Genomic DNA, 144,179 nt, shown 5'->3' with positions numbered 1-144,179 from the left:
AGAGGCCAAGAGTACATGAAGCTAGATCAGAGGTGGGCAAACTATGACCCGCGGGACAGTCCTGCCTTGCCCTTGAGCTCCTGGCTGAGGAGGCTAGCTCCCGACCTCTTCCCCACAGCCTCAGCTCACCGTGCCGCCAATGGTCTGGGCAGCGGGGCTGCGAGCTCCCTGCCCTGGGCTTCAGATCCTGAGCCCAAATATCTACACAGCTGTTTTTAGCATAGTAATGTGAGTCTTATGAGCCTGAGTCTGTAGCTCGAGACTTGCTGCTGTGGGTTTTAAAATAGTGTTGGCATACTCCATAAGACCACCCTTTTCCCATTACAAAGAGAAAGTGGAATCTGCACTCCCCAAAATGCAGGGCTGAAGTTAGGAGCAATATTTACATAGGGCAAACAAGGGCAGTGAGGGGGAATGTATGTATGTGTGTAAGAGCCGCTCACAAAGTAGGCTTTCACATTCAAAGAAGGGAACTGGACTGCTAGACTTCATAATATCAGTGGTATTTCATTAGGGATGAATTTGGCTCTATCTGGCCACCGGCCTGCAGTTAGTTGCATCAAAACCTAATGAAACAAATGTAGAGGACAGTGGTTTCACATCCCTCAGAAAGCTCACTAGTTTATTCAGGGCAAGGAAGCCTTTTCCTGGGACATGTGGCTAAGCCCTTTGTAGTTGTACATGGAATTCCCATGAAGACAGTGGCAGTGGTTGTTACACCAGAGATAAGGGCCCAGATATAACCAGGGAATGGGGCATGTGTGAAATGGTGGTTTTAAGACATCTTTCTGTTCCACTGATCCAGGTGGCCTCTCCATGTACCCAACCAGCTGAGGTCTGCTCTGACTTGCCTCACCTGCCCAAAGCAGTTGGTATCCCTTTTCTCAGATCAAGCCTCCCATGATAGCAGCTGTGAGAGGAATCATACAGGAGCCTCTACTTTAGTTCTCTGAAGTATATTAAGGCCCCACCGAACTAGGGCTAGGGCTCATTTTCACTAGAGCTGTAGTACAAAGCAGGTGCAATGTGTGCCAGGATACTAAATTATTGAGAATTTGGACCACACCTGACAATGGGGGGGAAGCTAAAGATTCCGTGGGTCTTTTTGAAAGATCACGGGATGACTAAGTGTCTCTCTGGCCCACATTTGGTTATTTGATTCACTTGTTTAAAGTTCAACTATGCATTGTGGGAGTTACTGAAGCTAATGGATTTACACCAGCTGATGATCTGTCCTATAATGGCTATTTTGTTTAGCCTTACAATCAGTGCTAGTATCACATATAATATAATTATGGTAAAGGCGTTCATGTACTTTGAATGCAAAAGAGACTATAGCAAATTCTGTTTATTTAGGTGCAGCGCAGAAAAAGAAAGATGCTGTTTCTTGTAAAAGTTTCAGCAATCTGAAATTTTATAAATAATGGGTGTGCTAATTCAGCTATGTAATGTTGTCATCTTTTCACTACATATAAGTGTGTATTGATGGATATTTTATTATGGTATATGTCTATTGCATTTCAGAACTAGAAGCTGGAACTGTGAAGACAATAAAACCAGATGAGGGAAAAGGGGGGAAATTAGAACAATTCAGAGGCCTAAATGCAATAATATTCAAAAAGCAATGTTCTAATATTCAAAATGCTATAATATTCAAAAGGACAATGCAAATTCACAAAATGCCAGTGTTCTAGGGATACTCTTAGTCTTTTGTTAATGCCGAAACCAAGCAAATGATGTGTTAAAACAACCCTGTAATTAGATGTGCTCTAAAAACTGTAGGTCCAGCTGTTATGCCTAGCGGGGTATCTTTCCAAAAATAACCCGGCCAGTAAAAAAATGAAGCAATTGAAGTTGTCTGATATTATGATTTTTAAAGGATAGTTTCTGTCCAGGTTCCCTTTTTGTTTGCTTTTTCCAGAGTTCGTGTGTTCGCCACATTCTGTCAGTTTTCCATTTGATTACTGATGCTCTGTGAACGTGATTAGCTTCAAACTATTGATTTTAGCCACCCTGGGCCTGTCGTTTAATAGTGAAGCATAAACAGGAAGAGCGGAGATGTGATTTAACAAACCAAAACCAAATTGAGTGTCTGACAAACCACCACATCTGCCAGTTTTTAGATTACACATTGTCACACCTCTCACCCAGCGCAGTACATTCTAATCACAAGCCTTTAACCTTAGTATTGAGTGCATTTGTTTTTAAAGGGACAGTATTGGAAGGAAAAAATCATGGAGTTTAATGTTGAAAAATTCCCTACCTGTGTCACTCGCACCTCTGTTGACTATTACTAGTGAAATGATTTAAAAAATGAAATACACTTTTCCAAAGATTCAGAGCAAGGATTCTCTTGTTATTGCCAGGATCTTGCTACACTGAGTGGTCTTTCACTCCACTGCTTGTTCCATTTTTTTCCTCAAAGGGACCTGCAAAGTCAGGTACTAGTCCAAATGAGCAAGGGTGGCAGAATCTGACCCGATGGCTAGCCAATGGGACTGATCCTCTGCTGGGTATGAAGCATTGTAGCTCCATTGATGTCCAGGCATGTTGTCTAAGCCAAAAAGGGGAGGGAGGAGTAAGTGGGTGTCTTTCTTCCACTTACTCCTTACATGGCTGCGTAAGACCAGAGCATAGACTAGCTCTTAGTTTAGATGGCCATATAAAACTCTGCCAGTAGAGTTAGGTGAGCTTATTTCAGCAAGTGAACTTTAATTGTATTTGTCTCTTTTCACCAGTACATATGCCACTAAAGAGAGATTTGCCACTGACTTTGGGATTCTGTGCTCTCCCTTTTCCTGTTGATGGTTATTACCATGATGGAGATCAGGCCTGATAATGTCTGACTGTCAGCACACAGAGTCTGCAGTCTGTGACTCCTTGTAGGACTGGGAGGATCACACGATTCCATCTCAGAGGAAGGTCAAGGTTGGAGGCCAGTGACCTGGGAAAAGGGGGGTCCATTCAGAAAATGATCTAATCTGAACTGTGATATCCTGATATTCAAGAAGGGTTGAAGTTGGCCCATTGCTAATGAAAATAGATTGCATTATGCTGTTGTCATGGAGGTCCACTCACTGCAGTGGCGCCTCCTGCTAGCCATCCAAAGGATTAGCTCTTCCAGTTGGTGTACCCTCTTCATCTGGTGCCTCTCCCATCATCCTCTCACCCTGTGGACCTTCCTCACTGAAGGAACAGCAGCATCCTCTTCATGCCTCAGCCCTGTCTGGGACACCATCTGTATTTTCCCCTTTTGTGGTTACCCAAAGTCTTTCTATGCAAACAGTCCCAGGAAGTCTTTTCCTGCGCTGCTCTGATGATGCCACTTCCCCAGTGGCCAGTAGGGGAACCCGGGCTCACCCTCTACTCCAGGATCCTCTACTCCAGATGCCAGTCCAGGGACCCTTAGCTCAGCAGTTCTGGGCTCTACCCTCTCAGCTCTCACTGCTCCTTCTCTGGACTGCTTTCTACTTGTCCTGGTCTCCCCTGTCTGGGAGCAACAGCTCCAAAACAACTCCCTCCTCCAACAGAGCGACTGCCTTTTTCCCCTGTAGTCCTGTCTGTTTTCAGCTCTTGGGCTTTATAGACTCCCCTATTCCTGCCCAGCTGAGCCCCCTTTAACCAACTCTCTGCTCCCTGGCTACTCCTCCAGGTGCATCCTGGGCAGTCAATTGGCCTTCCTGGCCACCTTAACCGCTTCTAATCCTGTGTGGGGTGAGCACCCCATCACAGCCTAACATACGTGTGCCCAATGGCAACAAGGTTTCCAATCCTGCTCCCATTCAAACCAAATAGCAAAATTGTCATTGATTTCAGTGGTGCAAAATTAGGTCCTGTGTTTAAAATAACATGATGGTCTATATTTGAACTAAGGGATTAGCTAGAGGCATTATTAGGTTAGGTCACTGAGGCAAAGAAAACGTCAATAGCTTAGTCTTAAAAACAGTCTCTAAAAAAAGTTTCTTCTCACTGAAATTTTAAAAATCCAAATGCATTTTACTCAGGTGCAGTATTTCAGGAATGTTTTGAGCATGTCAGCAGCATCAATGTGAATTAAGATCTGCTAGCATTTTAATTTTTACAGAACGCAAAACTCTCAAAGGGCCAGATCCTCAGATGGTGGAAAGCAACATGGTTCAAATGATTCCATCTGCTTGCACTGAGTGATGAAATGTGACTTCAATTAAATGAAGTCAGTTTACATCAGGTAAGACTGTAGCTCAAAATCTGGAGTTAAAAAAGAAAACAAAACCAAAAAATCCCCCATACTAAGCCGTATACCTTATGTTTGCAAGTGTAAACAGCTGCAAGTGTTTAAAACAAAGAGGTTATAAAACACAACAGAATTGAAGTGGCAGTTAAAATATTTGACAGGAAAACCGCCTGCGTTGAATAATTTGTTTGACCTCTTGAGATTCAAATTCTGGCTGAAAAAGTTATAGAAATCACAGACACAGTAGAATGAACTTTACTGGTTACATTCACTTCCTCTTTCTCTACATTGAATGTTCTCTGAATACAAAGTGGCAGGACATTTAAATATCCACAAAGCCAAAAATGGCTTTTAGTGCACTGTTGGTGTCCATGGTTAGGATGCAGCAAAGAGAAAAGAGTAGCTCACATCTCACTAAAGAGCAGCAGAGTGCTAAAAAAAAAAATCAGTCCGAGCAGAATTCAATTTTAGCTGCACAGGAGGATGGCAGTTCTGAAAAAGGTGATGTTTAACTGTGACTTTCCTTTTCACATCATTATCTCTGCCGGGTGCATTTTAGGATTCTTCTGGACAGAGTGGTTCCCAGTTGCCCTTTGGCAATGATAGGTAACTTAGCAATTGAAATTTAAGTTTGATTATTATATTAATATTGATGCTATCACTGTGTGAAACATGCTAGCAATAGGATGAATATTGTTTTCATTATTTAAAACATTGATTTTGGAAAGATACCAAGACGTAGGCACACAAGTCCCAATTCTGCTATTGCAGCAGCTTCAGTGGGAGTAGCGTATGAATATGTCAGGGCAGAATTTCTACCACAGAGTTAGGAGGGGACAAATTCTTGATGAGTGTTAGTTGGTGCAGCTACCCTGACGTCAGTGTAAAAATTTATACCGGCTGTAAATGTTATCCTAAAACTGGGAGGAATTGATTTTCCTCTCGCTTACCCAGGTGTAAATCAAGAAATGATGCCGCTGAAGCCAAAGGAATTATAACTTGTAAAACCAATTTGAGCAAATGGAGAATCCAGGCCTAGTTTAATTTGGGGAAGATTTTCAAAAACACAGAGCTAAGCACCCAACTCCAAACTGACTGGGTACCTAAATGCCCTTTGAAAAATCTCTCTCTGCTCCCAAATAGATCTGTCTCTTAGGGAAATAGAACAGCTCTGTCGCCCAGTTCCTCCTCCTCCAAAATCTGTGCCACTCATTTTATTTGGAGTGCAATATTTTGCAGAATTTCTGCACTTGCACAGCAGTTTCATGAACTGGCAAATTTCACTGGGAACATAAAACAAACAGCTTTGGAGCCAATTCTGATTTCCTTTACTGAGAGCTGGTCTACACGAGGGGGGGAAATCAATCTAAGATACGCAACTTCAGCTACGTGAATAGCGTAGCTGAAGTTGAAGTATCTTAGATTGAGTTACCTACCGTCCTCACGGCGCGGGATCCACATCCGTGGCTCCCCCTGTTGACTCCGCTACCGCTGTTTGCGTTGGTGGAGTTCCGGAGTTGACAGGAGCTCGTTCAGGGATCGATATATCACGTCGAGATGAGACGCGATATATCGATCCCCGAGAAATCGATTGCTACCTGCCGATATGGCCGGTAGTGAAGACGTAGCCTTAATGTGAATGGCACCTTCTTCCTCTTGTATCCTCATTGGCTTCACAGGGACTAGTCCTGAAGAAAGGTGCTGCCGTGTGTGTCAAAATGGATAAGAATCTGTCCTTCTGCACATTCTCCTCAGCTCCCATTGTAATACTTCAACCTGTTCCAAAGAACCTGCCGATGTAAGGATGCTCTGAAGGGGCAAAGTGGTTCACAGAGGCTTTAAAGCCAGGCTCTGACACTGCATTGTATAATGTGAGAGAGCACTAAAATAGCTATAGCCTGTAGATAATCAGAACATAACCAGCAAATGTACACATAATTAATCTATCAATTCTTCTTCCATAGCTGGGTTATCAGCTCTTTTCTCATCCTTTATTCACTGCTGCAGCAGTCGACCCACCTCAGAGAAATGTTTGGGAGAAGCATTTTCTCTCTCCATCAACGGTATCATCCATCTCGCTCTTCACGTCTCAGCCGGGAATGGAATCGCCATCCACACTCTGCATCATAAAAAATGCTTCTAAACATTTTAAGGCATATGGCTCCCTTCACATTTGGTGCAATTCCACTGGCAAGCTGTTACTTTAGGGCTGATACCTGGCTGGAATTTGTTGGGGGTAAAGGTGGGAAACCAAGTCACAAGTCCACCCAATTTAAGGTTAATCAGTTTTCTCCTGTATTTATACAATTTCAGACAGAATTGTTGTCACTTGCAGTGTCTGGACATACATTTATGCCAGACAAATACCAATAGACAAGGTAGAATTGGTAGGAGCCTGTTGTTGGACACTGAGACAGGTAGGGCCTGCTTGCAAGGAATGGAACTGAAAGCTGAGCATGGCTGGGCTTCTCTTGGATTTGAACTAAAGGACTCTTACCTCAGCAAGGGTTGAACTCTCTGAAGTAACTTGGCCACATCTATATCAGAAGTGGGAGAAAGACCACCTGGGGAAACTGAGGCAGCCTCTGTTACAGGTCCATCATTCTTATGATGGTGCATCCTTCACTGCTTTCTATAGTATCCTGCAGTACTTATCTATAAAATAAGGGACAGCGCAGGCAGGAGCAATGTCGGTTTATCTCACATGATGCCTCAAACGTGTTCATGAGGTATCATCTCTAAAGACAACAAAGTAGTTCAGTTTCCTTCATAGTCCTTCTCGGGAGGGGAGTTAAAAAAAATTAGTAAAATTTAGCATCCAATTACCTTTGAATATCAATGAGATTTGGGCACCTGAGTCATCTTTGTGCTTTTGAAAATCCCTCCCTATAAATTCTTGACTTCTTTACTGTGAATGCCAACAACTGTGATGGTGGTTTTGTGATATAGACATCTGCTTCCTATGAAATGGACACAGAACACCAGCTGTTTGTGTTAAGTTTCTAAAAAGAAAATGAAATTATGGTAGGTTCCAAAGTAAGCCAGAAAGCTGAGAAGGTAAACGAGATTTCCCCCACGCCCCAATATATTTTTTTAAACAGAATTTTGCTTTTCCCGTTGGTTGCTTGGCATTGTTCACAAGCCATTTCATTCACTTAATGAACTGCCAAGACAGCAGTCTCTTTGATGATAAGTGCTTAAGTTGCTATTCAAATTCAATAGGAAATTCAAACTCTCATTGAATTTGGCCTATTGTAAAGCAAATAGGTTTTTTTGGAAGCTTTAAAATTGAACAGTAAGGGTTTAGTTTTTAATGTACAGCACAAACAGCAGCAAAAAAACCCAAAAGCAAATTATAAACCTTATGCAATGGGTGCACTTAAAATGTTTGTTCTGGTTTAGAGATAATCCCTACAGGTGGAATTGCCAAAAGTTCTTAATGTTGACCTAACTCTGCTATCATTGCAGTCAATGGTAGTTGAGTGAGTGTTCATGAAAATCTCATTCTATATTTGAAGGACCCCCTTACTTAACCTGACTGGTATCATTTCTAGTGATATTCCCCATGTTGGGTCAGATTCTGATCCTCTGACTCCTAATAACTTACTTTACTCCACTAGTGGACACACTGAAATCAATGAAGTAAAGTGTTAGTTATTGGGAGTCAGAAGATTAGAAGCTGACCCAAAATGGAGAATATAAGTAGAAACAATAACATCTTTAGATTTAGATTGAAACTGTACTTACTGTAGTTCACTTACGAGGAGTACCCATAACTGAAGTCAGCTGTGGTTGCAGAGCACTTCTGAAAACCAGGCCATTCATATATCATTTAGGAAACAAAGAATGCTCTAAAATTAAAATATTCATGAACCTGTTCCCATGTATACCATCATCCTCGCTCTTAAGTTCAAACTTCTCAGTGATCTACACTGTGATATGCAAAGTATCTTGAAAAGTTTATTGGTAATTGTGCACTGTATCCCTTAAACCTTAAGATGGTCATCCTTCCTGCTTTCACTTCTGTTCTTCTCAGCCCTTTGATTTTTTGGCGTGGTTATGCCCAGTTTGCCACGGATCTAGCTAAGCCTGAACACTGCTCTTCTCTCCATCTTTCTGTTTGTTTCACTAACTTATGTCCTCCTAATGATGTCTTTTTTTAGGCCACACAACTGCCTGAACTTAGTAGTCCATTTTATTCGTTTGTCATCTCAAGAGGCGTCTTTAGGTTTTTCATAGTTAGAGAAGCCCAGTTAGCTAATTGTTTGTTACCTACAACTTAAATTCGAAGGGCTGGTGCAATATAGTTTTAAATGACTTGAGTTATGGAGCTGGCATCATTTCCCTTTGGAGAATATTTTTGGATTCCTCATCCTAACTGGTCTAGTTATGCTCAGGCCCCTGAATAGTATAGCAGCTTTGAAGTCTTTGTCTCATCTGGAAGGCACTGCAATAGGTAATTCATATGAGATTTCCAAGGCTATAAACCTAGATGGAGGAACTCTACCTAAAATGTCTATTTCTGGTCCTTCTCCAGAAAACCAACCTGAATCCAGACTTCAGCTTAAATAAAGGAAAAATCAGAATATTTGTCACATAAAACTCAAAAACATTGTTTATCTAAATAATATGCCATGAAGATTTCTTTAATGCTTTCACTTTGATAGGTCTTTAAGATCATAAACTTCACTCTTCAAAAAACAAGTAAGACTTGTAATGAGAAAAGACAATACTGAAGTCCTGACATTTATAAGTTTATTGCACAAAAGTCACCTTGCCTTAAGAATGTTTTATCATCAGTGGAGCAGAATAGCTCTGAATATGTAATGACTTTTATCTGATGATGGCAGAGTATTCTTTTCTAAAGGAAAAAAAAAGGCTTCAGATGCTGAAAATTTGCATGTAGACACAGAAGTGTTTGGTGGAAGGAAACCGAACTGATTCAGCGGCATTAATTATAAAAGCAGCCCCAGAACTGGAGTGAAAATGAACATTTGCTGTTCATATTTCTACAAATCATATTTCAGAGCCCAATTGGCCTGATACTTCTCTTGTGTATTCCATTATGCGCCGTTCAGGACTGACTCCATGAAGTCAATGCAATGGCAGCAGTGTAAAGCTAGTGTAAGTCTGTGGAGAATCAGGGCCTAGATATATGGATATGTGTGTGTGGGGATTGATTCTCCAGTGCCTTGCGCCTAGTGGAATCATTTACACCAGTGCAAAGTGACTTGGTATGAATTACGACCATTCACATTCAGCAGCATTTTGCACTCACTTTGCAAAGGTGTAAATGACTACACAGGTTCACAACACCTTCATTATTATTGATCATCATTTATTTGTATTGTGGTAGCACCTAGGAGCTCAAGATCATGTATAAGCACAGAACAAATTGACCTTCTATGCCCCAAAGCACTATTATCAATATGGTGGAATTGTGAACACAGCATTTAAAAGGCAGGGAAATGATGAAGAAGCATAATCATGGTGTTTTGGTCAAATCCCAACCTCTGTCTCCAGACCCTTTGCCCAAGAAGTGGAAGTGAAGCATAGCTAGTGTGCTTTCCCTTTGGGAACATGTACATTATCCAGAGAAATATCACTATTGCATTGAAACCAAGATGGATTATAATTTCTGCCATGCCTCCATTTTGTGCATCTGATGGCCTTGATCCCACCACACTGAAATCAATGGATGCTTTGCGGGCAACTTCAATGAGAGAAAGCCCAAAAGGAACATTTTGTTCATAAATGGCGATGCAGATGCTTATGCATTGTTTTGATTCATTGAGTTCCATTGCATTGAATTACTCCCCAACCACCCCAGAAGATTTTCCAATGAAAACCACATCCATTCAGAAACCATTTTAATATACTAATGACATCAGAATGGTTTTCAAAAAACATTTAAACAACATCATGCTCCATTAGCAATGGAGGCACACAGTGGAAACTGAGTCTATTTTTTCAATTCATTTTGTAAAAATGGCTTCCTAACAGTATTATCTATGATACAGCCAGTGTCTTAATAGGCATGCCATGTATGGGGAAGCTAATTAACTGAATTTCATCAGGAAACAATTTCACGTTCTAGCACCTGTATTTTAAAAGACTGTGTTTAGATGCACTTCATGGATGATGTTCCTTCTTTGCATAATGAGTCTAGGATCCTGCCGCAAAAAAAAATCAACTCCATTGCTGGTGAAGAAAATGTATTACAAATAATATTTGTTGTAGATTTAGGAGGAGGTTTTCAATGGTACAATGGCACTGAGATCCCCATTGATTTTCAATGGAATTAGGTGCCTGACTGCTCTTTTCGTCTTGGGAAATCTCCCCTTTTGGTGATAATATTTGTGGCTAATTAATGATTCACAAATAAAGATTTTCATAATCCAGAGAGCTTTATTTCTACACTTTCCTTAGCCAGCAAAACCCCCATCAAAGCCAATGGGTGTTTTGCCTAGAAAATTGGCTACTGGGAAGCAATCATGTTCAATGGCCTAAGAATAGAAATCAACAGCCCTAGATTCTCTTCCCGGTACTGCCATTAACTTGCCATGTGACCTTGAACACATCACTTAATCTCCATGAATTCATTTCCCTTTCTGTACAGTGAGGATAATAATCCCTAGCCACCTTTACAAAGCACTTTGACATCTGTAGATAAAAAGAACTGTAGAAGTGTTAAGTATTGTTTGACCCTGTATACTCCTCATTACATTCTAATATGAATTAATCAACACTGTACACACTGAGAGACGAGCACAGTGTCACCCACTGAATCACATAATCATAGATATCTGAGATGGAAGAGACCTCATAACTCACCTAGTTCCCTGCCAGTTCAGTTTTATTTCCTACAAGACATTTTCTGGATGCTTGTCCATTCTAATTTAAAATGTCACTGTATCAGGATTAGCTGAGTTAGTTTTACAACTCAGTTTTGAAAAAAAAAGCCCAATTTAACAATTCTGAATTAAAGTTTGCATATTAAACAGGCCACTCAGAGGAGACTTGAAAACTGCAGTCTGTGAATCACATTCTAAACACCATCTCCACTACCTTTTTATTCAGATCACACATTTAAGAGTTTATTCAGGTTGGGGATTAGCTGAGTCAAGGAAAATAGTTTCCCTACAATAACTAACTAACAAAGGGTATTTCACACAGAGAGAAAGAGAGCGAGCACTTGTATATGGTACCCAACTGTAGTATGTTTTAATTTTGTTACTTGATTCTGTGTTTAGTGTATAGTTCAGTAGAGCTTAGAGCAGGGGTAGGCAACCAATAGCACGCATGCCGATGGCAGCATGCAAGCTGATTTTTAGTGGCACTCACACTGCCCGGGTCCTGGCCACTGGTCCAGGGGGCTCTGCATTTTAATTTAATTTTAAATGAAGCTTCTTAAACATTTAAAAAACTTTATTTACTTTACATACAACAATAGTTTACTTGTATATTATAAACTTATAGAAAGAGACCTTCTAAAAACGTTAAAATGTATTACTGGAGCTTGAAACCTTAAATTAGAGGGAATAAATGAAGACTCGGCACACCACTTCTGAAAGGCTGCCAACCCCTGGCTCTCCCTTATATCGTTTGTACAGCTTGTACTGATGAGCCATGCCTAAACAGGAGCTGAATGTAAATAGATCCTCTAGCTAGCCACTTCTCCTCTGTGCAGCGCATACAGGCCAAAAAATAAATGCACATGGAACCCTTACTAAACGTTAGAAGCACCAGATCTGATATGAACTCACATATCTTAAGAAAACTACGTTTTCCCTTTCCTCCTCTCCCAGCTGTCACTCGGAGCTAGATTTCTTTACCAAATGACTTCAAAGGATTTTAACTTCCTTGTTCTCTAGGTTTGTTCTTTTTAATTAAAGTCAAAATCTCAGTCACCTCTTATTTGACTTAGACATGTCATTTGCTCACAACTGGCCACAGACCTGACCCAAAGCCCATTGAAGTCAGTGGGAGTCTATCCACTGGCTTCAGCTGGCTCTAGATACAACCCCTCTGTGGGGAAATCCCTGTTTGTTTCAATACCTTCCTTCTTCAGGAATCTCATTATAATGGGGTTTATTACTATGATGCCTCCATGTGGCTCATCTGGGATTAGCCATTAACCAGTCCGATGCTTCCTTCTTTAGTTGCTCACCCTCTGGTCTCGGTCTCTCTCTCTCTCTCTGGACTCAGTTGCTCCCTCTTCATTACTTAGCCATCCAGCCAGGTCACTACAGTCCCCCTCTTCCAGGGTATCAAAGTCCTGCTGAATGACCTGTCTCAGGGAGTCTTCTGATCTACTCCCCAGACTGTGCTACTTCCCCAGTGGTTGTTAGGGGAATGCAGGTCCACCCTCTCCTCTCCTCTGGGGTCCCGTCCTCTCTTGGGTTCTTGCCAGAGTCTGTATTCCCAGGAAAGATCCCAGGGTTTTTTCTCCCCTAGGCTGCCTCCTTGTCTCTCACCCACTCCCCACTTCTCTAGGCAGTTACTTCCTGCAGCTTCTTCTCACTGGTCACTTCCTGGTTTTATACAAGCTGAGCCTGCCCCCGACCAGCTGGGCTTCATCATTAGTTGGAGCTTATCAGCCCTGATTCTCCTCCAGGTTCAGCTTGCCACAGGGTTAATTTGCCCTTTTTACCTACTCAGGCCTGGTGTGAGGTAGACGCCCCATCGCACCCATTTGAAAAACGAATTGTTTCATGACCTTTATCCCACAATTCTCTTTTACTGATGGGGAAACTGTGCGACAGAGGGATAAAACAACCCACCCAAAGTTACATAGTCAATGGCAGAGCTGGAAATGCAACCTCGGGCCCTTCTACACCTGTGAACAAAATTTTCAAAACCAACTAATGTTATTTTGAGTGCCCAGCTTGAAACTAGAGTTAGTTGAACATTTTCATCAAAAGAAAAAGGGGAAATGAAAAAAGTCTGTTTTCATCAAGTTTAATTTAAAAAAAAATTGAAAAAGCCCTACATTTTGAAAATGTCAAAATGTCTCATTTTTCATTTTGCTTTTTTCATTTCCACATGAATCCATTTTGAATTACTTTATTATTATTAAAAAGTAAAAAAAAATGAAAGATTAAAATAAAAACAAAATGTTTCACATTTAAGTAAAACATTTTGATGGACCTAAACCAATTTTTTCCAGAGTTTCATTGTGTGAAAAAAATTGGCTTTTTGTACTGACCTGAGGTGAATTTTTTTCTTTGAAATCTCAAAACATTCCTTAAAATGGAGCTTTCCAACCAACTCCACTTGAGAAAATTCAGAGGAGATTGATTTCCAAAAAGTGGGTGCTCAGCAGTTGGGGACTCAAAATCATTCATTGGCTTATTTTTAAACTGTCCTGAATAACACAGGTTTCAGAGTGGCAGCTGTGTTAGTCTGTATCAGCAAAAACAATAAGGAGTCCTTGTGGCAGCTTAGAGGCTAACAAATTTATTTGGGCATAAGCTTCCGTGGGATAAAACTGATGAAGTGGGTTTTAGCCCACGAAAGCTTAAGCCCAAATACATTTGTTAGTCTCTAAGGTGTCACAAGGACTCCTTGTTGTTTTTGCTGAATAGCACAGAGTATCTTACAAAATAATCTCTGATTTAAATGGTTCAATGAAATACCACAAAAGTACACCCAGGTTGCAAAATCTGCCAAGTACTGCTAGCATAACAGAGGCAACATAACTCTGATGATGCTTCACATTGCAAATCTTTAGCTATTGCACTTGCAGTAGGGTGTGAGAAATCCCACAATGCATCAGAGCTAAATAAAATAAATGTCTTGTTATGCCATTGCGGCTAATCCCTTTTCAATTCCCACGGGGTATTTCTAAGGAAACAGTACAAAAAAATTAATGAAGTTCAATTTAGCTTCCTTCATTCATCCCTAGAATTTCAAGGATGAGATAGTGCATATAACTGAAAAGTAGTCCCAGAGACTTTGCTCAGCTATGGGAAAGAAATGAAGTAGAGATATTTTTATGCTAGCTTCCAACCAAAACTGAAGACTAGCATGTGACACATTGAATTTAGGAAGATTGGCAGCTACAGATAACATATACAAGGCTTGAGAAAGCTGGAAAGAAAGGTAGTTATAGTATTTGAAGGCACTGCTGGAGAAGTTGCTACTTTTTTATTTTTAAGAGGGATATCACTGCTGAAGGGCAAATTCCACTCAATCCAAGTCAGCATAGCACATTTCAATTTCAAACCCAGAGAATGAACAGGCTGCAGTAGTATGAATTGTTACTAAAACTAAAATTTCAGCAGAACCCATTATCTTACATTTAATCGCTCCCTCTCAGAGTCTGTCACACTTGTTATGTTGGTTCCCTTTTTGACGTGTTTTAAGCTCTTCCAGAGAGAAGCCATACTGTAGCAGTAATAATGATGGAATGGCTGTCTAAAGCATCACTGGACATCTAAAATAAGTAGAATAAATTCAACCTTATAGCCCCTTTCAGAAGAAAATTAGCATTGTGCGAAAATGGGAGAGCTTATGATATGTCCTTATGAAGTTAACTAAACACAAACACATGGTGACAACCATTAAGAGTGTCTTATGAACAAAGAAATAACCAAAAAATGCAAAGCAATTTGGTCTGACTTTTTAGAGGTCTGTGATTAACTTAGACCCTAAAGACAAATATGTCACTTCCTTCCCCCTGCCTTTATCCTAACCCTCTTTATTTACTTTTTGTATTATGATGAATCTGTGATTTTGGTATATTTGCTATTATTGGAAAAAAATGATAAAGCATTATAAATAATAAAAAAGAGTCTCATGAACAGATGCAACTAATGGGGTTGGATCTCAGTTCTAAGATGAACTATGTTAAGGCACGACTGATGAAGATGTAAGCCAAATCTTGGCTTCACTAAAAGTTTTGCATAGGTAAAAGACATGAGGTTTTGGGCATAGTAATGGTGTATTAAGAAAACGTTGGACTGATCTCATTATGTTTGTGTCCAAATAAAACTAGGCTGAAATTGTTTGCCACTGGACTACCAGAGGACAGAGGATGTAAGGTGGTTATTGGAACCCTCAATGAACGTAGAAAGAGGTGAGATGAGGAATAGCCCCAGAACTTGAGGGGCAGAGGGTTTTTTTTGGGAGGGAGAGGGGCAGGGTAGTGATAGTAGTCCCATCTGTGGGAGGAAGAAGTTGATTTTCTTCTTGAAGGTCACATTTGTGTGGAAAATCCAACCAAACCCATAAATATAGGTGCATTACCATCCACTGCAATTTGAACTCAGCATGGTTTGAAGAACTCTTGAAACTCCAATACAATGGGAACTGTCATCAACTTGCAGAGTTTGTTTAGTGGTTCTTAAATTGAAGAATGAGCTGGATCAAATACTATGCAGTCCCACAAAGCAGCTTTTCAGGGGTTTGGAAAGATTTGACTTTTTAAAATCATGATGGGTTGATGCATCTACTGGTTCTGGGACAAGAGTCCAAAATCATAAGAGTCCAAATTCCATGAGCAAGACTACTCCTGTGATGTTTCCAACACAGAAACAGACAACAAGAGGTCCAGGTAAAAAATGTTTATCCCAGTGAAAATCCAAGATATTTCACTGTCTCAGTTTAAATTATGTTCTGATAAGTATCTAACCAGTAGGCTCTTATTTCAAACCTGTGAATCCACTGAAGATCATCGATCACTAATGTAAATTCACTATGGTTGCAGTCACAGGCTGCTTTAGAAAATCTCGGGGTTATACAACACTGTTTTATGCTTCATTTATCTGTTTTCCACTGTAGGTCATGAATAAATGAACCATGTGGATTGTTCAGTACTGGAACAGTGAAAACAAATAAATGAATTATATACTATCATGGTGATGAACTTCTAAAAACTCATAGGGCAATGAGGATAAATAATTGTAAATCTAGTGCTGTTTCTCTATCTCACATATCCAACACCCATAACTGAGCAAACAATGTGTTTTTTGTTTGCACTGAACCAACATCACATTCCCCCCCTCCTCCGTACTTAATGAACTAGCTAATGGTGTCTAAATATACCCTTGAATGATGAGGCCCGAGAGAACAATCGCCCAATCAGTCAGTGACGCTTTACTGGGTAGGCTTCACACACGCATCTTGGAGCACTGTACAATGTATGAACTTGCAAGCCCTTAAAGACCAAGGTTAAAGAAATTAGCCTTTGGGATAGATTCATGCTGTGGCCCCCAACAGCAGAAACTTCATCGTCAGAGAGCTGAGGTACAAGCAACCTCCCCTGCACCAGGGGATTCACAGTAGTTAATGCGGCCCCCCAAGTGCATAGCACCAGTGTAGCAGGGCGCATGTGTTTCAGGAGGTCAACTAGGCAGCCTTTATCTAAGGAGCTCTTATGAGGGTCTCAAAGTGCCTACTAATTTTATTACGTCTATCATGTATCTGAGCATCTCACACTCTTACCATCACCCAGGGAAATGTTATTATTCCCATTATACAGACAGGGAACTAAGGTAGCGAGAGAGGCTAAGTGACTTGCGGGAGGTCACACAGGAAGACTGGCTGAGCTAGGAACTAAACCCTGGTCTCCAGGTTAGAAACCTAACTCACAGGCAATCCTGCCTCCACATGCACAACAGGCACCCGAATAGCAGGCAGGTTGCCTCATCTGTATCTTAATTCAGTGATTATCGACAGAATACAGCAGTCTTGACTGGGACCATCTTTCAGTAGAGAGAAAAGTGAGTCCCAGAACAACTGCATCCATACTCCTTTGCAGGAGTAAGAGTGTAAGCTCCAGTGTCTGAAGCAAACAACAAACAGATCATTAACTATTAATAAAATTATTGCTATAATACCATAAATGCACACAGGCATTGACAGACATAGATGAGGACATGATCCATATTCACATGACACTGCGCCCTAACATAGACAAGGCAATGATAGGATGAGATAAGACTCTGGAAAACACTTCAGGTAAGGGAAGCGCAGAGGAATTTTTGTTGTTAGATACAAGAGGAGAGCTGGATTTGGGACTCATCATGAAAGACATGGTAACAAACCAATGGGAGCAAATGAGATTGCAATTTTCTTGTCTAAAATGTCCTCATTTGTTTCAACTGGATACAGTTTCTTTCTCCTTCTATTCTGATCAGTTGTGCTGATGTGCTATCCAAGAACTCTATCACACTGAATCCTAGAGGCCCATACATTTCACAAACAATATCTCTGCATATACAGTGTCTAAAATTCATTGAGCATTGAGTAACCTAGAAAAAACACTCCAAGTAAAATCTAGGCCCTATTGAAATCAATGGCAAAACCACACTTTCATTTACAAGATTTCCCCTAAGCGTCTACCAACTGTCATGACCCGTTGCTGAGTTTATTATTTATTATCTTCAAAATAATACATAATATTTGTAATGCCAAAAACATGATTTGCTGGAATAGAACCATCATTGCCATGTTTAGTTTTTGGACACAGCTATTGGACATTGTTTAGATTTAGATAATTAGAACTGGCTAAAAAACAGTAAAAAAAAAAAAAGATTAATGAGAATCTTTTGATAATTTCCAATTGTTTTCCAAAATTTTAAAAAGGTTTAAATGTTGACGAATCAACCCTGGAAAGTCTGGAAAATTTCAACCACTTCTATTGATAATGTGGTACAGACACAACTATGAGCATTATTATGTGTGTATACATCTGGCAATCTCTCAAAGTCAAGTTGAACAAAGCATGGATTATCAGATCAGTCTAGTTGGTTCTTTCTGGTGCTGGTTAGAAGTCTGAAGGAGCCATCCCAAGACATTACAGACATTAGATGTCAGAAGCAGGATTTGTTTGCACCTTAAATTGAGCATTACTTGACTGGCATGTTCATATTTCTCAAATGACTATACAGGGATCTGGCACACAAATGTTAACCATTTAAGCGTATTTTGGAGAGAGATATCCATTCAAGTGGGGATAACTGCACATTATAATAAGCTTGATTCTCCTTTCATATTTGTTTGACATTCATAAAACCCCATTAATTATATGGCTTCTTTCACTCTAATGCCTCAACACTTTACCATCTTTACTGTATTTATCCTCACAACTCTTGTGAGGGAGAGAAGCATTATTATTATCCATTTTACAGAGGCAAAAGAAGACTAAGACTAATTTGATTTAGATCACACCAAATCTGTATATACACATTCCAAATCAGTCTGAGTCCTAGGCAAGGGCACCAACTATTGGCCCATCCTTCCTCTCTCCTTCATATGCCTCATTTTTTTTTATTTATATAACTGTGTTCATAATCTGGTCCATTGTCATTTTGATGTTATGCCCAGAATGTGGCTGACTTGGAAGTATAAGCACAACATCGACTGGATTATGTAAAATACAATGTTTTCCCCCTAAAAATATTCCTGGAGTGTCGTCATGTCACACTGAAATACAATGCAGATATTTTAGCTAGAAATAAACTAAAAATAACATCAAAGTAATTATTTCTGCTTTTGTAATTCCTTAACCACTGGGAATTTGTCTGTAGAACTGGTTAGTCAAAAGACATTGTGTAGTCTGATGTGTTGTTGGATCATCAAGAAACAGACTCAGATCTGATGGATGAATTCCATTGTCTTTAAGAATCGCTAACCTAATTCCCTCACCTGCTGACATGAGATTTTATGTGAATATGAATGGTCAAGCCCACAGTCAGCCAGAAAGATGCGAAATATGTGGTGATAAAGAGGTGGGGTATTTTCTGGGGTGGGGGATTGCATTGGAGAAGAAATAAAAAAGAAGACACAAAACTTGGGTTCTTTCCCCTTGACTTGAGCAATTACCGCAGGATGAGTGCGGCAGAGGCAGTCAACATCTCAGGGGTAACCAACTGCTGCATATAGTATTAAACACACAGAAAGATTACTTTCTCCATTTCCCACAAGGCAATCTAACTGGCAGGAAGCAAACATTTTTAGAAACACTTCAAATACTTCCCTTTCCTATATTGCCTGATTTTTTTTTCTAGAATGAGAGAGAATGAAATTTATATTCCTAGGAGTGAAACTTCATTTTCAAAGAATGCAAGTGTTCAAAATTATGGATGTTGTAATTGAAAAATTATTCAAACTGTGGCATAAATAAATGTGACTGTGACAGGCTGCTCTGAGCATGGAAGGATTCTACATGCGGGTGAGGAAGAAGAGGATGTTTTGGCCTGTGGTGAAGGAATAGACTGGGACACAGCTGATGTAGTTTCAACAGTTGACTTTTTCAGACTTTGTATTATCTTTGGCTTTACTGTAAAACAACAATAAATTCGAAAATTGTTCTCCCCATTTACAGGCCACACACACATACAACTGGCTTTCCCTCAACCAAATACAAAGGAAAGGTCTAAAGCACAATTCAGTCACATTCTACAAAACCAGAGCCCCAGCCTTGAAATCAACTTCCTCAACTCTCCCTGAAAGACTTAAGCCCAGCTCTTCTCCACAAAGCCCTCTTATAACATGATCTGGAGCAGAATCCTGGCCCCAAAGACCTTACAGGGGAAGATCCTGATAGTGCAGGCTGTTCCATGGAGATAGACCTATGCACCTATGTGGAGCTGCACTGGAAGTCAATAGGGATCTGTGCAGAACAACCTGAGCTCAGCTCCTAAGACAAAGCAAGTGGAGGAGATTACAACAGGGGGAGGTACTGTACAAAGCTAAGGACTTTATGATTGCACAGTCACTTGCGAGGATAATGTTGGTGTCTAGAGTTAAGTGATTCTTTTTTCAGCATGCATGAACCTATGATTTTAAGCCTTTTAAGAGATTGTAGGAACTCGTATATCTCAGCACTACACTGTCTGGAAAGTGAAATGTATTCCAATATGTTTTGTGTCTTTTTCTTCTTGCTAGAGGCCTGGACTTTCTTACCCTTCTGGCAAATCCCGGAGTCTCAGCATACATAGTGACAGCTGGCATGCATTTTATCTTCTTTTCACATGATAATTGTGACATCTCTGACACAGCATAGAGTTAACTAATAAAATCTCAGTGACATCATCAAATTACCACCCCACCTGGGTAGTTAGATATCCCCCAAAACCCTAAAGATTAATAACGCAGATGGACAGAAGAACAGATTATCAGGTCAGACATTGGAAAACCAAAAGGGCCCAGAAACCCAGTCTAGGATTTTATGACTGAAAACTATTTATGTATAAATGATTCCAAGTGAACTAAGAGACTCTGGATCTCAGACACCTGTCAAATTACTGCAGATTTTTTTGGTTATTCATTCATAGATTCCAAGGCCAGAAGGGATCATGGTAATCATCTACTTTGACTTCCTGTATAACACCGGTTAGAGAATTCTTCCGAAATAATTCCTAGAGCAGATCTGTTAGAAAAACACCTTATCTCGACTTAAAAGTGGTCAGCGATGGAGACTCCACCACATAGGGTGACCAGACAGCAAGTGTAAAAAATCAAGACGGGAGCGGGGGGTAATAGGTGCCTATATAAGAAAAAGCCCCCAAAATCAGGATTGTCCCTATAAAATCGGGCCATCTGGTCACCCTACCACCACAACCCTGGGTAAATTGTTCCAGTAGTTAATGGTTAAGTACACTTTAGTGGTGGCAATCACAGTAAATACCAAATTAGCCCTTGTCCTCTTTTAAAAATACTTATAGCCAGATCCCCAGTTGCTGTAATATGGCCTGGCTCCACTGACTTCCACAGAGAGGCACACATTGATTTCAGTGAGAGATCTGGCCCTCATTTGAATCAGAAGGGAGAGGGTTTCAGATGAAAGGGGACATGAAGGATAGTAGGCTATTAGTATTATTTATTACTTGAATTACAGTAGCACTCTTAGGACCCATTCAGGATAAAGCTGGGTGACTTCCAAACACATTGTTCCTGTCTAAAGGAGCGTCAAGTGTAGAGAAAAGGGCACAAGTGAGGGAGTAAGGGTGAAGCTAAAGGTAACAGTAACACATACTTACATCCATAGGGCAGATCTAAAGCCCAGTGAAGTCAGTGCAAAGCCCCTCATTGACTTCAGTGGCCTGGGGATAAGGCCATTTGTACATAATTTGCAGGTTAGGAGGGATTTTTGTTTATTTAGGGAATGGTAGGAGAGATTTTATTGCATCTCATAACAACTACATATCACGTTATAGAACATTAGATAATGTACATTTAAAATTGGTGGGGGAGGGGTCCCTCTTGCACAGAATTACTCACAGAGGTCATCCCATTGAAGGCCACTCAGATGAATATGAATGTGTTGGATCAGGTCCCAAAGAACTACCTTTCTGAAAATATACAATAACCACCATTTAGGATTATGGGACCTAGATGCCTAATATCTTTAAAAATTGGTCCTTAGGATTTCTCAGTCATCAAAATCCCCAAACCTCCTTAGCCTCCTCATCCCTTTCCCTTAGGATATTTCCTATCCTTTGCAGACTTATCATTTCATTCATTCAACTTCCCTAGCAAATTCCTGTGGATGACACTTTGGGCTGCTGCTATTCTCATCCAAACCTGTTTGGGGGATTGCTTAACCTGAGATCATTGATTTCAAATGTAGTTGCACTCACATGGTGATTTTGATCCCCTGGATCTGGACCTCTACCATCTTTCACTTTGTGTCATCATTGATACCTATGCTAAGTGTAGGGTGACGAGATGTCCTGATTTTTAGGGACAGTCCCAAGTTTGGGAGCTTTTTCTTATACAGGCACCTATTACCCCCCATGCCCTGTCCCGATTTTTCACACTTGCCGTCTGGTCACCTAGCTAAGTGGCTTATAAAACTGATTTGGGAGCATTTTTCCATCAACTTGACATTGGTTTTGCACAGGGGCAAATTACCACACCAGGTGCAAATCAGTGGAGAAAGAGGCCCACTATTTGTTATGAGTGAAAGGCAGTTGTAAATCAGCAACCCAACCAACTTGTTAAAATAAAAAAAAATCTGCATGTGATGAGTCCACACGCTTGCTAGTTTTGGAATGCTGCAATTTTAATATCAGAGGTAAATGAAAGTCTGAGATTTGCCAGAGAACAAGTATGATGTGGAATCATGAAGTACTGTCATCTCCTCCTTTCCCATTTACATGACATGAAAATATACATAAGGAATTGCTGAAACAGTAGTTAAGTTTCAGTAGGGGAAAATAAATAATTTGCAACATGGGCCTGATTCAGAGCCCACTGATGTCAGTGGAAAGTTCAGAAGGCAAGTGGAGTCATGGGAAAAAAGACAGAATCCATCAATGCAGCTATCAGCTAGATTTCTCCAGGTTAGCCCATGAGTCAAAACGATTTTTGTTTCCTGGGTTTATTAGGACTGGTGGTTGATAGACCATGCAATTGCTTTCTGACCTTGCCCGTTGCTGTAACTTTCATACTTTCATCAAGTTTTGACTGTTTCTTCTGATGAGCGGCTAGCTGAAATGTGTTATTCAGTGTTCTCTCTCTCCATCAGATGGAAGATAAAGGAGATGAAAAACTGCCTGATACCCAACTGATGATGGTGGTTGTGACTGTTCCTTGGGCAACTTTCCCTGAAGAATGGAGATGGGTGGTATTTGAAACATGAAAACAAAATCCCTTTCTTTTCCAAGGATCACATCAGGTATGAGTAGAAAATGAAAAATAATAGGGAGAATTAACGGGAAATATAACTGTTACATCAAAACAAAAAGTATTTTTTTATTTGTCTTTTGTGTTCCACTCCTCATTAAACACACAAGATAAAATTTTACACAGCTCCCTCCAAAGCTCATTAATGCCTTTTTTTGTTAAAAGGCAGCAGAAGCTGTATTAATCTGCGTGCTGCTGAGATTCCCATGTTTACTGCACCCTTGGATTTTGAAATATTACCTAATTAAGCCAAATGTGCTTGGCTGGAATGTTTGCAGCCTGAGTTATGGTCCGCAAAGGCTGGGCAGGTGGGAGAAGTTCTTTAGCAATGTAAGCAGGCAATGGAAGGAAATAATGGACTAGGCAGGAGCGCTCAGGGAGGAAGGGAAATTCAGTGCAACGAGACGGCAATCATCAGATCACTTAGGAGAGTTCTGATGTGCGCTTTACTGACTATGAGAGAGATCCTGCCACCTTTACTCACATTAAGCAGCATTGTAGTCTGCAAGCAGCCTCAGTGAAATCAAGATCTGATGTCTCCATCTAAAAGAGATGCTCTAGCCCAACCATAAGTTATGCACTTGATGAAATTCTCTGGCCTGGGTTATGCAGGAGGTCAGACTAGATGATCATAGTAGTCCCTTCTGTTCTTCCAGTCAATGAATCTATGGAGTCAATAGGTCTGATTCCCCACTACTTTACTCCAGTTTTATACAGAGGTGTTGGGATTCCCTCTGAGACCTTAACCTCTCAGTTCCCAAGAACTCAACTCAATTCTGAATTCATCATTCATAAGATCTTAAGAATGGCAATACTGGATCAGACCAAAGGCCCATCTAGCCCAGTAACCTGCCTTCCTACAGTGGCCAATGCCAGGTGCCCCGGAGGGAAACTCAGGTTTCTTTATTGGCATACAATCAAACTACACAGAGATGATCCAACTTCCATGCAGAGGGTGGGTACAGGATATATCAGACATCCAAAATTATTAATTAGTTTATATACACGCACCTTCTATTCTACATTATATCATATTATATCACACTGTCTATGTTTGGTTCATTAATTTCTGGGCACTAATTTCTACACAGATCATGAGCTGTTCATGCACTACACACCTGCTTTCTGTTGCACATTGCTTACTTCTCTACTATCTCTTTTCTCCCACAGACATATTTTCCATATTTTCAAGGCTACTGTGAATTCATGCTATGTTCTTTGTTTCACGTCTTCGTTCAGAATAAACCTACAAGATGTAATCCCATTGATCTGGGAGATATAGTTTGGCTGGGGAATCCATTCCACTCAGGAGAATAGAGACAAGTCTCTCAAACTGCAACTCTCATGAGATAGTATTTCCAGACTGTTGGGGTTTCAGGCTGTTTGTTTGTTTTGTTTGCAGTGTTGTTGTAATTGTCCACGGAAAGCAAATGCTTCACAAAGACATTTAGTCAAGTACAAATTTAACAGAAAATGATCAGCCAACCCTAGTGTAGATCACAGCTGCAGTTAGTACTAACAGGTACTCTGATTGACATCCTCAAGAGAACATTTAAAACTGGGCCTGGAGAACGTACGTCCCTTCTGCCCTCAAAGGCAACCTCTTGTGTGGCTGTTGGGAAATATTTCTCTATTCACGAGTGGATGCTATGCAGAGCCCCAAACTGTTAACACCAGTCTGCTTTCCTTCCCTTGTTAGGCCATTGGCTTTTAATGTTCTGGATCAGCTGCAAGCTAGTTTGTTCTCACAGATACCTATAATTAGGGGTGAGTGCCTTCATGCTAACATGCTAATTTCTACCATGCACTCATGGAGAAAAATCTGTAGCACACTAAAGACTAAAAATGTAAGTTGAGAGTGAGATAAATTGAATTCAATAACATAGGGAATGCTGTCCAGAGTATTTGTTTTATTCTCTTATTTAACTAATAGAACAGAGTTTTTAAAGCCAGAGGGGACCATTAAGATCATCTCATCTGATCTCCTGCATAACACAGGCCACAGAATTCCTACCTCAAGCCTATAACTCAATAATGCAATAAAAGCCTCTTACCTGAAACTGCTGCAAAATCCATGGGACCTTGCTGCAGAAATTAAATCCATCTCTTTTTTTTGAGAAATCCATGCATCCTCTAAGAATGTCGTCTCTGCAACCCTCTCTGTAAAGTCAGTGGAAAAGATTGGGTTTGTGGGATTGCAGCTAGATCTGTAGTTGTTAGGTTTAGAGTAGGAGACGCTGATGCTGTGGGAAGTCAAGCCCCTGTAGGGAATTATCCAAACAACCAACTGGGAAATAAGATGTACTATGAAAAAGGTCATTTTGCCAGCAGAATGATCTGCATTATACACTGCTGTCTGACACCAGGCAGGCAGCATGCCATTACTCAAGGAAAGCAAACAAGTGCTGCTGATTAAAACTGACTGTGCTTTAATAGGACAGACTTAACACCTATCAGTGCCAGAGAAAAACCCCTAAGTGCCATGGTTGGAAAACATACACCTGCGATGCCAGCTCCTCAGGAGATGTAAATTGGCATCACTCTATGGAAATCAAAATAGCAATGTTGATTTACATGAGCTGAGGATCCAGCCCAGTTTTGTACTGATACCACCTATCTAAAATGAGAGTTTTCCAGTGCTGGTTACATTTCCCTGTGTAAATCCTTCTAAAAATCGTATGGGGTGGTCCTAGGATGAAATAATGGATAGATCAGCACCTATGAAAACTACTTGAATAATACAAAAGCTGTCTTGCTGTCAATTATGTTAAAGAAACCACAAGGGGACTACACATCTACAGTGCCTCAGTAAGTTCAGTGCTTGCTATATAATGCCACAGTTGCTGTACAGCAGTTTCTTCTTACAAGTGCCTTCAGCAGCACATTTAGAGAACAGTGACTAAGTTGCCTGGCACAAATTAGTGGTCCAAATAGTAGCACTAGTGAATCTTTCCCTTTTCATTTTATTGTCAGGATACTTGCTGTTCCTCCGAGAATTTGAGCTGGGTATTCATGAACCCAAAAGACAAGCAGCTTTGCCACATGAGCTATAGCAGAATCTCTGATAATTGTCAGCATTAGAAGTTTTGAGACATTTTTATTCCAGGCCTCTAAGCCGCTAGAAACAAGAGTGTCACAATCTGCTGTTAAGTGAAGCCTACAGGATTCTCAGGGGAAACTTCCTTGGATATAATTGTTTTTGGTATTCCAGCAGTGCCCACCATGTGGTAGGTGCTGTTTGCGGTCACAGCTGTAGGCTGACACAGTCTCTGCCCTTGGGGAAATCAGTGAATGCATCTGAGCAATGAGAGTTCAGAAGAAAACCATCTTCCTGTGCTATCTCCAGCTGGAAGGCTTTTCCCTTATAAAACTTCTGCTTTTGGCAGAAGCTCTATGACCTGTGTTGTGAACAGAAAGGTGACCATATAGGCTTTTTATCAAGGAACCTCAACACATAGACTAATAGAATCATAGATGGTATTAAAAGGTCATCTCGTTGAATCCCCAGTGCAGAGACAGGACCAAAGTATACCTAGGCCATCCGTGACAGTTGTTTCTCTAGCTTGTTCTTAGAAAGCTCCCATGATGGGGATTTCACAACCCCCGGAAGTCTATTCCAGTGCTTAACTATCATTACAGTTAGAAAATTTTCTCTAATGTCTAACCTAAATCTTCCTTGCTGCAGATTAACCAGGTAATTTTTTGTCCTACCTTTAATGGACCTGGAGGAAAATTGATCACTGTCCTCTTTATAACAGCCCTTAACATAACGGAAGACTGTTATCAGGTTCCTCCTCAGTCTGCTTTTTGCAAGACTAAACATGCCCTCTTTTTTAACCTTTCATCATAGGTCACGTTTTCTAAACCTTTTATCAGTTTTGTTGTTTTTCTCTGGACTTTCTCCAATTTGTCCACATCTTTATTAACATGTGGTACCCAGAACTGGACACATTACTCCAGCTGAGTGCTGAGTAGAGCAGGACAATTACCTCCTGTGCATAGGTGCTGGAACTACAGGTGCTGCCGCACCCCCGGGAGTGAAGTTGTTCCCATTATATACAGGGTTTACAGTTTGGTTCAATAGCTCTTAGCACTTCAAAGTTCCAGCCCCCCTGCTCCTCCGTCTTATGTACAACACTTCTGTTAATACACCCCAGAATGATATTAGCCTTTTTCACAACTGCATCAGATTGCTGGCTTAAACAGTAACTCCTCAATTAACGTCCTCCCGGTTAATGATGTTTCACTATTAGGTCGCTGAGCTATTAGAGAACATACTCCTTTAAAGTTCTGCAATGTTCCCTTATAACATTGTTTGGATCCCCCTGCCCCACCCACCCAGTGCTCATGCCGGGGACCGGGTTGGGCCGTGGGGACTTGCTCCGCTCCATCCACCCGGCATTCCAGCAGAAGTGCCAGGTGGGTGGAACAGGGCAAGCCCCTGTGCCCCAACCCTGCTCTCTGACAGGAGTGCCGGGCGAGCGGAACTGGGCAAGCCCCTGCAACCCGACCTTGCTAGGCCCCTGCCTCAACCAAGCTTCACAATCATCACTGGTGAGTATAGTATTAAATTGTTTGTTTAAAATTATTTAAAATTTATACTGTATATGTATATGCCTTTTGCCTGGCAAAAAATCTTTCCCTGGAACCTTGCCCCCTTCCCCCATTTACATTAATTCTTATGGGAAAATTGGATTCACTTAACATTGTTTCGCTTGAAATTGCTTTTTTCAATAACATAACTAGGACATTAAGTGAGGAGTTACTGTATTCAATTTGTGATACACTATAACCTCCAGATCCTTTTCAATAGTACTAGCACCTAGTCAGTGATTCCCCATTTTGTACTTGTGCATTTGATTTTTCCTTCCCAGGTGAAGTACTTTGCACTTGTCTTTATTGAATTTCCTCTTGTTGAGTTCAGACCAGTCCTCCAATTTGCTAAGGTTATTTTGAATTTTAATCCTGTCCTTCACAGTGCCTGCAACCCTGCCCAACTTACCGTCACCTGCAAATTTTATCAGCATACTCTCCACTCCATTATTCAAGTCATTAATGATAATAGTGACTAGTATTGGACCCACATGCCTCTGAGGTCATGGGGTCTTAAGCATATGCTTTAAATTAAGCACATATTTAAAAGCTTTGCTGAATAGGAATGGATTTAAACACATGCTTAAGCGATTTGCTGTAACGGCCATGAATACGGAAACACCATGGACCACATACTCAGTGGGTGTAAATCAGCCTAGCTCTATTGATTCATTAACCTTAGGAGTAAAGTCAACGGATCTGCATCAGTTTACACCAGCTGAAGATAAGTCCGCGTTTAAGGAGCCACTGTAAAACATAATATGGTTTAATTGTATTACAATTATTTCAGGTAAGGGTGAAATTATCCCTTTTGCAGAGGGCCAGTCCAAGGTTTATGCACCACCTATGTCCCACTTCAGCTCTCAGAAGTTCAGTGGCACATAACCCTTGTATTAATTTCACCTTAACTGCTTAGTATTTCCACTGGAAACCAGTGCAACAGCATCTCAGCTTGGGCTAGTGCTGCTGTGATGAAGTGAGATTTTTTGATAATATTTTTATGAAGCCTGAGTTACCCCTTAGAGCTGCTGACGCTGGGGCTGGAGCTGCAGCCAGGAGTGGAGCCACAATTAGGGCCAGGGCTGGAAGCAGGAGCTGCTGCCAGACGTGGGACTGGGGCCGAAAGCCAGACCCTGTTCAGGGGCTGAGGCTAGAAGCTGAAGCCAGTGTTTCAGCTGGGAGCAGGGCTAGGTCTTAAGCCAGAGCAGAACAGGGTGGTGCTCCCTGCCCACCCCCCATGGAGGCTGGGCTGGCCCTTGCCCCTCCACTCATCCCCAGAATAGTCCTCTGTGCCCCCTATGGGGGGCATACCTCACAGTTTGGGGACCACTTCCCTAGTGGGTCTGGAATACTGAAGGGGATCCTCTTAGAGACTGTTTCCAGACTGGAAGCACACACTGAGCCTGTGGATCCATGACAGCTGGTCTGTTAATTCACGCAAAAAGTGTGAAGAAATTCATATTACTGCTAGTCATGCAATGCATTCAGTTCTTTGAAAATGCAGTGTGTGTTATGTCATGCATCAGTAAGGAAGCCTAAAACAGAAGTGAAAGTTACTGTGAATTATTTTTAGCAAGTATTGCACCTTTTTAATTGGACCCCTGATGAATACTGGACTGAGAGCAGGGACGATTAATTGTTTCACTATGTGAATTCAACAATTCAACAGTAAAGAAAAATACATTCTCTCAGGTCACAAGGGGAGTTGACAGTGTGCTGTGTCTGTCAACAACTCCTCAAATATCTGATCAGCTACACAGATGCAAAACTCAAGCAGCCCTTAATGGCTCACATAGTGAAATGGATTTGTTTATCATTCTGTATTTGAAGGGATAGACCTTCATGAGCAAGAGGTAATTAAATTCAAGTATTTTGAGTGCATTGGTTTAGATGTCAAGTATCAGAGAGGTAGCCATGTTAGTCTAGATCTGGAAAAAGCAACAAACAGTCCTGTGGCGCCTTATAGACTAATACGTCTGTTAGTCTATAAGGTGCCACACAACTCTTTGTTGGTTTAGATGGAAATTCTCAGCTTAAAACTCCACAGAAGCCCCTTTGCAACAAATATGTCACCAAAACAGCAAGTTTTATTTTCCAGTTTAGAGGAACAAATGCAGGTTCCATTTTTTTTAAAGTGGGTGGAGTGTCCCTGAAAAAGAAGCTATCGTTGGCCAGTCTTGCAAACCTTTAGTTAAGCTGAGCTTGGAGAGAACTTGAGTTGATTCATGATTTCAGTGGAACTCATTCATTGACTTCAACTGGGCTAATCTTGCATTGAAGTCAATGGGACTGCTCATGGTTTTAAATTCAGACACATACTAAAGTCCCTTAGCTGAATTAGGGCCATATAGCTGAAGTTATACATGTGTTTGTAAGTGTTTGCAAAAATCAAGCCCTTAAGGACCATCCAGAATGAACTGAAATCAGTGAAAAGACACCTATCTTCCTCCCACCCCCATGACTTTAATGGGCTTTGGATCAAGCCCTTGCCCCCGATTCAGCAAAGCACATGCTTAACTTGAAGTCCACGAGCAGTCCCACAGAAATCAATGTGGCTAAGTCCTTTACTGAATCAGAACCTTAGTGAGCCATTTTTCACACGGCCCCGGCAGAATAAATATACTGTATAATTAATAGATATATATATAAAACCACTGATTTTTTAGAGCTAGTAAACCCCATAAAATGCCCCATCCTAAGGGCCCTCAGGCAAATCTCTTAGGATCAGAGCTTCTGCTGGTGTAAATTGGCAAAGATCCACTGAAATAAATAGAGCTACATAGATTCTCTGTTGGTGTTAATCAATCTCATAGTTATTACTAATATATTGCCTAATCCTAACCCACCCTGGCCCCCAGGCTTCAACAGGAAATTTGCCAGAATAAAGCTAATGGATTGGCTTCTCGTTTTAAAATTTTTAAAAGTGTTTGGTGCCCACAACAGATTTTCAGAAGAGTTCAGCACATTGAGTACATGTTGAGTGCCAATGAGTCCAATCTGTCCACAAATCTCACAATGGGAACTGCTGGGCTCTAAAGTTATTTGAAAATCTGTCCCTGATTGCAGGTGCTGATCAACTGAAAATCTGTCTTTACCCCGTTTTGAAAATTTGACCCCACGTGAACTATTGTGTTATGTTTGGCTTCTTTTAAACAGATCTGTTTCTTTAACAGAAATTCACACTGAAGTGTGTTCCACTGGGCTTGCAACCAGCCACAGATCTTAAACAAATCCAATACATTGACATGGATCAGTTTATACATGACTGCAGTTTTTCAATAGCTATAACAATCTCCTTGATGTTATCAGATCATTGCAATAGGGTTTGCTTAAGTTAAAAGTGTTCTAAGAGGCGTTCAGGGTTCACAATGTCAGGTAGCAGTAAGTGCAGAATGGCTTGAGCCTTATTTAGATGTATTTTATTCTTCGCCTTTCATCACTGTGTCCCAATTTTACCGAATATGCAGTATTTAGCTTGAGGATTTATCCTGCTTTCTGCACTAGATATTTTGTTCACCCAACAAATTGTATTTTATAAGACATTATTAAAGAAGCAGAGTGAAATGTATCCAGGTCAAAGTTCAAAAGTATGCTGTAAACACAAAAGTCCCAGCAGAATCTAAGCTAAATTACTGTAATAATGTACAAGCTGTAGAAATGGAAATATTGCTGAACTATTTACTTTGCTATTGTGGTCCATGTATTTCAAAATCGATGTTTGCCCCAACTATAACTGAATTCCAGCAGGACTAGTCTTAATTTAACTCACTAGTTTAAGAGATCAGTGGAAGTGACCTACTATCAAATCATGTGACATCACAGCAGGTTTGCAATTTTACCAAAAGTGCTTAATCTATACTAAAAACACAATTTTCTGATGCCATTGCTGTGAGCATTACATGGCTTGTGAACTGATCTGACAAGTAATGGAATCACAGCTCTATTATTGCATTTGTGAGATGATCACTAAGCCTATGCTAGGTTATACCTTGCCTAGAGAATTGCATTGATACTGAATGCCAACGACAAAGCAATGCTCGTTCTTTTGCTCTTGCTCAAGATTCTTAGGGTTAAATGTAACTGTTGTATGATTTCACTTTTGTATTTTATACTTTCTGTTCTATTCTTTCTTGCAGTCAGTTTACAAATATATTTGGAGCCGTAGCCACTTGACTTTAAGGATGTTTTTAAAAAACAAACAAAAAAACAAAAAACAAGACAGCCTTCAATTTTGAATACTAATATAGATGAGTGTTCTCAAGGAAAGATATTCTCTACGAAGAGAAAGATGGATAAACATCTGCAGAAAGATCAACTGCTGGGTTCTTCGGCTGTCCATTAAGACTGATATCTGTTTCCTAACAGGGAAGGAAGTGGAGGAGCCAAGAAACAGTCTCAACTCCTGCCAGCAGCATCCCTGTTTGAGGCTCCTGGGAAAACTGCATTGATGCCCCTAATAATGAGTTGACTATGCTGGTGGGAAACATAGATATGTCTTCCATATCTTCCCTTCCACCTAAAGGCAAGCTCAAGCCTGCTTTTATCTTCCACTTTTTGCAAATTAAAAAATAATAGAGATTGGAAACATTATCTTCATTTTACAGATGGGGGGCTGACGCAGAGGGAGACTAAGGGCCACATTTTTAAAAGGTAATTAGGCAACTAAAATTAGGGCTTAGTGGGATTTAAAGCCCCTAGGAGCCTAATTCCCTCTGATTTCAATCAGAGCTAGGCAGCTATTTAGGTCCCTAAATAGCTTTAAAAATCTGGCCCTAAGCGACTTGTCCGAAAAAGCAAGAGATGTATGAAGTGAGTTCTAGCCCACAAAAGCTTATGCCCAAATAAATTTGTTAGTCTCTAAGGTGCCACAAGGACTCCTCATTGGTTGTGTTTTTATTTATTTATTTTTTTGGCGCTGGTATACGTCAGTCCCTCCTATTCTTGGCATGTGGCACTTAATAGTCATGTATCCTGAGGGTTGTAATGCTTTGGTCTAATTTCAATCACTGGGGTTAGTGAGGGTGGCGCTGGTGGCCTGTGATACATAGGAGGTCGGACTTGATGATCTGGTGCTCCCTTCTGGCCTTAAACTCTATGATTCTGTAACACAGACCACCTGATTCAAGTCCAGTATCTTACCCACAATCCCACATTTCCTTTCATATGTAGGGCGCAGAAGTCTAGAAGGATTGCTGATCAGGTGTGTGAGTGTGATAAGGCTGATTATTCAATTCTTCTGTGCCAGTCTATGCTGGAACCAACTTTTCTCTACCTCCATGCTTTAAGAGAGGCTGATTCTGGGTTCAGAGATTATATGTAAAGCCAAAATACAGTCCTAATTAAAGTCTGAAATGGTCAAGTCAGATGATCAATTAGGACAGGAGGAGAATATAGTCAAATTGTCCTTGGCTGATATCTTCAGATAACGGCAGCATTAGCACATGCCAGCACTCTACATGAGCATGTTTTCAAACACTGTTTTGGTAAGTACTGTACAGAAAATGTACAAAACACTGTTTTGATGAACAGCGAAGTATGAATGAAGTTGCACATATGATAATCAGATATGATAGGCCAAATCCTCTGCTTTTGTACATCAGCAAAGCTCCTGGAGCTGGCCTGCTATTTATAGCGGTAACTGAGGTTTACTGTTATTTACCAGGTTACCATGAAATAGTGTGCAGTAGTTTACAGAAATTGCACTGACTTTTGTTACGGATTCTGTATTCTCTCTCCGGTAACAGCGTCAAAATCTTGTGGCACAGCCACACAGAGGAACATGACCATAAGTCATGTAAATATCCTTAGCCCAGGCAGCAGAGCAAAGATGTACAATACATTTTTCATTTTAAGGACCAAGCATGCTCCCAATTAGGGCTCTAAAAGGAAGCCTGAGTCCTTGATTCATCAACTGAAACAAATTGGAAGACTTCTAAAGAGATAAAACATCTAAGAAGAGCACAATACCCAGGGTTAAAAACCAGGACAGAAAAGAGAAGCAGACAGAATCATATTGCACAACAGACTTACGGGCATAATGGGACTATTTATGTACTTCAAGTATGTCCATAAATCTTTTCAGGAATGTAATGGAGATGTAGGACAGTCAAATCCCAGGAGTTTAACACAGGTAAGGATGAGAAGATTTGACTCTCTAGGGATTCTTTTCATTTGGGATTAGGAAATATGTACATAGAAGTAATTCATACTTTCACATCATGTTTATTTTCAAAGGTAAATGTTCCTACTCACCATCTTGTTGCATTGTGATTGTCCTGCTTATCTTATCTTCCCCCTTTTTCATACTCTTTTTTTCTCTGCTCTTTTAACTCCAAATCCCCTGAAGTTTTAGATAACTTTGCCTTACAGAGTAAAAAAGCTCACAGTTTTCATTTGGTTGGGCATTATGTTTAGAGTTTAATAATTGGCTACAATATTTGTGCTTAGAACTTTAATTTCATGAGCCAATATGCTCTGGGATTTTTCAAATTGGACATTTGTGGGAAAATTGAATGCTACAATATAATTAGTAAAACAGCATTATAGCTGTATTTCTCCCTATCTATCAAGTCCACTTAGCTCTAGATATCTATACCCATAAGAATGTAAATATACAGACATCTTTTGAAAAGTTTAGGTGTTTTCTATTTACAAATAACAACACAGTCGTCTTATGTGTGAGGAGTGAAATCATCACGCCACTGAAGTCAATAGTAGAATGCCTATTGACTTCAATGGCGCCAGGTTTTCACCCCAACTTTTAAAGGATGTAGCACTGCAGTGAACTTGACCCAAAGTCATCGAAATCAGTGAGACTCTTTCCACTGATTTCAATGGATTTAAAGACTAGGCCCAAAAGGACAGACTATGAAAATCCAGGCAAAGGGTAGAGATAAAAGGGGGCTTTCAAAGGCAGAAAGGAAAGGATTAAATGAAAGTCAGTTGGAGTTTAGGGTCTAACTCTTCTTTCTGCCTTTGGAAATCTCCCCCAAAGGTTCAAAATTCCAGAGACTTATCCTTATTAAAAGATCAGTCATTGCATCAGCTACTTGTGACTAGCTGGGTCTGTTCAAACATTTCCAAAATTTGAAAAACTGATGAAATTTTTTGAGGTAAAAGAAACAGGACAAAATGTTTGTGAAAATCTAGGGCCTAATCCTAACATGACAGGTTCATGGGTGATTATTTCTTACTTACTGAGATAAACTGGTGGTGGTGTCTGTGCATCACTTGTATTTCAATCTGAATGGAATGATCATAAAGAAGCAGACAGCAAGACTTGTTCAGGAAGGGGTATTATTATTATTATTATTAATTATTATTATTAATGCCTATAGGTCCATCTAAGCGTACGGCCCCACTGAGCTAGACACTATAGACATATATAAGTGACTGTCCTTGTCTCAAAGAGCTTACAACCTAAATAAACAAGACAAAGGACTGAAGAAGAAACAGAAGCACAGAGAGGTGACTTGCTCAAGGTCACACAGTGGGTCAGTGGAAGTGGTTTCCACTGCACAAGCTTTGTATATTAAACTTACAACCTTTCCTAGCCACCACCTTCTGAGTTACCCTTTCTTAAATCCAGAAGCAGACCTCATCTAACAATGAAATCTGTCTTAATACCATTTTGCATGGCCCTTCTAGTCAGACTGTTTTTCCTAACCCCCTGGTATGACTGTAATAAAAATGCAAAATTCTTTCATCTGCAAGGAAGCTTTTGTATATGGCCACCGTCATTTTCATGGTTACCATTGCCCTTGGCACGGTTTAAAGCTCCCAAGACAGATCACAAACCCCACATGGTACAGCAATGGTTAAACCTAAACATATTTTATTATATATCTTTACATATGCCTAATTTTTTCTATTTATGCATTTTATACTGATGCACATATAAAATTGCCTTTCCAGGCAACATGTAGCTTAAGAATCTATATATTTCAACTAGTTCCCACAATGTTATCATACAGTAGAAAGATTCCTCTGAATCTGCAGTAGTGCAAATGGGAGAAATTCACCTGTTTTGCAGAGGACCAACACAAGAGCTGGGCACCACTTATGATCTGCATAGTCCCTGCATATAGGGTTTAAATGGGATTTAAATGTTGCACAAGGAAGATGACTTTCATCCAATGGGAATATAGTTTGGAAAAGCAGCCGCCCCTCCTACAGTTTCTAAAAATATTGCAAGAGGCTTGGCGGCATTTTGTTTTCCATTTTTTAAATCCACATTGCACATATCTGAAGGTATCATTTCATCTAATGTTGTAGCCTGAGACTAGATCAGGATAATTTTCTTAGTGTAGGTTTGCTGCAATGTATTGATCAGAAACAATGATGATGCTTAGCACTAACAGTATATTGTGCTTTTCATGTTCAAAGCATTTTACAATCGCACACTAACCGAAGCGTATCTCTAGTGTGCTTGCCATTATTGATTTTACTTTACTGAGGAACAACAAAATGTGCCCATATACTTGTAATGGGTGCTTTGCCAGATATTTTAAATTGCAAAACCAAATACAAATTTCAGTTGTTTCAGCCTTTCCATAGAGCATCAGCTCTACCTACAAACACCCTAGTACCTGGGTCCAGTGCTCCAGTCTCCCCTCACTGTCCTGAAAGTCCAGGCAGAGCAGAGTAGCAGCATGCCTTGAAAGTCAGCAAATCTGTCCTATTTCACACCATGGAAGTAGGGCATTCCAGAGCACTGAGTTTCCTATGAAAAATATCACACTGCCAGTACATCTCTGTTATATCAGGGGAGATCTAGCATCAAAGCCTCTGCTGATCATTCAGTTGTAAGCTCTTTGGGGCACTACGTTGTACAGCACCTAGCACAATGGGCTCTAGGTCCATAACTGGAACCATAGGCTCTACTGCAATGCAATGCAAGCAAACAGCAGCAGCAGCAGTCATGGCAGTGTCACTGAAAGAGATGCAATCTTTCACATAGGGCCTTTGGTGTACTTAGCTTGCTTGCTACTGTAGAACAAATAGCAAACAAAGTTGGATATCATTACAGCTCCTAGTTTTACCCAGGAACCAAGAAGTTAGCTCTTTACACCCCTTTTTTTTAAAGTGACATAAAATAGGAATATGCATCTAGGAACAGGCCATGCATCGCTTACTGTTGGACATGTATTCTGACAAAGAAATTTTAATAGCCACGTCATGCTGCTTCCCAGAAACCATACTTGTGACACCAGAGAGAAAAGCTGCTAAGCCACATTTCTTATCTCTTTGCATAGCATTTTGCCAAGTACAATTCAAATTCCATTTTAAAAAAATTGCCACTCTACCATTCAAATAGTTTTCTCTGTGAATATTGGAAAACGTATTAGAGACCTTGTGTTAACCGGAAAATTCTTTGTTTTTCTGCTGTAACTAATGCACCTTTTGAGTCAGCGTTGCCATGTTACAGTGAGCAGATTTTTTTTCACCAATATAAATAGACACTTAAAACCTATCTAAATGGTTGTTGTGTTAATGACTGTTGCCCTGGAGCTGGAATAACTTACATCTCTCCTTAGTTGAAAATGATCTCTCCTGTCCCCCGCTTTTGGACAAATACGGTTATTTTAAAGAATAGCATTTACAAGCTATTCGTCATCCCAGATATCCAATTCTGTTAGGTTAAAAGGCATGGAGCATTGTAGCGGCGTGGTCACCTGCTCCTGCTGTGAGGGGCTTAGAGCAGCCCAGCAAAGGGCTGTGGCTGGGGCAAGCAGCTCCCAGGCTGATTGGAGAAGTAGGCACAGCTGGGAGCCATGCCCTAAACAGACCACAGACGGCTCCTATAAAAAGGCTTTGAGCCAGGAGCACAGACAGTCTCTCTCTGCCTTCAGAGAGAGAGAGAGGGGCTTGGCTGCTGGGAAGCTCAGGGTGCCTAGAGTGAGGCGGGGCTGGGGAGCCCCAGGCTGGCAACACCACAGGCTGCAGGGCCTTGTCCAAGGCCCCATAGAGGAACTGGGTTCCAGAGGGAGGCAGCGGGTCCAGACCCAACCTTGCCTATGAGTGGCTGACGCTGCAGTCTGCCCCAGGGCGCGGGATGAGTTGGTGACAGGCAGTAGCCTACAACTGAGGTGAGGTAGGGATAGGGGGTGGGGGTTCCCCTGGGTGGGGAGACCCTGAGACTGTGGGGGTATTGCCAGGGGGCAGTGGAGTCCAGGGAGGGACACGGGGGCAGCGGGACACAGACCTGCAGAGGGTGCTTCAAGGCTGGGAGAGCTAATTCCCGAGACGACCAGCAGAAGGCACTGCAGGGGTGAGTCCCACATCGCTACAAGCATCCATAAAGAAAGTTCAGGTATTCTGTGGGTGGGCTCTGCAAAATGTGCCTATGTGATTCCAAAGAACCAGCTGGATGCAATAGACACTGATACCCAACCTGTGTAGGGCTCCAGTATTCTTTAGCTGACAGCACAGTACTGCATGGCACTGGGGCGGGGTGCTGCAGATGAGGACAATGGCCGCATCCTACAGAGCTACACAAAAGACCACTGAATACTACCCCATCCCCTTCCCATAAACACCATCTTTGCAAACAAAGCTCTGCTGATTTAGTATCAAATCTAGGCAAAAGAAGAGATTCTGGCTACAACAAATACTCCTGAAACTTGTTTCTTTACAGTTCTCACATGAAATATTTCTAAACAGTTCTGTTGTCAGGAATATTAAACAACTCTGGTTTCACAAGTAATATGTCAACTGTTTCCTGAGCATAAATGAAAGTCTCACAAGCATGTGACAACTTAATGAGTTGCTATGCAACAAAGTCCCCAAAATGAAGGCATCAGTGGTAATTATGGTGAGACGTCTAAATGTCTCTAGTTTATCCATAATGAGAATTACCTGAAACCACCAACTTTTTACTTAGCAATTTTAAGGTTAATATCAGGCACAACACCTTGATGTGAAATCTGACCTTACGCCCTCAGATTTGTATCAGCAGATATCTCAAAGACAATAATTGGAAGGAAAAAAACCCTCTGTTGCATAACTAGTACATGACAGTTGTGTTATGAAAATTTAGAGCTTTATCACACTATTACTCATGACCTATGTATTTTGGTGTTCACAAAATATCAGAACTATCCATTGCAATTTTGTACTGAAGTTAACTATAGTTTCAGATTGCCTAGCTGAGGAGTCAGGAAGAGCTTGATCCAAAACTTGGAATGGCCTAGTAGATAGGACACTGAGAACAAGGTATTCAGGATTCTCTTCCCAGTGCAGCCACAGAGCTGCTCGGTGAATTTGGACAAGTCACTGAGCATCATTCAGTGCCTCAATTTCCCCTTTCACTTTTCCCCTGCCTTGGGTGTGGGATTTTCAAAAGTTTTCAAATATATTTAGGTGCCTAAAGAAGCACAGAGGCATCAAGTGGGTTTTACAAAAAATCACCGGTGTGTCAGATGTCTAACTCCCATTGATTTTAATGAGACATGAGTGTGAAATCTGTATAGGTGCTTTTGCAAATCTCACCAGGCACCTTATCTGCATGGTTAGATGCATAAGTATTTTAAAAAAATATCTGGTCCTAAATGACTTAAGAGCCCAAATCACATTGAAAGCCAATGGGACTTATGACCCTAAATCACTTAGACTCATAGACTTTAAGGTCAGAAGGGACCATTATGATCATCTAGTCTGACCTCCTGCACAATGCAGGCCACAGAATCTCACCCATCCACTCCTGTAACAAACCCCTAACCTATGTCTGAGTTATTGAAGTCCTCAAATTGTGGTTTCGCTTGAGTGCTTTTGAAATCCCTACCCCCTGTACATTTAGAATGTCCTTATTTGGGTCAGATGGTGCCTATTTGACCATGCAGAACTGTTGAGGTGTTAAGCCCTGCCACAACCCTGACCCCTCTGCACTGCCAAGTGTGTGTTGTTGAGATTGTGCCTTGGGCAGTCATGGGGAGAGATGCTCAGCTGAGACCGCCCTGCGTGGGCAGTAAGGTAGTGGGGAGCAGGAGCAGCCCTGGCTGCTACTGAGGGCCATAGCAGTGGACTTGGCACATGGGAGTGGAGTAACGTGCTCCATGAATAGAAGTGATGTATTTAGCTCATTCCCCTCTCCCTTCATGAGAGAAATGATGTCTCTCTGTGTCACATTTCCTTTCCCAGAATGCCTATGGGGGTGGTGAAGCCACCTGCTGCCCCTTCCGCCCAATGATTCAACTTATCCCGTAGTTAGTAACCACCTCAGAATGCATTGTCGGATCTGCCAGAGAAGCATTAAAGGGGACAAGGAGGTATATAAAACACTCCTGTAGTGGATTTAACTTCTTGTGATAAAACATTTTTATCCATTCCAGAGGACAATATTTAAATAGATACTATTAGTGGATGTATTTCAAAAGCCAATGGGGGCTAAATAAATCTACCGTTTACTTACATTAAAACAAGAAAGATGTTATGAGGCTAAACACATAATTTTTTCCGTAGGTGTTCAATTAAGCGAAACCACATAGATCGCCTCAGAATTTAAGACTGTCATGGACAGGAAAGCTTTTTGGTTAAGCTTTCCTCCCAGTGAAAAGAAACAAATCAATGATTTTAAATAATTTACATTCTGGAAACAACTTTAAAAAATGGACCCAGTCAGAGTTAAAAGCATCGTAAATATAGTTTCCCATCAGGCTATACGAACTGCTCCGAAGAATGAATATCCCCCAAAGACCATTAAGTGTGAACTTGGAATGTGTAACCCCCATTTTCTGAAAAACGCCCGTGTTTGAGGATTTCATTCCGATTTACTTTTTTGCTGATGTCGAGCAAACCCTCTGAGGTACCTGTCTGTGTGTTTTTGCTTTGATTTATTATTTGATGCATGTGTTTTCAACATATTTGTCTATCTCTGAAGCAAACAAAAACTACTTTCCAAAATAGAATCTGAGGAAGGGAAAATGAAAACATGTTTCTGTTTAGAAACTGTACAGAGATCATTTTAAACATGTCACAAGTTTGTTACTGAATGCAAATGACTATCACATTTATTTTCTGTATGGAGGAGAAAGGAGTCTGTGTTACCTCTGGTGCTATTCTGCTGAATTAAAAAAAAATTCTCCACGCTCTGTTTCAAATCCTTTGAGTTTTTAAATGATGATTGACATTGTAGAGACTCCTGCTGTCCATCCTGCTGAAATATTAATGCATTCAAAAGTTCAAGAGGGCTGCAATCGCTTAGAACAGAGGCATCCAACAAATAAAAAACAAACAGAAAAATAGATAACCTAACTTTGTTTCTGAAGCTCAAACAGGGACTCATAAGCGAGAGTAGTGAGTGAAATGGCTGGGTCCTTATTCTATTCTAACTGGTTCCCATCATCCTTATTGAAAACTCTGTGTCCAGTTTTGGCTGATAGAGCTGGTCAAACATTGCGGGAAGGGATGAGAGGTAGGGGTGCATAGTAACATAGAACCCAGGTCTGCATAAGATAGGATTGCCTCCAGGAATGCTGGGAGGGACACATTCAGCAACAACACTTAGTACACCGGCTGCATGTTCTCTCCCTGAAGTATCAGAGAGGTAGCCGTGTTAGTCTGGATCTGTAAAAGCAGCAAAGAGTCCTGTGGCACCTTACAGACTAACAGACGTTTTGGAGCATGAGCTTTCGTGGGTGCATCTGACGAAGTGGGTATTCACCCACGAAAGCTCATGCTCCAGAACGTCTGTTAGTCTATAAGGTGCCACAGGACTCTTTGCTGCTCTCCCTGAAGTGTTACCATCCTAGTCCTAGTGGAAGCTAAATATGGGGGGCAGGACACCAATCCCACAATCTGTGTAGACATTAGGACTGTTCTGTACAATTTGTACTCAACACTTATGGATGTACATAGAGTACAGAGACTGCATGACCCGCTAGCATGGGTAGAAATAGCAGTGTACACAGTGAGGCACAGATTAGGCGAATAGAGGATGCTGAGTGTGTGAGGTTCGGTGGCCCGCAACGTGCAGGAGGTCAGACAAGATGTTCACAATGGTCCCTTCTCACTTTAGTAAGAGTATCTGAGAATGAATATACATTACAATTTTAAACCTAACCAGTGTCCTTTAAGTGCCTTGCCACAAGATGTCAGAACAGGTGAGTATTAGAGCTGAGTGAGCTTAATATTTATTTAAATTTCTTTCTTGATATAGGAATTAGATACAGTGCTCCTGTCAGATAATTTCTAAGTCATTATCTGCAAAAGAAGCCTCTGGAATCACAGTTAAAGTTGCTCTCCCCTTCCCTCACCCCACAAGAAAAATCTGAAATGGTGTCCTCTGAGCAGGCACAGAAGTTGCCCTCCTCATGTGCAGCCCTGTTAGCTTGACTGAAGCTAAATATAGAAGTCAGACTACACCTATGAGGGTCTTTACACACCCAAGCAATTCATCCCATGTCTATACTGCTATTTTTAGCCTCCCTGCTGCTGGAGCCTTTCCCCACCACCGTGACAGTCTCTGGAAACAGCCAGGTAGCAGGGAAAAGCGCTGGGAGCAACCCACAGCCAGAGATTTTCCCCACGGAACCTCTCTCTGCCGAAGCTGTTCACTGCAATGTGCGGTGACAAATGTGGACGCAGCCTGCCTTTCACTGCAGCACGTAGTCACACATGCAGTGCCTGTGCTCTTCACACCACGGAAGGGTAGACATAGCCTAAGTGTTTCATTCTGATCATTTCAATATATGTCATTTCAAGTCTGATGTGATTTTTTACTACTTTTTAAAAAAAACTTTAAATGAACTTCAATTTCAAAGTGAAAAGTCGTGTCAAACTGAAGAAACTGCACGTCAGTTTGAATGTGTCAAAACAGGGCATTTGAACAATTTTGAAACCTGCTTTTCAAATGTTTTCCAAACTGGGAAATTCATCAAAACCAGCCCTTTCTCATGAACAGTTTTGGTTTCAGCAAATCTGCACTTCCCATGACAACACGTTTTGTTGAAAATATCCTAGCCAGCTCTAGGTTTTATACCATGTTCATCACTTTGCTATATGAGATCTGTACCAAGAGGCCAGAGTTTACTACTGAACCACAGGACATATGCTAATTTATATTACATCCCTGTATCAATCTTCGGTTTTTAACTGGGTGCCAATGATATTGTCCGTTGTTTCATAGTTTTTCCACAATGTAAACAGCTTGATTGTTTTGGATGTTGCTAGTTCTACAGTAAAGCAGGCTGGGGTGTGCTTTTGTTTAATTCTTTTTAAATATTCACAGACTGTTCAAAATATTTGAGTGTAGCAGCTTGGCTTGTTTGACTGAAGATGTCAAAGAGCAATACAACAGTGATACAGAATAAGATTTTTCTTGCTATGCCCAATTGATGCCGGTTAATACATTTGTGAACAAAAAGGAGACAGGGAATGCAGAATAGGAGATGTGGTCCTGAATGTCAGGTCTTGAACATATGTTAATTAATGTGGAAATATGATTTCAGAATGCTGCCAAGCACAGAGATCTGTGATATGTCTTTCAGATCATATAATATAAAGCTGAGAAGGCTGGGTAAACAATAATAATGATGATGGTTGTTATTGATAATAATATGAATACTGGTGATGTAGTCAGCACTATTCAAGACATAAATAGAGGTAGTCTCTGCCTTAAGAATCTTATATACCCAATCCAGGAACTAGTGAAGTCAAGAAGAGTTTTATTGTTGACTTTAATGGGAGCTGGACTGAGCACAAAAAGACAGATTTGGATAAAACAGGATACCTTAGGAGATCTAATGCAATATAAAGGTGTTAATTAAAATTTTGGGGGAGGGTTGCTCCAATCCAGCACTCCTTCCTCAGGCCAAACTCCCACTTAAGAATTGTAGCATGGAACCATATTTGTTGTATGCACCTTTTCACAAACACAGCTGTGAAAATTAGGATCAATTTAGCAAATAGATTGTGCTGGATGCTACTTTCATTTACCTCAGGAAATAATTTTGACAGATGTTTATAAATGTGTGAGTAACGTTTACTTCTGTAATGCAGCGATAGCTTCTGAAAGTATTCTGATGTATACAAAATTGTATCTATTTTTAATCGCATTATGGAAGAACATTCCAGTTTTATGTATTGGCATCTTTTTATGTACTGTTTTTTTTATAAATTTGTTGTGGTGAGAACCACATAAACAAACAACAAAACAAAACAAAACAACTTACCTAGTGGTGGCCTATTTTTCAGCTGTTTGACCTAGAAAATCTCTTCTTTCTCTGATCTCAACTTCTTTGAGACTATCAGGTTGATTTTGCACAAGCCCATTAACAGGGTATCTCCTTAAAGATAAGGCTTGGGAAGGCCAGGAAATAAACTGATTAGCCCGACTGAGGATGTAGCACCATACCAGAGTTCAAAAAAGAACTAGATAAATTCATAGAGTATAGGTCCATCAATGGCTATTAGCCGGGATGGTGTCCCTAGTCTCTGTTTGCCAGAAGCTGGGAATGGGTGACAAGGGATGGATCACTTGATGGTTACCTGTTCTATTCATTCCCTCTGGGGCAGCTGGCACTGGCCACTGTCGGAAGACAGGATACTGGGCTAGATGGACCTTTGGTCTGACCTAATATGGCCGTTCTTATGTTCCCTGTTTTGAAAATCCTAATTGAAAAAAAATTGAAAATAGATCCACTGAAGGTTTAAAGTTCATATTTACTTCAAATTTAACATATGTAGTGTTTCTGCTTGGTGCGGTTGCCCTTCCACACCACTCTGGAGCTCCAAAAGGGCTGTATCATTCATGGAACAGGCCTCTGGTGAATATCCCTGGGGTACGTAGGCTTCCCAGGTGTCAAAGAGCTGACAAAATGGCTCTACACTCCTTCCCAACTCCCAGCATAGGAGTCGTGGAGGGAGGTGTCAGGAGAAAGAGGTAGCCTGGCTGGAGAATGTTGTGCTATGTCTTTTCTAAGGATGGGATGGCTCCTATGGAGTCACTACAGCTAACAGCAAGTTAAAGCAGCCCTGAGATTGTTCTGACCTATGTCAAGGACCAAGCAAGGCCTCCAACTATCCCAAGAATACAAAAGACACAAAGATATTGAAGCCACCTTTGGCCTCCAACTATGCTCCTGTACTGGGCAGAGTTTAGAAGACTTAGACAATCTGTCTCTCATGTCTAATTAACATTGGTGTCTGTCTGTCTGTGTAGCATTTCCAATAGTGCTGCATGCTTGAGATGTTGCTCAGAGATGTGTTCTCTGCACTGTTAGCCATTTCTTATTTTGCAGCTGTGCATGTTTCTAGGTGATGGGACAGAAGTGGTGAAATAAAAAGTGACAGTACGTGTCAAGTGTTGTTAAGCCTCTGTCATTTCAATTTTCAAACAGATTGAGCTGGCACAAAATGAATGCAGCTCTTCAGAAGCACTAAATGGCTTTAGCATGATTGGAGGAGCTGACTGAAGACTTTTGTGCACAGCCCCATCATTTAAAAAACAAGGAATGGCCTAACGTTTCATACTACTGATGCTGCCAGGCAGGGCGATGATCTGGGTCCTGCTGTTGCTTGAGATGGGCTGTGCATGTGTTCTAAGGAGCTACTACCGTTAAGCAGAGAGTACAAAAAGCTAAAATAGCTGGTTCTCATGCATTCTGATAGGATGAATGAGCTTGTGTTTGAGGACTCAGTTGATTGGGGTTCAATTCCTGGTTCTGCTAGACTCCTTGTGAGCCTTCAGGCAAATTATCTAACTACTTGAGTCTCTGATTTGCAACATGGTGCTAATACTACCCTACGTCAACAGGGTGTTGTGTGGATAAATTCCTTGACGTCTGAGAGATGCCAGGCACTGTTGTTGGTGTCCTTTCGTCTACAAGAGAGGGTGGGAATTGCAGCCTATGATGCAGATGGTTTGCAATGTCTCATGTGGCTGAATAGCCCAATCTGAGATTTGCATGATCTTTGGCAGTTGTTGCAACTGTATGTATCTTGGTTGGGAGCTGCCTGCTTTCTACAGGGACTTTTCTCTTCAAGCTGTAGGAGCAAGCTTCTGTCATGGACTCTGATACCCTGATGGAGATGATAGTGCCACTTGTTAAGATCTCTTGCCAAGATTTCCCATCAGTCAAGATGAATTCCAAATTCCTTCATATCTCACTTGCATATGTCTTTTTATAGAGAAGCTTTGGCCGTCCTGTTGTTCTTGTTCCCTTTGATAGCTCCCTGAATAGCATATCCTTAGGTATGCATCTGTCTTCCAACCTACTCAGATGGCCCAGCCAGCGCAGTCATGCTGTCACCAGGTACTATGGTGACAGGAGCTGGAATGAAATTTTCCTGGAGTTGGATATCACAGAATCAGGTCTGACATCTCGGGACTTTTCTGTAAAAATACTTAATATCCATGATGTTCTGAATTTGCCCTCTACAATTTGAATTTGATCCTGGCTGCTAGTGATTATTCAGCTTTATCCATCAAAAGTTATTTCCTCACAGCCATTTTCTATTGCTGCTAATGTGGTTGGCTCCCCTTCGTCATACTGCTCAATGACATTCTGTTGTGAAGACTAGACTGGAATTTTTAACAAACAAAGTCTGATGTTTTCATAGGTAGGAAAAATGCCATTTGGATACAGTTAAAGAACATTACAATTTATGGATTGTGTGTCAGTTAGAAGTGGTTAGAATCTGAATAACCTGCTTTTCCAAGAAACCACTGATCAGAACTCACTCATTCCTCACAAGATGGAGATTTGGGAGTAGGTACACCTCTACCCCGATATAACGCTGTCCTCGGGAGCCAAAAAATCTCACCACGTTATAGGTGAATCCACATTATACCGAACTTGCTTTGATCCGCCGGAGCGCGCAGCCCCACTCCTCCAGATCACTACTTTACCGCGTTATATCCAAATTTGTGTTATATCGGGTCGCGTTATATCGGGGTAGAGGTGTACTTATTCCATGACACCAGTGTAACTATTTCTTTCATGAAGCCCTCCTGTTCCCTGAACCTATATATTTTTATGTCATCTGTGATAGACATGATATACAGAAAGAAGCACAAAAAATTAAAGTGAAATAGACAGAACATCCTGGAGATTCACACACAATTCCATTGACTTCAAACAATATTCCAGGTGACCTATATGAATTTGGCCCATAGTGCTGAACTGGTTATGCATTAGGAAAAGTGACAGAATGTTGCCACTAGCTTAATGGGAGTAGGATCAGACAGATTAACCTTCTATTTGCCCAGAATTAATACAAACATGCAGCTCTAACAGGTTTTGATGCTGCTAGGTGCCAAGCAGCCTCAGCTACCACTGACCTCAATAATGGAGATGTCATCAACATTCAGTCATACAAAATCAAGACCATATAGTACTGTTCATCCATATATCTTACAGCACTGGGCAAGTAGCATTGCACCCAGTTTACAGAAAGGGAAAGTATAGCAAAGTGCCTTTCCCAAGGTCATAAAGCAGGACATCGAGAGAGAGAATACAAGTCCAGTTTTCCTGGTTCCTAGTCAGTGCTCTACCCACTACATCACACTGCCTTCCAAAAATCAGGAGATAATTCACACAGTTCCAAAATTGATTTATGTTTATATTCCTCAGAAGAAAAAAATAGCCTCCAAAAAGAACTGAGAGACCAAAGATAACATAAATGAAAATGGTACTTGGAAATGTTAGTGGAGTTTCTTTCCATTCCAGTTGGAATTCAGAAACGATAACATCTGAACTCCACGAGAAAGAAAAAAAAGATAAAAGGGTTTTTACTGCCAAATGGGCAAGGCCAATGACACTGCTTGCCTTTGTGAAAGCAGATGTGAAGAAAGAGAATCGAGAAGAAAAGCAAAGCCTGAGCTGAAAGGAGAATTTAAAAAAAAACCCTAAAATGAAAATAATCCTGAAAGAACAACTGTTCCTTTCAAAGCCATTAAGTTTGGAAAGCGCGATTTAAAAGGGATGCATTTTTAAAGTGTTGCTGCTGGTTACCAAGCAACCACTATGCCCCTGACACATTGGCAACAACAGCATGCCTGACAATTTGGGAGCCTGCACTGAACAAGAAGGAAGGAGAAGGGGAAGGGAAATGAACACTGTTCAGAGAGACCTCCAAAATATTTGAGATGGCACAGGGGAAGGATTATGCAGTCAAGCAACCCAGAGAACACAGATTCTCTCAATGGGCCTTTGTACATTAAGAAAAAATAAATGTGTAATTAGGAACATTTTCAACCTACGGAGTTCTCATAAAGGAAATACAAATATTTACTTAAAGAAGGGTAGGAAAAGTGGGGGGAGATGGAGGATTTAAAATAATGAAAACATACAAAGAGCAGGAAAATGCTCAGTGTAACTAAAATAAGAACATAGACATTTCCATAAAGGACCAGATTGGTTGTCCATGTAGTCTAGCGTTCTTCTTTGATAATGGCCAATGCCAGATAGTTTTGAGGAAGTTGCAAAAAACTTTGGACAGTTATGAGATAATCTACAGAGAATTTTTTCTGCTCCATCCCCATACTCCGTCAGTTAGAGTTTGGTTTGTAGCCCTCCATTTTTTATCTTATCTAATGTAACTGTCACTATTGTCATCCTATAAATTTATAATCCTCTTTGCAATAGTACAAAGCTCTTGACCTTAATGCTATATGTTGTAGCAGGGGGTTCCACTGGTTAATTATGCATTGTGTAAACAAGTGTTTCCTTTCAACAGTTTGAAATGTGATGCCTTTCAGTTCTCCATTGTTCTTATTTTACAAAACAGGCTAATTGAGAACCTTCAATTTACCTCCTCTTTACCATTCATTATTCTATATTCCTCTATCTTGTCCTCTTTGATTCTTATGTTATGAGCCCTGCAGCACTCTGCTTTCATCCTCTGATTATCTTCATTTGCTGGTTTTGTTGTACTAAAAACAGGGGGGAAATGACAAAGGGACAATTGGCCTAACTAGATACAGCCCCACTATGACATGCTAATTCAGTGGAAGCTGACGAAGATAGACTAATTGCCATGACTTAACTATTTCTCTTTTCAAAACCAGTAAAAGGTGGTGCATGCTAACTACAAGGCCAACTTGCGAAGATCACGGTATGGTATCCGCACTCTAATTTAAAGTCTGAATCAGCATGATCTCTGCAATGCTGAATGTCTGGGGCTCACTAATTGATGCTGTCAGTTCCTGATAATGAATGACTGAGTCAGCATGGGACAAAAGACCCCTGATTCAATGCTCCAGCAATCTAACTTTTCTCTTCAGAATCTGCAAAGGGAAGCTACAAAGGTTTATGGGAGATGCTGATGCCGTGGTTTTATGATACAGGCCGACATCAGGGACTTTAGATTGTTTATTAGCCAGGTGAAATTCTATCTACTCAAGTGTATTATGGTCCACGAAAAGCAAAAAGCAAGACATGATTTATACTTGTCAAAAGACTGAACTTTCAAGCACTAGACAAAAGCAGGCAGATTTTAATTGAAGGCATTAGCTGGTGGTGTTTTTGCGACTGGCACAGCAGAAGGTCTTATAAAGTATATTATTCTTTCACACAGCGTAGCAGAGCAGTCTCCATTAAAGCACTCCTCCAAACTTCAACAGAGGGCTCTGTCTGGGAAGGTGATATCTCCAAACCACAGTATTGTACAAGATCTAGTGAGCACGTTGCTATGACAGCAGTGCTGTAAGGTGCATAGTGAAATTTCACATATTTTTACCATTATTCTGTCTCATGAGCAGCTGGAATTAAAAGATTATCCAGGTCAAAAGTATAAGAAGGCCCCATTGAGAAAACACCAGTATTTACGCAGATTTTATTTTCAGAGGTAGGAGGCCCAGCAGATAGGCAGGATGCACAGATTTTAAGCACATTGAGGAGGGACCATCTTTCTGTTGTGTTTATACAGCACCTAGCACAATGGGGTACTGGGTCCATGATGGAGGCTCCTAGGTGCTACCAGGATGCAAAGAAACAAGTACATAATTGTTACAATTATAATATGGGGGAAAAAATCTAGCTGACAAGCTACATTCAAAGAATCTTGAGTTGAGCAAAATACATCAGCTTTATATTGCAAGGTGTCATGTTCATGCACTCTGAGTTTCACGCTGGTGTTCAATCAAATCTATATTCTCAAAGGATAACTCTGTCAAAACCACTTCATATTGGAACGGTGGGCCAGATTCTTCCCTTTTGTGTGCTGGTTTAACCCTAGACTAATTCCACTGACTTTGGTGGAGTCACTCCTGACTTTATTTAATGCAAGAGGCTCCAATGGCAAATGCACAAGAGATGAGAGACAATCTCGTGGCTACGGCGCTATACTGGGATGTGGGAGATCTGTCTACAATCCATGGCTTTTCCATACACTTCCTGTGTGACTCTGGGCAAGTCATTTAAAGTCTCGGTGTCTCAGTTCCACATCTGTAAAATGATGGTATATTGCTCTTTTCCTGTCCTTCCTTTTCTGTTTCATTATTAGGGTGCAGCATTCTTCAGTGCTGCAAGTTAAATTTTACATTTGCATATTATGGAGGAAGAAACCAACCAATATAGAAAACGGGTCTGAGGGCACTGGAAAAAAGCTGAGTACAAAGGGAAGCTTGTGGACATTTGGCCAGAGAGATCCTGATACGTGGGAGGGAGTTGAATGGGGTACAGGCGTGGGGGTAGTTATCAAGGGTGCTGGGAGAAAAGGAGTGTGCAAACATGGCAGGGTAGGAGATGGAAGACCCACATTGGGTAGCAAAGAATTCTTTTTGCAGAGCAACTGGCCCAGTTTTTTTTTTATCTTTATGAGGTTTTGTTTTTCAGTTCCTTATCTTTAGATCTTTGAGACTCGTGGCCACACTCAACAGATTCGAACATTTTATTTGAGGCAAGAGGAGGACAACTCTGTGGGCTGACAGAAAAATGTGGGCACTGCACAGAAGAACACAGGAACATGTAGATCCTGGTATTTCATAGATTTTAATGTCAAAAGGGACCATTGTGATCATCTCTTCTGCCCTCCTGCACAACACGGACCCCTGGATTGCACCCAACATTTCTTGGGGCTTGTCTACACAAGCATTTAGTTTGCAGCAAGCTGGGGCATAACTCCTGCACAAGCACGGCACACACGAAGGGTATGGTATGCAGCAAGTAAAAACTCGTGGCTGACTCAGGCTGTTTAATTGCTGTCGAATTCTGGGCACAGGCTGGAGCCTCCCACGTCACAGGTTCTTCGAGCCTGGGCTCCAGCCCTATCCTGGAAATCTACACGGCACAGGTCAGCTGCCGGTGTCTAACTGCAGTGTAGACACACCCTAAGTGTCCATGTGGACCCTGCTACCACACACTAATAGTCCCCTTCTGCACTTTGAGCTATTCCCATTTCAAAGCAGGATAGATTAAAACACACTAGGGAACTGTGCATCAGCAGAGTCCACACGGACACTTCGTGCACTCCAGATAGTGCTGGGTAGATTTACACCCCAGCTTGCTGTGAACTAAGTGTGTGTGTACACAAGCCCATGCACCAAAGCGAATCTTGTGACTGTGCTTGAGCATGTGTCATATCTAATTATTGAGCTAGAACACAAAGGGTTGAACAAATTGTTTCAGATAAATCTAGAGTTCCCCTGACCTTGCCCTCTCACCCCAAATCCAAATGGAAACTTCCTAGAGTTTTGAACACTTTACTGATTCTAACAGAAGCTGTGAGTGGCCCATACTTCATTCTCTGGCAAATGTGAATGTGTTAGCCTTTCATCCCAATCTGGGATGCGCACGAAAGGTTGAAATATTGGAATTCGACACAGGAAGGAAATTCCAAATCTCGCTCAGCTCTGTTCAACATTCAGAACAAGGCAGTATTCATGCGCACGTAACAAACAGAGATAAGGGAGATATAAACCCTTACCCTACACATATTTGTATGGTTAGTAAAATACAAGTACCACAATAGTCTACGGATCTGAATTTTTATGAATGGTTGTAACCGAATGGTCTGTCCCTTTAAGGGCCAGAAGCCTGGGACTCCACCAGCCCTGTTCATTAATCAGGTGCAGCTGAAGGGGAGATGGTGCTCCATCAGGAGTCAGTAAGGAAGGGAAAAGCAGGAGCTGTAGAGTGTCCCTGGGAAAGGCTGCCAGAGTCCCCTGGGAAGGAAGGCAGTGGGAAGCTGCTGGGAGAAAAGAGCCTCCAAGGAGAAAACCCAGAGTGGATTGTGCTTAGCTAAACAGAGCAAGAAAAAGTCCTGCTATAGGCCATAAAGCAGTGGGGACTGAGGGAGACGAAGGGAGCTGTAACTCAGGATGGACTGAGAAACTGTTTTTGTCTATGTTTGGAAAACAAAAAACTGTCTGGAAAGAGAGACAGGTATGGCTCTATGTCCTCCAGGGACTGGGGCAAGCCCTTACAGTGGTTCTCTCAGCAGCTCTAATTTTAGAAGGCACTTTAAAATAATCCCTTTGCTTTGCACCCTCTTGAAGAGCCTGATCCAAAAACTCCACTTGACTGCAGTGGATTTTGTATAAAGCCTTAACTGCATACACTGCTAGTAGCAAAGAGATCAATAAAATGTGATTCTTAATGCCAAATTAGCAAAGGATTCCACAGAAGAGACAAAATATGCAATCATCTGTGCTGTCTCGCCGAGTTGATAGCACACCAGGAAGTTAGTTCTCTTAGATAATTCCCTTGAGTTTTCCAGTGTCTTCTGAGAAGAGCTAGGTGTCTTTCTCCTAGTTGATTCTGCTTAAGGGCCATATTGTCGTCTAATTTCTGCCCCACCCGTTGTGCTTCTTTTCCCAGAGATGCTAACCAGACCACCAATGCCTGCTTGTGCAGCAGCCTGTGCAATTGCCATCTGTGTCGCTGGTACCTCTTCAAAAAGTACTTAATATCCATGGAGCTTATAAGGGTGTAAATGAAACATGACAAAAACTGTAATACAACATAATGCATCAGTGCAGTATGAGACCAACAACAAGTTCACAATATTTTTAATGAAAAAACGAAAACCAAAAAAACAACAAGTGCTACACAATCTCCCCTGCTACTTTTTGGTGCGTTGCCAGATTTTCACTAGTTTGAACTTCCTCTGTCCATTTCAAAGGACACCCATTCCTATATGGCGAATTCAGAAGGTCGTTTTGCATGAGGCTCTGAAAAGTCCATGTGGATGTGATTCAGGCTTGTACCGTTTAGCAGGGGCAAAAAGGTGTGAGTTGAATTGTCTCCCTAGTTCAGTAGCAGTGTTATGTTTAGATGGCTCAGGTGAACTGGTGGAGTTCAGCTGCAGAGCAGAGGCGGTGTGGTTAAGCTCCTTGGAAGGTGAAGGCTGCTCTCTTGTCATTCAGTGTCCAATCTGATGCTAGCTGAAACCAATGGAAAGACTTCCAATGACTCCCTGGGCATTCAGCCTCTTAGGACACAGTGCCTGGAGCAGCAGTGACATTATGCCCTCTCTTCCTGTGAGGAGGTGAACCCCATGCAGTGAGAGCTTTTAGAGTGGATGAGGTGCCCAGAGCGGGAGGGAAAAACTGGATCCCAGATCAATGGTTAGGGAGTCATCAGAATCTCATCTGCACTGGCATTTGTTTGATGGGGGTACTGTGGAGAGAAAGCAGTCGGGCCTCAAGAAGATCACCTGTGAAGTTTTATTAATAAAAATACAAACTTCCAACAGGCTTGTGTTGTCATGCCCCTGAATTCCCTGAAGACTCTCTTTATCCTGTCAGCTTATTCTTTTCAGGCTAAGTTCTGGTTTCCTCATCTCAGGCAACACTCACATTGAAGTCAATGGCTGCCATACTGAATGGAAATTTACCCGAGTAAAGGCTGACTCCATAATTTGCCTTCTAGAAAATAAGTGGAAAAAATCAACCATTGGGACTAAGGGCTCAGCACAAGCCTCTTTACTCCTCTTAAGTCCCCTCTTGTGGACTTAAGTGGCTAATGGGCCTCTGCACAGAGGTAAATTTAATTCAGTGTGGCAAATTCTATTCTCATTTACACCTATGTAAACATATAAAACCAGTGGAGTCATTCCGAGTGTACACCAGTGTAAGAGAGGGTAGAATTTGGTACACAGGCTGAAAGCAGATACTAGGGGCTAGGGAGGAGTGGACCTTAAAAGCCCTACCAAGGCTTCATGGTTTGAGAAGTTAGAGGATTCATCAATATGGCTTGTGTAATACAGGAGGTCAGACCAGATGATCACAATGGTCCCTTCTGGCCTTGGAATCTATGACTCAATAGAGACAAGAAACCAAGGGTCAAATCCTTAGGTGGTGTAAGCTAGCATAGTTACAGTGAAGTCAGTGGAGCTGGGAGGATTCATAGCACCTGTGGATCCAGCCCAGAGAATCACTGGTGCATCAAAATTAACGGAAAACACAATTCACAATACATTCAATTTCATTCATTATTCAGAATTAATGATAGAAATTTGTATGTGAATACTGTGGCCAAAATTCCAAAGGGACTTTCCACCTGCATGCCGTCTCCCACAGAGAATCACATCACTCAACATGTTTATTAAAGTGAGACCAGGAAGGTGATTTAAATTAAACTTTATACAAATATTTCAGACTGGAGTGCCAGAAAATATTGTTATAATTTGGAATACAGTCACACGTAGAAGGTCTCACCAAGGTGGGGTCCCAACTGAGCTAGGCACTACATTTGAGATATAGTGAGAGACAAACTGAAAAACCACTCAGAATAAAGTGAAATGCATTGGACTGGTAAAGAACTTTGGGCCTAATTCACCACTAGAAAGAATCCAGTGCAGTTTGGCCGTGAAAGCACTTATATACGACTGCTTAACATTTTAACTTTGTTGCTGCTTTATAAAATATTATCAAACAAAATGACCAAATGATCAAGACTGACTGTTAAAAGATCAAAAACAAAACATTGATGACCTTAATTCCAGTAGCATTTCACACAAAACTCATCTTATTTAACTACATTCTCTTCTCAATAGGCTTCAATCTCCTTTTTAATTAAGATAAAGTCAGGCAACAAAAGAAACCATGATAGCTACAATGATTCTTACTTATGCAAAAAGTTCAATCTTCATCTTTCAACTCTCTTCATTTTCTGAATGGTGCCACGGTTCTCCCTTGTTTATGTATACCTTATACTATTTGTATTGTTATTATGTTTCCACTGAGATATTGGAAAACGTACAAGATGCTCATCTGTTTCATCTTTTCAATTCCATTTCTTTATCTTTTAGGGGCCAATCCCTGCAAGCACTTAGAATAATAGAATATCAGGGTTGGAAGGGACCTCAGGAGGCCATCTAGTCCACCCCCTGCTCAAAGCAGGACTAATCCCCACACAGATTTTTGCCCCAGATCCCTAAATGGCCCCCTCAAGGATTGAACTCCCAACCCTGGGTTTAGCAGGCCAATGCTCAAGCCACCGAGCTCATGCACAGTGCTAGTCCCTTGAGAGCACTCACAGGAATGATCTGGTGGTAAGTACTTTAGTAACAATAATACTGGGATGGGTGAACCTCATGGAGTTTGAGGTTTTGAAAACCTCTCTATTCTAGATGTTTGCATTTGCAGACTCCTATCATTTATGTCCATGGTCAGTTCAACACCCTGGGACCAATGTCTATCTGGTGTAAATCATCAATGATGCTGCTCTGTTTGGTGCCTGGCTCTCGGTTTTTATAGCTAATGGGAATTTTGCAGCATGGGTGAGGAATAGAAGAATCATCCTCAATCTAGACAGTAAGTGGATACCCTGTACATGGTAGGTGGAATCCTGGAGTTTTGCCGTGGACTTCAATCCACCTGGCATTTCATCCCAATATAAATATACTTTATTTTCCCTTTTAGAAATTTCCCTCTCCCCATGTCTGCTCCTTTTCTCATGGTCTCATATTTCTTTTTTCTCATAGTTCTCTCCCCACACATTGCTCAGTTTTTAACCATTTCCCCTCCCTTCTCTATTCTTTTTCTCCTCTCTTTCTCCCAACTGATAGATGAACCCAATAATTTTTGAGCTGAACTTTCAAACCTTCTCTCATTTAGGGCCTGATCGAACTCCCATTGAAATCACTAAAAACTCTCTCTTTTGAATTCAATAGGAGCTGAATCAGGCTTCTATACTTGCCTACATCATATGTAATGCCACTGAAGAGAATGGAATCACACTGGCGCAAAAGCAGTGCAAGTAAAGTCAGAATCATGCTCTTTATTTATGAGCGGGTTTGAAAATAAGCAAACCAAGCCCAGCTGTTCCTCCTAATAACAAACTGTACACATGACCATCCTCACCAAGTGCACCATAGTCTGAACTTCTCTCTGAGTAGTAGATTTTCCTCAACGTCCTGTTTTAATAGTGGTGCAAAGTGGTAATGCAGCTCCATCCTGAAAGCCCTGTTACTCACATTTATCTTAAAGTTCACAAACTACTTTGCCTTTTACAGTGGTGACTTTGCATTGCTGTATTTGAAACTGTACCAGCACTTCAGATGCTGCATAATACCTCTGTTTCAGGCATTTAAAAAGTAACTGCGCCAAAATGATCAGTGACTGATGAACCAGTAGGAATAAAACAAGAGCTGAACCATCGTGGCTGATTGGAACCAAAATTGTACAAAAGAGGCAGTCGGTGACAGATAGCAAGTGTGAAAAATCGGGACAGGGGGTAATTGGCCACTATATAAGAAAAAGGCCCAAATATCAGAACTGTCCCTATAAAATCAGGGCATCTGGTCACTTTAAAGAGACAAGACAGACAAAGGGTGAGAGAAAGGAAGCATCTTCATCCCAACATTACAGATGGAAAACAGAGGCACAGAGAATTTAAATGACTTGACCAAGGCCAGGAAATCTATGGGAAGCTGGGACTCAAACCCAGATTGCCCTGCATCACAGTCCAATGACTTAAATTCTAGATCATCTTTCATTTTTCATTTAGAAATGAGAGCAAAATCATGTGTGGCCAACAGTGGGATTTGGGCCCCTATCCCTCAGTCAGTCAGAATCCCGAATTCTTTCCAAAAAAGTAGTTTTAGTGCAGAAGGCCTGAAAAGCCTATTTCACCTTGATCATAGTCTTTATTCTCAGTCCCGAGAAGGCACAATCCTGCTGCTTCTTGAAACTGTGTGAAATAAACTATTGTCCTCAATGTGCAAGCAGAATAAAATGAAGAAAATAATATTTTCTCATGGGATTTAATTGAAATCCAAATGGCAGTGAATTGATATCCCACATATCCTTGGATTAGAAACACCAATTGGTCCTCTTGGCTTGTGTTGGCAAAAGATCTAGAGATTTATAAGGCCACCTCTGGTCTTTCCATCACAGCTTCTATGAAGAAGTTGATTTTCTTTTCCAGCTTCCCATCCACTTACCAGAAAATAATGTATTTTTCTAAAAGCTTTCATTACAACCAGGCTTTTCAGCCAACTGATTTTCCCCCCCTAAAAAAACGTAATGTTTTTCATCATACACCCAACACTTTACTAGATATGCTAGGCAGAATTCTGCTCTCATTTACAGCAGTATAAATCTGGAGTAACTCCATTGCCTTACACCAGCATGCAGCAAAAGCAGATTTCAGAATTCAGCCTGCTATTTTCTTGACTACAACAGTTTATTGGTTGTTACTTTTTCAGTGTAATAGCATATTAGTATCAAAAGATAGCTAGCACTACCTCTGTTGAATGAAAGATCACTGGATCTTACAAAAGGATGAACTGCCTGAACAACAAAACAAAACAAACAAAAAAGATTCAATCTATTTTTTTAAGTACTATCTTGATAATCTAATTGTATTGGGAGTAAAAGGGAGCTGCAGAGATGTGCACCAGTTCAATGACCTCTATTTTCACTGCTGGAGAAAACATTGACAGCTATGTGTACATTTTTATAGTCTTCCTTTTTGCAAGGATTTGGGGCTTGTCATCACAGAATATTAGGGTTGGAAAGGACCTCAGGAGGTCATCTAGTCCAACTCCCTGCTCAAAGCAGGACTGATCCCCAACTATCTTTTTTACCCCAGATCCCTAAATGGCCTCCTCAAGGATTGAGCTCACAACCCTGGGTTTAGCAAACCAATCCTCAAACCACTGAGCTATCCCTCCAACTAACTTCAGTGAGTCATGCCAGATGCTGAGTGTTTTCTGCAAGGTGCTAATAATAAATAATATTACCCAGCTCTTATACAGCACTTTTCAGCAGTAGATCTTAAAGTGCTTTACAAAGGAAATCAGTCATTAGCTAAGTAGCTTTCACTGCCACTGACCTTACCAGAACCATGTAGGATTCGATCCTTATTTAATTACATAAGTGCAAATTAGGAATGACTTCTTTGAAGTTAGCTGAGTTACACTGGTGTAAGAGAGTGTAACATTAACTTAAAATCACCAGATGGTGCTATTTCTTGCTAGCTCTATTTATCTGATTATATAGCAATTAGCTCTTATAGAAAATGCCTATTATCAGTTGTGGTGCAGGTCTTTTCAGGGGCTGAGTATGTCACTAGTAAAGTCTCTTATTCCCACCAGAGGCCTTGTCTACACACAAACCTGATAAACTGGTTGGGTTTAGCCTGTGAAAATCCCTGTATGGATAATCTTATTTTGGCTTAGCTCAAATCTCTAATTTCTATATTCATAGATTTTAAGACCAGTAAAGGCCACTATGATCCTCTAGTCTGACCAGTCTAATCAACTGGTCTAATCAACTGCTGATCTAGTCTAACAAACTAAATGGAAATAAACCAGATTTAAACTGAAACAAGTGGTTACATAACCCTTTTCACTGGTTCAGCCAAATCAGTGCACACTCACAACTTAGGTTAAAACTAAAGCATATATAGACAAGCACTGAGCCTCTCTCCCTCTGAATCATTCTTAGAGCATGTCTGCACTGCAACAGGCAGTGTGATTGTATCATGGGATGACCAACCTGCGCTAGCTTTAATTGAGCATAGGTAAAAATAGCAGCAAAACCCTCATAATCCTGCAGAGGCTGGGCTAAGAAGGTGAGTACATAGGCAAGGAGATTGTGTAGGCTTGTACAGCCGCACTGAAATGTCTTCACTGCTATTTTCAGCCATGCTAGGTAGATTAAAGCTAGTGTGGATAATATCCACCTAGCTGCAATCATACCTTCTATGCAATTGTAGACATGCCCTTAGTTACTGCCCTCATGCATGCAAACAAGAGATCACATTGTGCCAAAAACTCACATGGTGTTAAACGCCATGGACAGTATGTGCAGAAGCAGACTAAGGAAAGAAACTGTCCAGCATTATGGAGTCTTCTGACATTCAGCTGCCCCAGTTCAGCACCAAGTCTACTAAATACCACATTGAACTGGTCATGAAAAGAAACATTGTTTGCTGATAGCTCAAAGAGTTTTTCTTCAAAAGCTTCATGACAACACAGAGGGGTCACACGAGGCACAATATCATTTTGTTGTGACCTGTTTATCTGAGTCAGAAAAGAAATGAACAAAACTAAGGCCCAATCTTGCAAAGACTTCTGTTTTAAGAGAATTAAGTGTGGCAACTTTGCAGGCTCTCCAGTTATCCACATTGCTGAATTTCCTAAAGAAAAAAAGTCTGTGTGTTTGCTGCAAGTGACAGAATTCTGGACAGCCTGTGAAGAATGAACAGTTACTGATAATCTTATTCTAAAAGGTTAAAGGCTTGTGATGCCACAATCACTGAGATTGAAAATTACAAAGATCATTCATTCAGGACACATGGAAGAGTAGCTTGAGGGCCAGACCAGATTTGCTGTTTTGGCCTTATATGAATGCACACATTGAAGAACAGATTCACCAGTCCAAATATTACACTAGAAACACTAAATCCTTGCCTCTTCTCCAGGAAGGAGAGGAAGAGAGAGTGAATGCAGAATTCTAATGGTCAGTGGCTGCCAGGCAGCGTCAACGCCAAGTTACACACACTAAGACCCTATCTGGTTGAAACAGACAATGGAGGAACATTGAGAGACGATCAAAGACATTTGATTGATTTGCAGGGAGCTAATTTTAAGCCAGTTGCTTCTGATCATGACTGGGGAAACTGTGTGCTAGATCCTTTGCTGGTGTATGTCATCACAGCTGCACTGATTTCTATGGAATGCCCCCATTTATGGCACATGTGGATCTAGTCTTTGTTTCCAGACAGACAGCAGTTTTGTTTAACCAAGGGACAATCTGACACCTTTGGATGCACCAAAAGAGTGCTTCTTATTTACATTAGGGCCAAATTATGTTACCACCTGAGTGTAAAGGACCCTTAGTATAAATGAATCAGATCTCTCCAGTTTTTTTTTCCTCCCCGGAGTCAACATAATCCAGAAGTCACAGGCAGGATGCATATGTTACTCATGCAGGCCATGTGATATCACCATCTAAATGATTGAAAATGTTGACATCAAAACAGACTCATCAAAATGGTGCTGAGATTTTGCACTGCAATAACTTACATTGTGTGAAACTTGTCTTTGAGTTTGGGGCTTGCTTGAGTCCAAAACTCAAAGCACAACAACCAAAAAATCTTTCAAAGAATTGTGTGTAGATTTGATAAAACCATGAAAGAAGCTATTTTCCATCAAAACAATAGCACCCTCCTGGAATCCATTCAAAACTTAGTGCAGAGACAGATTTGTCTAGATGGTTTGAAAACCATGGCAAGTCTTTTGACAAAATTGCTGATATTTGATTTTGGAATGAAAATTTGGAATGGGTGATTTTTGCCTGCTTTTGGATATCTTAAAAAAATTGTGTCAAATCTTTGGAAACAAAGTTGTGTAATGAGATGACTTACCTCTCCTCTCATTGGTTCACCAGTGTGCACTGGTGTAATTTTATTGATTTAGACCAGTAGACACTGAAGCATCAACTTAAGGGTTTGGTGGGTTGGAAAATTATGGACTCATCCATCTTTTACAGTAGTGCAAGTGAGAGCAGGATACACCTGATATTTCCGTATATTAGATTTTGATAGTTACATTGCGAATTAACTTTGCTAACCTGAAAAGTCTGCAATTTTCTTTTTTAACTAGAGTTCCCTCTCCATATTTACAGGCAAGCATTAACAGCAAGATAGCAGTTAGCTCTTGTTCCTAAGCCCTCAGAACATTTGCTAGACTACTATGTAGCGTTACTCAACAAAATTAAAACCAAACTAAAACTTGTCAAATCAAAATAGTACATGTTTGTGATGCATCATCATTGCTTTTTTTAAAATGTGCTTTTTCACTCACTTTCTTATTCACTAAATTTGCTACACTACTGGTCTTTACTGTGACTTTATGAGGTTGAGTGAAGGTTCAACATCCCTTCACATAAAGTGCACCTTGCTATTTGTTTGCTAAAATAAACCATAGCCCTGGCTTCTTCCATGGCTTAAGGGTAAAAAATACAGGATATCGTATACTCAGACTATCCTGCATGTACTTTGCTATTAAAAATCCAGAAACTCACTGTGAAATTGTTGCCCTGTCACTATGCCAAACCTCAGCAAATGTTTGACATGTTAATATCGGCAAACGGATTCTAGCAGTTCAGTTTCACATCTTATCAAGTCTGAAGGATTGTCAAACTTGGTGTGAATGGTATAAACTGCTAGAAATCCTTAATCTTCGCTTTTTGAGTTTCCACATTTGAAAGCAGGTGGTGGTGTTTTTGTTTTTTTACAACAAATTGCAAATTTATTCATTGAGATAAAAATTCACCAACAACCTGAAGATTTTTATGATAGAAACAAAATGGGCTCAATTTGTTATGGATAATAAGTGGATTTTGTCATTTTTACAGAGATAGTAAGTTATCTTTTGTATTATAATATCCCTAAAGGATCCAACCAGCTTATTATGTACAGTACCTACACATAGCAAGAGACAGTACCTGTCTTGAACATCTTTCAATCAAAATAGATAAGACAGACCAAGGGTGGGAGGGAATCAGAGGTAGAAAGAGGTGAAGTGACTTGTTCAAGGTCACATAGACAGTCAGTGGCAGAGCTAGGAATAGAACTCAAATCTCCTGGATCCCAGTCCAGTGCCATATCCACTACATCATGCTGCTATCCCAGATGTATAGAAATTCTCAGAGAAATGGAAGTTGACTTTACCTAGAAAAATGACCTTTGCTTTACGCTGAAAACAAATACAAACTATACAGCCAGGTCATCTGTTGCATGAGCTTATGCTTAGCTCAGATTGAGAGAGAGAAGTGGAGGCCACTTTTCAACTTCCCCAACCCATAGAGTGCCTGGGCCTAAAACATTCTTGACATAAATTTGAGCAGCCTCAGGGGTGCTCTAGGTTATGCTGCTTAGAAAGGCCCAGCCTTGCCTTTCCCTGATCTGCACACCAGGGAGACAAGAGCTGATGACATAAATCCAGCACAGCTGTCCTAATGCCTGCTGAAGATTCCCCCAAGCATCCCAATCAGGCCTCGTTTAAAGACCATTTGTGCCACTGCAGCTCTGTAAAGGGATTCTAACAGGAGCTGAGGATCTGGCCACAAAGTGCAGCCAACAGAAATGTGAGTCTTCCTCTGGCTTTGCCATTTCTGTCAATTGTTTTCCTGGGTGCAGTTAACAGTAGTAGAAATACCTGCATTTGTTTGTTTTAAAAACAAAACAAAACCAAAAAAACCAAACAACACCCCATTGCCCAAACCTTTAGTCTGAAAATAAATATTAAAAAAGTAAATTGAAGTCAAATAATTACAGCACCAACCTTGTTTGCCTAGAAGTGACCAAACAAGAGAGAGTTCCTGTGCCTAAATATTACAGCACACAGATGGTGAAATTCCCCATTGGTGCAGAAAGCCAACACAAACTCTGTGTACGCCTGGAACATCTCTGCACAAAATCTTGCAATACATTGCACAGAGATGAGCCCAGGTCATAGCTCCAAACTTCAGGTGTGTGTGAAATCCAGATCTGCATGAGAACGGGAATATTTTGCAAATATTTATAACGAATAAAGAAAACCATTGGTTTGACCAGTTGTGTGGTGTCTGAAATACAAATAGAACTGGGCAGTTTGCGCTTTTCTGTAATTCGGAGACCCAGGACTGGGTGTCAAGGGTCTGCTGCTAGAGTGCTTTCTGCTCAAATAGCACCACTGAAATGAATGGGCTAGTCACAGAGTGCCTGAGCTACACTAGCGGGGGGCGGTGTTGAACTAAGATTCGCTATTCGCGTAGCTGAAGTCAAAGTATCTTACTTGGCTGTCCTCATGGTGGCGAGTCAACTGCCGCAGCGCCCTCGTCACTACACTTACTCCTCCTGCCGAGATGGAGTACAGGCATCGATTAGAGGATCGATTTATTGCATCCAGATGAGACGCAATAAATCGATCCCTGATACATCGAACACTACCCACCGATCCGGCGGGTAGCATAGACATACCCTAAGGTAATAAGCAACATGAAGAAGATTGACAGAATTCTACCCTAAGCAGCAGCTGAGATCCTAACTATACTCTCTAATTAAAGTTAAAGGTAGAGTGATGGTTTTTTTTCTTGGTTAGAAATAGAGTTGCCAACTCTCCAGGATTGTCCTGGCATCTCCAGGAATTAACAGATTAATCTTTAATTAAACATTATGTCATGTAATGAAATCTCCAGGAATTCATCCAACCAAAGTTCACAACCCTAGTTAGAAAGGAATGTGATCTGGTATTACAAATCTGAACACCTGAGTGTTGAGGATTAGAGGCAATATGGGTCATTTGAAACCCAGATGCAAAACTGGATCTGAATTTTGCATGTAACGTCCACAGCTATAATGGTCTGATCCAAACATGCTAGAATTACGGACTGGTCCAAATCTAGGTGCAGAGCTGAATTTGGAGCTCACTCCCACTCTCTCAGTGAACACAGGTGTTGTTTTAATATCATTTGAACCAACAGGACAAGGGACACCAAATACACAGTGAAGATATTGCCGATCAATCAATCTTCTGGACGGCCAGGGAACTGTCTTTCAGCTCTCACATTTATAAATAATTTACTTCCATCCACTTGTGCCTTGAATAACAAGATGCTGTCCGAAATCTGTAAGCCTGTGTTGGAACAATTTCTGCAGAACCATTTACCTGTATTTCTCTCTCACCTGTTGGGAATGTATCTAGGAAAAAGTGGCTCCAAAACAGCTCTGATTCTAGTGGAAAGAGGCATAAGAAAGCCTCCCTTCAAATGATAGTCTTAGATCTTCCGTGTTGCGGATGATTAGATTTATTTGCCTTCCTGGACAGGTCTATAGGTAGAAGTCTACAGCTGTGAATGAAGTCTGTAGATTTCTATAAAACAAGTGTGAAGGAGGGGAACTTTTACAGCTCACTTGAAAAGGAAAAGCAAAGCATACGGATCATGGCTGCTGATTTTCACACAGTACGACATATTGTGCGTGTCATTACTTCCCTTCAGTTTTACGTGCACAATAGCACGGGTTATTTCTCCCTGTTCTGCCCTCCCCAACCCCCCCCCCCCCACCAAATACAACACTCTAAAAACAAACATCTCCAGTATTTTCAATTCCTAACTTCTGAACACTGGTCTGAGTCACTAGGACCCTGGAGATCTCCCAGCTTGGCAGCAGCAAAGACTGGTGAGCAGTGAGCATGTGCAGACAGGATATGATCTCTTGCTGCTTGGTTAGTTACTGATATAAACAGCTGGAGGTATTGAAGTGCAGAGCTTAGATACAGGCAGAGCACTGAGGGGGTACTCAGGAGGATTACAGCTCTGTGTACTGAAATCTGGGAGACAGAAGAAGGATTAGTGGGGAAAGGGCAAAGAGAGCAGGATTTATCAGCTTTTCAAATATGCATTACAGCTTTTTCTAATATTTCACTGGATTGTCTAAGACTCTGCCTCATAATAATAGGAGTTCCTTGACCATAGAAGAAAGGTGAGTTTTTCTTCTTCTATTTCTTATATAGTTGAATTATCTTCTTCGGGAAGCTATTCATCTGCTGGCCATCACACAAATCATAACCAGACAACTTTTTACAGACACTGGGGCATTAACATCCCTTACAGACCTAAATGGCTGTTCGATTTATTAAATTTATCCCTGTCATCTCAAGCATGCAGGGCTTAGCTGCATTGTTTGTGAAGATTGCAGTTTGCTGCTGAGCAAACCCTTCCCAGAGCGGCTAGGAAATATTATATTTAAAAAGTAGGAATGGATTGTGTGTGTTTGTTTTATAGCATGGCAAGGCAAATTAGGTAGCACTGTTTCTTTAAGCCCTGTTATTCTGTATAAGTAGAATCTAATAATTTTTGGTATGTGACTCTTATGACACTTCGGCTGTTTAGGGTATTGTCAGTTCAATGTATTTTATTGCACACAAAAACTGCTCTCATGTTTAGCTTCTGTGGGATGTGCAAATCCATTCACCGTGCATTTTCTACAACGGTTTCTTGGAAAACTTCAGCCTGTAGCAACAGAACCATATTGTTTTTCAGAAATTGCACATCATTTGCTGTGTCTTCATTTGAGTTTCTAACATCAAAGAGATGTACCTTACACTAATGTGATTTACCATGTACTAAAAGATTTTCCAGCTTCCAGATGACTTTTTGCAGATGTCTCTTTCTGCTGCTGTTTTTGAAGGTATGTGACAGGTTACATGCACTCTGTGTGTCTTTATGGTACACAATACTCTGTATACACAGCACATATGTATATGCATGTCTGCCTTTATTCCACAGCGCTGTGGGTTCATTCTACTTGATAATCAAGTTATTTGATCACTGACCTATAAAAGGTGTTGAGTGTTGTTTTTCATGAACCCAGCATATCATTCCAGCACATTTAATGTTACAAACCTGTCATGTTAACACTTGCCAAGTCACTATTCTAGCTCAAGCTGAATGTTCTTTAACTTCTTGTTACCTTTTGTGTGATCTCTCGCCATGCCTTCCCACAGGGCAGGGCGCTGGTCTGGAAATGATCGTCTTGACGGACATTTACTTATGATAACAAATTAGCCTTGTATAAATGCAATATCCAGTTAGAGAGATGTTATGATCAGATATGCACAAGTTAAATGCTGACTTCACAACCCAGTTGGGTCGTAGCTCCGTGCTAATTGATAACATCACCATTTACTTTTAAGTAAATGAATTTGGTACCAATTGTAACACTGCTTGTGTTGTATACTATATACCAACACCTCCGTTCAGTGTGTAGGGTGTAAACACAAGTATTTTAACATTGGCATGACATTTTGGGGGTTTTCTACATTTTTGCTGCCTGACATCTCTGCATATTTTTTTTCTGCTTTACTTAGATCAGCATGCAGAATTATTTAAAAACTTTAACATGATACCTGTGTTAAGATAAACTTGGTGGGCAGATAAAATTATATAGCATGTTCACTTCAAAAATAATAGGGGGGGGGAAGTAAACTCATTTAGGCATTCTTTGCCAGCTGCAGCCTTTGCGCTTGCGCTTGGTGGAGAAATTGTCTTGCTCCCATCTCACTTCCAGTTTGCTGACTGACTTTATATTATGTTTAAAGGATAATAATTCATTTGAGATCCATTACCCACAAGACTCGCGCGTACAGCTGTCACCCTTTAAAGTATCAACATGGCAGTGCTACTCAGGGATTAAACTTCACTAATGAGTTGGGTAGGAGGGCCCTTTTACAAAAGAGGAAAGAAATAATTACAGTTAAGACAATGAAGATGAGGTCAACCCCACACTGATGTGTTGCACCTCCATCTTCTATTGATTTCAACTGGAGTTATGGGTGCTTAGCACCTCAATGTCAAGGCATGAGGGCCAGATCCTTATCTGAGATAAACTGGCATAGATCAGTGGAGCTACTCCATCTCACACGAGCTGCGGATCTGGCTCTCTACATTTACATCAATGACTCTCTGAAAAAAAAATCAACTTTTTAAAAGAAAAAAATGATTTCCTGCCCAAAAGCTTGCAATGGGAATTCATTGAGAGTTTATCATCATCATTAGTTTCTTACTGCCAATACTCATAGGATACTAATTTCTATGGAAAGGGGATAGCAGAGTTAAAAATATCATATTTTAAAAAATATTTAAAGCAACATTTTGTTTTTATCTAACTCATGCAACCAGGCGTGGATTTGGAAAAAAATGCAACCTTAATTTGATTTTAAATATCATTTTTTAAAATACATAATTACTAAAGCAAAAATAAATGAAAATATTTAGCAACTGTCAACTGTACCCAGTGTTTGACAGAGTGTGGTCCTAGGAGGTTGTATGAATAGTGGATTGCTACCAGTTCACAGTTAGCCAAATATTTTTAAATTGAGATCATTGCTTGAGCCACAAGTAAAAATGATTTTGGTTTTCTGCTATGCAAAAGGGAGGACATGGGTGAGACAGCCAATGAACAGTGCAACCAAACTAACGTAGAATGGGCTGAGGTGCATTGGTAGAGCTGTGTGTGATAGCTTTCATGGCACTTGTTTGCAATAAACCAGGCTCAAACCAAGGCTATTATTCTGTCTCAGGAGCACTGTATTCACTGGAATGAATTAAAGTGCATTCCTGGGAAGGTTAATGAGACCAAGACCTACAGTCTTAATACAGGCAAAAATCCCTTTGACTTTAGTTGTGAACAGGAACTGTAGAATTTAGCCCTATGTAGCTACACTGGTTTTTACCAGCTAAGGATCTTGCCCTATGTTAGCTGATGAAGAGAAGTCCATTTGTCCCTGTATCACATTCCTTCATTTTTGTTTATTCAGGTTTATAGGATATCCAGTTTTCTGAGCTCCCAAAGCATGATTGCCCCATGAATTGTAAACCTATAGCTCCCATTAATTTCAGAGGGAGTTGTACCCAAATTGACTGAATAATTAAAGCCTTGAACTTTAATTCTGAAGTTGAGGCATTTTATAGTGCTCCCTGTATCTCCCCTTCCTCCCTCCATCTGAACAAGTAAAAGCCTCTCTGAGACTTGACTTTGTTATTTTCTCAGTGCATAAACTTAGACTGGTGCCTAGAACTGAGCCAACCACACAACTTGTCATTAATGATCTAAACCACAGTCTTGCCCCATTGAAATGAATTGCAAATTTTTCATTATTTTCAGTGGTGTAGCACCAGATCCTTACTGGGCATCCTCATGTTGCCTGAGGCCATACCTCCAGGGTCCTTAACCTTTATCATAAGTGTGCTCTGCCACCAGGTACACTGCACGCTTGGCCAAAATGCTTCAGCAAGAATACTAATTCTGCTTTAAGAATAACCCTCACTCCTAAGGTGCCTCCTCCCATCGATCTAAACCAAAATACACCCTGAAAGCCAATCTACTGGATTCTAGATGAGTCATATCTGAACATAATATTGTAACTGCCAGAAAAGTCAATTATCAGCTTATCTCCCACAGACCTGTCTCTTAGGTTGTTTCAAGTAAATGAGCTATTTTGATAACTCTTCTTAGAAAATCTTAGTTTTTGTTAAATAAAAAAAAAGAAGAGAGGAAAGCGTGCTGGAGAAGCCACCCGTTTTTCTTGCATTTGCATCAACCCCCAGAGAACACCGTGCAACAGCTGGAACACCAATACTAGTGCCTTCTTAAGAGGCCTGATCCAAAGTCCATCAAAGTCAATGGGAGCCAGTAGACTTTGCATCAAGCTCTGTAGCAGCAGGATTTTTCTTATAAGCTCTCTTTACAGTGTGGTTTTTCTACCTTAACATGACATTCTTCACCAACAGTATATTTCTGATCCTAGGCAATGACGACAAGATTTGTCCGGTGGGAGAATATGGAATATTCCCATTGCCCCAAAGTGGGAGGGTGGAGGGTTGGAATCGTCCCCTTTGTGCTCTCCTTCATTTGATTTCTGACAACTCAAACAAACCCCCCCACCCATATTGGAAACTCTGGGGCAAGCTTGTTCATTTTTGCAGTAGTGGTGATGACAGATGTTCTGCAGAGTAGTTCAGTCTCTCTGGAGCTTTGCACCTGACGCAAGCCACAAATTAAAGCTTAACTTTAGGCATGAGGCTGAACCAACTTTGTGACTTTTCCCTTTCTCACTCGTTTGTTTTCAGCCTTCTGTGCTCTGATTGAGCCACGTTATTATATTAATCCTGACCCCACCCCCCATAAAGCCTGAAGAAAATGACCGTCTATATCCAAAAGACAGGCTGCAAGCCAAAATCTATTTTTGTTAGGTCTTGAAATCATTTCCAAGCTGACTACATTCGTCTTCAAAGAGAGCTGACAAAGTAGAGGAGAAATGTGGAAGACAGACAGATTTTTTTTCTAAAAATAATGTTGTTCAGGCATCCCATTTCATTTAGTTTAGGATACAAAATAGAACCTTCATGCCAAGAACTCTGCATTTGTAAAATCCTGCTGTTCTTTAACTACATTGTGGTATTGACCTAAGTCTGAGTTGTGCAACATATTCAGTGACAGGCCTGAAAAGGGCACAAAATTCACCTGTCAGTCAATGACTCCTCTTCTTCAGGTATCTTCTCTGAAGCCTGAAAAAAGTGAATGGTATTCTCCAAAGGTTTCTGTGGTTACTACTTGACTGGGAGGATAGAATCTCTAGTGTCGTTTTATTTTTAATGGTACTAATGCATGCCTAATGTGATTTTTGTTTTGTTCTGTGGTCAATAGGAAAAGTGACTCGTGCCTGTCAACTGACGTCATTTTAGAAGCCTATTATCAACCTGCTTTTCTTTGTATCAAATTCTTTTATGGCACGGCTATAAATCTGGTATTGTATATGTGCTGAAAGAAAATCAGAACTGTAAATGCCTCAGGTCTGATTTTTCGCACTGTCAATGCACAATGGGATGCTAAGTGCTGAATGTTTTAGAGACGGTGGGGATTAAATGTGCTCTCACATTTCTTGACACTATGTGTAACTTATCAGTGTTGCGGAGACACTAACTACAAGGCAAATTTTCAAAGCTATTCAGGAGAAGCCATACATACAAATCCTTCAAAAAAACCCACACCTCACTGTGCACATGTTAATGATGTGTGGGTGTTAAAAATATCTGTTACTCATGTCATTGCTATTAAACATTTATAGAGCACTACGGGACACTTTACAAGACAGAGGCCTACCACCACCATCAGGAAGGAATTTGATTAATAGGGCCAGATCCTTATTACACTGAATGGATCTACATTGATTTACACCCATTAAAATTCTGGCCTATAAGTTGTGAATGCTCCAAGGTAGAGACTGTCTCACTCACTCATCTCTGCAAGTAGCACCAACTCTAATATATCATACTTTTTGGCATTACAGCCCCAGAGGCAAATCTTGCCCCCTTGTGCCATGGCTTTGGAGGACTTAGAATTACATGGAGGGGAACTAAATGGAAGAGTACAGGATTTCTGGTGACTGGGTTGGGGACCATGCATCTAGATTGCTACAGAGCCAAGTAGAATGGGATTTAGGGGTGGGATGAGGTGGCCTGCAGGAGCCGGAGGCCAGGGTGATCTACTTTTCGCAAAGTAAAGGTGTAACACCAGCTGCAAGGGTTAATGTGACCTTTGGGTTGCAACAACCATCCTTGTACTGCTGATGCCAGTGCTTTGTGGATTGTAAGGTCTTTGGGGCAGGGTCTTTTTATTACATGCATGCACAGCACCTAGTACTATGGGGCATTTACCATTACTGTAAAATAATGAATGAATGTGTTCAGGGGTGGATTTCTTCCCAGTCATCCCCACAAGCCCTCTTGTGCCACCCCAGGCTGGGGTGGAGTGGGAGGATTTGACCGCTAACAAATTAATGTATCTGGTATGATTTTGAGCCATCTTCTTCTTGAGTGGCTATTTTCAGGCCGGGTGGAAAGAAACATGACTTTAGCTAGTTTAGGAACCAAATTTGAACCATATCTATTTTGAGGTTCTGAATGTTCAGATATTTTCTCACTTCTGTTATCTTGCTAGGAATTATAGTGTTGTGTAAGGTTCCCGTGGTATTTCCACTGTGGCCAGAAGCAAGAAGAAAAACTAATTGTTCTTGTGAAAATTCTTCACAAAATTCTGCAGATGCAAGCAGTTAGAGTAGGCTACAGATCCTATAAGGGTTCAGACATTTCAGCACTTTTCTGATCTGAATCTGGTCTATGAATATTTGGAGGTTCACCCACTGCTAATACAGTAAGTAAGGCTGTGGGTTTTTATATATTAGGAACAGAGGAATTTTCATACTTGATCAGACCCAAGGTTCCTTTGTCCAAAATCCTACATCTGACAATGGCCAAAATAAGACACTTCAGAGAAATACAAGGTACCCTATACTGGAAGATCATGGAATTATGGAAGACTATCCATAGAGGGAATTTCTTCCTAAATCAGGTCCTAAACCAAGCATTAACTAACAGCAGTTATGGGAGTTTATGGGAACATCCATCATGGTGGATGTTCTCATAACCACATAAATGTTTATTGCTTTTTTCAAACCTACTAAGATCCTGCCTTCAATGATATCTTGTGGCAATGAGTTTCACAGGTTAGTTATGGTTTGTGTACACTGGCATTTACTCTTTTAGATTGCATTATCTTTCATTGTCACGGAATGTTCTTTTGTTTTTGTATTATGAGAAATAAGAGCATCCAATTTACCTTCTTTCTATCATTCATTGTTTTATGCCTCTATTATGTTTTCTATCCTTAACCATCCCAGTCCTGTTATTTCTATCTTCATTAGGAAGAATCTCCATCTCTTTAATCATTTTCATTGCCCATCTCAACCTCTCTTCTGTTTCTACTGCAAGTTTTTTGAGATGGTGTGATTAGAACAGATCCTGATATTGTAGGTGTGGATGTGTTCCAAGTACATAATCACATATTTTCAACATTAGCCTCTATCCCATTAATTGTACACCCTAACAGTCTGTTCTCCTTTTCTGACTGCCATGGGAATTGTAGCATTCCTAAACAGGAATCCCAAATCTATTCAACCAATCTGTTGTCATCAATTAATCTGGGGCTAATAGGCATCTAAAAGGATAAGTCCCCTGTCATGAGAGAACAGATATATAGGGGTAGAAGGCTCTTCTCCCACTAAGGAATGCCTTTTTCATATTGATTTCAGTAGTTTAAAGTGAACATTTATATACACAAGACAAATTTCTGATTATCAGATCTCACCATGTCTTTCTTATTTCTTAACATATTTGTCAAAAGTGATGTTTTTCTAGACTTACTCTGGCAATACTGAAATACATAGTTCATGGAAAAATTAAATGGCATTTTTATATGTCAGTGGCAATCCTTGCTAGTGGCACTCCTCTGTCTTCCCACTAACAGAAACACTTAATTTTTGTGAGTTGTACATTTGCAGTATTGCTCCAGTGGAGTATTTTTGCAATTTGCCTACAATGTACTTGTCTGACAACTGAATTAAGGGACACTGGATTTGAGGATAATTTACACACATCACACTGCCTGTGCTAAAATTCACTTCTGACATTTGAAACTTTTTAAGCAAATGGAAAGGATTCATTCTTTATTCGGACCAATTAATAGTGGAAAGGAAGCTAAAACAGAAAGTATGCGAGTTTCCCATTTTTCAAGAAGATAGGATTTGCTATTAAATTAATTTGCAGGGAATAATGACTTACTATGGTACCTCTTTTCACCCCTCTGCTCCTCTTCTGTGGAAAAGAGGGGAGCATAGCGTTCATACTGTTGTGCATGTCAACTAATGGCTGAACACAGCAGTGAGGTCAACCCCCAACTTTCAAAAATTGTGTCATTCCTCCAAAACATATCACAAGATTAGCTTAAAAATCATGAGAGTAATGCATTTGGGGTCCATTTTATTTATCTTCTGTTTTCTAAGCCTTTAGATCATACTTGCATCACGTTTCCAAGATTTCTCTACAGCTATGAGGGCTAAAAATTGTTGTTGGGGAGGGATAGCTCAGGGGTTTGAGCATTGGCCTACTAAACCCAGGGTTGTGAGTTCAATCCCTGAGGGGGCCATTAAGGGAACTGGGGTAAAAATCTGGGGATTGGTCCTGCTTGGAGCAGGGGGTTGGACTAGATGACCTCCTGAGGTCCCTTCCAACCCGAAGAAGAAAAAAAAAAAAAAAAGCTGAGATTCTCCTGTAATCATCATACTTGAGCTGAGGCTTTTTGGAAAATATAATACATTGAGAGGCTCACAATGAAATCGAGAGAGTTGGCAACAGTGCACGAGAGTGGATGTAATCAATATAGTTGAGCTCCCCCTCACTACTCACCCCTCCCATATATCCCCAGTCCACCCACCAAATCTGGTCTGTAGGTTAAATGTTTGTGAAACTCTTAGGAAGTCCATCTGCAGTAAATAAATAATAACAATAATAAAAAGCCTCCCTCTAAGCCAACTCAGTGGGAGCTATGCTAAGTGTCTTTTAGACTGAAGTTGTTCTTCTGCATATGTTAGATGTCTTGTGTGTTCTTTGCATGCTCAATAAACAGGTGGCAAACATAAGGCTAATTTGTGGCTTTCCATGCTGGTGGGTGGAAAGAAAGGGTGCTGGTAGTTCCTTTCCAACAATGCCCTGACACAAGAGGCAACCGTAACGGCGCTCTTTGTGCTCTGAGTGGAAGAGCAAGGCCTGCAAGCACTATCGGCGGCACTGCATAGCCCAAAGGGGTTGAGTCTAGGTGGGTGAGAGGTGGGGCTCTGGCCAGTCCCTTCTCCCCAGACACCGACAGGCATCACCAAGGAGCAAACATGATGCGTTTTGGAGGCAGGTGTAGCAGGTATCGCTGTTGAATGAACCACCCTCAGTGCTCCTAGACACATTGGACTTGGATCCGCTCTCACTGGTTTACATGGTTTACCTAAATATGGAGTGATTCCACTGAAGCAAGTGGAAATAGAGCAGCATAAAATGGTTTTAAGCGAGAGCAGAACAAGGCACATTATACAGTGTTTGGGCACAATGCATCCATCCATCTGCACTCAGCTTCTACAGCTGCTTCTAGCCACTACCGTTTTCCACTGGATCTCAGAGCCGTCGTTTAGCTCAGCGTGTTGCATTATTGCGATGCCACTGTTACACACCTGCAGGGAGGGGAAGGCTGGGGAAAAAAAAAGAGATGTACTCTGCCAGAAGGAGACTTTTCTGTGATCAGCTGACACAAAGAAATGCAGGTGTTTACAGTTCCTCTGCTAAGGACAGAGGTAAGACACTGTCAGAACTATCCCATTAAATATGACTTCCCCTCAACCTATTACTGGTAATACCCTAACCTTTCAGAGTCACTGGTATTTAGCACTAATCTCTGCAAGTTCTGTCCCCTGTGACATCCATATAATGGATAAAGCTTCTGAGGTTGGGAATAGGTGGTTTTTTTCCCTCTGCCCCATAAACAGAAGTGTGAATACCCGTGTGTAGATAGATAGGGCATTGAACGAGGAATTGGGAGACCTGGATTCTGCTCCTGGCTGTGCCACTGCCCTGTGGCCATAACACATCATGTCAGCCCAGATCCACAAAAGGTACGTAAGCACCTAATTACCACTTGGGATCTGGACCGGCCCACTTTGTGCCTCAGTTTTCCCATCTGTAAAATTGGTCTTTTGTAAAGCACTTTGAAATCTTTGAATGAAAAGTGGAGAGAAGAACTATCTCTTGTAAACTAAGTATTGTGCTTGTCAGAGATATGTGTTTTACTTCTTTTCCACCCGGCAATGCTTTTTATTCAGATTCCTTGTTTTTAACCATTTTTCTGATTACTGGATCTCTGAGTATCAAACAAAACCTGAAATAAAAAAATGGGCAAAAGTATTGTGAATATAAAAAAAATCTATATAGTCATGTCTCAGTGCTAAGAAAAAATATAAAAACATTTGACTGTATATGATTGCAATAATCATTGCCTTAATAAAGAGATCATAGTACTGAATGTTATAGCATATTAATAACTGCAGCTCTGAGAAGCTACATTATGAACAGGCTTCGAAGGATTAAATTTATCAGTAAATGTTGGTAAACATCAATTTTGATGTACACCCAAAAAAGCTGAAAAATATTTCCATCAATAATAATAAAAATTTACAGATGAATAAAAAAAATGTGGGTTGAGATCTTAGAGTTTAAGGATATTTGCTTGGTATAATTTGACGTGTGATGTTGACAATTTGTATTTTAACAGTTATAAAGCTTTAACTTTTTGAATCTCAACATCTATTGTCATTAAAAAATTATCTGATCATCCCTTGTCTCGCTCCTCACAATTTCCTGCAACTGTGAACATTTAAATAAAAAAACAGAAAAAAATGCTTAATATTCTGCCAAGCCTTATTATGAATAGACTCAGACTTCAACGCCAGAAGGAACCATCATGATTATCTAATCTGACCTCCTACACATCACAGGCCATCACCTACTCCTGTAATGGGCCATGACCTCTGGCTGAGTTACTGAAGTCCTCAAATCTTGATTTAAAGACTTCAGGTTTTCAGAGAATTCATCATTTACTCTAGTTCAAACAAGCCAATGACCCAGACCCCATGCTGCAGAGAAAGGTGAAAAAAACCCGAGTCTCTCCCAATCTGACCTGAAGGAAAATTCCATCCCAGCCTCAAATACAGTGTGTGGGGGCAAGTCCCACCAGCCAGACACCAGAGAAAGAATTCTCTGTAATAACTTAATGTCCTCTCCATCTAGAGTCCCATTTCCAGCTGTTGGCAATACTTACTAATAGCTGTCGCAGGTGGGCCCCCCACTCCTTTGGGAAAGCTGGTCCAGAATATGACTCCTCTCCTGGTCAGAAACCTTTGTCTAATTTCAAACCTAAAATTTGTTGATGGCCAGTTTGTATCTATTTGTTGTTGTGCCAACATTGGTCCTTAACTTAAATAACTCCTCTACCTCCCTGGTCTTTATCCCTTTGATGTATCTAGGATTGAATTAGCTTTATTCACAGCTGCATCACATTGGCAGCTTTGTAGTCATCCTGTGATTGACCAGTACACCCAAGTCTCTCTCCTTCTCTGTCACTTTCAACGAATAACTCCCCAGCTTATAGCAAAAATTGTTAGTCCCTAACTGCACTTTCCACTATTAAATTTCATACCATTTCTATTACTTCAGTTTTCTAGGTCATCTAAATCTTCCTGCATGATATTCCGGTCCACCTCTATATTCGCAATACTTCCCAACTTTGTGTCAATTGCTGATTGTTTTGAAAATACACTCCCACTTTTTGTGCCCTTGTCACTATTGAAAATGTTAAATAAGATTGATCCCAAGACTGATCCCTGAGAATCTCCACCAGTAAACTCCCTCCAGCCTGACAGTTCACCTTTCAGCCTGACTTCTTGTAGTGTCCCTTTCAACAAATGGAAGGGTGAGGTGTGCGATCTGTTCAGAAACTGGCCACAAGGGTGTGCCTTAGCTGATTCTTATATCTGCAAAGCCTTTGTCTTGAATGCAATACACCTCAAAGAGTCGTAATTTCCTCTTGGAATCTTGAATAGTTAACGTGTGCCCAGCTTCCTTTTAAAGTATAGTCTAGTTAGAGAATAACAGAGATGTTGGTAATAGCTGAATATTATGCACAAATAGTGAATCAAATGGTTCTTATGTGCTTTTACCATGTTACTTCAGCATCATTAGAAGAGTAGTAATCTCCAATATGTAATTATTATACATCTTCTATTAATCTAGCTCTGTATTTATATAACCTCATTATAGTCATATCTGAGCATCAATGTTGTTGATCAAAGATGTTAAACAATTTAAATATTAAGGGTGAAATCTTCAGCTGGTCTCAGCTGCATTACTGAATGGAGCCATGCTGATTTGCACCACTTGAGGATCTGGCCTTAAATAGTTCATAAAATATGATGTGTCTTTTGGAACACACTGAATCTCTCAAAGGTTTGTCAGCTGAATTATGGATGTGAGCAGCAAAGTTCCACAGTTATTATTGGTGAGAAGATGAGAATTGCTTGTAAAGTTTGACGGTTGAAGAAAATGGAGTGGCAGATATGAACACAGCAGAATCTTACTTCTTAACCCATGTTTCAGATGCTACTCTGCCCTCTGGGATTAAGAATTGGATACTTTGGTTTTAAATTTGGAGCTCTCTAAACCAGGTCATCAAAAACCTAGTCAGCCTGATCTGCAAAGTTAGAATGTATTGACCTTTTCTCCTAAGCCCAGTCTTCTATTTAGGAAAAATAGACAAAAAGGAGATTGGACAAAAAGAATGGATGGTCAAATGAACTGTAATATATTTTTGAATGAGAAAGGTTTACATTTCATTGATTGGTGATTAAAAAGCAAAGAGATTACACAACTAAGCAAAAATAAAATGTTAAAGATAATTAAGGAGAAATTTTACATGATCATATATATTTTAGCAAAAGGCATATAGAAGTATCCTCAGACATTTAATCAGGAACTGCAAAGAGTGGAGAAATGCTATGAAAAGAATGGCAGATGAGTGGACAGCAAGTTTCCTTGTTCTGATGCTGGTTTCGAGAGTGCTCTGAATGCAAGTTAAACTAGAGTCATAATATTTTCTTTTCTGGAACAAATTGCATCTTTTCTCAGTGCTTTCATGGTTCCACATAGGAGCAATTAACTGGGAACTCAGAGAACATATGGCAAGATGCCCATTTTTATTTGTTCCAGAAGGTTAAAGGTTACCTAGAGCATAAAAGAGCTTTTTCTTGCTTGGACAATCCTGTCACTGTGTAGATCAGCACAATTAACAGCCTGGCAAAGCCCCAAAATAGTCTAGAAATATTTGGAAAACTTTAAAAGAAAATATAAAAATCCATTAATTTAATTCTGTACATACATACATACTCCCCATCCACACCCACTCACACAAAAGGTACATAGAAACATACACTAGATTCAAATTAGTGGAAGCTTTAGCTTCCTTTTAAGTTTGGCAAGGTGCGCCCGCACACGCACACGCGCGCGCACACACACACAAAATATATATCTATATTGGAACTATCCTTCCAGCATAAAGCCTCATTTTATTGTGATTCATGAAGATTAAGAATTATTCTCTTATCCTTTGAGAGCTGATGCCATTTCGTTTTTCTTCACCATACACCCACACTGCTGTTTTTTTCTGATCTAGATTTGTAGCTTAGCTACTGTAACACTGAAAAGAAAGTATCCAATAATACCTTCCTCTAAAGATGTCTATATTGTGACTGCCAGTCAGTAACAAAGTTCCTGTCAGTAACAAAGACCGGAGATGTCAGCTATTTACAAAAGGAAATAAAAGGATTTACTGTTCCAAACTTCCAAGTCATACAGGTGTTTCTTGTACATTTCAAGTTAAAATAAAGAAAAATGTAAAATTAGAAATCTACAGCTGGATCCTTTTTAAATCAATAATTCTACCAGGATTATTGTCTTTATATGTTTAGCTAAAATAAAAGAAGGGGGAAAAGACCTCAACATTGTAAGTGTTTGCTAATGGGATCAGAGCCAACTTTATTTTTCTTAATATTTCAGGTTTCCTCTCCTTCTGGAATCTGATGTTATGAATTGCAACTGGCCACAGTCATGGAACTGTTCATAAGTTCACCTGAATCAGATCAGCTGCCCAGAAACCATACAATTCTATGGATATAAAGCGTGATGCCATTGTAGTTGCTGTTGCTACTGAAAAAGACAATTTTTATGGGGGAGGACACATTAAAGTGATGGGATGAACTTATGGGAGGAACTAATACAATTTCAAACGGTGATTCAGGGGCCGTTCTGAAGGTGTGAAGGGCCCAGTTTCAGCAAGGGTATGGCCAAACCTTTTTTCAGACTACAGAAATTTCTACGGCGGACCCAGTTTCTGCTCTTCTTTCTCACAGCAGCTTACCTAATGGCTGGCAGCCTTCTCCTATTACAGCGATCCCACTTGGTTATCCAACAAGGCACACGTGGGACCTCAAATATTCAGGTCTCACCGGTTTCAGATATGGTGATAGGAGTTGGAATCCTAGATACCAGAGCAATGCAAAACCCTCATTTGAATTCTAAGCTTCTGGTGGACATGGATGTGCTCCATGATCCAACATCAGATCAGAGGTATGGGCCACGGTGGTTAATGTCCCGGAACTCAGAACTGAGACAGTTAAGAAGAAGATGGTTTCACAGGTTCATTAATGACCAAGAACCCATGCAAGCAATGGGATCTAAGGTGATGCAACATACAGGTGAAAACAAAGGTAAGGGCTTTTCCCTCTTCCATTTTCTGTCATGTAGGATTTTGTTTCAGACAAAGATTGATACCTTTCATAAGCATGTGAGAGTTATTCTTACTGCTTACAGGAATTTCTTCTGTATTCGCCCTTGAGCATTTACAAACTATTTTATACAAGCTACGTATATGTATGTTTTCAGAGGGCTAACCATGTAAGTCTGTATCAGTATCACCCTAACTCATGCTGAAAAATACGTACATGTGCTGCCCCACTGAATTCAATGGGGAAACAGGCATGACCAAAGCATGAGTTAACACAGCAGAATCAGGCCTTATATTTTCTATCTGTTTTTGTAAAAACACTGGCTAGTCTCCTTGGGCTTGACTGTACCTTTAAGGCCCAGTCTGGCATTCGGGTCAATGCAGAGCTGTACCACCACATCGAGGGTACTGGAAACCAGTCTGCCTCGCTAAGCTCCCTGGTGCATTGTAGGAGTGAGTGCAAACTGCTACTCCCCTTTAAGGGGTGCAGGATACTCTTCTCATGTGACTGTCTGGTTCCACTGGCTGGTGTGGCATGGGTGGGAAGGGAAATGGAGCCTTGTCTTGCTGTGCTCTCTTCCCCACTTTTGGGCACAGTGTGATCTTTAGGAAACCCTGGACTCCTTCTAGTGCATGGAGCTGCTATTCTAGCGAGTCTTAAAGAAGGCTTCACAGTGAGATGAAGGCTCTGTATTCCCTCCCCACACACTACACAGAAAGAATTTCATAATTGCGAGCCTCGTATTTTTAGAGCATCCCCAGCCAAACGCTCAGGATGCGGACTGAAAATTCATAGTAAAAAAGTAACAATGATTTTATATAGAATATCATCAAGAGGTCATAAAATACTCATTGTGAAGCTATGGTGTCTGACAGAAGGAGAGGAGAAGAAAATGAAGTGATTTAAACAAGGGTCATATTTAGAGCTGGGCAAAAAAAATTGGATGGAACTTACTTTCATTGAAAAATGCCGATTTGGGTGAACTGTAATATTTTGTGAATTCATGTTGACTTCACCAAATCATTTTGGCTGGTAAAAAATCCCCAGACTCCCAAAATGTTTCATTTTGACATTCTCAAAAGAAAATCTTTTGACTTTTCAATTCGCAGTGACTTTTCATTTCAAATTGTACCTCAATTCTTTTTTTAAAAAGAAAGAGGTAAAATCAAAAACAAAAAACCCCAAAAAACCAGACTACAGCGCAAAACGAAAATGGAAAGTTTTCTCTTGGAAGTAAATAAACACTGAGTTTGATTTGAAACAAGTGTTTTGTTTGTTTGTTCTGTGACTTTTTTTTTTGCTTCAGCCACCGAACTGGAAAAAATTCAGTGATTCGCACCCTCAGTGATTTTCACAGTCCTACCGAAGAGTCCTATTGAGGGAATAAGTGAGACTGAGGCTGGAGACTGAGACAAGGGTGGATTATTAGAGAGAATAAGTTTCATGCATTATGGTCCACCACAGCAGAGATGGTCACCTGCCCAAAGTAGAATTGTCAAAAGTTTCCGTAGCAAGTTAGGCACCTAACCCCCACTAGATTCAAAGGGAGTTGGGCTCTAACCTTCTGAGGCACTTTTGACAATCCCATTAGTTGCCCGTCTGCATCTTTTGGTGCCTAAATATTTTTGAAAACCTGACCTGAAGAACCTATTAGAGTACATGGATAGACTCCCACTGATTTCGGTGAGAGTTGACTGTAATATAGCCAAGGCCTCTACAAAAGAACAGGATAAGATGGATTCAGTCAGCCGCATTAAAGACAGTCAGCCTTAAACAGCTGTAGGGCAGGAGTAATATGATCAAACATGCTGCTTCCTTCCAAATAAGCTGAAAGCTCAAAAGCCCCACTATCAAGGAATTACAATAATCAGAAGGATTTGAATGACGGGTGCCAGGTCCCTACAGGATGAAAAAAAGAGCAAGCCATTATATGTACCATTATATGTTGAGCTCACTGTAGTCATCTGTAGCAAGTCCACTAGGACACTGTAAAAGTGCATGCGAGTTTTCAGCACCCATGGACAGGGAGCAGAGTCTTGCACAAGTATGTGGAAATAGTGGCAAAGGCTGCCACAACAACATTACACTGGAACAGATATGCAAGTCACTAATGATCCCATCTAAACTTCACTGTCTCTAGGCTTAACTGGAAAAGGCTGTGGTCTTCTGGCATGTTCCCTGGCTAATAAAGACCTAGAGGAAAGGGACTCTGTATAACTAGATGCCACATTACCAACATCAACAACAATATGAAGAGCATATAATCAAAAGAAATAATATTGTCTGAAATTCCCCACAAAAAGATGCCAACTGGTTGCACCCAATGTGGACATTTTTGGAAACTGAGACAAGAAGTTAGGATTAATGGTGCACTATAGATGGATTGAAGTATTGCAGATAGAATTCTCAGGTTGACAGAGAACCAGATTCAAACAGTGCTCAGGGCTTTATGGAGTAAAACTTCACAGTTAACTGGTTTGGATGGCAAAGATCATAAGAGTTTATGCAATTTAAATATGGTGGAGTCTAAGGGCATGTCTACACTTACCAGTTAATTGGCACTGCTGCTACCAATGCACCAAGTGTCGATTTAGCAGGTCTGGTGAAGACACGCTAAATTGATGGAAGAGCACTCTCTCATTGATTTGTGTACTCCACCTCTCTAAGAAGCATAAAGGAAGTTGACAGGAGATGCTCTCTCATCAACACAGCAGCACAGTGTAGCCATCACGGTAAGTGGCTCTAACTACGTTAACTTCAGTTACGTTATTCACGTAACTGAAGTTGCATAAGTTAGATCGATTTACTGTGGTAGTGTAGACCAGCCCTAAGTGAGATTCAGCAGACTGCACTGTGTCTGTAGACTGTGGGCTTCAGACTAACAGAAACTCCTAGACTAGCAAGAAACACAAAGTCAAGCTGTTCCTTACACGTCTTGTGGTTGACTCAAACTTGTGACTGACCTGAGAACGAACACTTAGGAATGAATCAATTTTTTTTCAACTAATAATTCTTCCCTAACATTGGTTCCCACGTACTTTAAGTACTTCTGTCCAAAGGACGATTGTTTGTAAGAACCAGATGAGTCACCTGGGAGGTTAGTATTTAACAAGTTCAAAGCGTCTCTTTTTTGATTGTGAAGACAGTACACACACTGCTTTTGCTCACCCAATAGATGACTGGTGATTTAGCAAGGCAAAGGCACATCCAGTGCATGGGCTTGACAGGTTTGTTGTATCATGTGTGATGATATTTGAGGGGAGGGGAAGAGACCTTCATGAAACAGGTTCACATTATGTTCACTTCATCCAGATTCCCTAGGATTTGTACTTTCATGCTGCACATTTTTACACCCCATATAGTTCTGATGGGTTTCAAGGTGCCCGCTGAAATAAACCTGGTTTGCTGGCTTTGATAATTGCCCACATGTCCCATGACTTAAAGTCTGGACAGCAGAAGAAACTATCAAGATGGTAGCTCTGATTCTCCTCTCGCTCATGACAGCTGTACGTTGTTCTAGCTCTTTTCACTTCAATTTAGATATTGCTGATTAGGTCTGGTGCATGTGAAGAGAGGGTGAGACTGACTGGAGACCTGAGAAAGGGTGGCCTAGAATGCAGAGTGCTAGCTTGGTAGTTGGGAGATACCAGTTTATTTCCCTGCTCCACCATAGACTTCCTGTGTGACCTTCAGCAAGCTACGTAGTGCCTCAGATCCCCATTTTACAGATTGAGAAAACTGAGGGGTACTGTGAGGATAAATACATTAAAGATTGTGAGGTGCTGAAATACTATGGAAACAGAGGCCAAGGAAGTACCAAACATACATAAGTATCTAGGGTTTGCCACCTACGCTCAACAAGGATTTGACTTACTAACTATCCAAATGCTATGCTTGAACAGTTGTGGAGTGGACACACCAGCTAAACATATGAGTGAGCCCACATGCTATCAGTATGAAGCCGAGAATGGAGGTATATACAAATAAAACAGCTGCTTTAAGGCGATGTGACATTTTATTGAAAGGAAATCACCGTGTGAGGTTGAAACTTCAGCAGGCATTATAATCACTAAGTATTTCATTATATCTTGGAAGGGATCCATGATGAAATAAAGAGTGAGTAAGTTTACTAGGAGAGGGGAAAAACAGCACACTCTATACATGGAAAGTTTAATTGATAGTAATTTCCAAAGGCTTGTTAACAATGCTGTTATTAATATTGTCACTTCATGTTCATTTGAATATTCAGATGATGCATATTCAAATGTGCACAATCCAGTGAGATGCAGCAATAAATAATCTCTTGGCTCCTTTTCAGTTAGCAATTATAACATCAGCAAGGAACTAGATTAATGGCTGGTACTGGCATCGGCATTAACTACGTTTATGGATATTTTCAACATTAATGTATTTTAATGTAATAATTTGAAGAGCTCATAGTTCAACAAGGCCAAGATTTACAAAGGATCGTAAGGGTAAAATTTTCAAAAGCACTTAAATCCCATTTTCAAAAGTGACTTAGGGCCAGATTTTCAAAGCTATTTTGGTCCTGAAAGAGTGAGATTCTCAGGTAATAGAAGGATTTTCAAAGGAAGACTAAGCTGTGGGAGTTATCAGTTATAAATCAATGGGAGTTAGGCACATGACCTACTTAAGTGCTTTTGAAAGTCATGCTAGGCACTTAGCTTCATCTTCAGGCATCTAAATACCTTTAAAAATCTGGCCTTTAGACCCTTTGAAAATTTTACCCTAAGGAAATAAGGCGCCCAGGACAAGATCCTCAAAAGGATGGGCCTAACACCCAGATCTCGGTTGGAGTGTCTGCTGAGATATGGGCCAAACTCACTTAAGCACCTTTAAAAATCCCAGTCTGAGTTTCTTGAGCAAGAGTTTGGCCATTTAGATTGTAAAGACACCTTGGTGTGAAATTACTGTCAATACAATACACCTGGATCATTTAAAAAAAATAATTTTCTGAGGGGGAAATTTTACCCTGGTGCAGAGAACCAGCAAAAGGTCTGCTTTCCTACTAAGATCATCACAGCATCTGTAATCTCTTACAGGATACAGTCTCAAAGGATACAGTCTACAACTTTGATAGGGCTGGAAAAATTTTTGATTTAAAAGGGGAAGGCAGTGTCTTGTTGTGTGTAGGATGCTAGATGTGGTTCTGTTCCCAAAAGGGGTCAGCAACATTTTTGGCCAAACTTGTTTTGGTTTTGGCAAAAATACATAGATTCATATAGAATACGTATAATTGTTTATGTCAAAACTCCACCCCCAATAATTTCCTCTGCAAAATCAAAACATTTTGTTCTGACATTTTCAAAACAAAATGTGCTTTCGTTTTTTTATTCATTATTTATTTTTATTTTATTGTTTCCAAGTTTGTTTTATTTTTTAAAAAGTTTTTTTTTGAAGAGCTCAAAATCAAAACAAAACATTCTGTTTGACTCAAAACTTTTTTTCCTCCCCAATTTGACAGAAATTTTGAAACATTTCAGATCTGGGTCAACTCAACAATGTCCCCCTCACCCTCCATTTTTGTGGAATTGACAAGTAACTGAAAAATCAGTTATTCACACAGCTGTAATTTACAGCTTTGCCAACTGACTTGCTGCGTGACTTTGGGCAATCGTTTCACCTCTGTTTCCCCCCCATCATCCTTAACTTTCTTGTCTATTAGGATTCTAAGCTCTTCAGGGCAGAGAATGTCTCTTCCAGGTATTTGTACAGCACCACGCACAATGTGTCTCCCAAGTACTTCTAATACAAATAATAATACATGGTGTGTTGCGGTGCAGTAGAAGATATTTCCAGCTAATAATAGTGCATATTTCTGGGATGCTTTATAAGAGCTCATATAGCTTCATCAGAAATAATCATCCCATTACATGTTATTCACTATTTGACAGACATTATCACTGAAACACCATTGCATTCTAAGGTCACGTGGTCTGAGTGATGACAAAGATTAAGGCAGATATTGATAAGTAGATAAGAGAATTATAGGAGTCTACAGTGATGGAAATTACTCATGGGGGCTAGAACCAGGTATAATTTACATTAACTTAGATTCTCTTATGCTATCTCTGAGTTTGACAAGAACCCATGTTACATTTTCAGTGGCAACTGGGTGGAATCAAGCCCCTGAAATCAAAAGGCCTCACTGAAATATAAAAAATTCTTATTCCAGGTGCATAACTCACATTTCATTAACAGCTTTTAGTGGGTGTTTGCGAATTTTCTAATTGCATGTTTGCAAATTACCAGTGTGCAGTTCTTTGAAACTACTGTGCTGTTTGTGCCATTGAAATGTTGGATTTATTGTATCAGCTCTGAATTCTCCATTAGGATGTGGAGCAGCTTTTTTCCCCCTTGTCGTTTGATTTATTCCTCTTCAGTATGGTTTTTATCAATCCTAATCTTATTTTCCCTTCCTGTCTATGGATCACATGATACTTGCATCCTCTAATATTCCTATTTTAATAGGAATTAAATTCCAGAATCAAATTTCCTCTCATCCTTTATACCCAAATTACTCCATATACCTGAATCACTCCACTGTACATTATAAAGCATCTCCATATTTCTTCTGGTGGGGAATTCTTTTAAGTATATCACAGGCTACACAAGTTTTTCATGTAGTCTGTTATTGAAATAAAAAACACAAGATGTTTAATATAGGAGGCAGGCTGAAATATTTTGCTTTCAAACTGTGAGTAAAGCCAGGTGTATTTCAGAGGTCTCAATAATAGCGATGGGAGAGGCGGTGAGGTTCAATAGGATAGACAGACAGCGCGCTCCATAGCTAAGGCTAAAGTTACCCTTCCACTGCAGACTCAGTTTTCAATACAGCCCTACCTATTTCAAAAACAACCAGCTTCCTGAAACTTCTCACACCTCATTTCATTCCAGGGTAGAGCTTTTCAGGGAAGTTTTTGAATAATCCCAAAGGTTTTTCCAAGTCATGGTATTTGTAAAAATATACTTTCCCTTCACTCTGAACATTTGTCCTAACTCATTGTGTTGACTTAACATGCACCATATCTTGACCAATTGCTGCAGCTGCTCTGAGCAGGTCTGCTGGCCCAAAGCTACTACAGAGCTATCTTAGCTGGCTAAGGGGAATCCCAGGGTGGCATAAGGGCCAGTATGGTCAACACTATTGCCCTAAATAGGTGAGCTAGCTATAGAAAGAAGGGCATGGCTGAAGTGCTGTTGCACTTGGTGACTGCTACAGTAGCTTCTGGCTGGTGGGGGCTGTTACAGCCAGGTGCAAGTTAAATGCTGCCATAACTCACGCTGGGGGCTTAACTTGGCCCTGATCCGGCCCCAGGAGGGATGCAGCATGGAAGAGGATGTAGGGTACTGGGAACTTAGACGAGGCAGAGGATAGAAGATGTGGAGGTGTGGTGAGGACTCAAGACAGGATGACCTAGAATGGTGGATCAGGGATGGTGACCAGGGTGGGGCCACAGTAGGTGGACGGAGGGCTCTGTTGCCATGGGTGATTGACAGAAGGAACTACAGAAGAGAGTAAATGAGTGTGCAAGGATCTAGGAAAAACATAAGGATCTTATATTTTAAAATAACTTATGTGGATAAGTTTCCTTTTCCCCTACATTTCCCTCACCTATCCACTCCCCACATACCCTACCAGATATAACCCCCACCAGCATTCACAGCTATCCTCTTGCCTTTCTGTGGTGGGCCTCATCCTTACTTTGCCCCCTCTCACCCTCACCCTCAACTTCACCCCCTAATAACAAAAAGATTTCTTAGAAGAGTTGAATGTCAACACGACTAGCCTATGTATCAGCCCAGGCTACCAAACATATTGCTACACCCTGAGCAAATAGCAAAGTGCCATGTATAATTAAGGACCTTGAATTTGCAGTTGAATGTTCCAGGATGTAAGATTATCTCTAACTATTGTGCTATTTCATGTACTTTAGGCACTTACGTTGGATGCTTCAGTGATGATTCCAGGGAGAAGACATTGAAGGGAGCCGTGTTTTATGACTTAAGAAAAATGACAGTATCTCATTGTCAAGAAGCTTGTGCTGAGAGGTAAAGAGAGATTTTTCACTGCACTTTTCACTGTTCTCCGATAACAAAGGGAATTTAGAACTGAGTTCACAATGCGGAAGAACGTGCATATATTAAAGAGAAGACAAACCGTTTTGAAAACAGTGTTTACCTCATGCCTCCAAACATAAGGTTGCTTGGCAACACTGCAAGATGGGGACTCTTTCACCCCTGCCTAACCACAGAAGCAAAGCCATTTTGGGGTCAGGGTCCTTCCCTGGAATTACTGCTTAGCTACATGGAAATGAACAGAGAGTGCAGGAAATGTTCGCTGGCCCAATTTGTGGTCTGAACTGTAACGTGACCTACACACTTGCACATGGGGAATAAGAAGGGGTAAGAACCGGTCAGAATGTTGGCTCTGTCCCCAGGCTCACTGGCCAGATTAGCTGAGCCAGCATGTGAATCGGTGGTAAGAACTGATGACAGGTATAGGCCTGCATTTCTCCACCAGTCTCTCTGCTCCCAGGGGCAAGAGGAAGCAGAAGAATGGAGACTCAGAGGTGTGTCTCAGGCACACCTCTTCCTCAGCTACATCATCCCAGTAGCACCCTTATGTGCTACCCATTGTTCAGGGCAATGCTTAAAATCACTGTGTAACCATGAGAGACTCGCTCTTGGGATATGCTAATTCCTCTAGCTGTAGTGCTTCAGGTTAGCAGGGCCTAGCAGAGTCCCCTTATGAAAACTGGTGAGACTTTATGATTCAGGACAGCTTGAAGTATTGGAAGGGTTGATCTTGCTCAGGATTTAACTTGGTGCACAGGGGAATTACACTCCAGAGCAGGTGCTCATATTGGACTCAGGACACATGGAAAGGAATGGTTATTATCCCCATTTTACAGATGGAGAATTGAGGCACAGGGAGATTAAATGACTTGCCTGAAGCCCTAGAGACAATGTGTTGGGAACTGAACCCAGATCCCCTGAGTCCCAGTCCAGTGTGTCAACCACAGAACCATCCTTCTTCAAAGCTTGTTTAATATTAATTTTTAGTAACGATGATTGTGATTACAAGTATTAAATGACATTAGGTTACATTCAGACTGGAGAGGAGGTGAAGAGGCAGATACAATAAATAATACTGAAAGTAATAATACAGCTCTGCTTGAACAGCAATAGGGAATTAGCCATTAACTCTTACCCCACCAAAAAGAAACGTAAATGGGAATCCCTTTACAAGCAGTTTGTTGATTCTTGTTTGAAATATATTTAAGAATAATGAGCCAGACCCTCAGCTGATGTTAATCAGCATAGCTCCAGATCTCACCCTGTGTTCTCACAGCTGTGTGTGTGTGTGTGTTTGTTTGTCTTGGTGTGGGCAAGAAACTCAGAGAGAGAAGAGAGAGAGAGTTCACCTTAAGAGAGAAAGGCTTTCTATTTGTATGCCATCATTTTGTACTGACAGTTAAACTACATCCATGCAAATGTTAACTTCCTTACACCAAGCCATATGTTAAAATTTTTAACAGACACCTCCACAATCAGAGCGGATTGCCCTTTCATACTTATTTTTGGGTTTTCTTATTTTATATAGTAACTGTTCACTGAAGCACACTTTTATACCTTGAAGGAGAAAAGGAAGCATTTAATCTAAAATTGAAGTAATAGCCGCTTCTTTATTTTGACCATTTGAAAGTTCCTTAACTGGATCAAAATTGGCTCCTTTAAAAGGCTAGTCAAGATAGCTTCAAAATGGACTTTTCTTCTGTGCTGCTCTAAATGGTCAAATACTTTACAAAAAAGAGCTGAAATATTTTGCTTGGACCAGGACCCATCTCCCCTTGTGCTGCAATGCTGTCACATCTGACATTCTAAACAGGCTCAGGCCTGAGCAGTACTTGGATCAGAAACCTCCAACAAACACTCTTTTTCAAGAAATGGTGCTGTGATTCCACAGGAGACACTACTGAACCAGTACCCAGCATAGTCTTCAGAGCACTGTGCTGTTGGGCTGTCATTTGGATAAGACATGAAAATAAAGTCCTGGGAAAATATCACTATTAATATTTCCTTAGCACTTCTTTCAAAAGCAGGGGTATTAAATCTGAGTTCACTGGGCAAACTGCCATGGGGATCTTTATATTCCGCCTAACAAAATTCCCTGTTTGCTTTCAACTGGATATATTATTCTGCACTTCTTGCCAATCACTGTTGTGCCGTGTTGTTATTCACCTTTTTAACAGTTGCTGCCTTGCTCCCCAGAGTTGGCTACATTTCTTGTGGTGGTCAGGGGCATTGTGTATAGAAGTTTCCCAGGTTTGCCAACTGCACAGAGAAACTTTGGAATGAAAGAGTCCAGCTGTATTCAAGGTATTGTTTTCTTCCTACAGGGCTTATACCTACGCTGGCTTAGAGTATGGTGCAGAATGTTACTGTGGGAACAAGCTCCCAGTAACTATTGCAAAGCAAGAAGAGTGCAACAATGAATGTAAAGGAGAGAAAGGTTCCATCTGTGGTGGGGTGAATAGGCTGTCTGTCTACAGGGTGGAGGAGCTGCGGGCAGAGGCCAAACGACGTAAGTAATGTAAAGCTATTTGATGAGTATTTTCTCCCAACAGGGACAGGGCATTCAGCATACTGTCCTGAGTAAGGTTCATCATGCAAACAGGGAGCTTTAGACATCAGTGGGGGAAAAAATATCATTCCACCCTCCCATCCTGCTCCAGAGAATCCTTCACTGGGGTTTTAAACACGGGAAGTGACAGCTGACATTGCAAAGATGCTTCTAAGGGCATGAGCCCATATCTCCAAAGTTACTTAGGCAACTAATTCTCATTGATTTCAATAAGAGTGAGATGCCAAAGACTTTGAGAAGCTGGACCATGAGGTCCACTTATGGCTGGGACAAGTATCCAGCTCAGCTTGGATGGTCGTTCAACTCCTTATTTAGGAGGAATGTGAAGCATCTGACTCAGTTGCATCAGAGTTGCTACATAAAGAGTTTGAGTAACCATGGGAACCAATAAAATATAGAACATTACGACTGTCACCTCAACAAGAGTTCATCTGCAAAAAAAAATCTATCTTGCATTCATTATTACAGGGCAAAATGCAAGTGTATTAGAAATTTAGGAAACCTATTTCTTCTGCCATTCGCTAAAGAGAATGTATGTACCATTCTTGCCCCAAACTTTCTTTTAAACAAAATCAATACGTTTCTGTTTCCAGTGGTAGAGGAATATGCCTCTGTCTCTTCTAGATAAGAGCTGGTAATGATATGACACAAATATTTGCTAGTTCCTACAGGACACCTGTTCTACTAATAGCTGGGGTTTGTGGGAAATTGTGCCTAATTCTGAGTTTTGCCAGTTCTTGTTTGCCATTCATTTAGGACTTATCATGGGAGACAAAATAGATAAACCTTCAGACCAACACAAACCACATAAATATCTACGCAGCTGAGCAGTCTTTACTTTTACAAACCTTCTGATTTCTTAACGTTACTATTTGCTGAGAACAAAACAACAAAGACCTTAGGTTACATCAGCGTATGAAAGAAGAGTCAAGATTCGTACAATAATGCCGACTGCTACACATTAATTATAGATCACAGGTACACAGACCTAAATTGCTAATGTCAGGCTGACATGTACATTGGCAAGTTTCCCAGGATTTGTATCACTGTTTAATTCTGAAGGGGTGTGTGTGTGTGTGTGTGTGTGTGTGTGTGTGTGTGTGTGTGTGTGTGTGTGTGTAAGAGCCAGATTGTGACGCCTTTGCTCACCTTGATTAAGATGTTACTCTTTGAATGGTCCCATTGAAATCAGCAAGACTACTGGCCAAGTAACATACTAATCAAGGTAAATAGGGATAGCAGAATATCCCTGGAAGCTATGTAGAATGAAGTGATCTATGGAATATAATCCACAAAGCAGATACGGTGTATGCAATTGCTGCTTCTGCCTGCTTTCTCACTAATTTTGCCTCTAACCTGGCCCAAACGGTCAGTGGTAGAGCGGGTCCAAATTTTTCCAGTGGAACAGTTTTCTCATCAGATAATGCTGGTTTGACAGAATCAAAACACAGGAATGTGTCTATTGAATCCAAACTTTCCATGGAAACCAGGCAGGCAGACCAGCCTCCTTAGTTTCTCATCAGCCTGCAAATCAGCCCATGAGTGGACAGCTGCAATGCTGAGGTCTCCAGGCTCCCCAGCAGCCAACCCGATGGATTTTCTGGATTCCTAGCCTCTGTGGGCCACCTGACTCCCTAGAAGCCCAGCTGATGGGCTCCCAAAGGTATGTGTCCACTGCACACTGAGCCGGGGTATGTGAGACCTGAGCTTGTGGACGTGCACTTGAGCATCCACACCATAGTGTAAATTTGGGTTTAAAATTGCTGGACCTGGGTCTTACAGCCACGCTTATGTGTCCATGACTCGTATGTGCCACTTGAGCTGTGTCCACACTGCAAAATGACTGGGGCTTGGACCTGAGTCATAGCAGGACTTGGGCTCTGATTCTCCTCCCTAGCAGGATCCTAGGACCTGGGTCTTCAGTGCTTGCTGACCCAAGTAAGACTGATGTGTATGTGGATGGAAGGGGGATTTGGGGTCAAAGCTGAGTCAGATCCTGGGTTTAGTGTGCAATGTAGACGTACCCCAAGGCTCTCTAGGTTGCCCAGCTCCCAAGCAGCACAGCTGACTCCGAGGGCACCAGTTTGCCAGCCTGGAAGTTTTAAAAAAATTCCATTTTGGTTCATACCACTGAAAATTTCACATTTCCAACATTTTATTCTGATTTAGAATTAAAAAGAATTATGCAAATGTTAATTTGTCCACTGGGTGGAAGTTAATCATTATCCAGAGAAATATTTGCACCAACACTGTCAAACCAAGGTAGCTAAACTTAGATGTTTTAAACTCAAAGGAAAATAATAAACTAGTTACTGATTAATTGCAAAACTGATCCACCCCCCATTGAGAAAGGCAGCAGGAAAGTTGGTCTGTTCCTTCTTTCAGTAAAAAAATACATTACTAGAATCCACTTCTTTTCAATGTTGACTTTTCTTTCTGATGGCCAGCTGGGGATCACTTCAGTGGGATATTATCAGCATTTATAAGTAGTCAGTGCCAGTGAAATTCACTTATTTGCAGAAGTCTATGCATCCCTTAAGGCCTCAGAATAAGGCTAGTGTGATTTAAGGGAGACATAGGCCATCTGCTGACCCTCTGCACTTAGATGAATATTATATAGTATGATAATATCATACGCCCCGTATGCTGGAGGAATTCCTATCTGTGAAGTTAGAACCACATCCTGGCCTCTCTGTGCCATTTAGAAAGGAGAGTCTCTGTCCTGCAGTGCAGCTGCAATCCATGAAGTGATCATGGCTCCTGTCTTTGTGAGGATGTTTGGTGAAAATGGAGGTGCTGGCATGATGCTCTGGGTGCTCAGAGATCAGACTGTAGAGCCTAAGCTGGGATGCTGGAAGGCATGGGTCAGGGCTCTGAAGTGGCACTGAGCAGTCTCTCTCTAATGGTTCTTGCTCACAAGCTCAGGGTCTAATTGATCACCATTTCAATAGATCCCTTCATTCTACAGACTTTCCAGGGCTATATTCTGCTATCCTTATTTACCTTGATTAGTATCTTACTTGCCCAATAGTCTTGCTGACTTCAGTGGGACTGTTCAAAGAGTAAGGTATTACTCAAGGTGTGCAAGGGGATCAGGAAGGAATCTGAGGGGTCATGAAGGAATTTTCTCCCAGGTCATATTGGCAGGGATCTTGGGGGAAGTTTGCCTTCCTCTGCAGTAGGGGTATGGGTCACTTGCCAGGAGTTTCTGGATGTATCTCACCTAATCATTTCCCTGTCAAATACTGATGCAGCTCAGTTCCTCCTATTCTCTGCCTGTGGTACCTAATAGTTTAGTCTTCTGCTGGCTGTAATGTTCTGATCTCATTTTAGTTGCTGGGATTAGTGTGAGGTGTGGTGCTGGTGGCCTGCAATATGCGGGAGATCATGATCTAGTGGTCCCTTCTGGCCTTAAACTCTATGACTTTAAGTTACAATCTGGGACTCAGAATTCATTAACCAGTCAAAAGAATGAGCACAAACAAGTGAGGCTCTCTGTGGTTTGGGATCACCACTCTTCTTCCCACTCATTGTGTCTGGGGCAAGGCCTTCAGAACAATAGAGGAATGTGAATGCCTTTTGCATGGGTCTTATATAAAAACAAAGTACATATCAGGCTGGGGGGTGGGGAAGGCTTGAAGGGGCTTCCACCCATCCCTTGTGCTCCTTTGCAAGGCCTCCTGGGATCAGGTAGTGCAACAACTGCCATCTTGACTGAATCAGGGCCCTCCAGAGCAAAAACCAGCAGTCTCTACAGCTTTAAAGCTCTATTCCCCTATAACAGACTCACATCCTCTGTAGATTGGGCACAATGGGAGATGCATAAGACACACACAGAACAAGTGGTAAACAATAGCCCCGGCTTGGGCAATGTACCTTGGCCATGTTACCACTCTGCAGCTACAGTTAAACACAATAGAGCCCATCATTTACATAGGGTCATTCTATTTATAGATTTCTCCCTTGCAAATCAGGAAGACTAAGAATAATGCAATATGCTTAAATTATTATCTGTTGGCTGTGCACAGAGCCTGCTGCTCTCCGCTCCCTTGAGAATGTAGGTGTAGGCTGCTGGAGCTCTGGTCCAGATCAGATTTGATAGGATTTGCCATAGGTTCATAAAACTTTTCTTTCATGAATCAAATATTACTGTAGGAAGCAATTAGTCTTTCAAGAGCATCATGGGCAGCTGGGAATCTTCTACGTGGTTTTCTTTTGGGGGAGGGTGCTGTGTTATTTTTAACAGTCTGATTCAAGGAAACATTTGGAGCCAGATCTCAGCAGATCTTGGTTGCTATTCACCAGCTGAAGATCTGGCCCCGAACAGATTTGAACAGAGAGGAGAGAGAGGGCAAGTGAGAGAGTTGCAGTTTTGACAGCCTCATTCCCCTTCACTGCCACACCTTCCAGCTATGATGTCACCAAAGGTTGGGGGATGGAAGCTAGTGCAGGACTGGGGAAGTGTTCTTGGTTAGGGGTTCTGTTTGGGGCCATGCAAAAAGAGCTAGAATATCAAAGGGACCTACTGGAGATAGAGGAGAGGATTGGTGGTGGGGCATGGAAGAGAAGGATGGGATGGGGACGGGGGAGCTTCTGGTTGTTTCAAATGGTGGAAAGGAGCAGGAGGATAGGAAGAAGGAACAGGGAAGAGTGAGAAGAGACACATCAAAATGTGTGGCACAAATCAGATAGGTTTCAGATCAACGTGAACATTCCAATTGTCCCTATCTAAGCTAGTAAGCCTTAACAGGTTTGCCCAGTTCTAGCCTTATAACATACAGGCACGTAGGATGGCAGTTCTTCATAATCAGCTGGTGTGATGCATATTGGCATGCTCTCATAGAGGGACAGCTCTGGGGCAACCACCATGTCCTCTCATTTGTACAATTCTTAGCACAATGAGGCCTCTGCATGCTCTTCTAATATACCTAGTAAAGAATTATACTGCTGCAGTAGATGGAGAAATAGTTCATCTTGAGCTAGTACTTTGAATTGGACCTTTTTGGGGGGTCTGGGGGAGGGAAATTATGGAATTCCAGCAGTTCCTGTCTTTACCTCTGTCGTTCTCTTATCTTGGTCTCTTTTTTTGCTGATGTTCTCCCTATATCTTTGCCATCTCCCTCCTGCCCGCCCCCAATTCCCTTCCACCCCACATTTATCTATGTATGATTCTCAGCAGTGCCATGCTATACAGGACTGAAAGCTGGCAATGTGACAGTGATAGTATGTTCAGATCACATGATAAGATCGTCATCCACTGAGCACTGGTACCCTATCTAACCAAGCAGAGCATATCAAAAGCCATGGCACACAGATGCAGCTTCGTTACTGGAATAAAATAAATTATTTCTAGGAAACATTAGTCCCAACCCCTCTCAGAGAGCACAACTGTAAATTGTCAAAGCTATGGGGCAGGGTTACATGGCCCAGTTCATTATGAATTGCTTGGAAAATATTCACTTTTGTCTTGGGACAAATGGGGTACTTATGAAACTGAAGTGAAGACCTGGCCTGGATGGAGGAAGATGCATGTGTATGTATAGAGAGATCTAGCAAGGGATATGGACTTGATTTGTCTTTAAATACAGCAAAGAGAACACATGTTGCTGTTGGGGAATTGAAGACACTCACACACATAAATGCTGGACCTGAAGCTCTTCTCTTGCTGGTGTAGATCAGCAGTAGCGTCACTGAACTCTAATATTAGACCCTGCACAAATGTGTGTGAGATCAAAATCTACCATAAGGTACACTCATCTGTGCAGGAGTCAGACTGTCTCAGGGGCTGATTCAAGGCCATGGAATGAACTCCCACAGAAATGGAGGACCATCACAAATCTCCACACTTTCCACCCCAAGTGCAAAGTGTATTTCTTCAACCCAACTTCTTGTGTATAAACATAGAAGTGTGGACAGGGGCAGCTCCAGGCCCACCATGCCAAGCGCGTGCTTGGGGCGGCATGCCGCAAGGGGTGCTCTGCCAGTCACTGGGAGGGCAGCAGGCAGGCAGCCTTCAGCGGCATGCCTGCGGAGGGTCCACTGGTCCTGCAGCTTCAGTGGAGCCGCGGGACCAGCGGACCCTCCGCAGGCACACCTGTGGGAGGTCCACCAGAGCTGCGGGACCGGCGACCGGCAGAGCGCCCCCCGCTGCACGCCACCATGCTTGGGGCTGCAAAATGTCTAGAGCCGCCCCTGAGTGTGGACATTTAAAAATGAACACTAAAGCTCCACTGCATGTGCAGTTCTCCTGGGGCGAAGACGAGAGAGAGAATGAACCATACGACAGATCTTGCTCAAGTCACTTAGTGCTCTACAGTGTTCTGAAAACCTATGTAGAATAGAATGCATTAGACCCTTTGCCTCCTGTAATCTTATCACGTTAGTGTGTATCCTGCTCCTGACTTTTTTTCTCCTTGTTTTCTTATTCCCGTTGACTATAACTTGGACTCCACTTTTTTTTTTTTTTTGGCACACTGAGCATATTTTTTTCCGTCCTGAAATAAAAACAAACAAAAAGATACTTTTTGCCTGGGAATTTCATAGCTGGCCAGTACCCTCTGAACATGCCATTTTCCCATTCATTTCTAATAAGGGTACATCTACACTGATCGGCAGGTAGTGATTGATCTATCGGGGATCGATTTATTGCATCTAGACTACACACGATAAATCGATCCCCGATCGCTCTCCCATCGACTGCTGAACTCTAGCTCGGCGAGAGGCGGAAGCAAAGTTGACGGGGGAGTGGCGGCCGTCGATCCCACGCCGCAAGGATGCAAAATAAATGATTCTAAGTTGATCTAAGATACGTTGACTTCAGCTACGCTATCCTCATAGCTGAATTTGCATATCTTAGATCGGTCCCCTCCCAGTATAGACCAGAGCTAACAGTAGTTAGGCATCCAAATCCTGTAGGTCACTTTGAAAGTCTCAGCATTAAAAAAATAATCATTCAGTTCTGCAAACGGAGTGGTTACCATTGCAAGGTCAGCATTTGGCACCACATACTGTAGAGTGGTATCTGAGCTAGCATAATGTTTTCTTGTATTTAAAATAGGGAGGTGGCTAAGTGGTACATGATTCTTTTAAATGGTGATCACTATATGCGGATCATCAAGGTGTTGAGATGCCAACACAACAGTTTAACTTATCAAAAATAAGATCAAGAGGTGATTATGGTGTAAAGCTACCACAGAGAAATAAGCTCCTGGTGAGATAATACTGGGTACTAAAGGGCTGTTTAATCTAATGGAGAAAGACATATCAAGAACAAAAGGCTGGAAGTTAAAGCCAGGCAAATTCACATTGGAAATAAGGAACACACTTTAAACAGTTTGAGTGATTATCCCCTGATGTGATAGATTCAAATCAAGACTGAATGCTTATGGAAGAGATGCTTTAGTCAGACAAGTTATTGGGCTCAATACAGGGTAACTGAGTGAAATTCTTTGGCCTGTGCGATACAGGAGGTCAGATTAGATGGTTGAATGATCCCTTCTGGTCTATGATTTTATGAACAAAAGATTTTGTGAGTGTGAGATGATACCGGCAGCGTGGCCTCTGCAGATCCCTACTGAGAAACAAACAGATCACCTTAAAAATTGCATCTCAGTGATTGCATCTCTGATTTCTTCCTCCCACTGAGAAAGGTAAAATTTTAGGGTCCCGATACCAGTTGCATACACTCCTTTGTCACTGAGGAGCAACTCCATGGAAATCTGTGGATTTACTCTGAATTCACACTGGCGTAACTGAAATTGAAATCTAGGCCATGTTGCCAGACAGTCATATGCATGTAATTTTGTCAAGGCCCCAAACTACATCTCCTATTAGTTCCGTCCAATATTAACTATATTTGCCCATTTACCATGTTTTTTTGGTAGACACACTATTGTCTAGTTGACAGAGCACTGGACTAGGACTCAGCAGACCAGCATTTTATTCCCAGGTCTGTTACTCAAGCTTGAGCAAGTTGTTTCATTTCCCTGTGCCTCAATTTTCCCATCAGTAAAATGGGAAGAATGATATTTGCTTCCTTTGTAAAGTGCTTTGAGATCTAGGGTTAAAAGTGATGTAAAAATAGGTACTGTTGTTATGTGACTGGGTTCGTAAAATATCATGACTTTCTGTAGCATCATCATTCACCTTCTCAAAGAGTAGGAAAGCCAATTGCATGACTAGGCTAGTATATTTCCAGGACAACTTTGCAAAGGGACATTTGTCCTTGTATGGTAAGTGGGACAGAACACTACACTCTAAGTACTAGCAAGACTCAGATCTCAGTTATTCATCTGTAAATCTGGAGTAACTTTACTGACCTCTTTAGTTACTGAGCATTTACACTGGTGCAATGGAGATCAGAATCTGGCCCTCAGGATTTCAGCAAAGAGCGTGCAGTCTCCCTGAATGACTTGTAAAAGCTGAGTTTAGATTTTGAAGGCTGCAGTGAGCTCCTCTGATCTGAAAAGAATGCACGTGAATGGGAAGCGGGGGACGTCTTCGTAACTGAACAAATGTGCAGAAAGGTGGGTCCCTGAAGGGGCTTCTGAACTCATTTAAATTCCATTTCTTTTCTGGTGCAGATCATGGGAAGTTCTGTAGATTTTTATCAGGGCTTTTAAGCCTTTCAGGGGAAAAATATCTTCAAAAGAAAACTGGGGCTTGCAAACAATAGCAATGCCCTCAACCAGCGGAATTTAATTTAAATTCTTCTCTGCAGCCCTACTTTCAATATTTAGTACAGGGCTAAAGGGGTGTGTTCCTTTCAGTATAGTAGGACTTGCAATACATTTTCCTAGTGTGTCTCTCTATTTCACTTATTTCTAAAGTATTCTGAAAATACATATATATGGAGAATCTTTTTTAAAGATTCAAAATGAATATTGTCCTTTGTGATAGTGACAGGCTACTATGGATGCTGTTTTCTCAAGAGAAACCTATTTCATATCCCCGCAGGGAGGAATGTTATCTATCGAGGATGTTTTAGAGCTCCAGAAAATTTAACAGTCACCTTTCCAGCCTCTTTGATACAGTCCAATTTGACGGTGGAGATGTGCTCTGAATTTTGCTCCAAGAAAGTAAGAACAGTTCTCATTTCGCTTTTTTCTCTGTATGTGTTAATTTATGAAGTAAATAGAGAAGCTTAGTGTCTTTGGAGCTGTGGATTCAAAAATTAGTTTCCAAAGGACAGATTTCTTCAAAGGAAGCTCACAGTGGCATACCCAGTCTAATTAGTTATGTGGGGGAGGAGAAATCAGAATTCTGCCTCTAAAGATGATGGACAGAGAAACCAATCCTAAGTGACCATCCAGTGGGCCAGCAGAAAGTAATGTGACATACAATATTGACTAACAAGTACAGACCTGAAATGAATGCTAAATAGGACAGATTCTTCCCTTAAGAGATTCAAGTTCAGCACCTTGTGTGTTCATTGTGCGTACTGAATGGAAGAATTATGTCCAGTTGTACCTCCCCCTGCACTGCTTTGTACCTTGTGAGCCTGATTCTGATCTCAGTTATACTACTGTCAATCACCAGTCACATTGCTGAACTCACTGGAATTACAGCAGTATAACGGTCGTGTATGGGCGATCAGGATCAGATCCTCCACTGCTATAAATTTATACCAACTGAGGATTTTGGCCTCTGTGTCTACACACCTTTAAAAAACAAACAACAGCAAGTAGTATAAGTGAGGGAGAAATATTATCTGGTAGCATTTTATACCAACTGTGCACAGGTGTAAGGGAGTGGGTCCAAAGTGTCCAGAATAATTTGGACGACAATCTGATCCTCATTGCTTTGACCTTACTCCCGTTTCACGCCAGCTTTACCCAGAGGTACCTCCATTAACTACAACGGTGTTACTTCCAGTTTACCTGAATGGGTGGAGTTTAAGTTCCACTTTGATGCTGGGAATGATTCTTCACTCTTGCATCTTATGTGATCATTTTGACAGCTGTCCAAGGTGACTACAAAGAGTCTGATTCTCATTTAAACTTGGGGCTTTAAAGTGGGTGTAGATTATGTTTATTCCCAATGGAAGGCCACTTTGTACTGCCACAGTGGTGTAATACTTGGGGGGGAGGGTTTGACCTAAGATATGCAGCTTCAGCTATGTGAATGGCGTAGCTGAAGTCGGTGTATCTTAGGTCAATTTACCTGGTCGTGAGGACGGTGGTGAGTCGACCGCTGCTGCTCCCCCATTGACTCCACTCCCGCTTCTCGCCACGGTGGAGTTCCAGAGTCGACGGCAGAGCAATCGGGGATCGATTTTATCGCATCTACACTAGACGCAATAAATCGATCCCCAATAGACTGATCACCAACTGCCAATCCGATGAGTAGTATAGACATGCCCTTAGTTTAAATGAGAATTAGGTTCTACTACTGTTATAACTGAGGCCTCCTTTACACCCAGTTTTGTACCAGTATAACTGGTTGGGGTGCCGTTTATTTTTACTGAAATAACTATATTGGTACAACCTCAAGTGGGGATTCAGTTATACTAGCATAAAGGTTCCTTATACCACTAGCTCATTCTCCTTTCCATATGAGTCTAAGCTATAAGCACCTTTACACTGATATAATTGTGTCCATACTGCAACCAGGAGGCGTGAATGCAGCATGTGTAGACATGCTACCTTTCACCTAGGTAGCTCATTACAATAGCAGTGAAGCCATGCAGGGCAATCAATTTTTTTTTCCAATATCCAAATTTCTTGATCAAGGTATAGCCAAGGTCCAGACTTCACAGAAAATAACACAAAATAACAACAATAATAATAAGTAAAAAAAACAATTTTGTGAATCCTGACTGGGTATGCACTTGAGGGATTAACCTGTGCTGCCACAGCTTCACTACTATTGTTGCCAAAGGTACCTATATCAAAGCTAGCTCAGGTGTGCGTATACAATCACACGTCTGATTGCAATGTAGACATACCCTAAGAGGGTTGTACTGCCCCTATATGGCATAGTTAAAGTGATTCCACTTATGTGTTTAGATAAACCCTGAGTGGAGAATTCTGACTTAGTAACCTCTTACACCCACTTTGCATTGGTGCAAATGACCACACAGTGGCTAATAAAGTTCTGCTACTTATTTATTGGCCTGTAGACTGACATAGAGGTCATAAGAATGTAAGAGTGGCAGGGGTGGCTCTAAGAATTTTGCCACCCCAAGCATGGGGCGGCAAGCCACGGGAGGTGCTCTGCCGGCATCTGCGGAGGGTTTGCTGGTCCCGTGGCTTCGATGGACCTCCCGCAGGGACCCTCCGCAGGCACGCCTGTGGGAGGTCCGCCAAAGCAGCGGGACCAGCGGACCCTCTGCAGGCACGCTGCCGAGGGCAGCCTGCCTGCCACCCTCGCAGCGCCGGCAGAGTGCACCCCGTGGCTTGCCACCCCAAGCATGCTTTTGGCGTGCTGGGGCCTGGAGCAGCCCCTGAAGAGTGGCCCTACTGGGTCAGTCCAAAGGTCTATCTAGCCCAGTATCCTGTCTTCCAACAGTGGGCAGTGCCAGGTGCCCCACAAGGAATGAACAGAACAAGTAATCATCAAGTGATCCATCCCCTGTCGCCCATTCCCAGCTCCTGGCAAACAGAGGCTAGGGACACCATCCCTGCCCAACCTGGCTAATAGCCATTGATAGACCTATCCCCCATGAATTTATCTAGTTCTTTTTTGAACCCTGTTAGGGTCTTGACCTTGGCATACATCCTCAATTGACTGGGTTTACATCTGCATAACTCACTCCATTGACTTAGTAAAGATGAACTGGTGTAATGGAGTGGGGCATTTGGCCCAGGCATTTTCTATTGAGAGGCCGTCCTTCTCCTCCCCCCAAGTTGGGTTGTATGTTTGTGCAAAGGAAGAATTGTTTTGTGGTCCGATTTAGCCTAAAGCCAGACGACATGGAGTAAACCAAACATTCAATTAATTTGTCTTCTAGTAACACAAAGTGATTAAAACTATTAAGGCACGAAAAACAAAATCTTCATAATCACTAGGTAGAGTAATTTTAGCAGCTTTTATCCCTTGATGGGGAGTGGGAAGTCTTTTTCCAGTTAACATATCCTTTCTACCACCTCCTCAGTTCAATGTGTTTTGAGAAAATGCCGCTGAAGCATTGTTCTGTGTTAATTAGTTACCATAGTACGTGCACATGCATACGTAATACCAATATAGGGAGTGTGTGGGAATAAGGGGTAGAGCAAAGCACTGAACTGAAGGACTCCTGGGTTCAATTCCCAACTTTGCCCTTTTTTACACAAGGACATGCAGGGAAGTCAATCTGAACTGCCTAAAAGTGTGAATTTTAAATGAATTAGTTAAACCACATTAAATCTCTGTGTGGACACACTTATTCAGAATTAAAGTGGCCTTTTTTCAATTTAGAAGTGAATTAAACTAAACTGAATGAAGACCACTTTAACTGGAAATAAAAATGTCCACCTGGGTTTAACAGGGTTTACCTAATCCACTTGCGAGGTGTAATTATTGCTTGTCAATTTCTCAGATGATTGTATGGAAAACCCTGGAGAAGAAAGGTTATCATAAACAAGCACTCAAACGCTGATGCCTACATTTTCACAAATGACTGGTGATTTTGGATGCTTCGGTTTTTAGGACACCTTAAAAGGGCTTGGTTTTCAGAAAAGCTAATTCATGAGTACTTAGTTAAGATAAGGCTCTTAGGGACCAGATCCAGCTCTCACTGAAGAATATGGGAGGTTTTCTGTTAACTTCACTGGGAATTGGAACTAGTCTTAACTCAGTAAGATAATAGGAACTGGGCCAGATTTTCATCTGTGTAAATCATCATAGCTCCATTAGGCTTTATTTATATTCCAGTAGCACCTAGAGAACCCGTTCAGGATCACAGCCCCATTGTGTTATATGTTTGTATAGTGTATAAGAATTGTTCCCTGTCCAAAGACCTTGCAGTGTAAAATAAGCAGAGATTTTTATTTCGGGACAGCTAATTTCAAGGTATTTTCCTTTTTACTCTTAGAACAGGCCAGTTGATAGAAATTTGCTAAATGACGTTTGACTTGGTTGCAAAACGAACAGGCTTATTTTCAAACAAACCTCAAATCAGCAGCAGCATCGAGGGATTAATTTTTTTCGATGACGGAGACTGCCTTTCTTTGCACATGTTAGTTCTTCTCTGTGCTTTTTGGGTAATCACAACTGTGTCCCTCTGTCTCCAGGAAAGCTGCATCAAAGGTTTAGCCATGATCGGAGTTGAACTAATTATATATGCTTTTGATCTCTGGGTAGTTCATTAATTGAATGGGTTTATAATAAAAAAGAGTTTTAGAGGCTACGGTTAGGATGCATTTATGTAAGTGGTGAAGAAAATGCTGTAAGGAAGGCAAACAAAAATAATTAGAGCTGTGTTAACTACAAAACTAATGTTTAAGGGCATGGGTGTTGATATTAACGGAACTCTGGTGCAAGTAAGCTACTCATATGAGCAGTAAGGGCTTGCAGGCCCTGATCCTGCAAATGTTTACACAAGTAGGAACTTAATATAAACTGCTAGATTCTGCCATTTTGGGGCATGTTAGTTAGTAACTTACTCTTCACAGGTGAAATCCTGGCTTCACTAGATTCAATGGCAAAACTCCCAGTGATATCAATGGAGCAAGGATTTCACCCCATGAGCCCAAAGAAGTCCCATTTGTTTCAGTAGGATTGTGGGTACAGTAAGGCTTGATCCAGCAAGAGCACTTAAGCACATGCCTAACTTTAAGCCTGTGGGTAGGCTCACTGGCTTCAGTGGATCTACACTTCCAGAGAACTGGAGTCAAGCAGTAGAGAATTGGGCCCTTCGAACTTCAGTGGGATTGTTCACGTGCTTAAGTTTAGGCATGCGCTTAAATCCTTTGCTGAATCAGGGGCTGTATCACTATTGAAGGTTAGATTGACAGAATGGGGATGGATTGTAGTTCTTGATTAAACAGTAAAAGGAAGTCATGGCTGAATACATTATTTTGCAATCATTCCATTTTCTGCATAAGATATGCACAAAATCTGAATAATCAGGGGACCGAACATAAAGAGTTGCAGGGCTTCACACTCGTGCTTAGACTCCTGGTGCGTTTCCCAGAACGGTTGTAGGGCTCTCAACGAGTGCAGTACATTTACTGAAAATGTTCACTGATGAAGCCAGATCCCTGTTTCTTCCCTTCCCGAACGCACGTTGAAGCCAAAAAGGAAGATTTTATATATTAATTTTTATGGAAATAAGCTCTTAGAAATTCCCTCCAGGATTGAAAATTGCTCTGCATTTTCAGAATCACATCATGTTGCTGAAACCTTAATGTTGTAAATAAAGTAACATTATTATCCAAAATTCTCCAATCATTTTGAAAATGTACAGAGATTTGACAGTTTAATATACTTGATGAAACAAAACAGTTCAAGCAGTTGAAGGGGAGATCTTCCTTTGATTTAAAAATTGCCAACATATTAAAGTAAATAGCATTGAAGGAATGGGGAAGGAATGATTATTAACTTGGGTTCTCTTTGGGGCTGGCAAATGTGCAAGAAACTTTAGTGAAAAATGCACTCTCTGTGCCGAAATTAGCGACCAAGCCATGTTTTCTGGCTGAGCAAGGCAGCTGATATTTAATGTTGGGGAAGCATTTCCTGAAATGTGGTAATTGATTGGCTTGACAGTTTTTCCCACTTGTTTACGGGCCTCATTGGGGCCAACACGCCAGCCCACAGTATGAAGTAGGGGTGAGAGAGTTAAACCCCATTTGTGGTTTACTTGGGAAGAACCTCCACAGGGAACCAAATTCTACACTCAAAATGGGCATTTGTATTAACTTCAAAACCAGTGTTAGAATGCATGAGCATCTGTATTTCAGCCAGTGGGAAAGCACTGGTTACCCCATCTTCACACATAGTGAGGCAACCACAGAGAAACGTTGGGGCTACCAGGAGTGCACTGCACTGGGGGATATCCCCACGATAATAAAAAGATGAGGGGCACATGTCCATCCTTTTCCCCAAGGTGGCACCCATGCTCACACAGCACAGACTGGTTCTGTTAGGAGCACATATAATAGGCATGGATGCTTATACGTTGGTGCTGTATCTGGGTCAAGTTGAGTATGTGCATAAAGAGAGATCATTATGCAGTGAACCTCTGGCACTGTTCAATAGCTCATTTGCTTGTAAGCCTTTAGAAAGATTTCTCCCTGAGGATCTAGGGTTTCAGCCCCCCACCCTCCTTGCTGGATATGAATTCTCTGTTGGATATTTACGCACAGTATACTAGTAGAATTTGGACCATTCACTAGACACATCTAGTGGAGGTACCAGGTACATTTAGCCACAGGATGTAGGATTCATTCCAAGTTCTACCACTTGTTTGCTGAGGTCAAAGCTCCACTGACAGTAGAGAACCCTGGGGAAGGCACTGAGATACAGATATAGAAAGTGCAACAAGAAATAGCTCCTGAAGTCAGTGGAGTCTGACCAGCATGATGCTTATGTAAGCAAGAGGAGAACCGGGCTTTTCATATCTTGCACTAGTTTGAAACACTGAGCCTAGTTCACCACCACACTGTATCTTACACACCAGATCAGAGCGGCAGCATTTCACACTCACTTTGTGTTGGTGGAAATAACAGCAAAGGGGACAGAGGATAGCAAATCAGGCCCATTTGCTTAGCTTTGCTTGCACTTTTGCAAGCTTTCCATAGGTGCCATCTTGCTAAGAAAACGATAACATTTTATTTTAAACCAAATTAGGAGAGGAAATTTATGATTTTACCTATGCTGAAAAGCTGCAGCTCTGTTTGCAAACAGAAATGGGACCATTATGCCCTTGGACTGAATCTGCAAATACTTTTTGACAATCTCATATCTCACTCAGTAAGCAAATGTTGGTAGCGTGGTCACAAATGGGGCACACATCATATTTAACTCCTTATCAGAGGCTAAGCACTGGGGAAGAGCAAGAGATAAGCCACTCAGCAGTTTTGTCACGCGCTTCCCCAGATGAGAATCAAGATGATTTTTAAAAGGCATTTGCTAAAAGTGTACAGATAGTGGCATCTCAGCAAGCCATTCAAATGGATTCAGTGGAATTCAACCCTCTGTGTGTTTGAACAACCCTTTGAACGTCTATTAAATGCTTGGTCATGGACATTTAGCTTCCCTGCTACATGCACATGCAAATACACCCACACTTCATGCAAACATTTATTGGGACCCTGTCTTTAAAAGTCCCACAACGTCGCTCTTCTATGGTAAAAAGGGGGGAAAAACTCAGATTCAGCCATTTTTATTCTATATGCCCTTGTTCAGCAAAGTGCTTCAGCACATACTTCACTTTAACCACATAAGTGATCACATCCTTATTAAGAAAAGAACTTAAGCATGTGTTTAACAAAGCACCAGCTTTAATGCCATTGACTCCAACATGTGCTTAGATGCATATGATACACATATAGCGAGTCTAATGCACCAGCTTTATACCAGTGTAAATTCACTGAGGTCAGTGTTTTACTCCTGATTTACATCAGTGCTGAAGAAGAATCTGGCCCACCAGATTCTTCATCTCTTCCAGAATCCTTTGGACAGTATTTACTTTGGGAAAGAGGAGCTGGCTGCTTCTTCAGATCTGAAAATCTAGCGCTAGTCCCAGTCCTATTGCCCTTGCTCCTTGACCTCACCATTGCACGATGCAGTAAGGAGCCATATTGCTTTCCCTTTCTGCTCTGCCTGCTGGCTAATCTTTGCAGCATTTCACCTATTTTCCCCATTCCCCGAGAGAGAGAGAGCTATGCTGACAATTTAATGCATTGCATTAGAGTTGGTTTAAAAATTCCAATTTTAGCTGGAAAGTTCCATAGGGAAAAATTCTCTCATTTTCATTGAAATTTCCTATAAATTCGTTCCAGTTTTTTGGTGAAAAACTGAAGCCAAAAGTTGACATGTTTGAAAACTGTTTTGGGGTTTGTTTTTTTTTCATTTAAAAACTGGAAAATGGCATCAAAAATGCAATTTTCCCATGAAAATTTTGGCTCGTCCCTTAAAAGCCATTTTTCTTCAAAATTACGTTTTCACGGAAAAAGATTGGCCAACTGTAATTGCCTCCCCACCCCCCGCCGATGAAAATGCAGTTTTTGACAAACAGGACAAGACATGTCACATGACTCCGCACACCTGGCCTATTTAAATCCATTTGTTCAAAAGGCTGTGAGCTCCTTTTCAGGAACAGAAGCACTTTGCAGAGGAACTTTATGATAGGAGCTTCTTCTCAACATTGCAGATGTTAAAGAACAATACATCAGTTTAATTCTTAGGCAAGCATTGGCATAACTCCTCATTCCAGGAACTAAAGGATTTCCATCCTTGTAACACTGAGATATTCACAGCTATAATCCAACAGGCTGTATTAGCATCCATATGGCAAGTGATAACCCTCACACCCAGAAGTAACTGGATTTCCTTGAGACATTTCCAGAAGAGTTCCGCTCCCTTTTAGATATCTAAATAAGGGCCATATTTTCAAAAGTGCTAAGCACACAAAAAAGTGGCACTTAATTATTTAGTTTCCTGAGCTTGTATTTATTTATCAACACTATGCAGTCTCTCTTCCCCTTGCCCCCTCCATGTGTCATTTTCATGTCTAAAATTAAATAAATATGCAAAACCAGAAAGTTGCCAATTCCCATGTGCAACCTTGCAGTAATACAAAGCTTTGTCCTTGCATAGTGCCTGTGATCGGAAGATCTCAAAGTATATTGCACTCGCTAATTAACATAGCCTCATAGTCCCCTATAAGGCAAGCATTAGACCCATTTTACAAACAGGAGCACAGTAGATGTTCATGGATTTATAGATTGTAAGGCTAGAAGAGACCATTGAGAACATCTAGTCTGACCTCCTATATAAATCAGACCATAGAATTTCATGCATGTTGTGTTACCTACAGACAGTGTCACAAGTGATAGAGTCAGGATTAGAACCTCTAGGTTTCCACCCTCAACATTGTGCTCCAGTTCCTACACTGCAGTCCCTCTCTATAAAAATTCCTAGCATTTCTGTCCCAAACGTGCATGCCAATAGAAAAGTTTTTAAGGGAAAAAATATCCAGTCTCAAGACCGGAGGCTTTATTTTATAAACAAGAGTCCAAAAGAATATTTTTAAAAGGACGAAAAATGGGGATGATGTTTGAATGGGGAGAACTTGCTCAAAAACTTGTAGTTTTTCAAGCTCTCCCAATCCTTCTGCTCCATTCACACTTCCAAAACTAAATTATGTTGTTATAATCCTTCCCAGCTGTGTACTTAAAACATGTCAAATATATATCACTGTGTTCAACTGGCTCTCCACAGTGAAGCAAGCCTGCCTTGTTTTAGTAACCCCATTGAAATCTAAGGGCCTAATTTAACATTTAATCCATCTCAAGATGTGCTGTCAACATGGAAGGGAAAAGACATCAGGGATTTTCAACAGACTCAGGGCCAGATTTTTAGGTGCTCAGCTCCCACAACTGGGATCGGGTTTTCAAGCAAGCTCAGCTCCCATGTAAGCATATAAATAAATGGCCAGATTCTCAAAGAGTTGAATTCTTGAAAATTTTGCCCATAAGTATCACCCCCCGGACTCCTGGGGGCTGAGAACTTTTGAAAATGTGACTCTTAGTTTGGTTCATAAATAGGAGCTGAGCTTTTTTGAAAATCTACCCTCAATTGCAGGTGCACCTAACAAAAAAATCTAGTCTGAGCTTCTTGAAAATCTGGTTCCTAGTATCTGGATGTGTTGTTTAATTTTATGTATCTCCAGTCACACTTTGATAGCAGCACGGTAGGTATTGACCCATGTGATCAATGTAATGTCATATTTTCAAAAATTCCCAAGTGCCCTAGGAGAGTCAGCCCCATTTTTCAAAATGATTTAGGGGCGCCTGCAGAGTTTAGGTGCCCACAGGGTTAGGCGGCAGTTGAGCAGGAGTTTTGCGACTGACTTTAGTGCCTAAATGTTAGACTTAGTCCCTCTTTGTGAATCCCACCGTAGGCGCTTAGGTTGCCAACATTAAAGTCTAGGTGCCTAAATTTCAACAGCAGGCCGTGTGCAGTCACCTGAGTCCCAACACTACCAGGCAGCTAAATGCCTAATCACATCTAAGCCCCGGTGGGATTCACAAACAAAGCATTCCCCTGCCCATCATGCCTTCGGCACCCCGACCCAGTAGATATACTTTAAGAGAGCCATAAAGTAAAATTGCAGTATGAAGTATTTATTTCAAGGGCTGGTCTACACTGAAAAGTTACATTGGCCTAGCTACGCCTCTCAGGGGTGTGTAAAATCCACACCCCTGAGAGACAAGGCTAAGCCGACCTAAGCCCCAGCGTAGACAATGCTAAATCAATGGAAGAACTCTTCTGTCAGTCTAGCTACTGCCTGTCAGGGAGGTGGATTATGGACAGCAATGGGAGAACCTCTCCCATCACCATAGTGTCTACACTCCAGTGCTACAGCAGCACAGCTTTGCCACTGTAGTGTTTTAAGTGTAGATGTAGCCCAAGACACAAGGGAAGTGAGTGGCAAAGGTGCCCATCCTGCCTCTTTAACTCACCCATGCAGTGACTGCATATAACTGAATATGGTACCATAGATCTCTCACTGGCTCTGGAAACCCTGATGGAGGCCCACGTGTGCTGTTACTTCAGTCTCTTTGTCTGCAATGGTGTAAACATTTCTTCCTACTATATTTTTAACAGAGTTTGGTGTAAAACTGATTGGCTTTGTTTTTAAATGACTGTTTTCTGCTTATGATTCATCAGCTTGGGAGAGTCCCCTCTGAAAGCTATACAAAATAAATACTGTTTGGGCACTCAGACATGTGAATGAGTCAGAATAGGAGATATTTAGTTCTTCGTGGTCTTTCATTGTTTCTGTAAATGTATTTAGCATTTAATTCATCTAAATCCCTGCTTTCCCCCTTGATCCTTTTTCTGAAAACAGAATTCTTGAAGTCCAAGGACAGTTTTCTTCCTCGTGGGCTCTATCCTGGCAATTGACTTCAGTGGTTATTCAATTTTGTACTTAGTCTGGGCTAGATCCTCAGCTACTGAAAACCAGAAAAATGGTGCTGATGTTGATGTGGCTATATTGATTTGCACCAGCTGAGGAACTGGCCTGTGGAGTCTTTAAATTGTGGATGAGTCTCTCTCTAAAAAGTTATGCTCTAGTTCAGCAACAAATTATTGGAATTAGTAATGGTGACTTATAGTAAAGAACAACAACATCCTCCATTGTAGGAATTACCAGATGGCATTCTATGGCCCGTGTTCCACAGAAAGTTAGAGTGGATGACCATAGAGGTTTCTTCTGTCCTTAGATTCCATAAATTAGTAGTAGACATGGAAAGTGTTTTGAATCTCTAAGTTCTCAGCAAAACAATCAGAAAAAGATTCAAAAACTTGACCTGAGAAATGGACAACAGGTCTAATAGTGACATAGGTATGAGATTTTCTATGAAAACAAATATCGCTTTGATCCTGACAGTTTGCCCTTTGAAGATACAGTTTTTGCATTTATATTGGGAGCGTCCTCTTAGAATTGTTGATGCCAGGGCATTTGCATTCTGATCTATTTTCTCTCTTGGATAGGAATTTCCCTTGGCAGTCATCGGAGGGCCAGAATGCTACTGTGGCTATCCCACAATGCATTTCACTCTTCACGACAGCATGGACAGGTTGTTCTGCAGCAGACTGCAGAATGTCAGTAGTATGGCTGAGGTGCCAAGAGAAGAGAATTACTATCATGTCTATCAGACTCCAGTACAAGGTAAATGCTGCAACTCAGCAAGAGCCCTCGGAAGTCAACGAAGCTATACCTGTTTACACCAGATGAACATCTAGCCATAGAGGTGTTAGCTCTATTGTCCAGGCCACATTCTGGTTTGAATCACTGAAGCCTTCCTATACCTAAATTCCCCACGCAGTTTCCGTTGTATATGGTAGTCTTTCACTTTGTTTACCAAATGGATATGTGATTTTGTCAGGCACTATTGAAAAATGGATCATTTTCCAGCCCAGACATGGCAGCATTTCAGGGGTAGATAAAGTGGTTCCAAAGTGCTGTAGGATTCTTTGCTGCATATGTGTATATAAACATATGTGTTAAATAGCATTAACATATGTGTTTTATATACACACTATACATACGTGTAATATAGAAATTAACACAAAATTAACACTGTTGTATGTGATGTTTACAAGAGTAAAATAGCCATGCAAGCAAAACAAAATGTTATTGATACAACATAATCAAGTAGTGGCTTTTGGAAATCCCTGGCCTTAAAATTCCTGGCCAGTTCCATGGGCTTTAGATTTTTCAGAAAACTTTAACTAGACAAATTAGAACTTTCCCTTCACTCTAAAATAAAACTACACTGATATTGTGTTGAACTTCAGTAAACCTTCTTTCAAAGGAGAATTTCAGACACTTTTACAAACAATGAATTAAGCCTTACAAAACTCTATTGGTGTAAGTAATTATCGTACAGGTGGGGAAATTAAGGCACAGAGCTTTGCCTGCACTTAAACACTGTGACTAAGGCCAGAAGGGACCACCAGATCATCCAATGTGACAGCCTGTATCTTACAGACCAGCAACACCACCCATCACCTCACTGAACCCAGCCACTCCCATCTCTTGCCCAGAGCCAAACAATAGCTATACCACAGTCAAAAATAGAACCTAGACTTCTAGTTTTGTTCTTTAACCACAAACCATGCTCTCTCCGACTCACACATTTTGCAGTTATAGTTGCATTAAAACCAGTGCTACCAGCATTTCTAATTTACTTGAGACATCTTCCTCTAAATGCTCATCGTCAGAAGCATCTAGAAGTAGGTTGGTAACATTGACAATAAGGCTTCAATCCAGCAAATCACTTAAACTTAACCGGATACTTAAGCGCATGAGTAGTTTTACTGATCTCCGTGGGACTATTCGTAGGCATGAAGCTGAGCATCCCTCAAAGAGCCCTGCTGGACAGGGGCCTGAACTTCTGCTCATAGCCCATTTTCACCAACACGTATCAGACTCAAAGTAGAGTAAGTAAGGCCCACTTCTGAGCATTAATTGGTTCATACCCCTATTGGACTACAGCCCTCTGAACTGATCTGAAAATCTGGAGATTTAATTGGGCACATTTCAAGATGTTTGGACGTTCAAGTTATTTTGGGTAAGAATCCAGCAGTTCAGGCTAGGAATTTTCCCATCGACTTCAGCCAGAGCAGGATCAGGGTTCCAAATCTGAACTCTGACTACTTCAAAGCGTGCTTTGATTTTAGAAATCACGCTGAGGAGGGATATTGGGGCACCCTCCATGCTGGATCATGTGCAGGCGTTCGTCCATGGCAACTTTTAAATGGATGGCACTGCATGCAATGGGATAAGGAGTAATGTGCAGCATTTCTTCTTTCTGTTCATTAGGGATGACCATACTTAGCCCCTTCCTGGGTTATCCTCATTCCCCATTCTGAGGTTAGGCAGGCATTAATAGGTACACATATATAATACCAAGCTCTCGTGTCACACTTTTCAACAGAAAATCTCAAAGTCCTTTTCAGAGGAGGTCAACAGCATTATCCCTGTTTTACAGATGGGGAAATGGGCAGGGAGAGGCAAAGTGACTTTCCCAAGGTGGAGACCGGAATAGAACCCAGGCCTCCCGAGACCCCTTGTGGTGGACCATCTACTAAGGCGCGATGCCTCATATTCACAGGCAATGCCAATAAAGTAGCGTAATGATTGTGAACTCCTTCAGTTCCACAATGTAAGATGTCCATACAGATTCTGCAATATAACTAGAGAAAATAGCTCATAGACCACCACACTCTGTTTTAAAGTTGAATCCATTTCATGTTAATATATACATGGCCAGGGTTTGATACTTTCTTCTGAGTGAGAAAAACTCACTAGACAGCTGACCCTACCTTCTACAGCATCCCTTGCTTTGCGGATTGAATTTTGAGACTGTCATTGGGCCTGTTTGCAGCAGATCTGACATAACATGCTCGTGAGACAGGTTACGCCCAGCCTTTCTGAAGTACCGGAAAGCCTAATTTCTTTTGATTTCCATTTCAGCACAAGCCTTTCAGGAAGGATGTTGAACTGAAATCTGAAGCTTAATCTCTGCCCTTCCTCCCCGCCCCCCATGTTGATTATGGCCCATTGACTAATTTTCAGATACAACGGGAACATTCTTTACATACATGTTTAGAGATAGATTGTGGGGTTTAAGAGACTGCCTTGAGTTAGGAGTGGTGCATCACTTCCCCGCCCTATAAAGAGCCCTATACAGACAAAGACACAATCTTGCCTAGTGTTGTTCCATAGTGGGTGAGCAATCTGCCCCATCTCACCCTTATCATTTGCATTAATTTATGGCTATTTCCTTTGAAAAGCACTCAGAGGTTCCACTGGGAGGTAGCAAAAGGTCTGGGCGATAAAGTTACATATGTAGGGCCAGATCGTCAGCTGGTATAAACTGGCAGAGTTCCATTTTCATATGGAGCTACACCAAGCTACACCAGCTGAGGCTCTGGCCCGTATACTGTAGATAGGCAAGTATGTACTGATGCTGCACAACACATGACTGTTGGAGGATTAAATGCCAAGGATGCATCATTCTGTAATGCTGAACACGCTTCTGTAAATGGAAAGAGCTACATCTTCTGCCTGTGGTGCTCTTTTTTTTAGTGATGCTTCTTTGCAAGCAGTGGTCCTGATTCCCTCCCCTCCCCCAAAATATACCTACATCTTTTCTCTCTGTATGGAAATCAGTGGATTATTCTGTAAACAGACACCACAGTCAGCAGTTGTCACCAAGATGACATTTACACAGGTACAAAAAGAATGACTGTGGCTGTCCGTAATGGCAATTATATATTTAAAACAGCACATGCAATCTGTCTTGTTTGCAATATTTTAGCACTGCTTTTGCAACCTTGAAGGGCCTTCAAAGCATGGAATATTGTTTTGCTTTTGAAAATCCTAGACTAAGAGGTTAAATTGAGTTCTAACTTATAGGAAACCCCTCCTATTGCAATGAGACACTTGATTCACAAGCCTAATGGTACATTCAGACAGTCAGTGAACAGGCAGCCTGCCAGGCAAACAGTAGTTAACAAACATGCATCCAGGGGTTTTTAATAGAACCTGCAGGTAAGTACAATAATTTGCCGCAGTTCTAATAATAAAGCATTGCCTACCATGACGCCAGTCTCTTGAAAGCCTCCTCTAAGGAGAAACTCTTTGGCCTCTTAAGGCTGAATTAATTTTGAGAAGTATCTGAATCACAACTGGACTCAAACTGATATCCTATGGTATAAATAGAAAAATGAAAGCAATAAACCTTGTAATCAGTAGCTGTCAGTAAAATTAATAAGAAGCCACCATGCTTACAATGAAATATCTTCTGTACTTACAGACACCCGATGCACAGATAGGAAATTCCTCACTACCAAATCCAAAGTGTTTGTTGCTTTGTCTAGTTTTCCTGGGGCCGGGAATACCTGGGCTCGTCATTTAATAGAACATGCCACTGGATACTACACTGGAAGCTATTACTTTGACGGAACCCTGTACAACAAAGGTATTGTGGTCGGAGACACGTGGAAACATGAAATCAGCTTTAAACAAGCACGTTTATTCACTTGTCTTGACATTTGTTTCTGTTTAGAATAAATACATCTCTCAATATTATAAACACCGGTGTTAAAAATTAAACATTTGGAATGTGAGAGTACCATCCTCTGTACAGTGTAGAGAGACTGATTGAAAAGCATACACAAACTGATTCACAAACATTTTCATGAGTAAAAACTTGTTCTGATTTGTGGGGTCATATTAGGTAAACTATGCAAATTTGAGCATCTATTATTATCATCATCATCCTTGTCTGTCTGTCTGTCTGTCACACACACACACACACCTCTTTCTGTCCTTGCCCCATTGTCAGAACTGGCCCATAAAAAATTTTATAGGCAACAAATGAGCTAGATTCTTAGGCTAAGATTTTCAAAGGCACTTAAAGAATTTGGTCATGATTTTCAAAACTGACTAGTGGCTGTGGGCCCAATGAGAGACATTAAATGGCCCTAAATTTTTGAAAGCGCTGAACAGCTACCCTCTGAAAATCAGGCCCCTTTAAGGTGCCTCAAGTTGGGCACCCAAAAATCACTAATCACTTAAGAAAATCATAGAATGATAGAAATGTTGGGCTGGAAGGGACCTCCAGAGGTCATCAAGTCCAGGCTCCTGCACTGAGGCAGGACCAAGTATACCTAGACCATCCCTGTCAGCTGTTCATCCAACCTGCTCTTAAAAGCTTCCAGTGATGGGGATTCCACAACCTCCCTTGGAAGCCTATTCCAGAGATTAACTACCCGTATAGTTAGAAAGTTTTTCTAATCTCTAACCTACATCTCCCTTGCTGCAGATTAAGTCCATTACTTCTTGTCCACCCTTTTCCCGCCCCTACCCTGCCCCAACTCCAGCCCCTCCCTGCCCCTTTTGGACCCATTCCCCAAATCCCTGCCCCCGCCCTGCCTCTTCCCCGAGTGCACCGCATTCCCCCTCCTCCCCCCTCCCTCCCAGCCATGTGAAACACCTGTTTCACAGTGCAAGTGCTGGGAGCTAGGGGGGAAAAACGGGCACACCGCGCACTTGGGAAGAGGCGGAGGTGAGCTGTGCGGGGAGCTGCTGCTGGGTGCAGAGCACCCACCAACTTTTTCCCGGAGCACCCACAGAGTCGGCGCCTATACCTGGGTTCTCTTTGTTCCCATTTTTAAAGATCGGTTCTGTGTTTGCCATTCTCCAATCCTCTGGGACCTAGCTATTCTTCATGAGTTCTTGAAGATAATTGCTAACCATTCTGAGATTGCTTCCAGTAATTCCTTGGCCACCCAAGTCTCATCTATTTACAATTATTAATATTGTGGTAGTACCTGGAAGTCTCAGTCATAGCCCAGGACCCTGTTGTGCTAGGAGCTGTACAAACCCAGGGGAAAAATGGTGGTCCCTGCACCAAAGAGCTTACTGGTCAAGTAAAGTTAAGAATTAATAGTCACATAGCTGGTCTTTGATAGAATCAGTGATAGAATTCCAGACCTTTTGACTCCCAGTCCAGGGCTTGATCCACTAAGTTACTTTGTCTCTTGTAGTTTTTAGAATTTTACACCATTAGGGGATCTCATTTATAATGTGAAACCTGAATTTTTTTGAAAACAATGAATCCTTCATATTTTAAAACAGGTTTTAAAGGAGAAAAAGACCACTGGAGAAGCAGGAGGACTATCTGTGTGAAAACACATGAAAGTGGCAAGAGAGAGATTGAAATGTTTGACTCCGCCATCTTGTTGATAAGGAACCCATACAAATCTCTAATGGCAGAATTCAACAGGAAGTGTGCTGGCCACCTGGGATATGCAACAGATAGGAACTGGAAGAGTAAAGGTAACATGCCAAGCCATTGCTAACCAATGGACATCTAAAATGGCCTTCAAACGATAAGCCTTGAAACCACTGTGGGGTGCTATGGGTGTTGCTGGTAGGGCAATGCACTGAAGGCCTGATCAAGAGCTCATTAAAGTCTGTGGGAGTTTTGCCACTGAGGTTAGTGAACTTTCCATCAGGTCCTAGGGCAGAGGGAGACCCCCAGAAACCTCAGATCTGAATTTTGGAGGTGCTTAGAGTCACAGAAAGGGAGCACAGCACCAGGACTAGCACAGCACTGAAGTTCCAATAGTGACCAAGGAGAAGCAGCCTGGCCAAGAGAATGTCTCTCTGCAGAGAAACTCCACACACAACCCATTTAACCAGGCTATGTGCTGTCGTGAGAATTTGCCCCCGCAGTATCTAATAGGTGAGAGCTGCTAAATGGATTAGTTTAAGATCCAGGAGATGATGAAACAGGATTTGTTGGGGTACATTTTTTATACATTTTACAGGCATTACTGTAGTACCGATTAGTAATAGTAGGACTCGTTGACCGTTACTCAGAGCTGAAACACGTTTTTAAAATGCACCCCCACACTTCATTTTTCTTTTGATACTTTCAGCTGGCAAAGCAAATGAGAACTTTAAATCCCCCACAGAATGCATTGCTCCATTCATACTTTACAATGCCAAAGAACTCAGCCTGGGCTTCTCCTTTTGTATATCTGAAGCATTAGAATAAGGTGATGGGCAAACTGCATAAACTCTTTTGGGAGGTTCTCCAACATCATATACTTCTATCCTGAACCCATGGTCGTCCCCCCCCCCACACACACACATCCCCCACAACCAAGGACCATTCGTTTACAATCTAACAAACAAGACAAAGGAAAGGAGTGGAGTGGAGGCACTGGGTGGCAGAGTTGCCTAACATCAGGCACATCAGTGGCAGAGCTGGGATTAGAATCCAGATCTCGTAACTTCCTGTCCAGTGCCCTCTCTGTTAGAATCACTCCTCTCTTTGCAGCAATTGATTAAATAAATGTGCTGCAGGTTTACACCAGTGGTTTCAATATACCAGTGTTCTACTTGTGAAGAATTAGGCACAAGCTTTCTAGTTCAAGCAATTCAGTGAAGTCCTATGGCCTGTGTTATACAGGAGGTCAGACTAGATCATCATAATCATTCCTTCATTTTTGAAAATCTTGTATAGATTTCCTCCCCACACACACCAACACGCCCCTTTCTCTGCTTCTGTTTTTCAATATATTTTCTAAGCAGCATGCAAACTCAGCAACTTTCATATTCAGACCAAACACAGACAGTTAGTGGGGGTTCGAACTAGAGCTGATTTTAAAAACTGTGAACATTTTCCACTAAAAAGTTTAACTTTTTTGTGAAAAAAAAATTCATTGGAATTTCAAAATTTGAAGAAAAAAAATCTCACCAGCTTTAGATCAAACTTAGGCAAAAAGAAGTCAGCCCTCTCTAACAAACACGACAAGTACTGCTCCAATTTAGACTTTTGCTGCCCCATTCAGCAAGATCATTCTATTGCTGCTCCAGGAGAATGTTTGGGAAATGATTAAAACACAGTGTGGATAAGATCATCTAATATTTCCTCTCTTCCCATCTCTTTCCCCAATGTTTAGAATGGCCAGACTTTGTCAACAGCTACGCCTCATGGTGGGCCTCTCACGTCTTAGACTGGTTAAAATATGGAAAACATCTTTTTGTTATTCACTATGAAGACTTAAAACAGAATCTCATCCCCAAGCTGAAAGAAATGGTGGAATTCCTAAACATGACAGTGACAGAGGACCGACTGCTCTGTGTCGAAAACAACAGAGATGGGAATTTCAAGCGGTCAGGTGCTAGGCAGAAGGATTTTGAGCCATTTACCCAGGAAATGAAAGATCTTATCAACAGCTACATCCTGACAGTGGATGAAGCGCTGAAAAGAAGAAACCTGACAGGGCTGCCAAGAGAGTATGTTCCAAGATGATATCCCAGTTGCTGTCTTTTTAAAATAAAATAAAAATAAATAAATATGAGACCAGAGCTTTATAGCAGCAAAAGCAAAGATGTTCTTGGAGTCTGCTGAGGAATGCAAATTCTCTCCACTCTTGGAAGTTCTTCAGGGGCATTAACTGCTTCAAAAGGCAAGCAATGAACGATGGAAATTGAGTTATAAACCAAGGAAAAAGCTATTAGTGTCTGCCTATGTATGTCCTTCCCTATATAAATGGCTACAAATTTAACAGTTGTGCACTGCTAATTCTGGAAAAGGATTCCTTCTTCTCATCCTTACTGTCTACTAGCAATACCTGTCAAGAATAACTTGAGATTTTGCAGTGCTTGATTTGGAAATTCATCATACATGTGTATGGAAAACCCTCAAAGGTGATCAATATTTTCCTCCAAGCTTTTAAGAAAGTTAGTTGCTTTCTTTTTAAATTCCCCACCCCCTTAAATTCTCTGGTTGCCCTCCACTCATCCCAACATCCTCACATTAGACTTTGGTTGGTGTGCAAGGGAGAAATAGAAATATACCTGCAGTGAACACTTCCACAGATATATGAACAGTCAGACAAACCTTGTGTAAGGCTCACCTTAAAAACCTAGGCTTGGACTGGTCCACTGACTTGTCAGAAACTGCATTGTTGCATGGTAGATCTGATTCAAGACTGACCTTTGGGCTGGAATCAAGGAGAGTGGTGGGTCTCCCTTAGTGGTAGGATATATAGCCCCATGCAGAAGGGGCCTGAGCAGGGGAAAGAAGGAATTCCCAACAGGAGAAAATGGCTATTCAGTATAAAGGGATGGACAAAAGCTCCATGATATCATCCCACTCAAACCAGTCCCAAATTCAGAGGCATACCTCAGGCTTTGTAAAGGCCTCATTGTATATTATATTCTTGCTGGGTTGGGGAAGGGTGAAGAGACCAAGAGAAGAACAAAGCATTTCATTTCTGTTACAAGTGACTCTCAATGCCTGAGTGGGAACCCTTTGTCTTTAAGTTTATGGTCTCTACAATGAGTCCTGCCATTGGGCCTGGTGTGCCATTTGGGTCCCAACAACAGTTTAGCTGTGTATAGTGCTGAAGACTCAAGAAAGTGCTTTTCTATTGCAAGGATAGTGGCTATAGTCAAGTGATTAAAACTAGTGAGTTGGAGGATTGGGGAAGGTGGCACAGGGAGCCATGAGAGCACAGAAGCTCTATGGGTGAGCGGTGCTGCTGGTAGACTGGGTGAGTGAAGAGGACCATGCAGTGTGAGGTCACATAGCATACTTGCTGGCCTCTTAGCAGACAAAAAAATTCATACCTGGGTAGATTCACCCCTTCCAGACGTCTAAGCTCTCTAGGTAAAGACTAAGCTACTCATTGTTTTCCCTAGGAGCCATCTCCAGCTTTCCTCCCAACCTCTTAAGGGCTGTTATTTAGAGTTAGCGATGAAGTAACTTTTCCTTTGCGACAACATAGGTCCCAGATGTAACTATGGTTGTTGTACATTGAAAGGTGGATGATTGTTCAGGCTGGGGTTGGCAGTGAGGGGGTTAATTCCATTATGCTTCCCTTCAATTTATTACATTTCATTCTTGAACACATGCAGCAACATGACACCAATTAGCTTTGTGCTTTCAGATATGAGACAGCTTCACTCTAAGGGTGTCCAAGAGCCACCCTCGGTGTCAGCAGGAGTCACACATGAAGCTCAGAGACTTCATATCACCCTACATGTTTTGGGGCTAGGCCTGGAAGGTTGTATTACTCTACAGTGCATTTGTTCATGTTAACTTTAAAAAATTCCCCCAAACTCCCGATGGAATTTTAGTTTTAATAAAAAAATAATAAAACAATTTATACGAAGGGAGCTGGACCTCCTTTAAGTATGTACCATTGATGCTTTGAAAAATATAGTAAATCAAGCACAGTCTGGTCCGTGTCTTTTATAAGTTTTCCTTGTTTGTGCTCTGCATGTAATTGTCTTCTTTCTTTCTTCCTCGGAAGAATTGCTCAATATCATGAAACTAACTACACAGTCCCATCTCAGCTGGAACCAAAAATTCATGGAGACTTTATTGCTTGAGTGAGGAGAGAAATTCAGGTATGAATGGAGAAAAATGCCCTCTATGTGCCTGCTTTTCCACTCTGGTTCTGCAGTTTACACCAGTATAACTCCCATTAATCTCAGGGAAGCTGTTTGTTATGTACACCAATGTGAGAGAGTTTACAGTGAAACCCAATAAGTCTAATTCTCTTCTCACTTACACGAGTAGTAAACTATAAATGAAATCAATGGAACTATGCGGCTGCATATCCAGTTTAAGGTACATGGAGGATGATAATAGAGACAGAAGAGTGTCCCTGTAGCAAAGATTTTCGAGGCTCCATTCAATTCTAATTAGTTTTAAGTTGAACCCAGGTAACCTTCAGTATTTTATTTAACAAGCTATGCTAAAAGAAAGTAAGAATTGTCGTTAAAACATAGACCATTAAAGATATGCTGGATACAGATAGATGTTTGAAAGGCTTTCTTCCTATCTTGTAAGGAAGGAATATAGTAGTGCCCAGAACTCTTGGTCAAAAGCAGGGCTTCATGGCTCTAGGTGCTGCGCATACAGTCTGAAGGTAAGGGGGAGAGGAAGCATTTCTCGATAAAATTTTCGTAAGTATCTAAGTGACATGGATCTTACCTTTCAGGATCTTGGCATAAGTTCCCATTTTCAAAAAGGGCCTTGTCCCCTTAGGTGCTTTTGGAAGTTATACCCGCTATCACATTTTAGGGATGGAGAACTGACAGATACAGAGTATGTCACTTGTCCCAAGGAATTTTATTGATTCCAGTGCTCATTGGATCAGACCCTCAATACACCCACAGGCTTACTCCCCACATATTAATTTGTTTCAAGTGGTGGGTAACTAATACTGCTGATGCAAATCCAAACGGGAAGCAGTTATGCATACCGAGTACAAACAAGTCAGTCTGTGTGCACCAGTCTCAGACAGTAATGAGAATTGGCTTCATAGATCAAGAGGCAGCATATAGTCCCATTTTACTTCGGAAAGCCTACATCTTCTCTGTCCACCGCCTCACTAGCTTTTCAGCTGAAATGGAGTTTACCCAGAACATGGGTACAGCAATGTAACAAAGGTCATATCATTTTATTTTAAATTGAGGTGCCTAGCAGCATCATTTTAATTAAGACTATGTCTGTGTTTATTATATAAGCCATGTTTGTAATAGCTTATAACACAGCTATTTTCATTTACATCAGAGCAAAAGAATACAACAGATTAACCAAGAAGCAATAATAAAAGACTGATTTAAAATATGTTGGTTATGAGAAACATGGATGCCATATAATTCTAGAAGAGGAAAGATATTTACTTTTCTAAAAAATTATGAACACTATATACAGGGTCTTCATTTCAATGCCTATTGATTTAGTGGACCACATTCTCCAATGGTGTCATAATGTGTCCTCAAATGGAAAGTGGATGTTAAGACACCAAGAAGTCGGACCGGTACCATTTTATGCCACTTTGCAATTGAGTGCACATGGTGCAGGGCTGTGAGGAATCTGGTCCGTAATTGTTTAGGCCCCAATTCCACAAGCTGAACAGAACCCTGTGCACACACAAGCCCCGCTGACTTCAATGGAAGGCATCTTGACCAGTGGATAAAACACTACATTGAAACACAGGAAACCTGGGCTCTATTCCTATCTCAGCTCCGCCTGATGTGTGACCTTGGGCAAGTCACTTCCCCAGCTGTAGAATGGGGCTAGAGATACTGACCGCCATTGTAAAGCGCACGTAAAGTTCTAGCAATTACTATTATTCTTCTAAGGCTCTATCTAGGATGTGAGGCAGCTTGCAGGATCAGGGCTTCATAGTGTAAAGATTCCACTCAAGGTACAAGGCCAAGAGGAGATAAGAACAGTGGGCTCAATTCTTGTTTATACTCCAGGCCTGCTTCTCTTTTCCAACTCTCTGGCAACACAAAGGGTCCAATATATTGCCAATGAGAATCAGAGCCAATACGTTGCCAGTGGAAGTTTTGAAGGTGAGTGGATGGGACTGTTAGTTTTAAAAACACTTTGGTCTTTATTTTTAATATTTTCCCCTTAATTTTATTTTTGCACAAACTATCTCAAGAACGTGTATGTAGTGCAACATACTTAGGTGCACAAGCTAAATTTTTCCCTTTATCACTGGTTGAAGTCACACATGAAGAAGTCACACATTTGCAAATCATCACTGAAGTACCCAAGTGAATATTTGGCACCCACTAATAACTGTTTGGGCTTCAGTATATGGGATTTCTTCATCAAAGTTTGGCCCCCAACCCTGCAAAACTTGGGCTACTCATGTGTATAAAGTTACTTGTATGTTTAAGCCATTGCAGGTTTGAGGTTAAAATTTGGTGTGAAATTAAATGTTAGTGGATTCCTTCTCTAGCTGTGCATCATTACAAAAAAAACTGAAAAGCATTTGGATCTTTTCAATTCTGTGCAAGTGAGGAAGAATAATAGGACAGTACAAAAAACTCTTAGAAGAAAGTCGTTCAATTATGTGAGCATGTTGTAATGAAGTTTCAAGCTGGCTAAAATTAGATCTTACAGAGCATGAATATGCAGTAGCGTTTTGCATGCCAAAGTGGGTTTGTTTTCCAAAAAAAGTAACACTAGCTAACTTAGAACCTGTCTATACAGGGAGCTATTCCTGACTAACTATATGGCGAATGCTGTTAGGAAGGGATTCAGAATAAGGCATCCACGTGTCAGTCAGAAATAGTTAATCTTCTTTAAATTAAGACCACACCATATTCTGGTTTAATTTTCCTGTGTGGACAAGCTCTAAATCTTACTAGATTGGAGAATGCACTATATATGCCTCATTTCTTATCTGTGGATAAATTAATTTATGCAAAATATGAATTAAGAGCATTTGCAAATATAAAGGACTGTCCCTGCACAAAAATACATTGGCACCTTGCACCAAAATGCACTTTTTCAGAAGTGCAGCTGGCATGTCATTTGTCAGTCTCCAACTACAATTTCTGAGTTAGTGAAGCTGGACAGGAGAAACAGCATTTATCCAGTGAAGGACCCAAAGGCCCTGGTCCTTACTATTATTATTTTTAAAAGTAGCAGCAACCAGGGATTTGTCAAGCTTTGCAATGAGTTGATGCATTCATGCATCTCAGACAAATGTTGTACAAAGGGTATCGTGCGCTTATATTTTTCAGACAGCATTATTTGCTATGAAATTATTCACAAATATTGCACTGCTCTATAGAACCTGACAGGTGCCATATCTAATGGATAAGACCCAGCCAGTGCACCTTTATTTTTTTATCCAGCAGACTCTGGCAAGCCTAGGTGTATAGAAGACTCAAAAGAAAAAGCATGGATTTGATTCTTTAACTCAGGTGTGAATCAGAAGTAGCTCTGTGACCCAATTCACTGTTGCTCTGCACCTTGTGCAGCCATGTACACCATTGTAAAGTGAGTATAAAAACCCCATCAGATTAGCAGGATGGCATTTTGCACTAATATGAATGACTACCCAAGGCGTGGGGCAACAGAATCATGCCCAACCAGGGTATGTTGGCATAAAACTGGTGTAAGCGAGAAGAGATGAATAAGGCCTCAAGTTAACCTAGCCTTCCTCTTCTGGACCTAGGGTAACAGTTTTTTCTGCCTTCAGTCCAGGTAGAGATTTTTCTTTTAAAAAAATCAGTACAGCCAGCAATTGAGAAAGAAACGATCAACTGAGATCTGCATAGGCTATTGATCACTTGACTTTTTAGTCAAAGTAACATTAATGCATAACATACATAGGGGTAAATTCAATCATCAGAATTCAACAGTTCACTGCACACTAACAGAAAGGATCCATTCTGGAGAGAGAAAAAAAGTCCATGCAACAGAAAATCTCCCTTTGACTTCAGTGGGCTTTGGATCAGGACTTACAGGACTCAGACAAAATGGCAGCATCAGATGCAGTTGTCTTCTGCATCTCACCCTCACACCTCAACTATACACCAGCCTTGGCTTAGGGACCGTTGATAAATTTCTAAGGGTCCACTTAGGGATCATCTCAGATGAATGAGCCCTCTCAAAGGTTGTATTAGCATAAAAAAAGGGCTGAAAACCATGCATGTGCAATTTTCAGTTTGCCTTCAGGAATGCAAAGATAATGTACTAAAACCCAACTCAGCAACCAGAATCCACGCACAGTACAAATGCACCCCATAATCATAAACTGAAGATTCTGTAGGTTTGTTCTACCCCAAAATTCTAAGATATGAACGTAGGGCCAGACTCACATGTACAACCTGCCTGCCCATACCCATTCAGTGCTGCTAGTCAGCCATAAACCTGGCTACCCCAGTCAATTCAGATGTGTTTGCAGCTACTTTGCAGCACTGGAGTGATGCAAAGAAGCCAGAGTGTTTTGGTGAATCTGGACCTGCATTTGAATTACTTGACTTGCTTTCCTTCTATCAACTTCAATGAAATTCGTGAAGCTCACAAAGAAAAACTCTCGCTATTTAGTTTTAAAAAGCAGGAAGCAACCCTAACAAGGCAGGTTTTCCCATACTCTCCAAGATCTAGGCTTATTATACTGGGCCTTAATTACCCAGGATGTTTTAGTCAGAAAAATAGGTGATTATGCCATTAAAAACTATGCTGATGTTCGGTACATGTTCTTTCCTATTCTGTATTCAAGACCAGCATATTAGAAGTAACAACATGCACTCAATTCCCTGAGTGCTCAATTTTCCTCAGGAAGTTAAAGCTATGATGATTCATAAGCAGAAAAGTAAAGAGAAGCTCTATATGAAAGGAAAAAAGTTTCAATTTTAATTTAAACAAGAAGTTGCAGCCATACATGCTTTCCAAGTAAGCTTCTCTCAGTCAAATTACAACATTTTGCCCATTACCCTGTTAAGATTCAGTTTAGTCTGGAAGCTAGGGTGACCAGACAGCAAGTATGAAAAATCGGGACGGGGGTGGGGGGGTAATAGGCGCCTATAAAATCGGGACATCTGGTCACCCTACTGGAAGCAGAGCTGTGAAGGGTTTGGATCACATCTGTTTCTGAGTGTCTTCATTTTTATTTCACATTGGATTATAGTTCCCCCATTCTCATCGCTAGTTCAGACTCGGATGGATCCAAGAACTGCAAGCAAAACTCCAGCCAAAATCACTAAGGCTGACCTGGCCTTGCACACATTTCTCATGATTTAGGCCTAGTCTATGCTGCACACTGGCCCTGATTACAGCCATTGTTGGCCAGTCACACATTTGCAGAGATCAGTATGTAAGTGGTCGTGTCTAGGGGTTAGGCCTGACTTCTCCAGTGGTTGGACCAGGAGCCAATAACCAGGAATAGGAGCTAAAAGATCTGTCATAGGCCGTCTGCCAGAGCCAAGGGTCAGACCCATAGTCACGAGCCAGGAATTGGAGCTGAGGGTCAAAGCTGGGTTACCTGAAGTAAGGCAAGGGTAGGCAGGGGCAAGGCTTGGTCTGAGATAGGAGCTATCAGCTACTGCAAGCCAACTGCACTCATTAGCTTGCCCAGAAACTGGCTCTGCTGCAGGCACTGATTCCTGACAAACACATACCTTAGTATAGACAGACGTAGTTGCTATTTGCACCACCGTACTGCAACTGAGGTAAGCTCCACGAGTGCAAATGGAGTCTACGCTTGGGGGTTGCAATGCTGCACTCACACCAGTGCCTGGTCAACCAGGCTGAAGTCCAATGTTAAAGCTATAGACAATGACAGTCAGGACAAGCTCTTGTCAGACTAGGCTGTGGTTTGCTTGGAAGATCAAACTTTGGATGGACCTAGGCTGACTCTCAAGCATTTAATGAAACTCAAAACAAAGTGAATACTGTTTAGTTTGGGTTTTATTGTGTTTATTTCAGTATGGTACTTCCTGTGGGGAAAACAGGAAACAGCATACTCCTGTACATGGCTTACCACCTGCTAACGCACTGCCTGGGAACACTATCATTCTATTGGTGGGAGGGCAGGACTGGGTATCCAGACTTTTATGAACCACACTTCCCAAGAATCCCTCAGTTTGGGGTTCAACCAGGATCAGGGCTGTACTTGGCCTGTAGCCTCCTCTAATGGGCTAACATTCTGTTACAGTTCTTAGGGAAGGAAAACCAGGTAAGTTTTGCAACGTCATGTTTTGCCAGTGATAATCTGACTCTGCCAATGTTGCAGAGGAAGGAGAGTGGTTTTCTTTCATTTTGAAATATTCATCTTTTAAAATATATGTATGATGCTAGTTGCATCCTGCCAAGAACTTCTGTGCAACCTCTGGAAAACCACCTGAGAAATGTGACCTTTGGGAAGAGCCTGCAAACTTTGAGCTTCAAGACCTTGTCCTCACTGTGCTCATCACCAGCCTTCATACTGAATTCCAACTGTTCTGTGCTTATTAATTTTCTATTAAACTCATTTCTGTTGAAATCTATTATTCACTCCTAAGACCAAGCTATTACTCCACTATAGCCACATTAACCTCCATAAAATAATTAAAGGCTGGATTTTCAGCAGGAGACCTTGTGTCACCTCTCTGGAACCTAATATGTCTTTCAATGGCATGGATTATAATGAGATGTTCAAATATAGAAAATTGAGTTACTGCTTGTTTCAGTTATGACATTTATCCAGCTAGAATGATCCTTTCCTTCTGACCTTGGTAGCTGAGAGTAGTCTTTAAAGGAAGCTATCCTTTTAATCTCTTATTTTATTAGCATTTAATTACTGTAACAAATTTTCAGACTACAAATTCTATAAGGATTTTAATTCAATTCCCCCCAACCCAAGTACAATATGACAAAGGCCAATATATTTGTTTGAACTTTCTTCACATTCAGGATTAGTGAAGCATTTCTATCTGCATATTTGTTCCCTCGCCTCCCCTTATGGCACCTGTAAAATATATTCTATTTATTTTTAATTAAATGGTTTCTAGTATCAGGACTTGTTCATAGCTCAGTACTCAGGCCTGGATTTACTCAGCATAGTCTATTTCTATCTACTAAGTTTCACATTAATTCCATTTTACGAATAGAGTAACTTTCACAGTATGTGTCCAGGAAAGTGGGAGAACCACATCAGAAGTTAAATCATTTCTAAATGTGCGGCATGATTGCAGTTAATGGATCGTTATTTTTGTCCAAGGCATATTATATCTATCCCACACTCCCACAAATGAAAAGATATGCAATTAAAGTGCATTATTATAATGAAACGTTTTATGCAACAGAACTGTTACAGATCCAAATTTTTTTTTAAATATTTGTATTTATAGGATCAATTTTTTAGTCATTTTTGCATGTCTTATTTAAACCTCCAAGCTTTGTCTATTCTCTTATTTGGACCATATGCTACTCTACCTTATGCAGAACAAATGAAGATAGACAACATGGGGAAGTTAACTTATGGGTTCCTTATGGGTGAAGTTAACCCTTGCGCAAAGGAGCAACACAAGGTGTATGCAACATTTCCGCATCCAAAGTAGCTCTTACATTAGATGCAAAGGCTTTAGTGCTTTGCACTGGGATGAATTTCCCCTTATGTGATGAGGGAACCACTTGTCACTCTGTAAGAGGAGGAAGAAAGCCAAAGATTAAAAGAACCTATGTGCAACAAGGTAGTTAATGTGATGTTCCCATAAAGAATTCATGCCAGACTGGCAGTGAAAGCTAAAAAGATCCGCAAGTGTTCCATGGACTGAGTAAAGGAAACTGTGCACAGGTGAGAGCTGAATCAATCTCCCCCTCCCAATTTGGGGAGTGAACCAAGAAAGCCAGAAAAAAACAAAACCTGGTTTGTTTCTGGCTCAAACTGAGCACTCCATTTATCACTAAAACAAAAATAGATTTTGTTATGGATTACAATAATACTAGAAGTTATTTTTTAAATACTAGATTTTTTTAAAATTGTTATTAATCCTTTTTGTTTTTAAGTTCAATACACCAACATTTTTACATGCAAAGTCTAAATGTTTAATTTTAAAATAGCAGACATGAAATATTTTGACTTTTTCAGGAGGAAAAAACAAACAGACCACCACACACTTTTTTGGCCAAAACTACTAGTCATATCTGACCTGACTTCATAGCTTTGATGCATCCAAAAGACTGTTTTTCAGTGAATTTACTATTCACCCATAACTTTTTTGCACAGCTCTAATGATAATGGTAGGATGCTTTTCAGTGTGTAGCTCTAGTGTATTATGATACACACAAGAAGTCACTATTCCTATTTGAACACACGTTCTCTCTTGTGGTAAATACTAAGAAAACATTCAAGTTACTTTATATCACTCAGATAGCAAATTCAAAGAGAAACACTGTTTAAATTTAAGCTAGTTATTGACAGAATGTGCAGTTTGTACAGACTTAAGAAAAATAGAACAATTTGGCAGATTGTCCTAACTCAACTGTTATGTTCAGTAAAACTCAGCTTAGAACAATTCAGTACTAGTGGCAGAGGAGAACAACGCTGGTAAATGAACTTTTGCTCAACACTGTATCTGCTGGGTATGAAATATCCAGACTCCCTGGAATCTCTTTAATATCACCGGAAAGTCAAAAGCCCCTCAGCCACCTGAGTCCCCTGCGGTTTATTGAACTGGAGGGAGGAATGGTGTTTTTTAAGATGAAAATGAAACCTCGGGCTTTCAAGGTTTTATTTGGTGTAAGTCAGAAGTAACTTCATTGGAGTTGATGGAGTTCTGGTCATGTAAAACCAATGTAAGGTCAGAATCAGGCTCCCAGTTCCTGCCTTCTTTGGGTAAGTAGATATGAAAGCCCACATGATAGTTTTCATAAAATTAAAACCTTGCCAATGCCCTTGGACAGAGCTGCTCCTCCTTCCATGCCAGTGCAGCATGACTGCATTTGGTTGTCCACCTGTTACAGCTGCATTTTGGTGATTCTGTTTGCAATTAGCACCTTCAATCCTGAAAACTGCTACGTTATTGCAAACGGTTATTATAATTATTGAAAGGGAGCAAAGTTGTTTCATGCAAACATAAGCAAGAAGATCTTTCAAAGTCACTCTTCCATCAATGTGGTATGTCAGGAGAAATACTTCACAACTGGGGCCCTTTTCATTCAATAACTGGATTACAACTAGTTATCATAAAATCACTGAAAATAAAGAAGAAACAATCCTAGCTTCTCTTTCTTTCTGGTGTTGAAAGTCTTCATTAACCTATAATGCTTCTAAAATGAAGCACTTAGCATTTCCTTAGTCAAATTATACAGTTCATTTCATAGGAGAAAATTTTCATGTCACAATGGATAAGAAAACAGGTAGGGAAATGATTTAAATGAAGTACCTTGCCAGTGACAAGAACATTTCCTTGAGATGAAGTAAAACTCCATCCTTCATGAAGCGTTAAATATGCTGGAAAATGAATCAGATCTTGCTTGCTGGCATACTTTAACAATTTTCCAGAACATCGTTTTAATAAATGCAGGTTTGTGCATGCATTTTCTTTAACTGTATCTTCATCCTTTGCAGAAGGGATTGACACTATGGGCCACATTCATACAACTTAAGTAAATGGATTTACACTTGTGATGAGAATCTTGCCCTGTGATCACAGAGGGTTGTAATTTGTAGACCCAGCCTAGTCCTGAAGCTAGCAGGAGAACAAGCTAGTTCTTCCAGTCCATTTAGAAAAGGGGCTACCGCTCTTGGCACTGAATGCAGACCAAATGTGGAGAATTGTTCTCCAGCAGCACACCAGGCATAATACTGAACTGGGGTACAAATCTGGCAGAAAGATCACTCTTCCAAGGTCACTCAACAGGCCAATGGCAAGAGAAGTGGGTTCTATTCCCGTGCCCTAAAATGAAGGCCTAGTGTATTAATTTTCAGTCTCTTAAGTCCCTAGTCGTTCACCAACACCAGAAATTCTAAGGTGTCTTTCACATAGGAGAAGGAGATGTTCGGCATCTCTATCAATTTCTCAGCCCTTTATCTCAAACACATTGGGCAGCCTTGTTTTCAGAGCTTAAATAGTTCAAAAGGCCTCCAAACAATTCTGCTGAGAAGAGGACATAAGGATTGCTATATTTTAGCAATTGTTATGCTGCATGATTTTTTTTTTTAATACTTCACTATGTAGAACATTTGTTTTCTTAGAAATGTCTCTTTTGCGGACATTCATTTAAATGGATTCTACTGTACCTGTTTTATGCCTCTTCATTCCAGAGTTTAAATTAAGCTTCGAAGTTTGGTGAGAAATCCCATCGGCATAAAACTTCAGTGCTATTTCCTGAGTACTAGGGAGTTTAAGAAAGAAAGAAAAACAGCGCCTCTTTTCTTACTTTGTTTTCTACATCCTGATCCCAAAATGGCTGACTTTGAAAATAACCTTAGCACCTAGCCTTATGCATTATTCATGATACTATTACATGTAAATATGGTTTCTAAAAGGTTAAAGTAAAAAACTCCTTTCCCGCACAGGTCACAATTATTTAATATTCTGACACTGCCGCTTACTTTGTGAATATTAATAACAAAAAAATGACCCAAAAAGCATATTTCCCCCCTCCCAATATCTAAGATATAAAGATTGCTTGAAAAACCTGGAGCTATAAATCTGTGCAAGATTTATTTTAAAAAAGCATGTTGGAGGGGAAACAAAACATTAAAAATCCGTTAGAATTTTGTAGAGCAGTTGGATTACCATTTAATAAATATTTAGGCTGCCAAAAAGATCAGTTTGTTATATTTTTCTTGTCATGGTTACAGTCTGAGGGGATTGGGAAGAAGTAGGTTTTAGCCTTCAAGGGGAATCATTGCAATTTGTACAAATTATAAAAATGAGACCTTTTTCAGGACAACAACCAGGATGCATCTGGGAAATATCTTATATTCATGAGCCTAGACAAATTTAAGTTTGGTTTTCCATATACAGTAGACCTAGCGTGTGTGCCAACTACCTTACACAGAGAAACAAGCAATTCATTTAAATTTAACAGTATGTCTATCGGTTCATTGAAAAATAGCCTACTGATAAAACAATAGATGTGTTTAATATTGGGGCAGTAGAAATAAATGATACGAGAGTGCACTGGGGTTTTGTAGGTAGATTTATTCTCTCATCTCCCTCTTGATATAGCTATCTAGAGAAAGAGAGAGATGAATTAGCACACTGAAATTAACACTGCAGACCCCTGTTTACATGAGCTGTCTTTAATAAGGGGTTCCAGTGAAGTCAACACATCACTGACAGGCACTTAGATACCATGGTGATGGGCAAAGTATTAGAATCTGAATAAATAGCAAGGTCTAGTCACATGAGTAACTCTTTACAGGAATAGGCCTGTTGTACTTCAAAGAGAGTGTTATGTGGCCGAGTGTGCCATATAGCATGCCATAGTCAATTCACTCGTACTTTGTAATCCTCATAATGTAGTGTGGTGAAGATGTGGCAGCATATTTTAGTGATGCAACAGGTCTTGAAACAAAGTGAATGTAAATCTATTTGCTGAACAATAGTGGACTGAACAAAGTATTACTTGAGTAATATCTCTTGCTGGGTATCATTCCAAATACCATCTTTTTCAGCCATTGGCAGTGACAATACACTGTGTTTAGTGTTCCTAAATTTGATAAGAATTACAGAGCAGATAATATACTTTCAGATGTATGCTTAACTTCCCCAGTTTTCTGTTTGACACAAAGTACTGCAAATGCAAAGGGAAAAAAGCAAATGTAAACTTTTTATGCACACAGGATTTGATCTAAATCAATGGTAGCCCCCTCATAGATTTTAATGGGCACTGGATTTGGCCCACAGCTTAATCTGTTTGGTGCATTAAAGGTATAGGACCTGAGTCGACCCTCGATTATGTTCGTGTAAATCAGAGTGACTGTACAAGAAGTCAGTTGCAGAACCCAAATGTAAAACCAAGCGTGAGAAGAGAAGACTCACCTTCTGACAGATGCTCTGAAGCTGTATCATTTAATCATGCTTTAAAGGCCGCTCTGCTCCATTGTGACCTGAAGGAGAAAAAGCAATCTCTCAGCTATAAAATACAAACAGGAACTTCCTACTCAAAGGAGAGTGACTTTGTGCATTCTGGAGACTGTAAAAGTTTAGTAGGGTTAGCATTAGAGAATGATAAAATTTATAGCAATACTTGGATCATATTTTGATTCTACCAGGGGCATCACATATTGGGCAGGAGAGGGGGAAGAGGAAAAGAAGAGGCCAAAAAAAAAAAAACAAAAACAAAAACCCAAGAACCACCACCACCACCACCACACACCACCACCAAATCACTGTTTGTTAACTTATCCTTGTTTTTATCAGTTTTCTAAGAAATACATTGCTGACCAGATCCTCAGTTGGTGTAATTCAGAATAGCTCCATTGACTTCAGTAAAGTTATGCGGGGGTTTGATGTAGTAAATTGTTAGGGATGAAATTCCCTCCACCCTACCCCCCACCCTGCAAGCAAAACAAGTCCCAATTAAGCATTATTCTGAAGATTTAAGCAGTGCAGAAGGCAAGCAGATTCTATTGACAAGAGTGAATTTCACCTGTAATTCATTAGACTCTTCAGCACACAAAAATTATCCCTACCACACTGCAGTCACAAAAACCCTTTCAGCAGTAACACAAATTATCAAGAGATCCATTGCTGTTGGGAAGAGAGTGATCAGTAGCATGTTAAGTGGAATTTAGATGGTACAGCACTTCAACCTGCAGTAACGTTTACAGGTAAAATCCTTCTGAAAGCACAAGTTGTAAGATTTGCAGTGCAGTTGCACACTGACTTCCCTTTCTAACCATTTAGGGAGATCTTCCTTGCCTTCCTTTGAAATAGTCTCTTCCTACTGTCTTCATTTGTCTATATCTTGAGGTATGAATTTGAGACCTCCTGCCTGGGTCATCAACAGGATTTGAAGCCTGGACCTTCTGCCCACAGCACACTCCTATACCATCAGAGCCAAAGAACAACTCCATCAACTGTCAGCAGTAGTAAGCTGTTATCCCTAACCTGGGCTATGTGACACATGCTGTACCAGTATGCACATGTAACCCACACTAGTATCAAAGATCAGGCCACCTCATCCTGAACTAGATGGATTTGATTAACCTATTGTCAACACTTCTTAAGTCTTTGCCCTTTAAATACAAGCCTCTCTGCTCCTCTATAACAACATCTCATAGTAGACAGTGATTTTTAATATCATGCATGCAAGATTATTCATTAGGAACAAAAGAAAGATAAAGAAAAGTGTAGGTCCTGTACTCAGTGGGAAAGGAGAGCTAACAATGGACAATATCAATAAGGCTGAGGTATTCAATGCCTATTTTGCTACAATCGTCATTAAAAATGTAAATGGTGACCAGATTCTCTAAGTTAATATTAACAACAATGGGGAAGGAATGAAAGCCAAAAGAAGCAGTTAAAGATGATTTAGATAAGTGAGATGTATTCAAATGAGCAGGACCTGATGAAATTCACCCTAGGGTATTCAAAGAACTAGCCATTAGCAATTATTTTTGTAAACTCATGGGGGACATGTAAAGTCCCAGAGGCCTGGAGAAGGGCAAACTTTGTTCCCTGTTTTAAAGATAGGTACTAAGAGCACTCGTGGGACTATAGACTCGTCAGCCTAAATTCAATACCGGTGAAGAAATTGGAAAAAATTATTAAACAATCAATTTGTAAGCACTTAGAGGATAATAGGGTTATAAGGAATAGCTAAATGGATATGTGAAGAACAAACCACACCAAACCAGCATAGTTCCATTCTTTGACAAGGTTACTGGCTTATGAGGTAGAGGGAAGCATTGACATGATATATCTTTGATTTTAATAAAGGTGTTGACACACTCCCACATGACAGTCTCATAAGCAAACTAGAGAAATGTGGTCTAGATGAAATTACTATAAGGTGGGTGTGAAACTGATTGAAATACCATACTCAGAGAGTAGTTATAATGGGTTTGCTGTCAAATGGGGGTTAGGGGGAACATACCTAGTGAGGTTCCACAGGGTTCTGTCCTGCGACTGGTACTATTCAATCATTTCACTAGCTACTTGAATGGAGAATATGCATATGAAGTTTGCAGATAAGCTGAGCAATGAGGGTGTTGGTGGGCATTACTAGCACTTTGAAGGACAGGATTAGCGTGCAATACAGCCTTGACAAATTGGAGAACTTGTCTGAAATAAAAAAGATGAAATCCAAAGGAGATGATTACAAAGTACTACAGTACGCTTGAGGACAAGAAACCAAACCAAACCAAACGAAATGCACAAGTACAAAATGGGGAATGACTTGCAAGGCAGTAGTACTGCTGAAAAGGATCTGGGGGGTTATAGTGGATCACAAATTGAATGAGTCAACTGATGCATTTGCAAAAAAAAAAAAAAAAAAAAAGGCTAATACGCTGAGGTATAGTAACAGGAGCATTGTATGTAAGCCATGGGAAATAACTGTGTTGCTCTCCTCAGATGGTGTACTGTGTCCAGTTCTGGGCACCACACTTTAAGAAAGATTTGGAGAGAGTGTCCAGAGAAGAGCAACAAAAATGATAAAAGGTTTAGAAAACCAGACTACTGAGGAAAGGTTATAAAACTGAGCACATTTAGTCTTGAGAAAAAAAGAATGAGAGGCACCTGATAATCTTCCAATCTGTTAAGTGCTGGTACAAAAAGGATGATGATTAATTGTTCTCTATATCCACTGAAGGAAGGACAATTAGTAATTGGCTTAATCTGCAAGGGAGATTTAGGTTAGGTATTAGGAAAAACTTTCTAACTATAAGGTTAAATTAAGCACTGGGATAGGCTTCCAGGGGGTTGTGGAATCCATTACTGGAGGGTTTTAAGAACAGGTTAGACAAATATCTGTCAGGGTGGTCTAGGTGTACTTGGTCCTATCTCAGTGTGGGTGGCAAGGGGGAGATGGATTATATATCTTGTTGAGACCCCTTCCAGCCCTACAATTCTATAATTCTGTGCCTTACTGCTAAGGAAGTTGGAGGTTTCTGTGAGAGTTTTAATTTCATGATCTTCTTGATTGGGGTGTTTACAGTGAGATTATGTTAAAATTAAGCATGATGAATTTCTGACTTCAAGGATGAAATTTAGCATACATTTTCCTAATACAGTCTCCCCACACCAGCTTGAGTTCTCAGCCAACTAATAGCTATTCTGAGTAGTTTAAAAAATGGATCAGCAGTCCTAGTGCTGTGAACAACTTCCTGTTAAGATGTTCATGGTTTGAGAGTAAAAGTAAGTACAGGAATACTGCTCTCTATATAATGTGAAAGTACTGTCCATATTCTCAGCTATAACCATACAAGCCAGGATCAGGACAGCAAATTAATTGCAGGCTTGTACAGTTTCAGAACTTCTAACTGAGCCCAGGGGGGCTCTCAAAGGTAGATGTGACTAGAACAGTCTTACTGCTAAACACCCACACAGCAGAAAAACTGCATTTAAATGATATGGAAGAACCCCAGGAAACTCTCATCCTCAAACACTACAAGAATAGAAGATGAGGTAGGATAACATTAGCCTTTCTCTGGTTAAAAGAACAGTCTTTTCTTTGGCATTAGCATGCAAATCCATGGCATTACTATAAAAGTGCTAATATTTCACTGCAGAGTTCCACTCCTGCTGTACAATATTAAAGGTGTAATTTTGCTCATCAGATCTGGTAAACTATTATTATTGTCACTAATATTATAGACTCCAAACAGGGCACTATTATACTAGGCATTGTCCAAGCACACAGGGACAGATTTCAAAGTTTTTTTTTCAAACTCAATAGTACCTTACCCAATGGGTTGCTCCACAAAAGCCAGCAGGACCACTCATGGAATAATTAAATCGGCAATATTTTTTATGGCAGAGATTGTCTGTCTGGATGCCACATACGAAAACACTTAAAATGAGTTAGTGCCTTAAGACACTTGTGTAGAGGTGGAGACATTCTCTTTGTAAGGGCCTCATCATGAGGTCTTTACTCAGGCAAGCTTCCCTCCTGAGTAAGAAATTCATGGCTGAGCTCTAAATAGATCCCACTAATGTATATATAGATAGGAGAGTTCCATTTGACAAATATTCACCAGCTGAAAACAAGGTTTGCTGGAGATGGAAATCCTGGTAGTCCACAATAGTATATTATGCAAGATGTTCCCCTCAGCCTACAGGATATTTTCTAATGCTTTGTTCAATTTATCTTAAGGTTGTGAGCTGGTGCCTTTCACCAATATATGAGTGACTCCCAAGTTAATGAACTTGGCATAGGCTGGTCTCTTACAGAGATCATGACAGCTTCCGTTCACCTTCTTTCTCAGGTTCCATCCCATTTTAAGTGTACCCTGGGAATGGGTAGGTAGCGAAGATTAGAGTTGGCTGGAAATCTTGCATCAACATGTTTTCTGGGGTTATATTTGTTTGCTGGAAAAAGCTTATTTGTTGAAACCAACAATGTTTGTGCAAAAGGGACAGTTTCAATACATCTCCTGATCTGGAGAATTCATTTTAAAAGTTTCAACATCCTATTTCAATGTTTTCTAACCAGTTTCATTTTTCAGTTAGAAGTTATTGGCTTCAAAATTTTAGTTTATATTTAAAAGTTATTAAGATGATCAGAATGAAACGTTTTGATTAATTAAAAAAGGAGGGGTCTGATTGGGTCATCTGTTCATGAACATTTTTGGAATTTTGATTTTTTCCCCACCCTGATTTGAGATGTGAAACATTTTCAAAAAAGTCTCACAGGAAAGGAAAACCATTTCCCTTCCCACTTCTGCTGAAGATACAAGTTAACCTGTTCTATTATTTGATCTTACAGGTTTGTCACAATCCCCCCCCCAAAATTGTCTTTCTTGTTTCTTCTTCAAATGTAATTTAGCTAGACATTTCCTTTTTTTGCTGACTACTATACAATAGGCTCTACATCTAAATGATCATTTTCGGTATCATTACTGCATAATTTGTGGGGATACCACTGAAAAACTGTAGGTTCCCAGGCTGTTTCCCCAGGCCAAGAAAGGCCAGTACAACACCCAGAGTCTCTTTTAGGCTCTTCTCTCAGGGTATGGGGCAGTCTCTAAACCAGAAACTTAGACAAAACATCAAAATAAAGCAACTCCTCTGCTCACCAGAGGATACAGCTGTCAAAGACATTCCCCTTTGCCTTTCTCACTGCTGAACAAAGAATAGTCCTTCTTGGTGCCCTGCTTCAGCACCTACTGCAAGAACCTATCTCCTTTTCCCCTCCTTCCTCCTCAGTTGAGCTACTTGCTGGCTTTTATAATCACTTGAGCCCTTCCCAGCTGGGTCTGATAATTGAATGGGTCTGGCTGGCCCCAGGCCCTTAAGGGGGCAAACCACCATGTAACAAAACCAGAGGTTAAAGTGAAAGACATGTTGGGATTCTCTTTTGTCTGTATCTGTTTGGCTCTCTGTCAAAATACAGGATATGAACATGGGGTATGACTGTGTGTAGGGACGTATGTGAGTCAAAGGGCATGCATCAGGGATTTTGTTTGCAAAATTTTGGACGTTGAATTAAAAACAAAAGGGCAGGAATTGCAAATTGTGATTGTGGTTTTTATTAAAATAAAAGTTTAAAGAAAACAAACTTGTCAGAGGGGAATTGATCAGGATAGTTGAGGTGACTGATAATGGGAGATGGAGCCATTTGCCTCGGGCTGATCCAACTCCAACCAAGGGTCAGCAGGGACTTTGTAGAAGATTGTGAAGGGCTCAGATACTACAGTAATGGGGGGCTATAAAGGCCCCAAGGGTACAGCTACACCGCACACTTCTTTCAGCAGCATGTAGAGAACTTACTTAGATATAAATAGCAGTGCAGATGATGAGGCACAGCTTAGGTGAGCAAAGACACACCTGAAGTTTCAGGGTATGTACCTGAGTAGATACCTTCCACCGTTCTCTACACACCCAAGCTGCACCTCCCTGTCTCCATTGCTATTTTTAGCAGTGTAGCATCCCATTGCCTTTCCCTGCTGCCTCCTCCCTGTAGAGTGACCAGATGTCCCAATTTTATATGGACAGTCCTGATATTTGGGGCTTTTTCTTATATAGGCTTCTATTACCCCCGCCCTCTGTCCTGATTTTTCACACTTGCTATGTAGTCACCCTACCTCCCTGCCAGAGCCTTTCCTTGCTGCAGTCACTGACGCATGTAGCGACAATAGTTTCACTAGAGCATGTAGCTACACGCTGCTGCCACTGGTGTGTAGTGTAGACGTAACTTAATGCACATCTCATTTCAGCTGACATGATGACAAACTGGGATCCTCCTTTTCCCATTTTAGTAGAGTTGGCTGGAGGATGCCAATTCTATTTCATGTCAAAATGGCAGTTGCCAAGCGGAAAGGTGAACTTTTTGAGTGTATCCGGCTTTTTGGCCTGTGTAACACCCCGGGTCAAGACCCTGCTCTGCCTGATTCAGAGCTGTGATTTTTCACCTCAGATCACTCAGACTCAGGCAGAGCAGGGACTTGAATCTGCACCCCTGACTACAGCATTTGAGAGAATCTCCCCTCCACCCCCATCCCTGCCAAAACCAATACATCTTCCACCAAACAGCATGCGTAACTGAAAATCTTCCAAGCAGCTGTACATTTTAGTAGAAATATGAGAGACTGGATACAGAGTGAAATATCATCTCGGCCCTAAAAAGAGTTTCCTCCACAGCTGAAGGGCAGCATGTGGATTAATAGAGGATGCCACTCTTTATGGTTGTCACAGTCTGGCACATTTCTTCAGCACTAGGAAAAAATGTAAAATCTCATTTTATCTACATAGAAATATGTATCTAGATATAGACTAGATATAGACAAATATAAAGGGAATGTATATTACATACAGGAAGACCATGCATTGCTACGTGAGTTGGGAATTGACTAGGGGACAGTTGTACAGGACAAAATGACAGGCTAGCTCCAAATTGAGATATTGTTTCAGTAAATATTTCTGCACTCTCAGAAACCAGCTAACCTGGAGGTAGCCTATCATTCTCATGGATGGATGTTCATGGCTAAAAAGAGACAGCTGGCACCCTGCAGCGTAGCCTTAGCTTGGAGTACGTGGAAGCTTGCAGCAGACACAGCTGGAATCATACAGTCGTAAGTAAGTTCTGACAAGGAGTGAGACGGTTTCCCACTTTTGAATAATTGGGTAGCAGTGAGATCTCTATTAGTGAGAGATGAATCAGAGGTCCAATGGCTTGAATAAACACAACAACTTTATTCATGGCTTGTGGCTGCAAATCTTACAAGAACAGACTGTGTCACTAAACTTATGGCGTTTCTTGTTTCCAGTCAGCCCTTAGAAATAGTTCTATTAATTGTGGAATGTTTAAACTGAAGTAATTTATTGCTATCTATTGTGTTTGATCAACTATAAATTATGAGGAAAGGACCCAGCCTTTCACTCCCAGTGAAGTTAATTTTGTGGTCCACAAGAAAGCTTATATTTGATGGTTGAGGGTCTATAAGATGTAGTATAGCTGGCTATATATTTCAGCTGGAATGAAATCAGTGGAGTTACAGTGATTTACGGAGGCTGGAGATCTGACACAGTATCTCCAGTGTTTATTTTATGGGCAGGGGGTATCATGTATTTTTGAAACAACTTGGGCAATGCAGGTCAGGTATTATTCATTTCTAATCCATCTGATGGTAGAAGTGAAAGCTGAACCTGTAACAACTTCTTAAACGACCTTGCAAATTATATGTAAAATCCTGTTAGATTGCTGAAATTTTCCACTACAAATATATTCATGTGATGTGGTATTTTTAGATGAAATTGGGTTTTTTTTAAAATTCATGATGTGGCTGATTAAGCATATCATGATAAAAATATAAAGGCTGGCAGGGACCTTGAGAGGTTATCTAGTCCATCCCCCTCATGTTGAGGCAGGACGATATATGCCAAGACCATCCCTGACAGATGTTTGTCTAACCTGTTCTTTAAAAGCTCCAATGACAGGGATTTCACAATCTCTGCTGGTAACCTATTCCACCTTAGATATTAGGAAAACTACCTATCCTTAGATATTAGGAAAACTTTCTAACTATAACTTAAATCTTCCTTGCTGAAGATTAAGCTGATTACTTCTTATTGTACTTTCTGTGAACAACACGAGCAACTGATCACTGTTCTTGTTATAACAGCCCTTAACATAGTTGAAGATTGTTATCAGGTCCCACCTCAGTCTTCCTTTCTCAAGCTTAAACATGCCCCCTTTTTTAACCTTTCCTCAGTGGTCATGTTTTCTAAGTTTATTTTTGTTGCTTTCCTCTGGAATCTCTCCAGTTTGTCCACATTTTTCTTAAAAGTGTGACACCTCACAGCTGGGCAAATTAGGGATGTAAATAGCAGGTAAAAAAAAAAGTAACCATTTAACCCATTGAAAGTCAATCATTTAAAGGGTTAAACATTTTACAGGGAAGTAGGGGTGTGGGCTTTGCTGGTGCCCGGTGTCTGGTGTCAGCAGCTGAGCCCTGTGCATGGGGCCAGCAGTCGGGACCCCCCGTGTGGCAGCTGGGACCCCTGGCACACGCGGGGGCAGCAGAGTTTAATTGTTAACTGGAAAAAATAAGCATCAAGCTCATCGGTTAGCCGGTTAAACTTTTACATCCCTAGGACATACTACTCTAGTTTGGGGGGCACTCTTTGAATGACATTGGATTAGTTTGGAGAAAGATGAAGACTTCTGAGTCTAGCACTATTCTGCTGGAATGAGGGTCCCTTCTACCTATGGGTGCCTCAGATTATGGGTAGCACATTAAAGATCTTGCTACTCTTCCTGGACGTATGCACAAACACTAGGAGCAGACTTTGCTTTATTCTATGTTGGTGTTATGGCTCTAATTACTGGGCAACTCTCAAAAAGTTAATGAATTTACCTTCATAATGCCCGTGCAAGGTAGGGAAGTATCCCCACTTTACACACAGAGAACTGAGGCACAGAGATATTCAGTAACATGCCCAGGGCTACGCAGGAAGTCTGTACCAGAGCTAGTGCTTGACCTCAGATCTCCTCAGGCCCAGTCCAGTGTCTTAACCCCAAGACAATTCTCACAGGTTAGTGGTGTGTGATTAGTCATACATTTGCTATATCTGGTGCCATTGCTAGTGATAACCAGGGGCATGATAGACATGCTTAAGTAATGACAGAGGAAGACACATTTTTAGGGAAAGATCTTCTTCCTAAACATCAAGATCCTCTTGAGTTACACAGGATGAAAGATGGGGAAAATTCAGGGGTGTTTCCTAGAAAAACCATAACCTAACTCACTGGAATCAGCCTCTTTCTTCAAGTTAAAATGCAGAATTTCAGCTTTGTACCCTAAAAAATACTTTATATTTTTAGTAGTGGAGGGGTAGCCATGTTAGTCTGGATCTGTAAAAAGCAACAAAAAGCCCTGTGGCACCTTATATGCTAACAGATGTATTGGAGCATAAGCTTTCGTGGGTGAATACCCACTTCATTAGTTTATAGCAGGGGTAGGCAACCTATGGCACGTGTGCCAAAGACAGCACACAAGCTAATTTTCAGTGGCACTCACACTGCCCGGGTCCTGGCCACAGGTCCTGGGGGCTCTGCATTTTAATTTAATTTTAAATGAAGCTTCTTAAACATTTTAAAAAACCTTATTTACTTTACATACAACAACAGTTTAGTTACATGTGATAGACTTATAGAAAGAGACCTAAAAACATTAAAATCTATTATTGGCAGGCAAAACCTTACATTAAAGTGAATAAATGAAGACTCGGTACCCCACTTCTGAAAGGTTGCCGACCCCTGGTCTACAAGGTGCCACAGGACTCTTCGTTGAGTTCTATATTTTTATATTAGCAGAGTGGAATATTGCACACTTGCAAGTTATCTTTAATCTAAGCCATGAAAAATGGAAATGTAATGGTGCTTTAGGAAGAGCTATGACTTCCTCTTACATTTCATAAAAATGAATCATCATTGAATATGTACAGAACCAGGGCCAGCGCTTCCATTTAGGTGACCTAGGCAGTCGTCTAGGGTGCCAGGATTTGGGAGGGTGGCAGACTGCTCCGGTAGACCTCCCACAGGCCTAAGGGAGAACAAGCTGTAAGGGAGAAAAAACAAATAACTTTTCCCTACTGAAATGCTAAGCAATACATTTTAAAGTTACCTAGTATGCAGGGCCGGCGCTACCATTTAGGCGACCTAGGCAATGGCCTAGGGCGCCAGAATTTTTGGGGGCGGTATTTTGCCAGGGGGGCGGCACGCAGGTCTGGTGGACCTACTGCAGTCATATCGGCAGATGGTGCACTGGTCTAAAGGCTCCGGCGGACCTACCACAGTCATGCCTGCGGCAGGTCCACCGTAGCTTTAGACAAGCAGACCGCCCGCCGGCATGACTGCGTTAGGTGCACCGGAGCTGCGGGGGGCGGCGAAATGGCCGCCTGCCTAGGGCATCAGAAACTCTGGCGCCGCTCCTGCTAGTATGAGAATATAAATGTCTGGTCAATCCTGCCAATTTAGTCTGTGCTGTAAGGGGGAAAAAAATCAAAATAAAAAATATGAATAGCTTCTATTTAACTAATATCTCAAATATTAACTAAAGATTAGCTGGTAGTCAGGGATAACAGCACAAATTATCCTAATAATGGCTTTCATTGCATTATTTTGCTGCTAGAGAGTGATATTGATTAGAAACTCTTGGAATGGAACTAATTGAATATTTGAGTAAACTTAGCAGCAACTGCTGAGTTATAAATGTAGACACAACGTTAATTTTGAAATCGTTCTGGAGATGAGTTCTGGATGCTGACAGAAAAGGTCCAGTGCTAATCACACATTCAATTAATAACTGGTGTAGCTAATTTTGGACAATTTTTAAACCAGGTGAATATCTGAGTTCAGCTCAATTCTACAAGAGGCTGAGCTCCCACAGGAAACAAGAGCTTTAACTAGGCTGATCAGACAGCAAATGTGAAAAATCAGGATGCGGAGGGGCTAATAGGAGCCTATATAAGAAAAAGACCCAAAAATCAGGACTGTCCCGGTAAAATCAGACATCTGGTCACCCTAGCTTTAACTCAGTAAGGGAGAAATAGTGACTTACTATTAGAGTAGTGCTTTACTCCACTATTGATCCCATTGACTACAGTAGGATTAAATGTACAGCATGGTACTGCTTAATGTGCATAAGGCAGTCACAAGCTGGACTTAAGAAGCAGATGCATCACTGTCTTACTCAGGCTAGCAGGAGAGTAAGCCCCTCCCCCCACACACACACCCTTGCTCAGCCTAATGGGACCTTGGTGCAGAGCACAATCTCTGCTCCCTGGTGCTCTGTCAGTGAGCAAGAGTAGGGGGAAGAGGTGAAGTTTGGCTATGCTCCACCGTCTTACTGATCCAAGGAGCTGGTCAGGCATAAGTTTGGACCAATAAGGTGGGCCACTTAAAGGGCTCCAGGCAGCAAGAAAGGAACTGAGATTAGCTGAGTCACGTTCCTTCCTGGGGCTGTTCCTTGGGCAGAGCAGTTGTACACTGGCCCACATTCAGGCCAATTCTCCCTCTAGCTCTAGGATACGTTCACTTCGGTAAAAGAGCTGTGTTATATTTATCAGCATAAAACACTGATGTGGCATGACTCTTCTCAAAAATGACTATGACTTGACTCATTGTAATGGTACATAACGTGTTTTGCCAGTGACAAGTACTGTAAGCAATAAATATATTAGGCAGGGACAATACCTAGCTCACGCTCACAGTAATAGATATTTAACTAATGAGAATCATAGAATGACTTCAACTGTGACACTGATATTCTTGGTAAACTTGAACAGCTTAATGGGACAAAATCGGAGGGCCCGGACAATCTCCATCCGAGGATATTAAAGGAACTGGCGCATGAAATTGCGAGCCTGTTAGCGAGAATTTTTAAGCAATCGATAAACTCGGGGGTTGTGCCGTACGACTGGAGGATTGCTAACATAGTTCCTATTTTTAAGAAAGGGAATAAAAGTGATCCGGGTAATTATAGGCCTGTTAGCTTGACATCTGTAGTATGTAAGGTCTTGGAAAAAATCTTAAGGGAGAAAGTAGTTAAGGACATAGAGGTCAATGGTAATTGGGATGAATTGCAACATGGATTTACTAAAGGTAGATCGTGCCAAACCAATCTGATCTCCTTCTTTGAGAAGGTGACGGATTACTTAGATAAAGGAAATGCGGTAGATCTAATTTACCTCGATTTCAGTAAGGCCTTTGACACGGTTCCACATGGGGAACAGTTAGTTAAATTGGAAAAGATGGGGATGAATATGAAAGTCGTAAGGTGGATAAGGAACCGGTTAAAGGGGAGACT

General features: G+C 41.0%; 1 protein-coding gene across 2 annotated transcripts; it reads left to right on the top strand.

Moving 5' to 3' along the window:
* Positions 1–64,048: 64,048 nt before the first annotated feature.
* WSCD1 (WSC domain containing 1) lies at positions 64,049–119,648 on the top strand. Of its 2 annotated transcripts, XM_050929158.1 has the most exons (9): positions 64,049–64,302; positions 77,865–78,574; positions 86,551–86,665; positions 89,017–89,201; positions 98,217–98,338; positions 109,905–110,082; positions 113,738–113,902; positions 115,564–115,764; positions 117,399–119,648. In XM_050929158.1, exons 2-9 carry the CDS (start codon positions 78,148–78,150, stop codon positions 117,749–117,751), a joined length of 1,746 nt encoding a protein of 581 aa, XP_050785115.1. In that variant the 5' UTR covers positions 64,049–64,302; positions 77,865–78,147; the 3' UTR covers positions 117,752–119,648. The 2 variants fall into 2 exon arrangements, with proteins under 2 accessions (XP_050785115.1, XP_050785116.1); XM_050929159.1 differs by lacking the exons at positions 98,217–98,338; positions 109,905–110,082.
* Positions 119,649–144,179: the final 24,531 nt, after the last annotated feature.

Source organism: Gopherus flavomarginatus, chromosome 19 (genome assembly GCF_025201925.1).
Source record: "Gopherus flavomarginatus isolate rGopFla2 chromosome 19, rGopFla2.mat.asm, whole genome shotgun sequence".
Classification (NCBI taxonomy): domain Eukaryota; kingdom Metazoa; phylum Chordata; order Testudines; family Testudinidae; genus Gopherus; species Gopherus flavomarginatus.
This window is presented reverse-complemented; position numbering and strand designations above follow the sequence as displayed.

What these genes read in the sequence shown, in the direction of transcription:
- WSCD1 (XM_050929158.1), top strand. Translation starts at nt 78,148, where the DNA reads ATGGCCAAACCTTTTTTCAGACTACAGAAATTTCTACGGCGGACCCAG. An exon ending in CAAGAAGCTTGTGCTGAGAG is followed by an intron (nt 86,666 to 89,016) that starts GTAAAGAGAGAT and finishes TTCTTCCTACAG; the next exon opens with GGCTTATACCTACGCTGGCT. An exon ending in GCGGGCAGAGGCCAAACGAC is followed by an intron (nt 89,202 to 98,216) that starts GTAAGTAATGTA and finishes ATATCCCCGCAG; the next exon opens with GGAGGAATGTTATCTATCGA.